Source organism: Bacillus rossius, chromosome 1, assembly GCF_032445375.1.
Source record: "Bacillus rossius redtenbacheri isolate Brsri chromosome 1, Brsri_v3, whole genome shotgun sequence".
Classification (NCBI taxonomy): Eukaryota; Metazoa; Arthropoda; class Insecta; order Phasmatodea; family Bacillidae; genus Bacillus; species Bacillus rossius.
The window spans coordinates 26918142-27058780 of record NC_086330.1 but is presented as its reverse complement, the minus strand read 5'-3'; the positions used below and the strand labels follow the sequence as shown (position 1 = coordinate 27058780).

Genomic DNA, 140639 nt, shown 5'->3' with positions numbered 1-140639 from the left:
TGAAGCCAAAGGACGTAACGGACAATCGCCTGCTTCAAACAGTGTTTTCCAACACGAAGAAGAAAGATCCACGAAAGCGTAAAGCTAACGTCGGTGACATTGTGCGAATCTCCAAGCAGAAAGGTATCTTCGAGAAAGGTTTCACTGCGAACTGGAGTCCCGAACTTTTCCGTGTGACACATGTTCGTGAATCAGAGCCTAGGACCTACTACCTCGAAGATTTGGACCACAAACCTATCCATGGCGGCTTCTATGCCGAAGAGATTCAGCCTACGTTGTATCCCGATACGTACTTGGTGGAGAAGATTATAAAACGAAGAAATGGACTGTCCTACGTCAAGTGGTGGGGCTTTCCACCTCGCTTCAATTCGTGGGTGGCAGATGCAGACGTCGAGAAATCCACAAGGCTTTAGTAATTTGTCTGTGTATTTTTTTTGTACTTGTAGTAGTGTAGTATGTATGTAATAAAAGTTTTTTTTAATAGAACTTGCGGTGTTTTTATTTTCTCAAACCTTGCACATTAGTGGTACTTTTTTAAAATTAAAGTTGTTTTGTATTGGCCAGGGATCGAACCAAGGACCTTTGTCAATCTAATCAATCAGTATATAGATTACAAATTTATTTAATGAATTTTGAACTTTTTCTCGAATCTCTAGCATTAAAATAACGAATTTCCGATATGTTGGTCTTGATGTCTGATAGGATGATGGTAGTAGAGGATTTAAAGTCTCTTTAAGAATTTTGAACATGGTTTATTGAAATTATTTTTTCCCCATAAAATTAAACATTATTGCATCGATCGGGTATCGAACCGAGGACAGGAATCCATCGAATCAATATGTAAATTAATGAGTGATTTATTTAATGAATTTTGGAACTTTTCCCGAATTTCTAGCTAAATAATTACGGATTTTCAAGATGGCGGCCAAATGACAAGATGGCGGGTGTCACAGCAATAATAAATGATTACTGCACTCTAGCGGGTAAGAGTTAAACTAACATGGCGTCAGCGTACTCTAGCGGCCGAAAACAAGATGGTGGTCTCCAGCATCGAAGACAAGATGGCGGACATGACGTCATACTAGGTGACGATATATATGCTTTGAAAAAAAAGTGGTGGGAGTCAGTCTGCCTGCAGTCACCTAGGGGGAAGGATCGGTCGCCATTTTTAATTTTTTTTTGCACTCGTCGGGTTCGAACCGAGGACTCCAAACTCCGTGTCAAAAAAGTAATTTTTTATTAATAATTTATTAAAATTTTATTAAGTGAATTTTTTTATAATTTAAAAAAAATCGTTAAAATCGGATATTAATAAAAAAAATTAAAGATGGTGGAAAACGCATCACCGGAATTTTCGAGAACACAATGACGTCATCCAAAATGGCGGATCCAAGATGGCGGATCCAAAATGGCCGCCGTGATTTACTTGTCCCGTTACGTTATGTCCCGTTACGATGTGCCCCGTTACGCTGTGTCCCGTTACGCTTATACAAGATGGCCGCCGTGACGTCAGAATCCAAGATGGCCGCCGTGACGTCACAATCCAAGATGGCGGACGCCGACAATCTTCAATCCACAGCCAGAAGCCAGATCTCGGATGCCCTATTATATACTACTAATCTCTAATTATTTCTTACAACCTGAGAAAATTATTTATTGTTTTAATGTCTGCAAAATTGCGATCTCAAAAATTATAACAAGATTTCTGAGAAAATGTTTAACCGTTTATATGTATATTTTCTTTTGTTATAACTGCCCTAGCTCATACCTGCTCGCGATAGTGTGTTTAAATTAAAAGAAAGTCGCCTTCTATTGCAGCATCACAGTTGTTGGGATGCGCAGATAAGCGAGTGTTCAACACGCTAGCTTTCTGTTCTTGTTCAGCGATGTCCTCGTAGACAGTGGCGGATCCAGGATTTTGGTTTGGGATGGGCTTGACCCAGATGAGGCTAGTCTTTATCAAGGCAAACACTAAAACAATAGTGGACCCAGATGCTTTTGGAGGGGGCTTGAGCCCCTTAGCCCCCCCCCCCCCCCCCCCTCTGGATCCGCTACTGCTCGCAGCCTTGATCATGATCGTCGCTGAAGAACACCCGGATACCTGCCTCCAGATTCTCGTGCTGCGTCTCGGCGGCCGACTCGTTCGGCGATCTTGGGGATGGCGAGTAGAATTCGCAGCTGCACAGTCTCCAACCAATACATGTGAATTACCTCGTACATGACACGCATGATCGGTGCAGCAGTGAACATAGCTCTTTGGATAGCGACTCTGTTCGCTCGACACTCGTGTCGTAAAAATTAAACTTCAATATTTTATCTTCCTGCACTTTGAGCCTGCCAACCTTATTTAAACAATTTACTTATGTTTCAATGTTGAATTTCACTTAAATAAAACATTTCTCGTTTCCAACAGATCCCTGTAGCAACAAACTACAATAATTTTCATTTGATTGGCTTACTTGCTACCAAGTTAATAATGTCTAGTCGTACTGAACAAGTCCCTTACAGACATACTAACTAGTACAACTTTACACTAGCATTTACTCGTTACCTCTTCGTTACCGATGTATTCTTTCCAGGTTCTGCACTCGTCCTCGGAGAAGATGGGCAAAGTCCTTGTTGCAAAATACAAAATTGGTATCTTACCAGATGTCACAATGGCTAAGTCCAGCTGAGTCCTCGACGCCCTTACACCTGGCAGCGTGATGTTCCATGTCAGTGCTCGGGCGGCAGTCGGTGCGGGGTGAAGGCAGCTTCGGCAGCAACTTGTGCTCCAGGAGTAGGCACACACTCTTTTCCCCTGTTTCTGCATCTTAGCCTGCTGATGTCCCCCATTTATACCAGCAACCACATAACGAACATTTTTTTATAGAATGTTCCATAATGTAGTCGCCACTTGGTCCCGTGGTTGTGACATCAGGGCCAACACAAGCAGTCAACTTCTGAATGTGGTGACTGGTCCACGCAGCGGTGGTATAAGTTGGTGGGTGGCACGCCACCAGGCAGCCCACAAGGTGGCTAGCCTGTCTCCAGGCGGCAATACTCGGCGCACACCTAAGTCGCTTACACAAAAAATAATATAGTATGTTACACACATAACAAGTTGTTTATTTATAATTTGGTGCATGGAGGATATTCAATCACGAATGTGGAATGTCCCAATCAGAACTTAAGCATGTCATTATATATGATGGGGGCAACACATGTCGTCTTACATAACTCATTTAACTCATAGTACTTAAGTGAGCAGAGAAAACTTAAGAGATGGGATGTGGAGTTCCTACGCTATGCCAAGTGGGCTGAGATTGTCTAAAGCTGGTCGACTAGTCCCTGAAGTTGCTTCGGTATTGCCGGCTACTCAGGGGTTCGGTAGAGGGGGTTTTGGGCTGCGTGGCCGAGGGATCTAGTCTCCAGAATTTAAAAAAAAAAAAAAAAAACTTAAGTAAAGTTTACAGGTCCTTTATGCACGTTAGAGCAAAACACTTTACATGGGGCTGCAGCGGATCCGCCTGTGACAATCTCTATAGGGCGTAGCCCGGTTCCGCGCACTTTTATTATACTGAAATATGGGACATCCCGCCTGTGACGATAAATACCCAAGCAGCAAAGACTTAAATGCGCAATTACTCGCGTTCAATACGATAACTGTCCAGCTGTACAACACATTGACTGGGAAGACACATAAGAAAACAATACTTGCGACGGTGAACGTCCAATTTATAAAAATACTCCACGACTCGCAAAACTTGAGTTCAGAACACGCGTGAGAAAATGACTATGACTAAGACGCGACTGGAAAACTATGCGACCGCAAAACTGTGGATATTCCCGCACAGCACAGCTCAAGGCTACTGATGATACCGCGCCCGTTCGAGTCCTCTCTTACCATCCTGGAGCAACGTCGCTCACACGTCCGCTGCCTCTTGTGCCGGGTCCACGACTGCTTCCCCACTAGCGCGGAGCGACCCGCTTCCGTGACCACTGTTTCTCGCGTCCAGAACACGACTACTCTCCCACTCCGCCTGGCGCGCCCGAGCGCCCGCGTCTCTCCCCTCTCCCACGAGCCCGCGGAACATGCTGATTGGTCACAGGCGAAAGCCACGGCGTTGGCGCCCGGTGAACAAATACAGCTCAGAGAATACATAAAACTTTAAATGAAAATTATTTACAATTAATTTAAAACAAAATATTTACAATTAAATTTTAAACAAAAATATATATACAATAAAAATAAACGTCAAATCCTCGCAAGATAAATTGCACGCCGCACAGCACCACACTCCCGTTGCACTAATAATGCAAGAGAGGGCGCTGAAGAGGCATAACGGCCTGAAGGAGTCGGGGAGACACTTGGGTCGACGTCAAGATGTTGCTGGTGGATTTTGTCCAACCTGCAAAATATGCACACGTGGATGTGTTCATTCGCTGAATTTGTTATCCTACTTGTTATACAGAAAGCACTTAACAAAATGGTGACTAAGTTCTTACAATATACTACGTCGGCTGAGATACTGCAGATGGATTTTGGCCCACCCAGAATAAAAATAAATATGCACACATGTGTTCATTCATGGGAAAGATTACACAACCAGTTATACAGGAAATACTTAAGAACCAGAAGACTTAATTTGTACACTATGCCAAGTGGGCTAAGAAGTTGCAGACTGTTTTTGGCCAACCTGGAAATAAATGTAAAGTTTGTTCATTGATTGCCTATGGACAACATCCCTCGGAGTAGTAAAACTGCAAAAGACCATGGTAGGCATCAATGGTTAGAGGAAGCCCAGGACCAGACTCATGTCAGGGCACCTCCAAAGGAGACGATATGTAATTAAACAACCTGTATGCGACAAGGACGAGGACGAGGGTCATTAGGGTTCAGTGTCGGCCATATGGCGGGAGACAGTTGTGCATTGGTGGTTGGGCCTTAATTTACGAAATTAAATCCACAGATGTTAAGATGCAGTGTTTTTTTTTAACACACAACCTTGACTTCCGACCGAAGGCCACCCTAAAGCCCGACCTGCAACCGCCAGTATCCGACCCCGCTAACGGAACGCACCCCTAGCCATGGCCCACCCGAGTCAGGCGAGCACCGGAACAAAAGGTAGAATTAAAGACCATGCCCTAATCAACCAGACACCACGATTCCTGTACACGTTAAATTCAACGTAATTTAATGATAACATCACTTTTAATTAAAAACCCCGTGCAAAGGAAGTGCGACGTAGGAGTGCCCTGGTCACTCACGTGTGGATTTTTAATAATATATTTGTGAGTGCTCCCCTTGCGGCCTTCAGCCTAAATTAAATAAAGTAGTGTGTGACTTAATTATAACCGCCCCAATTTTTGTGTATCATTCGCCACTGGAGCAGTCAACAAGTGACGAACAGTCTCCAGTGTGACTCACATTATTTTTAATTTAATTAATGTAAACTTGTTAAATCCAATTCCTAAAACGTATCTGTGTATTAGATTAATTCTTATTATTTAATGTGTGAATTTAGAGCCACTTACAATCTCTTATTAATTTAATAATTTCCAAATAACGGAACTTTAGAAACTTTGGCGCGAGAGGATGCTGAGCCCTCCCCTCGCGCCAGGGCCAGACGCCAGTACCGAGCGACTCGCGGACTGGGACGGACGTGCGTCCCACGGGGAGCCTTCAACCATTGTCTTCACCAATTTCATTCCTGGTAATTATAGTCACTCTCCAAAACCTTTTTGTAATTAACTTCCCTTGTGCGCCCGGTCCTTTTACGGTGTAGGGCCTATCCCAGCTGCTTAAACGTAAAATCCCCACACAACGCATTACACAGGGCAGTGCAGCATACGACGCGGGCCGACTCCCACAATCACAGACATTTGGCCAATCGCCGAAGTGCACAGGCACCGGCCACAGCGACTTAAAGACTGACGTCGTACCGACCATGGCCGTTAAGCCCGTGCTCCGCACCGCCAGTACCGTATCCCGTTTTTGGATCGCGCCCCTTGCCCAGCCGGATTGAGTCAGGCGAGCGCCTCGGGCGTGACCCCAATAGACATAATGATATTTAAAGGTACGGAACCCCGGAGGCTCGAACCCATATTTCAATTAAAGGGAAAAGCCATTAGTACGAAATTACTAATTACCCGACATGTAATAAGTGCGTCGTAGCCACTCCGGGAGAGTACACCACGCACGGAGAAGACAACAAACCTCATTAACAGTCACCGCGGCCACTGGCCTTAATTAAAATGCCCGTGACTGTGATCAAGTCAGAATAGGAGAAATCCCTCTAAAACAATTCACAGTGGGACAATATGTTAGTAAATTTACAGTCGCCAACTTGATGTCACAATTTAAAAATTTAAATACATTAAAACCATTGTTAAGCCTTAAGCACCCAATTACCAAGTGCTACATTTTAGTTGGGCACCTGGAACATGTTTTAACTGGTAATAGAGTAAATTCAATTAATATAAGTTTTTTGACGCCGACTCACAAAGAAGAGAAAGTTTCTCTTCCTTGCGAGGCGGCCATGTTCGGCAGTCTCCAACCACTCCGCGCCGGGAACAGACGTGTGTCCGTGGGCAGCATCCAAGTTTTCTTTCTTTGATTATTTTATTTTATACTAAATCTTTAAATTTAAAACCTCTTATTAATTCATCGCTGCCCATGTCATCTCGGCGCGTATTTTACGGAACCGGGCCTATCCCGACCGTCTTCATCGTGATACCGCGCTGCGGATCGTATCACTCACGTAAGTGTTTCGCCGAACTTAGGAGCCCGCTCATCGACCCCCCCCTCCCAGCACCCATTAACTTTCGGCGCTGGCCGTCCCCAGCGAGCATCGACCCACGTCCCGCGAGACTGCCGCAGTAACCATTGTCATGTAGTGTTGTGTTTAGTGTTGGTGAGAAATTTTGTAGCGGGACTGAACCGCGGAGCGGACTTGTAGAGTGTACTGTGTACCCACATGGACCCCCGGTGAAACTCCCAAATTAAATGTATTCTCGCCAACTCGTATATCATTTTCCGTAATTCCCCGTCCTCCACACAGCCGAGCTGCCTTCACAGTCAAGGTACAACCATTCAGGTTACATTCAAGCCGTCGTATACCTGGCGGGGCACGCGGGGGCAGAGTACCCACGACCCCACACCAACGGCCTAGCAGCCCGATAGCCTGGCGCCCCTCCGGACAACAAGAGCATCGCGACGCCCGTAGCGCCCGTCAGGTACCTCCCGGACCTTTCACAGAGGTCGGGTGATGGTAAATGGCGCCCTTGCGTTTGGCATAACTAAAGCCAAACATCACGAAAAACACAGCAAAATCAGACAAAGGGGACAGAAGACGGCCATTTTGGACGCGCACAGTGGAATTTGGCGCACAGAGGAGCAGCGACAAAGGGACCACCCGGAAGCGCGCGTCACCGCCCGCGCCGACCCTCGCCAACTTTCACTTTCACCCCCACCCCTCCCCTTTAGCCTTTCAGCGAACATCCTCGCCCGCGCACCCCCCCTCCCCCTTCTTCAACAACCTTCACATCCTCGCGCTCTCCGCTTTGTGCGGCTGTCCGGGCGCTCTCGGCCGTGCTACACACGGCTATCCGCATCCCCCCTTCGCAGTGGCCAGTCTCGGCTCTCCCTTTTGTGCGGCTGTCCGGGCGCCTCTCGGCCAGCGGCCCGAATCAGCAGGCGCGCCAACCCCCCTCTACCCTCATCACCCGCCGGGAGAATGTTTGTCAACAGAGCCACGTGCGAGCGCAGGTTAGATATCCACATAAAAGCCCCGCGCAATGCGATGGCGGACAGGATCAAGACCGAAGAACTTCTGGAACTGTGGCACAACAGCACGGAGACGCAGTCACATGCGAGAACACCACCAGTGAACAACACCCCCTTGCTGGTCCACCACACACCGGCGACCCCCGCATCACCGACCACCTGCGCCAGTGACTGGAGCTCGCACACCGACCACGCGACGCATGCCCCGGGGACGACCGAGGCCAAATGCGCCTGGCTCACCGTGGAGGACCTGGCACAAGCCCTGCTACCCAGCAGAGTGACTCTGCCGAAGTTCACCGGAGCCCCGCATGAGGATCCGAGGGATTTCCTGAGGCTGTGCGAAGCGCGCCTAATCGGGTGCCGGATGCACCAGTCCGAATGGACAGAGCGGGTTAGCGATCATCTATGAGGGACTGCCCGGAGCTGGTGGAGCATGCGGGGCAGATTCGCAATGCCGTGGAGCGAATTTGCGAACGAGTTCAGCCACCGATTCGACACCGGATCGCCCCGTGAAGTGTTCCGCCCACTTCTATGGGATACGGCAGAGGGACGACGAAGCAGTCGAGGCGTTCATAGCCACGAAAATACGACTGTTCCGCCGCATCTCACCCGGCACCGACCTATCCGGGGCCCTGCCCGTCATCACGAGCTTGGTAAGAGACGAGCTGCAACCCTTCCTGCACCGCTACCACGCCGGTGGCGTAGCAGTATACGTGCAGGAAGCATGCGAGACAGAGCGCAACTTTCAGCGGGCCTGCAAGCGCGTCCCCGCTGCGAACGCCCGAGGGAATGACAGCCCACCGGAAGCCCTGCAGAACACGGCACCACGGGACACGCCCCCATACCAGCCCAGAGGACCACGAGCCTTTGAGGCACCGCCATCTTTGCGGGCAGAGCGACCGCCGCAGGACGCCACGGCACGGGAACATGTCCCACTGTGTCGCTTGGGGTGCCCGCGCGGCGAACGTCACTGGCACAGTGAGTGAGTGCCCACAGGGATTCCGGGCGGCGCGATCCACCACACTGCCGCGCCAGGAGGCGCATGTGAGACCACCCCCACCGCTACACACCAGCCCGCCGGCCCCAGGTATAGGGCACCCTCCCCCCGCACCCGCCCACAGCCGCGCGCTCGGAGAGGGACACGCCCTCCCGACCTTGAGACAGCTGGGCCACCTGCTGGATAACTTGTTCCGAATCCCCATGGAGGTCAACGTACGACCGGCCGCCGCGCTCGTCGACACCGGAGCGAGCGACGTCTTCGTGCAGCCCTCGTTCGTGCCCGCAGGCGCGTTACGACCGGGCGGCGGCGAGCTACGCCTGGCCACCACGACGCACACAGGGCGGATGCTGGGATACGCCGAGATCGCGGTGAGTACCAGAGAATCGGACAGTTGTGTATCTGCGGTGGTGGTGCAGGTTTTGCGCGAGGAGGTGGTGCTGGGACTCTCCTGGCTAGCCCAGCAAGACGCAATCTTAGCGCTGGAACCTCCCCGCCTCATCCTGGGGTGGGCGGAGAGATGTGTAGTGTACGACCTAGGACAGACGCCCCTCCACCAGGACACGGTACTGGCCCTAGTGGACGTGCGCATCGACGTCCCCCCCGCTCACCAGGCTGAGGTAAACAAGATCCTGCCCCCCACACATGCCAGCACAGCTGCCGACGGGCTTGAGACTCCTCCCGACGCACACCCGTCCGGAGGACCGGAAACGGACACCAAACATGACCCCCGCGAGGTCCCCGCTACACAGCAGCCCCGACATGGGGGGAAGCCCCCGAGAGCAAGCCCTCCCTGAGGTAAGAGGTATCCGCGGGGACAAAATCACGCCACGCCGGCAGAGAAGGGGCCGACCCTGCCATGCCCGGCACTGGGTAATGAAGGTCGTGGGGAGTGCCCCGAGGGGAGTAGCCCGCGAGAGCACCCCCGACGGGAGCGTCGACCCCCGGCCCACCTGGCCGAGTACGTCCTGGGCAGTCCCGTCACGCTGCCCCACACATCACGTGCCACGGCGCCGCCTCCCGGCGCTAAGGCGCCACGCGCAATGGGATCGCGTGTCGAAGGGTACCGGCTGTGCTAGGGGGTCGTCGTACTGCGGGAGCGGGAACACGGGGCGGAGACGGGCTACAAATTGGGGGGGGGGGGTGGGGGCATTTAACATCGTACCGACCATGGCCGTTAAGCCTGTGCTCCGCACCGCCAGTACCGTATCCCGTTTTCGGAGCGCGCCCCTTGCCCAGCCGGATTGAGTCAGGCGAGCGCCTCGGGCGTGACCCCAATAGACATAATATTTAAAGGTACGGAACCCCGGAGGCTCGAACCCATAATTCAATTAAGGGAAAAGCCATTAGTACGAAATTACTAATTACCCGACATGTAATAAGTGTGAGAAATTTTGTAGCAGGACTGAACCGCGGAACGACTTGTAGAGTGTACCGTGTACCCTCATTGACCCCCGGTGAAACTCCCAAATTAAATGTATTCTCGCCAACTCGTATATCATTTTCCGTAATTCCCCGTCCTCCACATGGCCGAGCGGCCTTCACAGTCAAGGTAGAACCATTATGGTTACATTCAAGCCGTGTACCTGGCGGGGCACGTGGGGGCAGAGTCCCCATGACCCCACACCAACGGCTTGCAGCCCGCTAGCCTGGCACCCCTTCAGACAACAAGAGCATCGCGACGCCCATAGCGCCCGTCAGATACCCCCGGATCTTTCACAGAAGTCGGGTGACGGCAAGACTTTTAACGAATTTCATAGCGAGCCGCGGTCCGCACAGGTGGGCCCGAGCGTCGCAGTTCGAAATTTACGGGATTGGCCGACTCCAATCGAACTCCCCCCCTCAACCTCGACTGGCGTGAGGACTTAATATTAGTGACGGCGCGTCAGAGCGCCCAGTGTCAACCTAGTGTAATATGTGTAGGGAAATATAGTGGTGTAACTGTAACTGCAAGTGTAACTGTCTATTTCAATTAAACTCCGTGCGCGACGTGTATACGACAGTGCAAACCAGACTCGTGTATATTATTTTGTGAACTTCCCCAATCCAGTTAGAGATCAGCCTGCTATGCGGTGTAGGGCCAGTAGTGTATCAGTAACCAGGGATCCCTAACACCACGACCATCGCCGCTATTCCTAGTGGGCCACGGAGGGGCATTCGCACCCACCGACCCACCTCGTGGTTAGCCACAGAGTTAGCCTGGCGCCCTTCCGGACACGTTTTCCGTAAAAAACCAGCCTTCCTGCTAGGAACTACGACAGATCTCGTACACGAGAACCCGGGCGACGGCAACCTATACATGGTGCTGTCATCGGCCTGGCCTGGTTCGCTTTGGGCGTCGTTGACTCGTCCTTATGCACCAGGTTTCCACACACTCGCGGTAATTCAGATCGTGTGAGGGTTGCAGATCTCCTGAACACTGTGATGTGGCGGACTTTGCCGGACGTTAATTTAAAGATTCCTAAAATTAACATGTGAAGTACTGAGACATGGCAGACATTGCCTTATGTTAAGTTAATGATGTCACGTGACGGGCGAGGTGCATAAAAATACTTTAAAGAGTCCTACAATTTATATGTGAGGCACTAAGACATACAAAACTAACACTAATTATATTCAAAAATACAAATGACTAATAATATGCACCGATGGCCCGATATAGATGGGTCCATTAACGAAAACTCGTGGCCCAATTTAAACTGATAAAATTTTTGTAAAATACAAAACTATTCCCACAGCAGCAATATAGGTTTAATTACGCGACTGGCAGTGAGTGTCTGGCCGAGTCGAAGGAGGCTGGCAATGGAAGATATGAAACAGATAAGAAAAGACTTACAACATGCTGCTGATCAGCGTCGGACTGGCCATATAGTCGAGGTGGCACTTGCCAGCCGGGCCCCAGCCTGCGCGGGCCCGCACGGGCCTGGCTTGCGGCAACCATAGAATAGGAGGCCCGCGCAGGCTAGGTCCCAGCTCTTGCGACCTAAATGTAATACTAGATCAGATAGTTCGTTCATACAATTAGAGAGAAATGAAATAGAAAAATTCTAAAAATGGTTTAACCTGAGCAAGGCACCCCCTGAAACTAGTTTTGAATTATTTTTTCTGAACGGCAATAACTTTTGATCGAATCAACTTATTTAGACGTGTATCATTATAGCGTAATGCATTATATTTTACATTGTTTCATAGATATTAAAAAAACTAAATTTAATTTTGACATGTTCTTAAAAACTCGACTGATTCGGTACTGCAGCATTTATAAATAACAATTAACGAACGTAACGTATTTATTCACTCTCATCTCATACTTCTAATGAAACGTAACGCATTACGCAAGTAAAGAATCTTGTGGTTGGGGAATCCCCGACACGCGCTCCTGGCTCCTGGCATCGTATTCCATTGTTTTGTCGGTTCGTATTGCCGTTATCACCGATACTCTAGTTAGTGCAAGTTAATAATACCGTATTACGTTTTTTAAAATTTGTTAATGGTTTTTCATGTTTGGATGTGTGATGTGTGTAGTTTGTTTTAACTCTCCTTAAATTATGTTAAACACTTAATACATAAAAAAACTGAATCGTCCATTACAATGGAAAAGTTAAGTTGCATATTATTTTAATTGCCTTCTGAAAAAAGTTTCTTTGGAGCCTTTGTACATGTCTAATGTTATATACGTATTTCTTACTAAAATTGATATACATAATGGTTTCAGTCACATTCAGCGGCATATAAATACAAATATGGTTCCGAGAAACGGAAAAATAAAAGAAAGATCGAATTACAAACAGCTGCTTCGAATCCAAAGCAATCCAGGCTTTCCTTCACGTCTACATCTCAAGAGCTTGAAGATCCTCAAAATCGGAGCGAAACGCAATACAGATGTTTTTTTTTTTCTAATTTAACAAATATTTTCATATTTGCTAGTTTTACCCGTAGTTACACTTTTTAATTCCTTTTTTATATTCTAAAATCTGTCCAAATTACCTATTTCAAGCCAAAGTTACGTCTTTTTATATATTTTTTCAGTTGTATGAATTTTAAGCTACAGATAGGTACGGAATATTTTAGAGAATGCTCAATTTTTAGAAATCTTAATGTATTATATACAAAAGTCCTGGCTGATTAAATCATTAATGCTCAGCCCAAACCTTCGGACCTATATAGCTGAACTTTTGTAATGAGGCTCCATTTACTCGTATTGTTGTAGTGGAAAAAAGGCGGATTTTTTTTAAATTTCCGAAACCATGCGCCACCGATTTCAATGAATTTTCGTGAATGTGCATAGCTATCAAATATGCATATACAATATTTTATTTTTATAGGACCCTCATCATCATCATCATCATCATCATCATCATCATCATCATCATTATCATCATCAATATTTGTATCGGACGAAAAATTGGATTCAGTTTCGCATGCAAGTACTTCAGAACAGAGCATGGTAGCGGCGGCTGTACCGATACTAATCACACAGGACACAGCATCACAAGAAACAAATGCATGCATTTCTAATCTTAAAGACACAATTACTTCAATTTCTAGCTATATCGGAGCTAGTGCAAATATCGATAGCGTTGCGCTAAAGTCAATTACATTTACAGACGATGATTACAGTGAAATTCAAAAATTTCTGAATTTGCTCCGCCAAGAAAAAATGCTACGACTGCTGAGAAATTAAGTTTCTTATCTATTCATCCTATGCAACCTTCGGGTGATAAAAACTGTTTGCTTTTTGATGGAAATCGGGTTTACTACCGAAAGTTACCAACAGGAACTTTAATTCGACGAGAATCTGTCTCTTATGCTCTTGAATTAAATAAGCTATTTTGTACTGCCTGAATGTGTTTTCCGTCTGACGACACAAAAAAAAAAAAAGGAGGAGGAAGAAGTCCATCTATTGATGGTGTTACTCCGTCCAAAAAATATATTTATGAGCAACTCGTCAAACACAAGGAAAGCCACAGTCATCAGTTAGCCGTGGTCGCCTTGCTTACAGCAAAAAAAAAAAGGGGGGGGGGGGAAATGTGGAACAACATCTCACGCGAAAGAATATGCATGAGATTTCCAATATGCGTCTGGTCCTGAAAATAATAATTGATATAATACTATTTATATCTAAACAAGGTATTGCTTATCGTGGAACAAGTGAGGCCTTCTAATCATTAACGGATATCGCTGACGACAACCAGAAACAGAAGCACGGAAACTTTTTAAATTTAGTTGTCTTGTTGTCGAAGTATGATCCAGTTCTTAAGGCTCACATATTCGAGGCAATTACTAAAAGTAAAAAAAAAAGAAAAGACTCAGGAAAAGGTAAGGGTCGAGGTAGGCTTGTTACCTTTTTGTCAAAAACCACTATAAATAAATTAATAAATATATGTGCACGTCAAGTTAAAAAAGAAATCGTTATAGAAATCCAGGTGGCGAAATCTTTTAGCCTCAATGTGGATTCTTGTCAAGATGTTGGCGTTGTTGACCAGGCTGCAATTTGCGTACGCTATGTTAAGAATGGTATCCCACAAGAACGGATGCTCAGCATGGTCCCTGTCCGGAAATCAACAAGAGAAGATTACAGAGCTCTTGTAAGCAATGAAGTAGTCCAGTTAGGCTTAGATTTACAAGATCGTATTAGCGTGTCATTTGATGGCGCCGGAAATATGGCAGGCAGGTATAATGGTTTTCAAGCAAAACTGAAGGAAGAAGTGCCAAAATTAAATTTCACGCATTGTTATTCATATGTTTTAAACATAGTGCTAGGAGGCGCGACGTCAAGCTGTACTGAAGCAAAGAATTTATTTAGGATCTTGGAATCTACCAGTGTATTCATTCATGAATCATTTAAGCGCACATCTCTATGGGTGGACAAAATTTCAGAATTAACAGCTGGACAAGACATATTGAGACGATTACAGAATATTGTAAAAACGAGATGGTGGCTAAAGACAAAGCCTTGACCACTATTATGGAGAAAACTCGATATGTCGCGTTAATAAACACTTTAAGTGTCATATCTTCGAGCACGGAGTTCGAGCCAAAGGTTTCGTTCCAAGCAAAGGCATTGATGGATTCCTTTTTGAAATTTGAAACTATCCTGACAGCCTTCACATTCAAGAAAATGTTTGACCTATCAACCCCAGTAAGCCATTATCTCCGAATCCCTATATTGGATCATCTTAAAGCTAGGGGATTCAGCAAATGTTTTGATATGAATTTACGAAGATATTTAGATACTTTTGATGATGTTTTCAAAGTTACAAGTTTATTTGCATCCGATGTTCAAGACTTGATGTACGCCGAAAACATTGATCTCGACATACAAACCACGTTACCGTTACGAAGAATTTCTAAAAAAAAAACGAAGAAACATTATGAGTTATGCCAAGATGAAGCAACATTATTGGCTACAGACCCAAATAGATTCCATTCTATTTCTGTCTACAAAGTCATTATTAATACAGCTTTGGTTAAAATAAACGAAAAAATCATCTGCAACGAAGATTTAATGAAAGATGCTGTTTGTTTGGACCCGAAAAACTTCAATAAAATCAACGAAAATGGGATTCATAATGATGCACTAAGTCTCTCGCATCAATTGCAAATGTCGATCGAGAGTTGCTGTCAAAAGAACTGAAATTTTTGCAAATAATTTTAATGAACTGTCCAAAACTCTTTGGAATGAGCACATTTCACCTAGGCAACATAAGCAAGACTCAGATTCACAAAGTGAAGAAGAAGACGACGAAGATGTCTTAGACTTAGACCAAACAGCAAAGGATGCCATGTGTTTTTCCAGAAGTGGTTTTGACGTCTTTCAAAGTTGCATACCATGTGCATGTAAACTTTTATCACAGTATAACATGCATATCAGCACGTACACCACCTTATATGTTGCATATTGTGTAATTCTCACAATTTTATTCACGCAAGTGACTTGTGAGAGACGATTTTCAGCGTTGAAGCTCATTAAAACGAGACTTCGCTCTCTACTGGGGCAAGAACTGTTGGATTAGTTGATTATATTAAACACAGAATCGGATCTAATCAAGCATGACGAGAACAGCAGCTTTTACGATCGAGTCATTAACTGCTTAGCTGAAAGATCTCCTCTTTAAAAAAAAGTTGATTGGCTAGCTTTATTTATTATTTGTTATACTTATTATTTTATTTTATTATTTATTGAGATATCCAACAGCTTATAATTAATATACATGTTTGAATTGTGTTATACATAATACAAAAGCCAATAATAGGACATCATTGCAAAAGTAGCCAAGCACTCAATGGTTGCTATTTTATGTAAGTGTAATTTAAAAACAAAAACAATATTTAAAGGTATGTAGTAGGTAATGTACATGTGTATTAAATACTAGGAAAATAAAATAACCTACTGCCCATTGATGTTAGAGGAGGTCCTATATAATTAATATCAGTCTCTTGTGTCAAACAATTTTCAAAGAACGCCTTTCTTAAATGTGTGTTTAATATAATTAATAATTATTGGAATATCTATCAGGTTACTATACTTTGACCTTGAACTGAGCTCGAGTTATAAGAAACTTGCCTATTAAGGGAGGTCCTTTTATACTGGTAGTGGGTAATTTGATGTGCTATTGTCCGTACCTAATAATTTATTACATCGTTGATAATTAAATTGACGTCGTCCGACCGACGACCATCCCTAAGCCCGACCTGCAACCGCCAGTATACTCTCCCGCTAACGGAACACACCCCTGGCCGTGGCCCACCCGAGTCGAGCGAGCCACCGAGCCGAACGGCCAAACCAGACATTATTATTATAAAGCACACTAAATCCGAGTGGACTAGAGACGAACCACACCCATTACCCCTCAAACAATTAATTACGAATTTTGCGACCTTAAAGTCTCTTCCAGACGCAGTCATTTAGTTTTTAACGTAATGAGGTCAAGCTTGGCGCGGCAGGGGCCGACGCGCCACCGGACGCCATGCCAGTTCCGCAGTTCTACTCGACTCGCGGACCGGGACGGACCGACGTCCCACGGAGAGACCACAACCATTGTCTTCATCGCAAGTAACGTCCGGTAAATATAGTCATTTAGCATAAACCAAACCTTTTTCTATTCACCTCTCCGTGCGTGCCCGGTCCGTTTTTTACGGTTCAGGACCTAATCCGACCGCGTAAACGTAAAGACGCCCCGCACCACACCTGGTGCGCAGGGTCGTTCTTCAGCATACGGCACGGGCCGTCTCCCGCGAACCACAGAACTTTCTTAAGGCCACGCGCCTTCGCGCGGACCACAAACCCGCAAGGGAAACTTCGCCAAGTTTAGTGGCGGTGCATGTACCACCCAGTGGGCACGGCACCCGCGTAGAAACAATCGCTTACGGGACTGGCCGACTCCAGTCACCCACAAACTCTGTGTGCCACGTCAATTGTGCGCGCCTAATTTTCATTAAGTGTACTTTGTTAACGTAACTTTGCGCCACGTCATTTGTGCGCGCCTTATTTTCATTAAGTGTACTTTGTTAACGTAACTTTGCGCCACGTCATCTGTGCGCGCCTAATTTTCATTAAGTGTACTTTGTCAACGTAACTTTGCGCCACGTCATCTGTGCGCGCCTAATTTTCATTAAGTGTACTTTGTCAACGTAACTTTGCGCCACGTCATCTGTGCGCGCCTAACTTTCATTAAGTGTACTTTGTCAACGTAACTTTGCGCCACGTCATCTGTGCGCGCCTAACTTTCATTAAGTGTACTTTGTCAACGTAACTTTGCGCCACGTCATCTGTGCGCGCCTAATTTTCATTAAGTGTACTTTGTTAATGTAACTTTGCGCCACGTCATCTGTGCGCGCCTCTCTTGCATCAAGTGTACTTGGCCTGCATACTGTTACCCGAGAAACCAGTGCCACGAAACATTGAACATGTACCGGCCTGCACCCCGCAACGGACAAGTAGCCCTCAGGGGCATGTCTGTACTCAGTAATTGTATGGTGTGACGTCAATCCCTTGAATAAAGGCACGTCGCTACTACGGCAATCCCACGCATTCTTCTTTAACGTAAATTCCCAGGCAAGACCGCCGACGGTTCTAGCGGACCACGCTGGGGCAACGAACCACGAACCCTCATTGGTTAGACACCGAGCTAGCCTGGCGCCCTCCCGGAACATAAAACGTTAGTCAGACCAGCCACCCCGCTAGAACTCGCGCCCGGACTCGAACACGAGACCGCGGACGACGGCAAAATTTTATATTTTATCTCAATTTGTGTATCTCAGTATTTTCCGATAGTATCCCATCTACCATCGTCTAGTCTCGGGCCCCGGGCTTGTGGTCAGCCACCCGGGCCCTTCCGGCCCAGTCCGACCCTGCTGCTGATCGGTAATGTCGGGAAGGTTACAGGTCCATGGTGTGCGGGCGTGACTAGCCTCGGCGCTGAGTGGAGGGTGAGTGCTCTGTCCACCATGAAGCGCGTGCCACCCGGGGTCACTTTCGTGCGTGAAGTGCATAAAGCATGGGAAGCAAATTAGGCCAAGAGTGAGATGTATTCGCACAGTGAAAAAAACTTTAATTATTGATTATAAATTAAAATATCATTATTACATTATTTTAAAACACATCGAAAATTACATACAAGCAGAAGGATACAGCCATACTCGGCGGAGTGATATAGAAGTTGAGGTGGATAGTCGCGCGGGTGGCTATGGACACATCGGTGGCGCGGGCCATTCGAGACACTACACTACACTGCACGCACGGGCATGTTCGTCACACATGCACTGGCTGAGTAATCGATGAGGCATAATGACCTGTGTGACCAGAGTGAGCACAGACAGACAGCGTCAAAAAATTTTCTGTATTAAATCATGAATATGTCACATGTGGCTTGAATACATAGAAAACATTGGGTCCACTATCTCAGGCACAAGTCGATAGTCGATGTGTCGCCTTGCATATGGTGAGCTCTAGCACAGTTGTCACTCATGGTCACTGTATGCACTCGGCGAGATGTCGACGGAACATAACGGTTTGTACGAGTAAAGGGAGAACCAACGACTATCATCTACAAGATCTGCAAGAGCATCTAATAGATTTTACTACTTATGTATTATTGAAAAATATTTATAGCAATTTCACATTTATTTTCATATGATTATTGCTTTAGGAAAAATAACTATATTACAGAAATGATTATGTTGTTTAGGATAATGGATATTTGACAAGGGTGTGTTCAACAGCAGATTTGAGTAGCAATAGGGCTGGACCTTGGATTCCATTTGTACACAAGAACGTTCAAAATACTTATCACAACAAATAAGCTTATATATAAAAATGACGTAATTTATATTTTCTGGCACTGCGTTTCACCGGAAACAAGTTGTTCCAACTACGTCCAAATCACAATCATATTCGCACAGTGCTTTTTATGCTCTCTGGGGGTCAAAATCATCTGCAGTCTCTCACTTCTGGTAACTCAGTCTAATTTACATTCACTCTATGGAATTCGTTGTTTTGTGTCGACGTAGTGTACACTTCGCCGATACTTAACCAAAAAGCTTGCAATGGCTAATGAATTATTGAGTTCGTTAGTGTATAAGTATTTAGAAAGCGTGGATGGAAAAATTGCCGGAGAGTTTAAAGCACGCACTAAAGCAGTAAGTAGTTAATGGTTTTCTTCTCATTGCTCTGTATTGACGTACGTGTAACGCTTGACTAAGCGTGGGTTTTTCCACGTGGTTAGTAATTGTTGCCGGTTTGCTCGACGTTTAAAAATTATTTACATCATTTTGGTCATTGTTTAAAGTTGCGCCTTATTCGAAATAAATGGCAGTTCAGAATCCAGTGGAAATCGATAATAAGGTTTTTGAGACGTATCAACCAATATTAGTAGTACTAAAAAACGTAACTTTCGAAGTAAATTTTATTAAGTTTTTTTTGTGGTAAATATCTTACGTCACTACTTTACCGCAAAGTAAAAATAACATTTTGAAAATACCATTTCCCAACTCTAGAGACGTTCTTGTAATTTTAACAATTACTTCAATTGTTGGTAATTTTCTAGAGTAGGTGTCCTGAAAATTAACCTTAAATTCTGGGAATGGTATTTTTGTGCGCAGCTCATTATATGCGAGATTCTGTGAAAAACATTGCGATATTTCAAGTAGTTTAAAGTTTTGATCAGTAGGTTAGGTTATGTTAACTTTATTCAAAATATATGAAATTGTTAGTTGGACTTGCTACATTTAAAACACTGAAAAATGCTAATAATGGTTGGTTGACTTGACATGAAATATTCACTTGTAATTGGGTTTCCACCTGGTAGCAAGGGTTCCTCCCTTTTATTTACTCTCACCCTCCCTTCAGACTTCCTCTTAAGTCCTTTGCATCACTCACTTCCAATATTTCTCCCTCAAGATCATTCCACTACCTGTCCTCACCAGGAATGAGTGTCTCTCCTGCCTTTCTCACATCTCTATAACCCCACATCTCTCCACACCATAGTTCCCCGCAGTTCCCTGCTTTCCCCTGCCCCCTTTTTATCCTTTTAACATCCTTTTAAACCTTTCTACCCATGGGATTATTCCATAACAATACTTATGACGTCACCAAAATGGTATTGTATGTCATTACCACCCCTACATTCTTTCGGGACAAGCGTGGGAATATGGGGGTTTTGGGTGTGGAACTGTCAACACACATTTTCTTGCATGTCATGTTTATAATAATTTAATTTTCCGGTATCGGAAACTAGAATATGGTTCCCCATTCTCTATTCTATTTTGCGGTACCAATATTTTATTTTCATAGAAATATTATTTGCAGATGTTAAAGTTTGACACAGTATCGTGAAACATACTACTGTGTTATATTTATTACAAATCTTTATGATTCTGAAACATGAATGTTGCCGTAAATGTTGTTATTTAAGAGGAGTAAAATACCGGTATTGTAAAATAGAATAGTTCAGGTACTTAAGGCTTTATTCTACTATATGATACCATTAAAATATTAAACTTCTCATTTTCAAAAATTTAAATACCGGTATCTGGAACTAGAATAGACCAGATGGGTCTATATTCTAGTTCACGATACCCACAAAATATTATTTTGAAACATCTCATTTTCAGCAGCAAATTATTAATTACTGGTAAAGCCTAATACAATACACTGGGTGGGACTTTATTCTACTTCATGATATGTAGAAAATATTATTTTGAAACATCTTATCATCAAAAATATTAATGCAGGTACTGTAAAATAGAATACACCTGGTGGTACTGTATTTTACTTCACGATACTATACAATATTTTTTCAAAAGAACACAATTTCGCCTATTTAAAAACTGATATTTTGAAATTCTTTTTCTCAATACCATGAATATATTACTCTTAAACATATCATAATTAAAACCATAAAATAACGGATGTCGCACATTCCCCGTAAGTTAAGATTTATTTCCCAAGATACCTTGAACATTGAACACTTGATACCTACGTCCCTAATTTTATCCTGACAAGACCGTTTACCAATTACTTCTGCTTGTAGAGGTTAAGACTTGATAACTTACATTGCAACACCTGTGAATTCTCGCAAAACCCCCCCCCCCCCCCCCCCCTCCACTCCATTAATTTTTACCTGTGTTAGTTTTTTTTCTTCTTTGAACAATTGTGGAGTAAAATATGTAGACTCAACTTCATCAATCTACCTACATTAAAAGTACTGCATTTCTTCCGTATCACATATACAATTTTATCCGTTGTTCCTGATTGCTTTATTCTGTAAATACTATATATATATGTACTACACTACAGTTGGTTGAAAGATCCTGCAAAAAAGAATTATAATTTCTTTGCCATTAAAATAATACGTACAAACTTCAATAAAAAAAAATTTCTTTTCAACTTATGATCATAATTTTTTGTTACATGATCTTTTGATGTAATGAATTAAAACAGCAAGCATCAGGTACCACGGGATAAGTATTTACAGGATCATGCCATCAGGATCATCCCACCGTGATAAATAATTACATGAAACACAATGTTAAATATTCAACACTCACCCAAAACTCCGCACAGGTAAACTACAAAAATGTGCAACTCTGTGAATCCATATGTTATTATAACAACCACACATCAACATTGCCACCGTCAGTTCTACCAACACACAAAATCGTACACTTGTTTCCAATCTCATTTTGCTACATCTATGTCATACATTTCCCATACATCCCTGTATTGGATAATAGAATAAATATAACCCCTACCCTCTTCTCCTGTAACATTTCCCACCCCAGTGAGCATACACAGAATTTCTTTCTTTTTTTTGGGGGGGCGGGAGGGGGGCGGGGCATTTTTCCTTTATTTTGATTTTAATAATCTTTCCTGTTAAGAAGAATGATAGATTTTTTATAATTTGGTGGCGGAGATGTATCCCCTCCCCCATCCACCCTCTGTACACCCTTGTAACCCAGTTGCCTCTGTTTCTCTTTCTCTTTCCAGCAATAAGCTTCCTTTGATACATTTCCTCTTTCGCGTGAACCTACCCACTGTTGTCCTACTAACATTTAATACCACCTCGTCCTCCACTGTTCAGTGTTCTAGACTGAAGATTTTATAGCAAGAGTATTTTCCTTGTATATTGGTCTAGTAGCACCATTTTCTACACAGACAATAATGTTTACAAAATTGTCTATGCCATAAAAAAGTACACAGTTGTACCAACTGCATAAATCATGAATATGCTCCAAAGTTGCACTTATTATGAGTTTTATTAAGATTATATTTTTTGGCTGTAGTGTACAAAATGTTCCTAAAATTGTTTTTTTTTTTTTTTGCACTAAAATGAACGTTCCTTAATTTTTCCTATACGTAGTAAACAACTTGAATTTCATTCACACTAACATTAAATACAGTGTTTAACATGGTGCAAATGATAATGGAATAACACAATACAGCCTTAACAGAATCACCAGACTGTTCAAATTTTATCCAGCATGGTTTAAACCTTGGTGTGATGCATTCAGTTAGTTTCTCCAATACAATCCATTTGTAAAGTGGCTTGTGAAATTATCATTTTATATATTTTGCTTTGTGGTAAACATAATCTGTGGAAAGCATATAAGATGTCTAATTTAACTGACTGTTATTTCAGTTGATTTGTTAGGCACTTATGGAGAGTTACTTGACAGGTGGTAGAATTTCTCAGGGTTACGTACCTGATGTTTTTTTTTTCTAGAAAAAATTGCCCAAGACTTCTGTGAGTTTGGAACAAATAATTGGAGATTATGCCAAAAAGTCCCCAACAAAGCTTGGGGTTTCAGTTAATCCAGGTAAGAAGGAATTTTTTAACTAATTTTTTATATTCATGTATCTTGGTATGCTGCAAATGATGTGCATGCCTCCTGGTATTCTTAGTCCATCCTGCTTTAGACATCAAATAGTTTCATATCTCAGTATCACCTAAGGTTTCTCTTCATTGCCATTATTTAAGGTTCCGTCTCACACGCCGATTTTATTTCCTTAGTATTATCATTGAATATATATAATGTATAGAAGTCGCGAGCCCAGGTTAAATTTTCTGTCCGATTTCTCAGAAGAATTGTTGTAGTTCCAAGCTCCGCCGCTGCGATCGCTTTCATCGCTGGGTATCGGCCGTATACGCCCCTGGTGGTATTTGGCAGAACTTGGTTAACCAGCCCAGTCGTGACATCATCCTTCACCTCCCCCCCCCCCCCCCAGACCCCCTTCGAAAATCCAAGACCAACGATTAAAATTACCCGGCAGGTCTTATCAGCATCGTTAGGCGACCTTGAAGAGGAGCTTCCTTTACCGTCGTTTGAGAATGATGAAATCCCAAAAGAAGCTAGCCACGGAAATCACTGAATGATGGGATTCTGTACCCGAGTGAAGTGAAAATTAGCTATTAAAACTTTGTATTGGGCCAATAGTCAGTGTTCCGTTCAAAATATGGTTTTATTTTAAAAGTAAAATACTTATTTAACTATATTTTGCGTTCGTACAAATTTACTTTTAGATATTGGCAAGGAAAATCAACATACCTTAAAAAACCTTCTTGTATTCAACGTTATCTATTAAGTAGTAAAAGGGGCAGATATTATTTAAAAAAATAAAAAAAATGGAACCCACTAAATCAGTATTGGCAAGATATATATAAATTCAATAATAAAATACGCATATTAAAATTTTTTGTATTTAACTTTTTTCGGTAATAAAAATTCAGGATGATTTTGGTTTAATTGGTTTACGTATATTGCTATATTTTCTAAATCACGTAGAAAAGGGAAAAGAGTACATCAGTGAAAATTCAAAAATTTAGTTTAAGTAATACTAGCCATACAAAAAAATCAATATGCGAGATAAGAAATTTGGTAACTGCTCTACATTTCAAATAAAAATGCATTGGTTTCATGAATACTGAAATGTATGCGTAATAAGGCATGAGATAGAAAATAAGGTAGGTACTTAATTTTAAATAAAAGTTAAAATTGGCTTACGCTAAACCAATTAAAAATAAGTCGTAAAAATATTTTTATTTATTAAATATGTTCTATACTTGACAGTTCTTTGTGTATAATTCTTCAAAAATCTTTGGAATTTAATACATACTTTTCTTAAAATGGTAGAATATCAGCAATACCCGGAAATTACGTGAGCAAAGCCACGGGTTATTAGATATACTTATACTATAAAATAAAAACAACTATACATTTGTAGTTCACGAATGTGATATTTTGTTTATTGCTTCACAACATTCATTTGCCAGTCTCAAATTTCATCGTACCACTTGTCAGAAATGTCACCAAAAATGAGAGATAGATTTTTTTTTTGACGATTTTCAATTACGAGGAAACCTTTCGCAAGATTGTTTTCTTCGCAGTAGTCACTGGGACACCATTAATTTAAATCCACTAAGATAATAAAATTGTGTGTATAATGATTTGTTTTTGTATATTTATATAACTTCCCAACCAATTTTTAATGATTTTCATGTGAATAAAAACTTGTAAAGCAATTTAATTAACTGTGTCATAATTCTTCTGATTAGATGGAAATACAAACTTTTCATCCGTAATATACGATGATAAAATATATTTATTATTGCAAAATAATATTCACTGTTCAAATGCAAATTTAAATAGATTATTCATACATGTTTCCTGCTAATTAATGGTTTAACATAATAATTTTTAGTATAAAATCCTTTTTCTCTAGTGTTAAAATGGGTTGCTAAAATGAGGAATTATAAATATATCACTTACTAAGTCTGTGCACAGATTTACACAAAACAGCAATGTAGATAATCTTTTTTGGTAGTTTCTAATTTTCTGCCCTGAATAACATGAATTTGGTTGAATTCATACCAAAGAGAATTTTTTGAACAACTTAAATTGATGTCATAAATAAATATTTATTTTATATTAAAAATCCACAAACTGTTTTTAAAATATAATATTTATCACGCCAGATGGAATAATAAACAAAAAATAGCTCTTATATGTTGTCTGTGTTTAAATAATTGTATTATATTTCATGGAAATAATATTTACCTTTCGGTTATTAAAAGAAAATATATTTGTATTCAAAATACTTGCGCATCGATTTTACGAGCATAACTTGTGTATCTAACCTCAAAGCAAGGAATATAAAGAGTGGCAACTCAATGCTATAACAAAAACTCTTATTTTCTTTGGAGATCCGGGAAATGTGCGTTATTTATAAGCAACTTAACATAGTAAATCGTTAACTTTTCAGATCTATGTTGGCAAAATTGATTTTTTTTAGTGGTCATTCGTTACTGGGAATATTCACCATATAACGTTTAAGATTATTTATTTTGAATTACGAAACAACCAAAACATTATGTAAAAATGCTTCATCTTATGTTAAAAAAAATATAAACTGCATAGCCACAAAGTATGACATCATACCATTAGTTTCAGTTACTAATAACATTACGTGCACGCGTTTGAACAGTCATCGCAGCCATAGTTGTTTCATAGCTACCAAAATCATTAAACGTTGTCAAGAATTATTCCAAATATGTTTTGCCATTTGACTCAATGCACCACTCCGTTAACACAACATTTTATAAATTTTGAACTACGAATGTCAGTATTTTTTTTACGTTATTACGTTTAAGAAATTTCTGTAGTTTTCTTATAATTAAAACTTAAATTTTGATGTTGGCATCTTTTAACCGCACTTTTTTTTTTTCGGTGGCCGTACTCCTCCAATTCAGTTGCGCCCGCCCGTATCTAAGCGCTCGGATTTCAACAAAAGGCACCGCCTCTCGATAGAGTGAGACAGAGAATTACGCGCACGACCTTGAAAAAAGCGACGCTACAGCGCTCTGGCGTGGAAGCTGGTAACTACGAGTACCCTCTTGTGGAAAGAAGAGCTGTCTAGCGGCGGAGCTAACAACTACCACAGTTTTGGATCCGAAAATTGGAATAATAAATCCTATCCCCTCGCGACTTCTATAAGTTATATATATTCAATGGTATTATTATCTTAATGATTTTCCTGTAAATTTACTAAACATTATTTTTGGTCAAGTGATAATATTAAAATTTGCGTATTGCTATTTGACAATCTTCCGTAGGTAAATAACTGTTAAAGAAATTAAAGACAAATATGAAGTGCTAGAGAGCTATAACTTGGTAATAAATTAGCAGAGAAATTTGTTTTTATTGCTTGGGTGTTAAAACATTTATCACACTTAATTTTTAGGAAATGTTTAATGTGCATGCCTTTTAGAGAAACAGATGAAAAAGTTAGTTTACTGGTTAAATTAATCATTATTTTTTCATTCATTGCACTTGTAAAGTGTGCCCTCTGCCCTTAAAATACTATAGGTATTTACTTAATGATGCTAGTGGTATGTCCTTGAAAAGGAATGCTCCATCTGTATTATCACAAGGATCCTTGGAACTACTCCAAAGATTAACAAAAATAGCTTAAAGTAGGCCTTTTACTAGGAACCTTTAGTCCTTTAAGATCCCCATACACACTCAGAAACCCAATCGCAAATGTAACAAACAATCAATCAATCTAAAGAATAAACTGAATTATTAACTTAACTGAGTGTATGTAGGCTTTGTAGATCTAGCTCAGTTTTTATTCAGTTCCTGCCATTTTTTTCCATCAGTTGTATCAGTTCTCCAAAAAAATGAGACTTGCAGACTTAATTTTTTTGCCTCTTCACAATCAGCATGTGTCTCAATTATGTTTACACAAGTATGTCGTAAGAGGTAGCCTTTTTAAACGTATTCCCAATCCCACAGCTTAGGCAGGGATCCGTGTGGTTGTAAAAATGCAAGGAGTCTCTCCATTTTTGATGCTGCCATCAGGAAATTAGTCACACAACTGACGGAACTGAAAGATTATCAGAGTGAACTGTAAGTTGACTGGAGAGGACCGAGGTCCCAGGACTCTGGTTAAATACCGGAGGTTTGGCTGGACAGAACACTGTTACCTACTTCAGTTATCGTGCAGACATTTCACGCATGGAAAACTGGCATTTATGACGCCCTTTATGCATGTTCATTTTTGAAGCAACCAGTTACAATGATCAATCTTTAATCTGGTTTTATATATTTTGTATTGTGGCACTAATCGAGTCTCACATTCAGATTTTTTTTACCTTTGCTCGCAAATCACATTTTTGTGTTGCTCAAGTGTGTAGCATGCTCAGAGTGTTTCTTAATTGTCAGTTTCCATTTCAGTTGGTTTTTCCTTTTTTTTTTCAGGCTGCATTTTAACATTACACAGGCACATTTCAGTAGCAATTTTTTGAAGACCAACACTTATTTGTATTTTTTGTTTCTCTAGAGCATTTCATTACAACTTGTTTTAATACAGTTCTACCTTATATTAATTTTTCTTTGGTGTTCTTGATAAAACTAGGTCTCTGTTGATGTTTGATAATCCAGCACAATAGTTAATCCAGAATGACTGACTTCCTGAATGTGCTGTATAGAATGCTTTCTCTACGGAGGAAAATCTGGAAGATTTCCGTTGAGTGGAAGGGGGTTTGGCTGCGAGAATACATTTATCATTCCGGTTTTTTCACAGTTACAGTTTTGCGAGTGTAAACAAGTACTTCCCTACAAACCCCCCCCCCCCTCCCTCCTTTTTCATTTTCCGTTGAGGGGCTTTTTAAATCCAAAGGGGATACAGCCTCCCATGGCCCTCTCCCCCGTTTTTCCGAATTCACTCTATAGAATTATTGAGTTTATACAGACTGTAAAATATTCAATTTTACATTTATCACACATGTTCAAATTAAATATATATATATTTTTTAAATTTATCTTTAGTTTTCAGTTGAGTACGTAGTAATATAAATAATATTTAGCACTGTATTTTGCCTTGGTCATAACTTTAAAATTTCGGACTGGACTAACTACATACTTTAATCACTGTGCAATCAACAGCAACAGGCAATAAAGGAGATTCTGACAGTAGTAGCTCTTCAGAGGACTCTGACGATGCTTCGAACTCCAAGCTAAACTTAACGTCTAAGAACGCAGCAGCAGTACAAAATGGGACAGTGAAAAATAAACAAGGAGCCATCGTCATCGCCGGGAAAAAGAAGGCTGACTCCAGTTCAAGCGACAGTGAAAGTGATGATGGTATGTGTTCAAGCAGCATATAGACTATTTTAGCTGCTTTTTAATGCTTCTCAGTCTACAGGATACATTTTTAATAGATTTATTTCATGAATATAACTATTATGTCTGACAGTGAGCAAGTGATAAAATATTTAACGGATACTTTAACACCATCAAAGAAGAGAAATGATTAAAATCTGAACATATTGCTAATATAGCTGTGTAGCTCTGTAGTAAACAACTACTAATAGCTGCCTAAACCAAAAATAAAAATTCAATACAAAAATTTGAATACTGTTTTTTTTTTTTTGGGTTGTATTACAATGCTATGTCTTATTCTGGTACATAATATATTAGTGCTTTAAAGTTATATATGTGTCATTATTTGATTCTTGATTCAGTAGCATAGTTACTAGCACTTTTCATGTTTGATACTTTTACTGATCATGTCAAATGTCTTGACAGACAATTGAACTTCTTTTTTTTTGTAAAAACAATTTTTTTTTTAAATTTTTGTAGCTGTTCCAAAAAAGTCTGTCGTGGTACAGAAGCCCCTGGCAGCAGCTGCTATTAAAGCAGCAGCCACTCCTAAACCCAAAGCAGCAGCTGCTGCCCCCAAATCAGCAGCCACCGTGAAAGCACCAGCCAAGCAGTCATCGAGCGATGATTCTTCGTCAGAAGAGTCGGAGGAGGAAACTGCACCTAAGGCAAAGCCTCAACCGGCGGCAGTGGTTGCTGCTAAACCAGCAACCTCAACAAAAAAACAAGAATCTTCTAGTTCGTTGAGCGACAGTGAAAGTGAAGATGGTATGTAACATCATTGTTTGGTTAGTTTTGTTTATTGATTTTGGCAAATTTTTGTTTGGCTGACTCAAATTGAGGTCATGTCTGATTTCTTCCCAAAACTCTCCATTTTGAGTGGTGTTGCCATCCATTGACTAGAGACAAGATTTTAGGGTTTTATTTTTAGGCTTTTTCATTTTTAAACCAGGACATTTTGGTGCTTTTATTTTTTACTAGCAAATGCCTAGCATACGTTGCAATGCCTCAAATCAATTTTTGTTTATAATTTGTTTGGTGTAGGTACAAATATACTAAGTACATCTCTCTATGCCTCTATATACACATACACCTTTCTCTGTTTTTATCTTTATTTATATGCTATATCTCTAACTATATCTCCCTCTATATCTCTAACTATATCTTCCTCTATATCTCTACCTCTGTCTTCTATATACATATATCTTTATATGTCACTACAGTAATGAAATTGTTAACAATCTATGTTTTTACCTATCTATATTTTTATCTTTCTGTTTACTTGTCACAGGTGTGAGGTACGTATATAAAAACATGTGTGCATTTAAATATGTACAATGTTGTTTCAAAATGTCAAAGGTATCGGTGAATAACGTTCGGAGATTAAAATTTTTAAATGAACAAACATTATGATTTTTATTTATATAGATTAATTATATTTATTCATAAACTTAGCATATTATTCAACAAATATATAATATTCAAAAGTTTCATGATACTCACCAAAACTCTTTGCTTTGTACTGATAATCAATGTACTTTTACAATATAATAATTAAAAATAAGCATGTATAATTACTCAGAACATTAAAAATAAATTAAGTCTTTGTGTGATTGTAAATTTTATCAGCACCGTTATGTAAAAATTGGTAACTAATAACAGTTGAAAGATCAAAAAAATAAAAATAAAAATTCCAAGCTGTTTAGTTCATACATTTTTGTATAAACTACATGATTTATGAATTACATTCTGTGTGTTTTCTATATTTAAACATCTTGTTTTTTAAATTTTTTTGATCAAAAATACTGATAAGATTTTAGTGGCATTTCAGTACTTAATGTTGTCTTAACTTGCATTTCAGTGTTATCGTGCATTCACATGCTTTTATGTTTCTTTGTAATTCACCATAGAATCTAGTCTCTATGACCTAGTTGTCAGAGAGATGTGAAAGATCATACAAAAGAAAGAAATTTTGACTTCCCTCTCTGGCTTTTAAATGTATATATCTTTATATAGTTTAGATGAACCGTGGGTTGTTAAGTCTCAGTCTAGGTATTCTACTATCAATAACAGCTTGTCTGAGTTTGCATTCCTGTTTAAGAAATGGGTATATGGACATGTAAGTAATATAATTATATATATTGTTTGCACAATTGTTACAACTAATGAATTCGTACTGTAACACTCTGTTTGGAATTTTCTGGAAGGGACTTAATTTTAAGCTTAATGACCGGGAACAACTTCTTGAAAGGTTTAAATTACATTCTGTTTAGAGGATATTTAAACTTTTTAGAGGGGAAGTCTTCAAGGTTTGAAACTATGTACACATTAGAGAATGTAATTTCAATTATTTTGACTCTACTCATACATAATTTGGTGCCACAGGGAAGTAATCTGTCCTCTCAGCAGGTTTAATCTGTCGTTTTTTCGGAACAAAACTTTCAATATTTGATAGCTTGGTCTTGAAGTGTGATGGAAAGAACAAATACTGTTACTGACAGTACAGAACTGATAAATTTGATGGAAAGCGTTAAGAAAATTGCAATTGTATTCAGATGCCGCAAAGACGCAGGCAGCCTCACAGAAGATTTTGGCAGCGGTAGGAGCTAAGAAAAGTGCACCACCTGTAAAAGCAGCCAAACAGTCGTCGTCCGATGACAGTTCATCCGAAGAGGAAGAAGAGCAAGCTGTGAAAACCCCAGTGCCTGCAGCAAAGAGAGCAGTGGTACCTGCGAAGACCACTCTGTCTGCAAAGAAGCAGGACTCATCCAGTGATTCGTCAAGCGATAGTGATGAAGGTAATTAGAAAAAAAAGTACTGTGTGTGTTGTAATATTTATTGTGTTGTATTTTAAGATTAGTAGTAGACATTTTGTACACATTTAACACATGAGTAAAATGAACAAGTTATGCAAGTGTCATTAGTAGATTGGTGCAAGTACTATTATTCTTCAACTAAAATTAATTAATAACAATAGAGAAACCTTGTGAACTAAAACGAAAAATTAATTATTCATTAAGGTTCATCTCCATGAAAAAAGTTTTCAGAAATGCAAAAATTATTTATTTCTAGTTGGAATATAAAATAAAAAATTCAAATAATTTTTGATTTGGATAAAGATATTAAACCGTATCAAAAATGAGGTTAACTGGTTAAATAAACTTTATAAAACAAAAAACCATTAAGTTTATGATTATTAAAATCTTATAAGAATTAAAACATATATTCAATATAAATAACTGTGGTTGCTGGTGGTAGAGCAATTGTGACTATCGATTCATATGATGTTGCAACTATCGTGTTATCTTCTTTCAATGGCCATTGCAAAGGAGTGCCAGTGTTTTTGTGTTGTAGTCCATGGTATTTGTTGCTTATTTTTTCACACTACTGGTACATGTAATGAAACAAAGTCAAATAATAGTTTTCAAGTTTTAAATGTCACATGTTTTAATTCGTCCACACAATGTTTCTGCTACTGTTTTGTGAGACAGTAGTGAAATAACTTTAAAACTATGTCAAACATTTGTAACAAATGAATATTTGTTATTTCAAAGTGTAAGTACAGTAGAACCCTGTTATAATGTTCCTGCTTATAATGTTTTCCTTCAAATAACATAATATTTTTTTAAGTCCTGACATTCCCCACTTAAGGACAATGTATTTATTTCTTGCATATAATGTTTCACGAGTGGGACATTTCCTGCTTATAATTTTTGCTTTATAAAATTCACTAAGTGTAAAAAAATAGTGTTTTACATCTCTAACAATCAAAAGATTTAATCCCAGCTGTGAAGTTTAACTTATTAAAAGGTGCACGTTACACTTGACATCCTTTTTGTTTACTATCACTGTTATACCATAGCTAGATGTAGATTGTTCAAATATAATTGTTTGCAAAAACAAAATGTAAGTATGCCAGAACACTAGTGCTACAGATTAGTGCTGGCTAACGTTGTGTGTTAGATGCATGGAAGGTACATAATGATTGTAATTGGCAACCTTGTCATGAAAAATAATCCTTCCGTTCCTTGCCATTCTAGTGTGTTTTTAGATGTACGTACGTAGTCCTATGATATTTCTGTTTGCCAACTATTCCAAAATGGCCAAAAAAATTGTCTTCTATTGCTGATTATGAATTCAACTTAATTCATTCATCAGTTGGAATCCCAAAATTACACTTTATCATGGGGCAAAGGAACTGGAAATAGGCATTCCCACTCTAAAGGTCATCGTCATGAATTGAGAGAGAATTTTACAGAAATGTGACAGTGTGTCTTCAAAGACTAATAAATTAGTGATGCTGGAAGTATGACGAGGTTGAAAACTTGTTAGCTTGGTTAACTAAATTTTAGCATCAAGTTTACCCATCAGTGGTTTTAACATTAAGTTGGTTCATGTGCATATCTCGACAGTTTCTACTGTATTCAAAGAGCCTGCTCTAATAATTAAAACTCCATTTAAAAAAATGGGTTCATGTACTTAGGTACGCGCGTGAGAAGTTATACTTATTTGGCATCATTAAAAAATAGTTTTTAATTGCATGCAAAAATAGTGTGTGGAGTCCCTCCGCGTGGAAGAAGTGAAACTTCGTAATGTGGAAATGAAAATAGGAAGGGGTAGAAATTGATATTTAGTGAAATCATATTGTATCAAATCAAACTAAAAAAATAAAGGAAATAAATTTGTAACGATTCATAGATTGATTTTCAGAGAGAGCGAGAGAGAGAGAGAGACACTTATTTGTCTATAAAACTGTCTTTTTTATGAGAGCAGATTTTCATGAAATAAATCATGAAATCATTCAACGATAAAAGCTGTTTATTTAATTAAGCGGACGGGTTCGCCCCATGGAGAAATTTGACGCGGCGAGACCTCACTATTTAGAATGTGTCTATGAAACCTGATTTTTTTCTGCAATTTAAATTGAAATATACAAAAGGGTATTGAAAATTGAAACAAATATGGCGACACTACAAACTGTCAGGATCTTTATTTATTTCTTACACTCTACTTAGTTCCTTACAATAGCATTCACTCTCGCTCTGTCTCTTTCTATTCCCCCTCCCCAGGAGTGTTAAACGTTTAACGCAACCTTGTTGGAAGTCGCATTAGAAGTACATTTAACTTCAAAAAATGTTTCTTGGTTTTCCCGTAAAGCTTGAATGTAATGAGCTTATTGAAGAAAGAAATCCAGGGTGTTTCAGTTGTAAATGATAAAAGTTCAAACTAATGATCTTCAAGCTGAAGGACAGAATAAATCATTATGGGATGCTCTAGTTAAACCACATGCAGATGAGCACGACTACAAAACAGAAGCAATAAATGCATACCTGTCAGCCCCATGTATAGCACGACACTGCAGTCCACATGAATGATGGAGGAAAAACCACCACCTTTACCCTACAGTAGCTAAAGTTGCAGCCAATCATCTTGCTCTGCCTTCAACACAGGTAGCGAGTGAGAGGGTTTTTTTCAACAGCTGGGAACATAGTCACATGTCGAAGAGAGCTTACACATGCCTCACCGTGTAGATTAACTTACCTTCCTTCACGATAATTTGAAATACCATAAGTTTAATAAAATAAGTGATAGCTTCTCAGTTCTCAGTAGGACTTGTTTGGAGAAGTTCTGGATTATTTTATTTAAAGTTTATAATTGTGTATGAAACCAATAATTCTGTTCCTATCCTAACATGTAATTATCTTCAAAATGGTTTTTACCGATAGTTTGTTTTTAATGTAGTTCATGTTTTGGTAAGTTATTTTAATTTATATTTTAATGCACATCAAGCGGGTTTCATTTATGAAGATTTAGTTTAAAAATTGTAACATGTATTAAGCCAAGAAAATGTACTGTATTTACATTTAGATTTGTTTTCTGCAACATACTACATACATAAGTTTACATGTTTTATTGTTGATAAACAAACCATTTCTGTTAATGATTTAATATTACTAAAATACTCTCTATTTTTATGTAAGTAAGCACTTGTATTAACTAACAAGTTTTTTAACTTCAAATTGTATACCGGTAAGTTGAGAAAATGCATTGCCAGGTATTTAATTTTATTAACTTTACACCATACTATTATGGTTTCATATAAATATCAGATTTTTGGAGTACATATCTTGCTCTCTCTCTATCTCTTTCTCTCTCAATTTTCTGAGTTTGGCGTAAATTATTTTTGGACTCCTCAGATGTATAAAAACAATATTTTCTGTAAAAAATGTATGTGTAGATGGGAAACATCCACTGGAATGAGTTAGAACCATAAAGTCCATTTAGTTAAAATGTTTGGGCGGTATTATTTGCTAAGCGATATGTATACTTGTGTATGTATATATGTCTTGTGTGAATATTACTTTTTTTATATTTGAAAATTCCTACTTATATTACATTTAAATTGCACTATTTGTTAGTATATGTCACATGTAGTATTGCTTTCAGCTCCCTCGAAAAAACCTGCATCGACACAGAAGACCGCAGCTGTGGCTGGAGCAAAGAAAGCTGTGGGCAAGGCACCTCCTTTGAAACCAGCGAAACCACCTTCGTCCAGTGACGACACCTCTTCAGAGGAGGAGGAAGTGGCGGTGTCCAAACCCCAGTCCGCATCTAAGAAAGCTGGCGCCATAACTGCATTGACAGCAGCTACAAAGACAGCAGCTGCAAAGAAGAAAGATTCCTCTGACTCTTCCAGTGATAGCGATGAAGGTTTGTAATCAGCATTTTGTGTTGTCCCTAAATTATCCACGCTGGTTTTCCTCAAGCCCCTTGCTCCTTGCTATCACGCCAACGGCAACTTAGGAATAGCTTCTGCATCCTCACTACTTTCTTTAAAATCACAGCCAGTTCATTCTGTAACATTATTAAAGTAAGTTTTTTTTTTTTTTTTTTTAAAGTGGGCCATCAGGAAATTTGCCGATCACTTGCTGCAGATCTGGCCATTAAACGATACCAATCATCCTTTCAAAAAAAAATTGGTTGTCTGTAAAGTCGATTTACGGACGATTGTTTAACGTGACGTCATAACAAAACATAAATGAAATGATTGATCTAGAAGAAAAGGAAATATCATATTCGGCCTGAGACTGAGCCGTAATAGGTTTTTGCAACCAAACCATTTAGGCATTAAAAATATTATATTCTTTAATATTTCTGCAATATCTGGAAAAGAATATTGAACACACAGTCATTTGCTTTATCTGTGGTTTCAATTATGACTTTTTGGTCTGCCACTTTTTCTCTGATCTCTGCCTCTTTCCCTTAAAAGAGGAATACAGTGAAACCCTGATTATCCGTTTTCCAATGGACCATGAGTAAAAAACGGATAATCCAGGAAATCCTACAATGTGGGAACACACTCTAAAGTTCCAAATGCACAATGTATGTACTATTGCAAAAACTTTCAGTGAATCAGTTAGGTATTTCCATAAACTGACACCAGCAGCATACTGTATATACACTATCAATAGAGACCCCGAAAAATGGTGAAGCGCGAAATTCACGAAATAACACGAAAATTTGATACTTGAAACAAATTTTGCGACTTTCCTATGATTTTGACATATACGCGAAATTCACGAATTTTCGCACGAAATTCACGCATTTTCGTGCGAAATCCACGCTTTTTTGCACAAAATAATGTCCTTATGTCGCAAGTTCTATTTATTTACGCCATCATAAACATAGGCGTGAAATAAACATAGACTGAAAGACTAGTGCCGTGATATTATCTTCATTTTGACACGTTACTGAAATCCACGTATTTTTATTACTCTGTTTACAAGCAGTAAATATTGCCATCGCAAATGAAAACAAAGTGTAACAAATATCAACAATCGATATGTGCGCACTACCAACATAACAAAATTGACTGTCCACAGTTTTCGTGTTTTGAATAATGGTCGTTTCTGCCGCAAGGCGCACTGGTGTCAATTTTTCTAACCTAATTTAATCGCATGGAGCTAAGATGGCAGTCATTTTTTCGTGCACATATCTATGAGTGTTTACAAATACCGTCCACATTTTGTAAGTTTAGTGATACAATTGAAATTATGGCTAAGATGCCGAAAACTTCGACAATGTTTGATCGCGAAAGAGAGATGAAATCGGATGGATTTTATATTTTTGATCAGCGGTGTAGTAGGTTTTCCTCTCGCACCGATGTCTCTCTTGGGTGAGAGCCAGGTATCGGGTGGAGAAGGTCCAAGCTGCTGGTCTGGCAGCAGGATTCACACTCGGCTGGTATGCAGGCGAATAGCTAGTGGGGTGAGGAATGGAGCTAGGCTATACATTGAAGAATACTGTCGGTATTTTCACGGAACTTTTATTGACCTGAATTGTAGAAACAGTTCAATTTGTTGCCTGCATCGGCTTTTACAACATACACTGAATTGAAACACACGGTACACCCTATCGTCCAGAAAGGGGAGGGGGAAGGGAGACAAATTCCCTAGGCCGAGATAGGTCCTCGGCTGGCCTAACCGCGAAGGAGGGGTGCGAGCAGCAGAAAACGGATAGCCAGTAGTTCTGCTGCTCCCCCTATGATCGTCCTATGGTCAGTGGGCGGAATCCAGCCACACTGGCCGTCGGGCCGATCAACTGACTTTCAGGTGGATGACCTCGCCTTTATATAGGGAGAAATGCGCGGGAACGAAGAAATGAAGGGAGGGGCGAACTGACTCCTCTTTGGAAGGGATGAGATGCGTGCGCATGAATCTCGCTGAAATTTCCCTGCCCTGGTGGTGGAAGTATAAACTAGATATTAATATTTAAAATGAAAAGATAAACGTGGCATAAATAATTATATGTAAATACATATATATTCAATCCTATGTATAAAAAAGTATTTAAACTTTCTTTCACAACTTAATTAGTTAAATTTATACTTTTATAAAATATAAATACAGTTGGTAGTTCGCCGGTCACAAGATGGCGTCACAATGTACATGTTTAGCTGTGGCAAGAGAAAAATATAGATTTGTTTACAGAACTCGTCCATATTTACTATTATATTCTGCAGTACATTAATATGTGTGGTTATAGCGATGTAAAAAATAAAGGGCGAAGATGGTTCGTTGCTTTAATGGATTATTCTATTGTTCGTTGCTTTGTTTATAACCTACGACGTTGCACAGATTCGTTGCCGCATATTACGTGAGTAGGCCTATTGCTGAAACATATTTCCCTGAATTGCTTCTGAACTTATTAAAACACGTTTAGGGTTTAATTATCACGTAAAGTAACGTGATATTTAATATAGGAAGGGCGGGCACGCGTCAATTTCCCCCCTAGTGGCGAGCGTTACTTTACGGGAGAAGAAGCTAGTACATCTTGGAGGAACACTTTACACATAGATAACTGTCAGTCTCTGTTTTGTACGAGTCTCTGGGTTATCTTTTCGGATATGGCTTCTTCAGCTTTCTGGAAGTCCTGATTGGGGACAGCTGCCGGTGGTCTCCTGGGAACGCCTATTGGGACAGCTGCCGGTGGTCTCCTGGGAACGCCTATTGGGACTGCTGCCGGTGGTTGTAGGATTCGGCCATTGGTAAGGCCGTTTGTTTGGTGGCCGCCAAACTGTCTCTCGGTACCGTCCTGGTAAGTCCTTGGGGTCTCCTTTGCAGCTCCGCCATGGCATCTGGCGACGTTGTGGAGGCTGGTAGAGGCCTAGTTGGGGTTTGACTGGCCTCTGTTGTATGAGCTCCGTTGGTTTTGGGTGCTGTCCTGTGTTGATTTGCTCGGAGTTCAGGGGCTGCCTTGAGGTACACGGTTGCTCTGGAGCGGTTGGTTGTCTTTTCCCTGGAAGATGTTCTGGATCCTTGTCCTTGGAGTGGTTGGTCCAGCCCTGGTTATCCTGGAACTGGGTTGGTTGAAACTCCCTTGGAGTGGTTAGGAGCGGGATTCTGTTCGGGGTCTCCTGTGCTTTCCATGGGTTCATGGTTGGCATTGCACCTTCTGGCTGGAAAGCCATGGGAGGATAAGTTCCCTTGGTTACAGAGGGCAAGATGATGGGTTGATTACTTGCTTTTCCCGTGGTGACTTGCCGGTTTCTATTGTCAGCTACTGAGCTCGGACAGCCTTCATCTTCCTGATTTTCCATTGCTGGGGTGAGGATGCCTCTTCTTCTTACTTGTGTGGGAGGAGGACTGGGAGCCTCTCTCGGTATAGTAGTTGATGGTGCTGGCTTGAGCTGGTCAGGAGATATTTTCCGTATTTTCCCATGTGGGTCCTCTATCCAGTAGACATTTCCTTGTCGCTGGAGGACTTGGTAGGGTCCTTCCCACTTTGGTGCGAATCCGGCGCAGAAGTGGTTAGGTTTATTGCTGAGTGGATGGGTCTTGGCTAGTACCATTTGTCCTTCAGCAATCTGGTGGATGGGCGGATTCTTCGGTGTAGGATACTTGCGGGCTAGGTACTCTAGTTGAGCCTTTCGGGCGGCATCTACTCTGGTGGCAGCTCGTAGACGGATCTCTTCGGCTGAAGGGCGGTATGTGGGGTTGGAACTCCATTTCCAATCTCCAGGTTGCTGGATCTATCGTCTCAAGTTAAATTCGCTGGTGCTGGTTCCGATTGCTTCATTGTGCCTACGCCGCAGTGTGAAGAGGATTTCTCCCAGGTAGCGATCCCAGTGGCGATGATTGGCCGTGGTACGCATCCTCAGCCCTTTCTTCAATTCCTGATTACGGCTCTCTGTAGGGGTTGCCTGGGGATGGTAAACTGGAGTGGCCCAGGTTTCTAGTTCCCATTTGGCGCAAGTGTCGGCCCATAATTTGCTAGTGTTACCTCTTGTTATTAATATAACCTCAAAATAATTTTCAATCCTATCCTGTTTCCTGCTGGAATTAATTTTTCCTGTCCCAAATTTTTTCAAACCAAAATTCACAACCACCCAGGAGCTCTAGTGTGTATTTGCTATTTCGGCAAGATAGATTCAGTGGTATGTGGATGGTGTATGTAGTAATTCCACATGGTCATGCTATTTTCAGCTCCCCCAAAAGCACCGGTACCTGCACAGAAGACCCCTGCAGCGGCTCCAGCCAACAAGGCTGCACCACCTCTGAAAAAAACGAAGCAGTCTTCGTCCAGCGACGACAGTTCATCAGAAGAGGAAGAGGTGTCCAAACCTCGGCCCGTGGCACAGAAAGCAGCCACTCCTGCTGCGAAGAAACCTGCCGCACCGGTGGGGAAACAAGCTGTTTCTTCCAAGCCACTGGCAAAGAAGAAGGATTCCTCGAGCTCTTCCAGTGACAGCAGTAGTGACGAAGGTCAGTGTCCACAGTTTCAGGCAACAGTAATGCTGTGGAACTACTGTTAAAATTTTCAAAATACCAAATAAATTGCATTATTATGGGGGCCCACTTTTATAGTTAATAAAATCAGCAGATATCATCATCAAAATTTCTTTATTCACTTTATAACATAAAAAAATATATGATATGGCTAAAAAAAATTGCCTGAAAATTTGGGTTTTTAAAGTTTATAAAAAATAATTGCCCAAAAAACTAATTCTCATTATTTGATAGTACAATAAAACAAATTGTACTTAAGTGAGTTTTAAAATAATTAATTTAGCCCTTAATATTAGGCCTTTGCGAACATTCAAATTTTCAAGTAATAATAATAAACTATTCATATTCAATTCAACCTTGAGTACTTGCCACTTTGAAATACAGTAGAACTCCAATATCCGAACTCCGTCTATCCAAATCGCTGATTATCCGAATCACTTTCAGGATTCCAGATAAGATGGAAACGTAGGAACATGGGTACTTAGGAACTTTATTGGGATGATGAGTCACCGTCTCATAGTTCTATTATTGGCTGTCGTACGTCGCCAGGTGGCTGGCCTGGCCCTTCTTTCACTTTTCGTTTTGACGAGTCAGTCAGTATGTCATTTACCTGCTACTGTGACGGTACTCTTTCGCGCCGGTGCATTGTTTTGTTTATGAATGTGTTTCGTCGATCACCATGGCTTCTAAAAGAAAACATGTTGTGTTATCGTTAGCGGATAAACTAAAAATTATAGAGCAATCAGGTAAAGGAGTTATGGGTAAACAGTTGGCTGAGATGTATGGTGTTGGACAATCAACGATTTCAGTCATTAAAAGGAGTAAACCTACACTTTTAAACTTCGTGTCAGTGCTTGAATAAAATCTTCAAGAAAATCAATGAAGGCAGCAACCAACTAAGATTTATAAAATGCGGTTTTAAAGTTGTTTTTGCAGCAATGTTCTGTGAGATACCCAATTTCAGGCCCAATTCTTTGTGAAAAAACTAAGATCTTAGCTGAGAGGCTTGGTTTTCATCCTTTAAAGCAAGTAACGGCTGGCTAAGAAATTTCAAGTCCAGGCACGGTATCCGTGAATTAGATTTAAGTGGCGAGAAGTTATCAGCAATCTCCAAAGCTGCAGAAGATTTTATTGAAAAATTTAAAGTTATAGCAGACTCCTACAGTCCTGAGTATTTGTATAATGCCGATGAAACAGGTCTTGTTTGGAAAGCTCTGCCTAAAACCACTTAAGCATCTAAAAGGAAGTGTAGTGCTCCAGGACATAAAGTTAGTAAAGACTGTGTTACGGTGCTTAACTGTGCGAACTCTACAGGAAGCCATAAAATACCCTGTCTGTTGATAGGGAAGTCAAAAAGCCCAAGAGAATTTAAAAATGTGAATCTGTTATGAAAACCAACCCAAGGCTTGGATGACTGAAACATTGTTTAACGAGTGGTACGACGAAATTTTCATTCCTGAAGTGAAAAAACACCAAAAATCTCTTGGAAAAGAAGGTAATAAAGTGCTTTTGATTGTTAATAATGCACCATGGTTAAGCAAGTCACATTAAGACGTGCGTGGAACAAGTTGAAAGGCATAGAAGCTCAAGAAAAGGGAAGGGAAGAGACAGGAGAAGATGAGGATGACATGTCACTTGAGGAATTTAGATATTTTTTTTTTGAAAATTCCTGGATGTTTTGATGTTAGTGCTGAAGATATAGGAGAGTGGATGATGTGTGATTTGTCAGACCCTGGGTTTTAAATTCTAAATGATGATGAACTTGTTGAAAGTGTGAGAGAAGAAAGTGTCGAGGAAGAAGATGACCTTAACGTCGAAGTTGAAGCAGACACTAGACCATCAGCTAGTGAAGCATTTGCCGGCCTTGAAACTGCGTTGCAGTGAATGGAGCGTCAGCCCGAGTGTGACCACATACAACTTCTCACTGTCAAGCTTATGCGCGACTTGGCTGCCCGAAAACGGATGAAGACACTCAATCAGCTTACTTTGACTGAGCTGTTCAACAAGCAATAACTATTTTACGGTACGGTACGTACATGCATATTGTATGTATGTACATACATACGTACTATGTAATGTACAGCACTTGTAAGTAGGTACATACATATGTATGTATGTTTATAGTATCCTTAACACGTAAATGTATTTCATTTTAATCTAATTAATTAAAAGCTTTTTATCTTTAAAAAAAATAGTTTTTTCTCCCGTTTTAACATAAATACATAGGGCCACGATGATATGGTGAATCGCGAAATCGCGAAATTTTCTGCGAATTTATATGGAAAATGCAAAAAAAGCGATTTTTAAGAAAAACCGCTAAATAACACCGAAATTACACAATACAAGTCTCTTATATTTTAATGTCAAAAGCTTGATAGTCAAGACTTTCCCGGGTCCTGGTTGATAAGCCGGAAAAATTGCCTGCCTTGTATTTCTACATGCTTCCTCTAATCAGCTTTAGGGCGCCGTCTGGTCAGCGTGTGTTAGTGAAGCGGGATGATAAGAGTGACGCTCAATGGTAGTTATAGTGCGGTAAAACCTGTAAGTGCAAGGCTCTGAACTGGCGCGCAGTCATCTCGTTCCCGTCAGATAACTGTGAAATTTGAGCGGTGACCGTAACATTATATGGCGGAAAAATAAAGATATAGGTGTAATGCATTTCCCTCTGATACTTTCAAGAAATTTGTAATGGGTTATTTACACCTAAAACTTCGAAAACATGCCTTTTAGCCATTTTATCTCAATAGAACCAGTTGGGCATTAACAAATTCTTAAATGCTTTTCGTAAACAGACTCCAGCCGGATATCTAGTGTAGTTTGGAAATTGTGTAGGTTTTTCGTGGCTGTGCGCGGCACACGACTGTAGTTGCTATGCGTCACGCGCCGAGAATGTTGTCCAGCAGGAAGGGCGAGTATAGTTCATTTGCGGCAAAAATGAATACTTTTACGGCCTTGCTAAATTTTTCCATTAAAGAAATTTTGAAGTTTCAGTGATTTTCTAGCAGAAATAATGTTGTTTAACTAACAAACAAATTGTATCAAAACTATTAACGGTAAATGGCTGTCGTGGGGGCCCTTAAAAATTTTTCAATTTACCAGAAATGGACGAAGGGAGAAATGGAGAAGGGGAGGAAGGATGTTGACAGTTTCACATGCCAAAGGACGTTGAGACAGGAGGGGGAGAGAGACACGATGGTTTGTATGCCTGGGAGGGATGAACCTTGAAGTCTGGACAAGGGAAGGAGAGGTAAGCCGTATGACGTCATGCATCCGCCACCTGTGCTGCCGCCAGCCTGTCTAGACGATATTCCCGCGCTCCCACTTACGTTGCACAAGCTACTGCTGCCGTATTGTTAGGCAGAATGTCCGATTTTTTTTTCTCTTCTTATACGAACATTAGTATGATTATTATAAACCCACACAAAATATATGCTGCTTGTTAAATACAGTGGAATACCGGTACAACGTACCTCACTTTAACGTATTTTTCACTTTAACGTATTTTTTTCAAATCCCCGCCAAAAAGTGTATGTTTACAATGCAAAATTGTTTCAGTTTAAAGTATCTTAATGTTCACTATAACGTATAATTTTCACTGGCAGCTTGGCACTGCTGCCACAAAACTTACATAAAATAGTAAACAAACGTCGAGCTAAATAGCGAATGTGATCGAAAGAATAAACAGAAACCACTTACACCACCGCACCGTAAAATATAACCTCTAAAAATAATCAAAACAAACGTTTGTGCGCCTGTACCATAGATGAATATACATACGTACGCAACACGTAATGTATACAACACATCGGCATTCGATACATCGAAACACAAAGCGCGAGGTAAAAGTGTATTTAATTCAGTGGAAAGTGTCCCGCTAATGTACGTATGGTTAAATCCGTGCCGTGATTACTGTTGAGTGTTGTTTGGAATTCATTTTCATGTTACTGTTTTTAGACGCCACGTGTTAGTGCTACAATGAGTGAATCTGGAAATAAAAGAAAAAGAAAACAATTCACGCTTAAAGAAAAAGTGGAAATGCTTAAAGAACTGGATAAAGGTAAAAAGCAGGTTGAAGTTGCGAAGTCATACGGCGTTGCGGCGACGACTGTAAGTACAATTGTGAAAGACCGTGCAAAAATTGAAAAAATGTACGACGAATCTTTGTTTGATTGTGACCGCAAAAGGCTTCGTTCCGGAGATCACCAAGGTCTAGAAGAAGCTTTGAACAAATGGTTGAAAGAAACTCGTTCAAAAAATGTTCCAGTAAATGGTCCCATGCTACAAGCAAAAGCAAAGCAATTTGCTTTGCTTATGGACATAACGGACTTCCAAGCCAGTTCAGGGTGGTTGCATCGCTTCCGGGAACGACATGGCATATCATGGAAAGTTGTGTGTGGGGAGGATAAGGATGCAGACACAGAGGCGGCAAACCAGTGGAAGGAAGAAAAGCTGGAAATAATTTTTAAGTCTTACTCAATGGATGATATGTTCAACGCTGATGAAACTGCTTTTTTTTACAAGCTTTTGCCAAACAGAACAATGGCGTATAAAGGTGAGAAGTGCACTGGAGGAAAAAAAGCAAAGGAAAGGTTGTCTGTCTTGTTCTGTTGCAATGCCACTGGCACAAAAAAACTGCGGCCCCTAATCATTGGCAAACACAAGAATCCCAGGTGCTTCAAGGGAGTTTCTTGTCTTCCTGCAGATTATGCAAATAACACTCGTGCATGGATGACAAGAGAACTTTTCTCCAATTGGTTGGTTAAAACCGATAAAGAGATGCAAAAAGAAGGAAGAAAAATTCTTTTGTTGATTGACAACTGCGCAGCACACAGTGTTGATGTTAGATTGGAAAACATCAAAATTATGTTTTTGCCTCCAAACTGCACTTCTCAGTTGCAGCCACTTGACCAAGGCATTATTCAAAATGCCAAGGTCAATTTTCGAAAACGCCTGGTCGAAAGGCTGCTCATCAATTTGAGATTGAAATTGCCCACCAACATCAATGTTCGTCAGGCTATTGAGATGATCACCGGTGGCTGGTGGAATGTCCAGAAAGAGACAATTGCTAACTGCTGGAGGAAGTCTGGCATTGTAAACTGTAATGCTGATGAGATCACTGCAACATCATCAGACCAGGATGCAAGCCAGACTGCAGCTGCAGCACAAACATGTGAAACCAATCATATTGACCCCCAAGTATGGCAGGAAGTATCAGCCTCCATGCAGTTTGATGCTGTATCATTCACAGACTATGCCTCTGCTGATAACGAAATAGAAACAACACCAGGGTTGACCGACAGTGATATCATCAGTGAAGTCATTCAATCACAGTCATCAAAAGCTGAATCAGATGATGATTCTGACTGTGAAGAGCTACCTGTGACTGCAACGGAAGCTGTTCTGAGTGTAGAAAAACTAAACAAATTTATCTCTAAACATGAAAAGGTCCCAGAAGAGATCAGGAAATCTTTGCACAACATAGAACATTTTGTTCAACAGAGCATCATTAAAAATCAAAAACAAACTGAAATAACAAAATTTTTTAAAAAATAAATGAACTTTTGTTTTGCAGAAACTGATGTAATGTATTCGCCAATGTTAATGCCATGTGTTGTTATAACTATTTTTGATTAATTTTATGATTTTTTTTCTTTGAAGTGATAATATGTATGTATTTATCAGTACTTAGTCATAAATGTTAATGCCATGTGTTATAATTATGTTTTTTTTTTCTTTAAAAGTGATAATATGTATGTATTTTTCTGTACTAAGTCATCAATATTAATGCAGTGTGTTATAATAATGCTATTTTTGATTCATTTTGTAATTTTTTATTTGAAGTGATTATATGTATGTATTTTTCAGTACTAAGTACTTTCAGTACTAAGTATAAAAACTGGAGGTCCCTGTAAGTACTTAGTACTGAGATTCTACTGTAATGGCTTTTTATAAGCTTTTATTGTGAGTTTTACCATTTTTTCCTCAATCACTTTTGTTTTGGTGCCAAAATGTCAGATTTTTTGATGATTCCTGAGAATGTATGGTACTTTTTAAGAGATAATGTTTAACCAGAACATTAAAATGTTGATTACATGTGATTCTAACAACACAATAGGCCCAACATCTATTTTTTTATGTCATGATCGTGAAATATATTGTGTAAGTACCATGAATAGCTTAAAAAACCCATATTTTTTTTATAAGACAAAATAACGACAAAATGTGTGCTTTTAAATGACGAAATCAGGTTCAAAATAAAACCATATAATCTTGTCTCTAATAATACAACTAGGGATGGGACGAATCCACATTTTGTTCGAATCCGAATCCTTGTTCGAATCCTCAGTGTTTGTCATCGAATCTCGAATCCCAGTCCCACACTAAACTTCACCACATGTTATTAAAAAAAATCAAACATTTATTTTAAAAAATTACATGTGTATTTATAAAATTATAAAATAAGTGCATAAGTGCATACACCTGATTTAAATTGAGAGAAATAACCTCAAAAACCACACACGTAAGTTTGCATCTGTCTAATTCTCTGTTAAATTAATCCTTCCTATGTTTTCAATAAAATACGTTTGTATAACAGACTCCATTTAAAAAAAGTTACGTTTTTTTCTGCAATGTTATATTATTGAAAGTTGGAAATGATAGAGTAGTTATGCTAATTGACAAAATGCAGCGTAGTTTATCTTATGTTTGTGCCATTTCCGTTACCTTTATAATATAGTTTAGGTATACCTACAATTTTCTAGAGCTGGACGAACCTCAGTTCTCTGGTTTCGAACCGAGCCGAACTGAACCTCATACAGAAATAATTGTTTTCAATTAAAATGAACAGATGACCAGCATTTTGGTCTTTAACTGAGTGGTGAGAAAGAAAGATTCTCCAGCCATATGTAAAATTAAAACATTATATAGCTTAGCTTATATATATACCAACTTTTAATTCGTGAAGAAGTTACATCTAAATTTCAAAAAGACTATATTCCTTTTTAAGTGTACACTAACCTTCATTTAAAAAAAATATTAAAAAGATGACGAACATTCAGCATAAGGCCACATAACATATTTTTGTGGTAGACATAACCTAACATTTTTAATAAGTAAAACTTTTTAATAGGACATAAAAAAAAAAGACGAATGTGAATTAAGTTACCTATCTACATATTTTTGTGGTAGACATAACCTAACATTTTTAATAAGTAAAACTTTTTAATAGGACATCAAAAAAAGGCGAATGTGAATTAAGTTACCTATCTACATTACAAAACCCGCTGTCTGCAGTTGCTGTTTTCTTGGAAGAATGCTGCTCGTTAGAAGAAACTTTAGACGGTTTTTTTGGGGTGGTTCTGGGTCATCCGGGTCGTCATTATCTTTTCTCCATTTGGAAAACTTAAACGACGTTAGCCTGCTCATCGCAAATCACCTCAAGAACAATAATATTGTAAACGTAACGTAAAAAGTGTGGTTATAGAAATTTGCGTCGGAAAAAGAAAACACGAGAAATAATGATGGCTGCCGCGACTACGCTAGTCAACTTAGTACCGTACTGTAACATTTACTGGACCAGTACTTTTAATACACAAGATTAAATTAATATTTTCATTACCTGACTGTTATAACCAAAAAGGCCAAAAAAAATAAATACATCCCAGTAATTTAAAATACGTAATTTACGTAATCATTTCCTACCGCATTTGTGTTGTGTTAACTTGATCACGTTAGTTTTGCCGAAATACGAGAGTTCTCGTACATGCGCTTTAGTTTAACGTATGGGGTACGCAATGTTTGGTGATTTTACAATACTTCTCGTATACGCACTATAGTTAAAGGTATAATATACAATACCTTTGGCATTTGTACGATAGTTTATATTACGTAGTACGACAAATGCATACAAAATTCTCTAAAGTAATCAAAAAACAAAGCGCGCCCATATGAAAAAATGCTATGCGAGTTATGCGACGATTAATAATTTTATTTTTATTTTGTCTGCGCTTGAAACTGTTGAGGCGACGATTATGCGATAAAAGTCGGAATATTACAAGTAATAGAATTTTGTTGAGCTGTTTTGTGAATGGTCTCAAATGGGGGTTAGAAAATTAGAAAAACGTATTTTTTTTTAAACGATCGTTCGGTTTTTCGAATATATTTTAAGAGGTTTCGAACCGAACCGAACGTAAGGGTTCGGTTCGGTTCGAAATTTTCAAACTTTGCCCAGCACTACAATTATCAATTACTACCTAAAACTGTTAAAAACCCACCTCGGATCCTACGAATCCTCGAATCCATAGGATTCGGTATATTCGACGAATCCAAGATTCGAAAATCCCATCCCTAAATACAACATACAAACAACATTAATTAATTAAAATTACCCTTTTTTTTTTTCTGAAAAAATCCAAGTATCCTAATTTTTGATTATCCGAATGGCGTCCGGTCCCAATTGATTCGGATAATTGGAATTCTACTGTAATGTAATGAATATGCGTTTCCTTATAAATATTGTACATAGAATACCTCGAGAGTTTGTATTATACCAATGTTACTGTTGAGGTTAGTAATTTCTGCAATTTTTAATGGGACTTCATAATCAAAAACGTGAACATTATGCAATGTTTCAAACATGGAACAAGTATTTAGAATTTTTTTTTCCTCTACTGTCTCGCTAAACGGTAAATGACAAATCATATGAATGATTCAAAACACTGCATATTTGTCATTTCAAACTTGTAAACAAAATATTAGTATTCTTTTTGTCACACACCAAAAGTGGGGAAAAAATAAACAATAGGACAGTACAAATATCACTGTATTAGTTCGAATTCAATATGAATATCAAATTATTCACTAAATTTAATATAAAATTCAAATACCGTAATCACTCGCGTAATGTCCGCAGTAATTTGACCACATTTTTTGCCAAAAAAATGGGGTGCGGACATTATGCGAGGAAAAATACAAAATTACAAATTTTTGTGTCTTAATTATTACTAAAAAGGCACAAAACGTATCTAAAATCAATTTGGATTTCACTAGCTATTTTAAAAGAATATTGCTGCGGGATGCTTGCAAACAACCCGGCTTAGACCATGTTTACTTTGCTGTAATTGCCACCGGTAACTGTCTCGCACCCGCCAGAACATTAAAAAAAATTACGCGCTACACTGAAATAAGTGTGGTTACATGTGCCTTATTAATGTGATTAATATGTGATGGATTAAAACGGCTATTAACGGCACGGCTGCAATATTTTAGCCGTACCATATCCTTACGTGCGGCGCGTAGGGAACCAGCGAGCTGGCAACAGCGCACTGACTCACCAGTTCCACATCTGCTGCGCACTGTACTCCCCCCCCCCCCCCCCTTCCCGGCAATCTGATGGCCTTCGTGACGTAGAGAAGGAGGAAGGGGAAGCAAACATTTAGAGCGTGAGAATGGCCAAGGGAGGGATTCCAACCAAATGTAAACAAAGAGGTGTTCTGTTCTGTCCTGACACATAAAACAGGGTACACACTAATTAAAGTTGACATTTCTTTTACGCTGTGCTGCGTGTCTTACCTCAACAGAATTACCTATTTGTGAGAGTAGGTAATCATGAGTTTTTCTCTGCTTAATGATGAATCGCTGAAACTGCAGTAACTTATCGTTATATTCTTTCGGCAATTTTTGACTTAGTGATGTTCTTTGTCACAGAGAAAGGTTGTTCCGCCTGATAAATCTTGTGATCCATCCACGACTAGCCTTGAATTCGTTATGCGGTGTATTCATGGAACGCGCAATTTCCCGCGCCTTTACTTGAACCATTTCATACGAAACAGCACAGGCATTACTTCTTAATTCACGTATATAGTTTAAAACTTTAACTTCAAGTTCTGGGAACTTCCTAGCCTTGGGTCCGCGAAACGCACGCCGTGTTGCATTTGTTGACTGCAACTATTCTTTTATTTTCCGCCACTGACGAACACTTTTTTCGTGCACTTCAAACTCCCTTTCAGCAGCCCTGTTCCCATGCTCTTCAGCATAACGAACAACTCTTAATTTAAACAGCACAGTGAAGGATTTATATTTACCCATTCTGTACTCTACACTACAAAACTCGATGCGAAACTCATGCCTTGAACTTGCGTGCGTGTTGGTCAGCTGTGTTTACAGTTACCGTGCTTTGTTCAGTTCAACGAATTTTCCCACCCTTTCAAACAGGAGAGAAAGGACAGCTCAAGGTCACGGCTTTGTTTACAGAGCCGTCAACTTTCCATTCGTACTGCGTCCTTTAGGGGTGGCCAAAGTTGTGTTGCCCGCTGTAGACGACTGTTGCGGACATTATGCGAATTTTTTCTTTTTTCTTTTAAGGATGTATAAATAAAGGGTGCGGACATTATGCGAGGGCGGACATTACGCGAGTGAATACGGTAGTAAGAATAAGGATTAAAATCCCACTAAAAATTTTTTTTCCATAAATATATCAACTTTTCAAAAATTAGACAAATAATACTAAAGTAAAAGGTTGTTTAAGTTAAGTCGACAATGAATATTCAGTGGTATGTGGATGGTGTATGTAGTAATTCCACATGGTCATGCTATTTTCAGCTCCCCCAAAAGCACCGGTACCTGCACAGAAGACCCCTGCAGCGGCTCCAGCCAACAAGGCTGCACCACCTCTGAAAAAAACGAAGCAGTCTTCGTCCAGCGACGACAGTTCATCAGAAGAGGAAGAGGTGTCCAAACCTCGGCCCGTGGCACAGAAAGCACCCATTCCTGCCGCGAAGAAACCTGCCGCTCCGGTGTGGAAACAAGCTGTTTCTTCCACGCCGCTGGCAAAGAAGAAGGATTCATCTAGCTCATCCAGTGAGAGTAGTAGTGATGAAGGTTGGTGTTTTCATAACTGATACATATTGCATTCATCTGAAAATAATTTTGATTCCATACTATGTAATTGTGAGTCCAGGAAAAGACTAATAGTGAAATAACAATTCAAATACATGACCCATGAAATTTCTTCAAATTAGTAAATCTATATGGCATTTACTATAAAGGGGTTTTCTGTTGATCCTTTTGTCAGTAGAGTGATTTACTCTGCAACTTTTGGAACAGTGAAGGGGAGGTAGTTTTCAAAAATTCTGTTTAAAAGAGTGCTACTTTGAATTTATGATTATGCTACTTTCAATTGTTCTATGTACTAATTTATGGTGTCGCTATATCATAACTGTGTAAATTGAACAGCGTTACTTGGAAGGGCATGCATTTTCCTGTATTTTCTATAGACTTTTCAGTGGTACTTTACTTTAAATTTCAACTTTTCAGAAGCGGCAAGTAAAACCACTACACTTGTACAGACCAAGGCGAGCCTGGCTGCTGCAAACAAGAAACCAAAATCAAGTTCTTCTTCTAGCTCATCAGAAGAAGATACGAGTAAGAAGGTTGTGGCTAAGCAAACAGTTGAAGGTTAGTAGAGAAATAGTTTCTAAAGGTTTAGTCCAGGCCTGCCGTTTTTACGGATTTTATCCGTTTTCACGGATATTTGAAGCTTAAAACGGACTAACGGATAAACGGCGACATTCACGGATATTTACGACGCTTCGCCAATATTTTCATTTTTGAATTTCATTCGTGTAAATATTTATATTCAACTACCTATTTGAAGTTGTCAAACCATACAAGCATCTAACAGTAAAGCAAACAGAGACATTAGGTGTAGCGCCATGGAACTTCCAATCGTTTAACCACAAACCAAAAACATATACTCCCAAATAGCGTTTCATGAAGTACAATATCTATGGTTTCGGGGGAAATGTTTTTTGTTTGTTGAGTTAAACGTTAAGAAGTGTCATGGCGTCAGTAAACATTGTTTGATTTTTTTGCCGTTACAATGTTTTAGGTGCGGCATTTGTTTACAAACTTCTTACGTGATTTAAGTAGTAATTTTGGTCTTAGCTGATTATGATGGAGAAAAAACGTAAGGGTCCGTCGGTCAGGTCACTTTATAAACAGCGTTATCGTAAAGAATGGGAGCAAGAATTGAAATGATTGAGGCGTGGCAAAACGGAATTTTCCGCCCTTTGTTAGACTTGCAACTGGAACTGAACGTGACAAAGGGCGGCTTGAAGACGCAAGTTCATGCGAAAAACCAACGAGCTGCTGATCAGAGTTGTTCTTTGACGAGTTTTGTAACCAAACCAAATAAAATAATTGATGCGGAACTGTTATGGGCGAACTTCGTTTGTGAAAACAATTTATCTGTGAAACTCAGTGATAATTTCATGAAACTTGTCCCTCAAATGTTTCCAGATAGTGAAATTGCAAGAAACTTTCCTTGTTCTCGCACTAAAACTAGCCAGATAATTATTCAACTTTTGGGTACATCAGCTGCAGATTATGTTACCTATGCAATGAAAACACAATTTTTCACACTGATGATTGATGAATCAACTGATGTTACAGTCACTAGGCAGGTTGTAGTGTTAGCAAGGTTCTTTCCATCTGAGATTGTTGAAACTCATCTGTACAAAGTAATGGCTTTGAGTGGTGCTGCAACTGGAGAAAATCTGCTGTGGTAAGGGTTTTTTCAGCAATCTCAAGATGGTTAAAACGGTTTACAGATTGTCAATGGAATCACCAATGTTAAATGTGCTGTTGCATTGCAGAATGAGAACTTCAAGCCCACTGACGAGATGCAGAAAAGAGCACAGAACATGAAAAAGTAGCTAGTTAATGATGTGAAATACAATTTTTTTTTTAAACTTATAAATAACTTCAGTTGTATGGATGTATTTATAGTTTGTAAATAAGAAAAGCACCAAAGCCTATACTGAAGAGAAATTTTTAAATTTCTTTTCATTTTATTGTAGGGATGGGACGAATCCACATTTTGGTCGAATCCGAATCCTTGTTCGAATCCTCAGTGTTTGTCATCGAATCTCGAATCCCAGTCCCACACTAAACTTCACATGTTATTAAAAAAATCACACATTTATTTTAAAAAAAACGCATAGGCCTATGTATTAAAAAAAAAGCACATGTGTATTTATAAAAATTATAAAATAAGTGCATAGTGTATACGCCTGATATAAAATTTATTTATTTATTATTTATTAAATTTGTGACATGCACACCAACAGCCGAAGCTTTGGAGGTGTGCACAGAACAAGTAATAAAAACACGACACATACAAACGAATAAATACAACATAAACAGGATAATAAAAGACGACACATACAAGCGAATAAATACAACATACACAGGATAATAAAAGACGACACAATAACAAACAAAACAAAACAAAACAGCAACAGAGATAATCTTAACTAAATGATCTAGAATGGGAAGAATAAACAGGATTATAAAATTACTCAAAATATTAGGGTAATCATAAAAATTAAAATTTAAAGTTTTTAATAAAATTTTCATATTTATTGAAATTTGAGATAAGTCTGTAAATTAAATCATTATTATTGTGTAAGGAACATAATAGGGATCGAAGGCGGCTTTTGAACTGCGGGACTCGAATACCAGAGTTATCAAGTAAGTATAAGCAATTAATTTTTGAACTATAGCACTTAAACACAAACAGGGCATCCAGATGGATGCGACGATTTGAAAGAGATTCTAATTTGGGTAATTGATGGTGTCTAGAACTAATTATTTTGAAAAATTTATTTTGTATGGATTCAATTTTGTCACTATCGGTGGTGTTAATACTGTTCCAGATAACTGAGCAATATTCGAGTTTACTTCTGACTAAGGACAAATAAAGAGTAAGAATGGATTCAATATTAGATGCATAGTAAGTTATATAATTTATTAAATATAAGGTTCTACGGGAAAAGGATACTAAAGAATTAACATGTTGATGAAAGAATAGTTTGGAGTCAAGAATAACACCAAGATCTTTTATACTAAGAGATTTGGAAATTTTTGAGTTGTCAAGAAAATAATCATATTTAACTGGATGAATTTTCCTTGTGAAAGAAATAATTTTTGTTTTATCTTTGTTAAGTGAAACTAAATTCATTTTACACCAATTATCAATTTCAGTAATATCAGATTGAAGAAGCAGACAGTCATTTAAGGAGGAAATTTCTCTGGATTTTTTAAGATGGTCAGCAAACAGAAAACCAGTAGTATGATGAAGAACTTTAAAAATATCATTGATATAAATATTGAATAGTAAGGGAGATAAAGTACCCCCTTGAGGCACACCAGAAGTAGCATGATATAAAGTAGAAGTTTAAATACACTGAGTTTACTACCCTTTTTATGTATGGGAATAACCTTAGCTATTTTCCATTTAGTGGGAAATACTTGTGATTTTAGACTTGTATTAAATAGATGCAACAATAGAGGCATTAGAATAAAAGAGCAGCCTTTAATAATGAAATTTGGTATACCGTCAGGACCAGTAGACATAGTTGGTTTTAATGATTTAATTCCCCATAAGACCTGGCTTTCTGATAAGAATGATACAGGAATTGAATCGTGAATAATATCGGGATCAATGATACGAGGGTGGTTGGTGGATGGTACATATACACTAGCAAAGTACTTAGCAAAGACATTAGAAAGAATACCTGGATCATTACAGATATCACCATTGACATTAAGAGAATGAGATTCACTATAACCATTTTTCATAACATTGACATATCTCCAGAATTTTTTAGGGTTATTCTTAACCTTATTATTGATACCACGATTCCAATTAGTTTTATCACGCTTAATAAGATTTTTAACTAGTGCTCTATATTTAGAGAAAAGAAGGTAATACTGAGTATTATTGTTTCTTTTATAGAGTTTATGAAAGTGTTTTTTAGATTTTAAGGCATGAATTAAATCACCAGAGAACCAATAAGGATGTTTAGAGGCCTTACGTGTGGATAATGGAATGTGAGTATTGATTTTATCACAGAAACAAGATGTAAGTTGATCTACAAGAGCATCTACATCAGTGGTGTTATAATATTCATCCCAATTGTGGGTTTTTAGAGAGTTATATAGGCTTAAGTAATCACCAGCTTTGTAGTTTCTGAAAATAGAATCTGGAGTAAAATTGTGTGAGGTCGCCTCAATATGTAGTTTAATAAGTAGGGTAGGATGATAGATATCCTCTTTGACCAGAGATTCAACAGCTTTTTCAACCACACAATGGGATAGATTAGAAAGACAAAGATCTAGAAGATTATTGGAAGATTGTATTAGGTTGTGCTGAATTAAATCCAAATTAGATATGAAATCAAGTAGGCACTGAGCCTTGGATCTGACATGTGCACGGGCAATATTGAAATAGTGATTACCTTTCCAATCTATCCCAGGTACATTGAAGTCACCTAAGATAATCACATTATCATGAGAATTAACGAGTTTTTGTTCAAGAGCTTCAAAATACAATGTGAATAGATTAGGTGATGTAGTTGGAGGAAGATAAATATTACCCAATGTTAAGTACTTATTAAAAGCAATTTTAATATTAATCCATACGGCTTCTACTCCACGATAGTCATATAATTGAATTAGCTGAACAGAAGGGAATTTATGTTTATTCACTGCGATCAACACTCCGCCACCACGTTCCATTGATGAGAGTAGCGGATCCCTATCAGTTCTAAAAATAGAATAATTATCGGTGAAATAATGAGCATTGATACATCTTTCGTTGAACCAAGTTTCTGTTAGACAGATTATGTCATATTGAGTATTAATAAGATTATCAAAGAATTCAACTGATTTTGTTCTAAGTCCTCTAACATTCTGATATGCAATTTCCCATTCATTAAGATTGGGCATTCACTGGAAAGTGAGTAGGAAGCACTCCTCCAGGCCCTGGCATAGAAGTTGCTGGCGTAAAAGGTGACTATGTACTGCAGGAACTTGAAGCTCTCGGCAATTCTACCCAATTACCTCCAGGAGATGAATTAGTACTAACAATTTGGTCTTGATGCAGTTTTCCAAAGAAATGACTGATTAAACAGCCACTGGGCCAAAAAACAATATTATTAATTCTACTAAAATCTTCTTCCAGAACAGATACATGGAAGGAGGCGTAAGAATTATGCTTTGTCCGGAGCTTGGCCACTTTGACTTGCTTGAGATTTAGTTCGTTGGAAATATAATCTACGACTTCTTGTTCCGTGACAGACGGCTCAAAACGCGTGACAAAGAGAGCTTTTGTTTTTTTGTAAATAGGTTTAGCAATTGTTCTTAATGTTGAAACATTCCTAATGCCAATTTGCAAGGGATTTTTCTTACGATCCGTGTTAGATGATTTTCTATCGGAGTTTTCATTATTCATGGACTTGCGTGAATGTTGTACTACGGTAAAGCCGTCTTCGTCGACGGGCTGTTTACCGTTTTTCCTGATGACGTCGTTGGAGACACGCTGAGTTGTAAGTGGGTCACTGGTGGGCGCGCTGTTGCCAGATACACCGGATGACTCGACACAAACAGGTTTCTTGTTTGAGGAGACTTTTTTTACTACTTGACTGTATGAATTAACAGAATCAGTCTTAGAAGATAAGATCTGTTTGATCTGTTGCAGTTCATTTTTTATCTCTGCAGTTTCACTACGAGAGTCGATAAGAAGGGTTTTTAACACCATATTCTCGCTTTTTAACTCGTCAAATTTCATACTGAGGGATTTCACGGCCGAGATTAAGTCTTCCATGGTGGGATCCAGAAGTTTTACCGTCCAAGCTTCACTAGATGATTTTTGCTTCGATGAACTTTCACTTGCTTTTTCAGATATTCCCGGCGAATTAGAAATCACTTTTTTAGTAGGCGATCTGAACATTTTAGTAACCGTGTCAGGAACTAATTCAATGATCGTATCATTATTATCGGGTAATGAAAACCCATGAAAGTCGGAAAGATTAAGCAGCGATGAATCAATTATGAGTGAAACTCGAACTTAACGATGGTGAAGAAATAATAGCACATTGAAGCCGGGGAGCGCGCGCGCACGTCCGTCGGCTATGAACGCTCAGCCGTCACTGAGACAAATAACCTCAAAAACCACACATGTAAGTTTTCATCTGTCTAATTCTCTGTTAAATTAATCCTTCCTGTTTTCAATAAAATATGTTTGTATAACAGACACTATTTAAAAAAAGTTACGTTTTTTTCTGCAATGTTATATCATTGAGGGTTGGAAATGATCGAGCAGTTATGCTAATTGACAAAATACAGCGTAGTTTATCTGTTGGTGCTATTTCCATTACCTTTACAATATAGTTTAGGTATACAATTTTCTAGAGCTGGATGAACCTCAGTTCTCTGGTTTCGAACCGAACCACAGCAAAAAAATTTCGAACCGTGCCGAACCGAACCTCATACAGAAATAATTGTTTTGAATTAAAATGAACCGACCACCAGCATTTTGGTCTTTAACTGAATGGTGAGAAAGAAAGGTTCTCCAGCCATATGTAAAATTAAAACATTATATAGCTTAGCTTTATTAAAACATTGCAAAACATTTTATAAGTAAAGTTTATACAATAAATAATGAATGAAAGAAAACAGTTTAGAGAAAATCATATACTTTTAATTCATGAAGAAGTTCCATCTAAATTTCCAAAAGACTATCTTCCTTTTTCAGTGTACACCAACCTTCATTTAAAAAAATATAATATTATAAAGATGACGAACATTCAGCATAAGGCCACATAACATATTTTTGTGGTAGACATAACCTAACATTTTCAATAAGTAAAACTTTTTAATAGGACATAAAAAAAAGTTGAATGTGAATTAAGTTACCTATCTACCTACATTACAAAACCCGCTGGCTGCAGTTGCTGTTTTCTTGGAAGAATGCTGCTCGTCAGAAGAAACTTAGACATTTTTTGGGGTGGTTCTGGGTCATCTGGGTCGTCATTATCTTTTCTCCATTTGGAAAACTTAAACGACGTAAGCATGCTCATCGCAAATCACCTCAAGAACAATTATATTGTAAACGTAACGTAAGAAGTGTGGTTCGTTATAGGCTGTATCCGAATACTGGCCTAATGGATCCCTTAGCTAAGGGATCCACTAAAAGTGCATTGTAGTGGGCGCGGCCATCTTTGTGTTGAATCCGAATTCTCACAAGGGATGCCGATGCATCCCTTCACGCATCCACTAATTCGAGATTTCTAGGGATGCGACACTCGCATCCACTAACGCGTCCCTACATCCATTAGCTTCGGAATCGGGTTTTATTTTGTTTGTGTATAATATTACTTCCGATTTTCAGCATAATATTTGTTTAAAACATTATAAGCGAAAGTGATAACTTAAACAGAGACAAATGAATATGTTAATAAATATAATAAAAATACGAATTTAAACTTAAAGGATAATTAAAAACTCATAAGTATTTTTAAAGTTTACAATTTATAAAATGTATTTTATTTGGATCGCTAACATGTATAACATACACGTTACATTATTTTTTAATTCGTAGGTATTTCTTATTTACGTTTTGCTGAATATTCGTAGAAATCCCTACACAAAATGGCTGCGTGAACATTAGTACGACTGACAGTCAACAGGTGGTGCTAGTAGTAAAAGTATTCGGATACTATCCATCCATTAGAAATGCGTCCTCTACATTGTGGCTGCATTTGCTAAGGGATGTAGGGATGTGTGTGCTAAGGACGCATCCCTATGTATTCGGATACAGCCATAGAAATTTGCGTCGGAAAAAAGAAAACACGAGAAATAATGATGGCTGCCGCGACTACGCTAGTCAACTTAGTACCGTACTGTAAAATTTACTGGACCAATACTTTTAATAAACAAGATTAAATTAATATTTTCAGTACCTGACTGTTATAACCAAAAAGGCCAAAGAAAATAAATACATCCCAGTAATTTAAAATACGTAACTAATTAACGTAATCATTTTCTACCGCATTTGTCTTGTGTTAACTTGATCACATTAGTTTTGCCGAAATACGAGTGTTCTCGTACATGCGCGTTATTTTAACGTATGGGGTACGTAATCTTTGGTGATTTTACATTACTTCTCGTACACGCACTATAGTTAAAGGTATAATATACAATACCTTTGGCATTTGTACGATAGTTTATATTACGTAGTACGAGAAATGCATACAAAATTCTCTAAAGTAAACAAAAAACAAAGCGCGCCTATATGAAAAAATGCTACACGAGTTATGCGACAATTAATAATTTTTTATTTTTATTTTGTCTGCGCTTGAAACTGTTGAGGCGACGATTATGCGATAAAAGTCGGAATATTACAAGTAATGGAATTTTGTTGTGTTGTTTTGTGAATGGTCTCAAATGGGGGTTAGAAAATTATAAAAACCAATTTTTTTTTTAACGAACGTTCGGTTTTTCGAAAATATTTTAAGAGGTTTCGAACCGAACCGAACGTAAGGGTTCGGTTCGGTTCGAAATTTTCGAACTTCGGCCAGCACTACAATTTTCAATTACTACCTAAAACTCTTAAAAACCCACTTCGAATCCCACCTCGAATCCTACCTCGGATCCTACGAATCCTCGAATCCATAGGATTCGGTATATTCGACGAATCCAAGAATCGAAAATCCCATCCTTATTTTATTGTGATACCAACTATTAGTTTTTTAATGTAAGTGGCAAATCTTAAAAAAAATTTTACATTCATTTGATTTTTTTTAAATTATGTTTTGGAATGCAATGTATATTTAAAATTACCGCGAAAAATAAATTATGTCAATTACGGCTATAAATTTTACAGGATTTTTAAATGCTGTAATGAGGATTTAGGAACCCAATTTGGTGGCAGGCCTGGCATAAAGTGTCACAGTATGAAATTAATGGGAAAACATGTTTTCCACTGCTTTGTAAACTTGCAAAGGCAATGCTTATTTTTCCACACAGCAATGCAGGGGTGGAAAGGATATTTAGTAAGCCCAACTGTATCAAGACAGCGCACGGTCATGTCTTGAATCGCCAATGCTAAATGCTTTGTTGCATATCTCTTCTAGGAAGAATATGGCAGAATTCTAGCCAACAGTAGAAATGAGGAATAGGGCAAAACATCTGAAAAAGTGATATTTAAATACTGCCATTGGTGAAGTGTAGGCTATGTGTGTGTGTGGTAAATACTTGTATAAAGTGTTAAAAATTGAATTGTTTTGATTGAAGTATAGTTACGTACATTATGATCAAGTAATTTTCATAAAAATTGCATTTTTTTTTGTATTTTTTAATGTACAGGATTTTACAGGATATTTTATATTCAAAACAAGGATATTACACGATATTTCACATTTCAATCAAGGATATTGTTTTCAAAGTGGTGGCAGCCCTGGTTTAGTCTATTAAAAATTTTTTCATCTCGAGTCATGTCTATTATTTGTTTTATCTCTCTTAGAGGAAGACCACTCCTAGACAACAGGCAGGGTTACATCCAACCTCTTGAGTTCTAACCGGGTACATTACCACATAAGACATGGCTAGGGACCTGATATTTTTGCGAATGGTACTGTCACGCCTTTTCCACCATAATATAAATTTATTCTAAATAAACACAAAAATCCCAAAATGTTCATTTTAACAATGTTTATACCATGTAAACATTAGTTTGGTTATGGTAGCGGCTGTATTGATTAAATGGCTAGTACCAATTTACCGTGTTTTCTCGCATAATCGTCACACTTTTTATTCTAAAATCAAGTTTGAAAAGTAGGGGTGCGACGATTATGTGAGAAAAAGAAAATTTTTTGTTAGTTAAGGTTATTTATAAAAACAAAACCCATTCATGGAAAGTACGTTTATTTAAAAAGTGAAGTATAAAAGAGCACGCCAAACAATTTAAATTAATAAGTCATGCAACAAAAATCTTTAACTTTAAAAAGATAAAGAAAATTTGTGATCCAAATGCAAGCTGAACTAATACGCAACTCGCCGTATACACACCACGAAAGAGTGCGGGCTATTAGATGTAGATAACTCGGCACTCGTCAGAGAGCGCGCGCTGCATGCACTCGGCGAAATATCAATATTCGGCTACGTGTTTGCGGAAGCAACATAACCAAACAGAGAGCGAGCGTTGCATGTATCAGCGAGATATCAATATTTGGCTGCGTGTGCACGCTCTATACGAAAAGAAACATAACCAAACATAATAATTATTGCAACAAGCGCTGGCTATAATTTTGTAAGCGGTACACCGCGGCGATGCAGACGAATGGATGAAGGTTATAACGTTTAAAAAGTCTTTAAAAGAAAATGTACACATCAGACAATTTCGTGTTTCTGTTAATTAAATAAGTAAGAGGTAATGACTGAATAAATATTAGATTTATATTTTAAAATACATCGTTCTATACGGTTTCTAATAGCGGGACCAAAAACATCATGCGATGTTTACGCGAGAGGTTTTTTTTTTATCAAAATTTTGACGCCCTAAAATATGGGTGCGATGATTATGCGAGTGCGACGATTATGCGATAAAAGAGGGTCCTTGCCACGAAAGAGTGCGGGCCATCAAGTGTAGTTAACTCGGCACTTGACAGAGACCGCAGGTTGGATGCAATCGGCGAGATATCGATATTCGACCACGTGTGCGTGCTCTATACGGGAAGCAACACAGCCAATAACGAATGATGCCAACCAGCGCTTTCTGCATTATTGTAAGTGGTAGATCGCGATGATGCAAACGAACAGATACATTTAATAAAGTTTAAAAACGTATTTAAAATATTAGATTTCTACTTTAAAATACATTGTTTTATATGAAAAAGATAACCACAAAGAGCTCGGCATGTAATAGCGGGACCAAAAACAACATGCAACGTTTACGCGAGAAGTTTTTCAATTCCAATTTTGACAGCCTAAAATATAGGTGCGACGATTATGCGATAAAAGAGGGTAATTTGCAAAGGTGATGATGTACTTTGTGCTATACCTAACAAGTGATCTTGTGTATTTTAGACTGTTTTATGTATTTTGTTATTAGTAACCTGTACCAGCCCAAATAGACTTATTGTCCTTGGTGAAATTCAAAAAAATTTAATGTGTAATCCTTAATTTATAATTTCTGTATTCATCAGAAAATAAGTTGACTGTGATTGTAAGACAACCTCCAATTATACAAGACAAGGTTCCAAGAATAATTATTAACTAACCTTTTAGCTTTCCTTGATTAGTATGAAAATGCTGCACAGAATCACAAAAATATAATTAAAATATTTTTTTTATTATCGTGCCCAAATCTCTGTGAGAATTAAAAATACTTAACCTATATTTAAGGCCATTAGTAATGCCTCTGTAAATAATATGTTTTAACAGTAATACAGTATGTAAGTTGTTTAAATAATTTTCAGGCATCATAACCTAACTGTGGTACATGTGGTAGGTAAATCATCGAAACTTACAATTGATCTTTTCAAATAACTTTGATGATAATATTTTACCGTTTATAATTTTTTTCCAGGTTAATATTTATGTTTGCTTATGTTTTATGAATGTACTCTCCCAATTAATTACCATTTATAATATTTATGTATTGTTTAAGCCTATTTGCTTTATTATAAAACAGCCATGTAGCTGTAAATTTACCGAATTCTACCTAAATAATTACATTTTTATGTATTTATTGTGAATATTAGTGGTAGAACTTGTGTTTAAATCTTGTTCAAGTATATTTATTTAAGTGTGGTATTTTCCCATATGTGTAATGATGTCAGGTTACATGTGAGCTTCCATATTTGCTGGCAGAGTGTGTCTGTGGTAAGTTTAGTAGTCTCCTGGCCATTTTCATGGGAGTGTTTGTGAGATTGTGTTCCTGTATGTGTAATTTATTTGCAGTATAAATTATTATGTTATTATTTAGTAATAAATAAAATTATTAAACTTGATTAATCATTCAGCATATGTATAGATTTTCATTATTAATTAAATTTATCTGTATTATTTTACTAAATTAATTTAAATGTAGGTACCGTGGTTTCTCGCATAATCGTTGCACATTTTATTCTAAAATAAAGTGTGAAAAGTAGGGGTGCAACAATTATGCGGAAAAAAATATTTTGTTATGTAAAGTTATTCATGAAATAAAAACCTGTTCATGGAAAAAGCGTTTATTTAAAAAATAATGTTTAAAAGAGCATGCCAAACAATTTAAATTACCGTATTTACTCGCATATAGGTCGCCATCGCATATAGGTCGCACCCATAATTTGAGGTCTTGAATTTGGTATTTAAGATTCCCCCCATATAGGTCGCACCAGTAATTTAATGACGCGAACAGCCGGCGCGCCGTGCACGAAAGAGTTAACGGGTACTGTAAAACTTCGCTACTACGAGAGCTGATGATGGCGTGATAAATTGTTGTAACAACAAGTACTCGTAATAACCGAATATAGAAAATTGAAGTCAAGTTAGATTCCTGACTTCTTAAAATGTCTTAATTGTAGACTATAACTCGAAAACAGTGCTTTGTATTGAGAAAATGCACAGAATAAAAGTTGTAGTAAATTTAATTAAGAATAAAAAAGGCCTGTTATGATTTTTTATATCTACAGCGGTTTTCGTTATGGGTTCCGATAAATACTCACGCTAAGTGAATTCACGTCACGCGAGTTCGGCTATGCTAGCCGGCTGGTTATTTTCGTTCAAAACGTGGCGAAGGAACTTGTGTGGATCAGGTAGAAAACATTTGGCTATAAACAAAAGATAAGATGCTATCCTGAAATGCTGTAACATGTTTTTGGAGTAGATAATCACAGCGATGGACCGACAGGATGCGCTCTCGCCCTTGCTGTCAGCTATGTTTATTTTGACAGCTCAAGCAATTATCTTTCCCACGACCCTTCACAGCGTAAAAAAAAAAAGAAAAAAAAACACGTTCGAATGCAGATGGAAAAGTAACTATGCAGTAAAATAAATATATTTATGGCCCTGCTAAATTTTTCTATTCAATAAAATTCTAGGTATTAGTGATTTTTCAGCAGAAACTGCTGTGTGACTAATAAACAAATTGTATTTTAATAAGTTAAACTTATAAAGTATTTATTAACGGCGAAGGACAGTCGTATAAGCCCATAACAATATTTATTTTACCGAGAAGGGACTATACAACCTGGCTTTTGCGGCACGCTGTGTGGGAGGGGAGGAGGATGCTGACAGCTTCTCACGCAGAAGGTTGAAATAAGGGAGGGAATGTGTAGAAATGTTAGTTGGAGGAAAAGGGGGGGGGGAGGGTGTTTTTACATGGTTTGTGGCTCTGGGAGGGATGAGCCTTGAAGAATTAGCAGGGGATGGGAGAGGTAAGCGTCACGTCACGTATGACGGAAAGCCGCCGCTACCGCCAGCCTGGCGGGACGAGTTTCTTATGCTCTTGCAGAAGCTACCACAGTGGCTTTTCGTGGGATAGTGGACGCGCCGAGCTCGACTAGACACTGCCGCGTGGACAGTCTAGAGGGGTTGTATCTATTTTTAGCCTTCTTTTGTATGCCTGCCTGCTTACAGTACAGCTCTCGCCAAGATAAACGTGAACACATAGCGCCCAAATAAGTGTAACAGACTTGTTTTTCAGCCGATTTTACTCAAATTTTCGACTTTCTCTGCTCAAATTTTTCACTGTTTCTCAAAAAACGGTCGTATAAACGGAATGGACGCATCAGAGTGGGGTCGCATCGGCGGGATTCTACTGTATTGAAAAAAAAAATCCTCAAAAATTTTAAAAAATTTTTCTTCACATATAGGTCGCACTTAATTTTTTCCCCATCAAATCTGGTAAAATTGCCGCGACCTATATGCGAGTAAATACGGTAATACATAATTCATGTAACAAAAACCTTTCTTCAACTTTAAATAGAAAAACTAAATCTGTGACGTGAACGCAAGCCACTTGAATCTGTGACTAGAACTAACACGTAACTGTCGTAGTAGACGCTTGCCACGAAAGAGTGTGGGCAGTCAAATCTGACAAGAGAACGCACGTTGCATGCAATCGGCGAGAATCGATATTAGACTACGTGCACGCGCTTTATGCGGACAGCAACAAAACCAAACATGAATGATGCCAACTAGCGCTGGCTACATGTTTATAAACAGTACACCACGGCGACGCAGACAATCAGGTAAAGGAAATAACGTTTAAAAATGTCTTTATAAGAAAATTTACACATTTCAGACAACTTTGTATTTCCATTAATTAAATAAGTAAGTGGTAATGTCCGAATAAATATTAGATTTTTACTTTAAAATACATTGTTTTATACGGAAAAGATACCTACACAATGCGCTCGACATCTAATAGCAAGACCAAAAACATCATGCGACGTTTACGCGATAAGTTTTTTTTATCTCAATTTTGCCCGCCTAAAATATGGGTGTGACGATTATGTGAGTGCGATGATTATGCGATAAATGAGGGTATACATGTGGTGATATGAATATTGAATACTGAGTATTTATTTAGATTTATTTAAAATACATATTGAATTCACACTTTAACCAATGATGTTTATAATATCAATGCAGTCCATTACAATGCAGTACATAACAATTAGTTTTTAGATACATTTGTTCTACAGCCAGTATTAATTTTTTTTAGTGAATAGTAAAAAAAAAAATGGCATTGGCAAGTAGGGAGGTACTTATATGACTCAAAATTCATAATGTGCAGATTATTGTAATTGGAAGGTTCTCTGTGAAGAATTGGAATCTAAGAACTTTTTTTAGCACCCAACTAACAAAAGTACTGATAAAAAATTTTAATTTATTATGTTAATAATTATTTTAATCTGTAAACAGTTTTCATTCCTGGCATCTCCGAAGTAATTTTAGTTGTGCCCTTATGGTTTACTCTAATATTTATACCAGTGCTGGCAATTTTTTTTCTCCAGAAAATTAGGCTTTTTGTTCTTACCGTCATATTTTAAACAACTTGCAGTTATGTTTAAAAATTACTCTTTTATCACTTTTAATATTGTCATGCAAGAATACTTTCTATTTGAGATAATATTAAATAGTTGGTATTTAATATTAAAATGTCAATTTGTGTTCACCTCTGGTGCAACCAAAACTTATAGAAAATTTTAGCAGTAATTTTTATTAACAAAGTAACATTTTATAAAATTTCTTAGAAAAACACAAAAATCCTAGGAAAAAACTGGGATTAGGTTCTGCCATTAGGGTGACCACCCTCAATCAGATTAGGCGTGTAGCGATAATGGAGGGTTGGGTGCTACTTGCATCCTGCCCTACCCAGTCAGGCCCGGGGCTGGCTGGCCACCCTTGTTGCTAGAGTCCTCGTAACAATACTATAATGCTTTTTTTTTTATATATATTTGAAAGAAGTCCTAGGCCTTAAATTATTAATTAGTTTAACAAAGCAAAAGATAGCGCTGGCTGCATATTGGCGTGCCAAACTTGTATCTTTTCCGGATAACATATTGTCGTGGACCTCTCTTATTTTAGGCAATTTTTACTCAGCATTTTACCCAAGTTATAGAAAATCTTTACTTCCTATTACATATTTTATTTGCTTTCATTTCATATTTTAATCACAACTATCCAGTTTCATTAGGCATGATATGAATTAATCTATGGAGTATCGTGATTCACCATAGACATTTGTTGATCATATAAACTCTACAATGTACAGAATCAAATCAGGGCCCAATAAATCTTACAAATTTTAAAATGAATTGTGGTTTAATTGGTTTATTCTTATCTTTGTGTAGTGTCACAACCTGGGAAAAGAAAAGCATCTTCGTCTTCGTCATCAGATAGTGAAGACACGTCCAAGGCAGTAGTTAAAAAGAAACCTATCACTGCTATGAATGGCCCTGGGTCAAAGCCTGCTAAGGTTGCAAACAATAATGTGTCTTCAAGCAGTGACACTGATTCAGATGAAGAAGATACAGAACAAAAGAGTAAAACGCCTGCAAAACTGAATGTTTCCCAAGTTCCCAACTCTGCGAAGAGAAAAAGAGAAGACAATGAATCTTCACCATGCCCACCGAAGGTAAAAAAGCAGTAATTTTTCCCATTCATTTTCATACTTTTCAATGTGTAACTAGGCCTTTAAATTTTTCATGTTTGCATTTTTTTTCTCTCTCCTGTCTTGTATATAGAGACGCATAAAATTGTTGCTCATAATTAGTGTATGATTTCAAAACACCACTTAAAATAGTGGAAAATGACGTCCCATGCAATTTAAGCATGACTAGATTTTTTTTTGCCTGACAAATTTCTTTTATAAATACATAATTGCATCATACATGAATTTCTGTATCCATTCATGAATATTTGAGAATTTAGAAATTTCGTGCAGCAATTAGATTTTTGTAAATCATAAAACAGATAACTGCCAATGCAGTGTGCAATGATAGAATATTTTTACAGTAGCACATTCGTCTAATCTGAGCTGCAGCAGCAGGCAGAGATGATATGCTTATCTTAATTTCAGATATCTAGCATTTGAAAAATAAAAATAAAAAAACGCTTGTTCACACTTTTTTCTACTAGTGATCGGTTGGATTCCAATCTTCTGAAATCTGTATCTCAAATTAAAATCTTAAAGAGTATCTAAAATACAACCCTACGAATCCAAATCTATGTATGAAGTGTCAAAAATAAAATAATGTACAAGAAATAGAAGAATATTGACTATGGTGTTGAATAGAGGTGGGATGATACCACACTTTCGATACTCGATTCTGTATTGTTTTTTCAGTTCGATACTTTCGATACTCCAGGGAAAAATATTTTCCCATTAAGTAAAAATAATTATTACAAATAACATAAATTAGTTTTAAACTATTAATTCCCTCTTTATTACAAAAATACAAACTGCAAACAACTTTAAATACTTGAGTATAAAAAATAGAAGCGAAACCCAAACTATCTTCAAGCGAGTTAGCCCTTTATTTTCCAGTACACTTTCTTTTACAGCGAACAAATGTAAATAAAAAGAAAATCAGAAATTTTTTCTTGTTTGTTTCATTTTACAAACAACTTTATGGAACAGAACAATTTTAAATAAAATTTTAACATGAGAAACGTAAAATACAAAACAATCTGATCGTAAGAAAACAATAAAAAACTGGTATATTCAGTTCAAAGATTAATGAATGCACAAAATATGAGATCCGTGCCTTGGTAAAGCGCGTGCACCATTTTCATAATCATTGCTAGTTTGCGCCACTAGTCGCGCTTGGTGCTGGCCATAGATGCTACTAGCGAAGTGCACAGTTCCTGATACTATCCATATCTATGGTGCGATAAAGTTATTTTTTTACGTTTACAAAGGTAAACAATGAACTTTTTCAAAATAAAAGCATTAAAACGTAGTTTATCAGGAGGAATATAACAAAAAAAATTGTGAATTTTAGGACTTTTCCGCTTCGTAAAAACAGATGAAACGGGAATTTATTTTTAAGTGTATGTTCCGGGAAAGTAAACCTTTGTAAAAATAGTACTTTCGGCGGGACCAAAATTAATCGGCGTATGACATGGGAAAATGTATGAAACGGGAACGTATCATCGATGTACTACTGTAGTTGTATTTTGTACGATGGCGACTCAAAACCTAATTCAATACAAATGAACAAGCATTCCGGTATCGAAAAAATGTATCGAACTTACAGTTTCGATACTCGATACTTTGCGATACCGTCAAGTATCGAAGGTATCGAGGTATCGAAGTATCGAAAATCCCATCACTAGTGTTGAAACATTCAGCCCTTTAAATGTTTGTTTACAATCTAAGTTTCCATAGCCCAATATATATCGTAATTTTATTTATATAGTTATATGTTCTTAAAAGTAAACAATCTGGGAGAATGGTAACAGGATAGGAAGAAAAAAAATTGACCTAATGAACTTTCTTAATTTTGTCTAATATTTTTCTTCAAATCTTGAATCCTTCAAATACTAAGGGTTTGTTGGTATTCGAGGATTGGACTGACCCATCCCTAGTTCCGCAACATTAATAATGCATAATTAATACGTAACAAATTTAGCTGATATATTCTAACCAAACTTTAACTTAATCACTGTTTGCCTTGTTCCCCAGAAGATGCTTTTTACAGAATTACAAATTTTTATATCAAAAATTACATGGTTGCTACAAGACTAGAAAACCGGGAAATGTCAGGGAAATAAAAATGGTCAGGGAATTCCGGGAAATGTCAGGGAAAATACTACGAATTCTGGAAATTTTATATTTGCGTATAATTCAAACAAAGCTTTGTTTTGATTCGCTTGTACCGCTACCGAACAACTCCGCTAAAAGGCTGCTGCTTAAGGCACACGGCAACTGCAACGTTTTTTTTTTTTTTACTTGGTTTGCGATTGTCCGTTGCAATAGGCTGTTACAACCACCCACCATAACTTCTGGCCAATCCAGGCACTCATTTGTTCACAAGCGAATCCGGCCTTCATTTGTTCGTGTTTTTCTGCTTTTTAATTTGCCCTTGAGACTTTTTATTATGTTCCGTTCCATGCAGTGAACTACAGAACGGGCATGGCGTCGTTTATCTTTTGAAGGCTATTTTCACGTGGAATAAGGTGAGTTCAAAGCTTATTACGTGAATTTAAAGGCGTTTTTCAGGTGAAGTTAGTTTTTGATGCGATCATACGAAAATAAAGTGCATTTTGATAAAGAGGCAATACCAATTCTCATTTTGAAAACTACCAAGCTGATACGAAAACACGTGGCTTTTGTGTGCGGTTGTTTTGCATTTTTTCTAGCTATTTTTTTTAACTACTTTTTTTTCAACCGTTATAATCCGTGAGTTCTGTTGCGTGACACTTATTACATTGTGTATAAAAAAATATGCATAACTGAACATGTTTTTCCTCAGAATCGTTAGTTAACATTGTAAGATTGTAATAGTATTGCATGTTGTAATGCTGCTATTGTAATTCTCTAAGTAGGCCCGTTATATTGCTAGGTGTGAATTTGTAATAGTTTTTGTATTTGTGTAGTTGTATTTTTTTAAGAATCCATAAACAATAATGTTTTAACCTAACCTGAAAATATGTACTTTTTTTTTAACTAAACTAAACGGAAATATACAAAAATTTCAAAAGGAAAAAAGCCATTCGCATAATAACTTAAGATAAAAAACATCTAGTCGCAGAAAAAAATTAAAAAATTAGGAATACTAACATTTACAAATGAATTCATATACAACATTAATTTTCTGCTATAGACACCAAACCAAATTTAAAAGAAACAAAGATATCCATTATCATAATACTCGAGGCTGCAATAAATTGAGACCCATACAACACACCACTACTCAGTTTGAAATAGGAATAGAGCACATTGGCAGAATACTATTTAATAGCTTACCTTAAAAAATAATGGAAATCAGCAACATAGACAAATATAAAGCTTCCATAAAAAATACACTTGTATGCAATCCATTTTACAATTTATAAGAATTTATGGAGTATACTGCTGAAAGAGTTCTGGTTACAGCCAGACTCCCTTGTATAGCTACAATGCCTAACAACAATATCCTAATACCCTAAATCCTGCTTAATTTTTTCCCCTTAATAAATATAAGAAATTGCTTGACATATCATGTCTATGGGTATGTATAAAATAAATAATGTTATATTTGTACCTAATTCAGATTATCTGAAAAAAATTTATCACTATTTGTTTTACTTCAAAGTTATATGTATGTAAAACTAAATATGTATGTGTATTTAAAACTATGTATACGTATAACTGTAAATATGTAAATGACATGTTCCATAGCCTTATGGTTTCTACCAAAAGAAGGCTCAATGGAATACAAATAAATAAAAAAATAAAAAATAAATAGCTTAAGAGATGTCGAAGAAAACTACTTTTAAGGAGAATTGGCTCAAGGAGCCACAGTTTCAGCATATCAAACCCTCTGCTAAAAACATAAATTCTGCGTACTGCACTTTGTGCTACAAAAGTATTCAACTCAGCAATATGGGTCGAAGAGCTCTTGCCAGCCATGTCGAAGGAAAAAAACACATTCACAATTCTGCCGTCAAAAAAACACACAAAAAAACCTTTTTTTACCTCATGTTGAAATTTTTATATTACATTTAATCATATTCACGTTAGTATTTATGGTATGTACTTAAAAAGAAAGTCAGGGAATTTTTCTCTTAAATTTCTGGAAAACAGGGAAAAGTCAGGGAATTCTAAGATTATATTTCTGTAGCAACCATGAATTACAGAATTATTTTTTTAATGGTAGCTGATGTGTTGTAAAAATGTCAGTGCAGTATAATTAAATTTTAGTAATTAGGAAAGGTTTATACTATTAGATTATGTTATGCAAAGTAATTATGCCAATTTGCCATGGTTATTTTGAGTAAAAAATAAAACCATACATTACCAAAATATGGCTTTTTTACAAAATGAAATCTGTTTTAAAATATCACCACAAACTCTTCTCCCTATCCATTGTAAAAAATTACACTTTTCTTAAAAGGATAAATGTTTCCTGCTAGATGAGTTGGTATAGTTTGCTGCTCGAGAAATTTTTCTCTGTCTACTCATAACTACTCTTCAAATTTTAATAAAAAAAAAATTGATATGCTTGAAGGGAGTCTGATATACTTGCAATTCCTTGTGGAGTTTTGTGGTAGTCCTGTAGCTAATCTGTTTTGCATCAGATTTTGACTGCTTTTATTTACTATGTAATCAAGATAAAGTTTTCCAATAAAATGTTCTGTTTTCCTCATTTAACCAATATACTTAGGAAAAACAATTCACTTTAAAAAATAAAAGCAGCATGTAATTGCTTAAATGTTTGTACAGAATAGCTTAAACTAAAGATTTAGGAAGTGAATTTTACCTTTCTTTAGACGATTATGTAATTCATGTTAATTTAGCTGTATTTTGTGTTTTGCCTCACATTTCAATGTTATGCTGTGTATTGACTTAAATTTTCGTGTTATTTCAGTTCTATAACTATTCACCAAATAATGTTGCCTCTAATAATTAAGTTACAAAAAAAAAAGTACCACTTTTGTCATCTATTTTTCTTGCTGTGTACACAAGTTCAAAATGGTTGTATGACATGTTGGGAAAATCTAAATGTGTTAAAAAGGAGTTAACTTTTTAAACTAAGTTGCATTTGATGTAGTTGTAAACACAAAATTCCAAACTTTGCTCACTTCTGGCTTGTGTCACTCTAGTTTTACTGCACATATTGTTTTTGTATTCTTCTTTAGCTGTTTACAGAATATGTATGATTTTTTTATTATTTTTTTTTTACAGAAAAAGCCAATGTACTCTAATTTTGTTCCTGCTGGAACACTTAGTCAAGAGAAGGCTAGCTTTCCTTCACAGAGGCAGGATCAGGTGAGAAAGATTACTAAGTGGTTGCAGTGTTGGAACTGGCTTACCTTTTTTTTTACGTAGAAGAATGCTGGTTTGCTAGATATATATGAAGGGATAAATTAAACCCACTGCATTTGATTGGTTGAGCTAGGTTTTAGTAAAGAACGCAGGCTTTTGCGGCCAATTCTTGGAGTTGTTTGGCTTCTGGGTTTGTAGCCACGTCGAAGGCAAAGATATCACTGACATTTCGGTTGACGTTGAAATCGCCATCATCAGGAAACTGTTACCTGCTCGCTCAGTAGGTAACCGCTTCCTGTTGATGGCGACTGCAAATCGACCAAAATGTCCGTGACATCCTCGCTTTCGACATGGCTGCAACCCAGAAGCAGAGCAATTCTTGAGTTGGGTTTCTTTAAACTACTACCGTATTTACTCCCATATAGGTCGCCATCGCATATAGGTCGCACCCATAATTTGAGGTCTTGAATTTGGTATTTAAGATTCCCTCCATATAGTTCGCACCGGTAATTTAATGACGCGAACGGCCGGCGCGCCGTGCAAGAAAGAGTTAACGGGGTCTGTAAAACTCCTCTACTACGAGAGCTGATAATGGCGTGATAAATTGTTGTAACAATAAGTACTCGTAATAACCGAATATAGAAAATTGAAGTCAAGTTAGATTCCTGACTTCTTAAAATGTCTTTATTGTAGACTATAACTTGAAAACAGTGCTTTGTATTGAAAAAATGCACAGAATAAAAGTTGTAGTAAATTTCATTACGAATAAAAAAAGGCCTGTTATGATTTTTTATATCTACAGCGGTTTTTGTTTTAAACTTGCGATTGGTCTGACGCGTATGGAAGTTCCCGACACAGATAAGATAGTGGCTGGGGAAACCATTGCTTCTCCACTTCCCTTTTTCTACTTGTTTGCCATCCAGGTGCAACATTGCCCTTCGTTTACCTTTTTTTTTTTTGCGTTTACTGCGTGAACATTTTCAACAGTTTTTTTCCCCTTCTTCGAAGATGCCATTTAAATCTTTCGTACTTAAGGAAGGGCCAACAAGGAAGCACTCGTAACTACCAGTTTAATTTAGGTAGTATAATTTAAGTAGGCACTCTGAAGGTGCATTACAAAACTAGTAACTACGAATGTCTCGCAACAACCAGCACTCGCAGCAATAAGTTGTTACTGTACAATAAATGGAACAGCGGTAAACAAAATGGAACACCCTGCTTTCATGTGGCGTGTGGTCCAGGTTTCACCATGTAGGCGCTTATCATTGGTCCGACCTTGAATGGAATGTCCTAATTGGCCATGTGGGAGGAAGGAATTTGAGCGTCCTGAAGATGCTGTGACGCCATTGTTTTATCTCGTTCAATTGTGTTAAGGTAGTAGAGTGATAACCAGAGTAATTTTTTTTTAAGTTATTTGCATTATGGAAAGGCGTAATTCATATTCGGCGGCGTACAAGTTGCGAGTGATTGTTTTTGCAGAAGAGAATGGGAATCGGGCCGCAGAACGGGCATTTTCTGTTAGTGAAAAACTTATTCGTGGCTGGAGGAAACAAAAGGACGACTTGAAAAACACTAATTCTATGAGGCGTGCGTTAAGAGGACCGAAACATGGCAAGCTTCCTGAAGTTGACGTGCAAGTGACTCAGTACATTCGCGAATTACGGAACAATGCCTGCAGCGTTTCGTTAGAAATGATAATGTGCCAGGGGAGAGAGATAGCACGTGCACGGGGCATACCGCACTGCAATTTCATAGCCAGTCGTGGGTGGGCAACCAGATTCATGCGACGTGAGAATTTTTCTCTTCGAAGGAGAACATCACTCTGCCAAAAATTGCAGAAGGACTTTGAAAACAAAGTGTTTGAATTCCACCACTTCGTTCTGTGGATGCGGCAAACAAATGACTACCTCCTCTCGCAGATTGCAAATGCCGATCAAACGCCAGTTTTTTTCGACATGCCACAGAACACAACAGTCAACGGGAGGGGGCAGTCAAGTGTGACTATCCGCACTACAGGAAATGAAAGAATGCGTTGTACAGTAATGCTGGCAGTGACGGCCAACGGGCAAAAGTTGCAGCCTTATGTAATTTTTAAGCGCAAGACTCTGCCTAAGAGAGAGAAGTTTCCTCCGGGCATTCATGTCCGTGCTCAGGAGAAAGGTTGGATGGACGCTGAGCTCGTAAAGGATTGGCTTAAAACTGTGTGGGAGCGCCGGCTAGGGGGTCTTCTAAAACAAAAGGCCTTGTTGGTGTGGGATAGCTTCCGCGCGCATTTGGTTGAGGCCCAGGCGAAAATGCAAGAGTCAAGGACAGACATTGCAGTTATCCCTGGTGGCCTGACGTCGATGCTACAACCACTTGCGTATCTGTGAACAAGACTTTCAAGGAGCAGCTCCGTCGCCTGTGTGGGGAGTGGATGGCCAGCGGAACGCAAGAGTTGACGAAAGGCGGGAAACTGAAAAGACCTTCGTTGCCCATGGTGTGTGAATGGATCACGAGGAGTTGGGCTCTCATCATGCCTGATATAATTGTGAGGAGTTTCAAGAAAACTGGAATCTCCTGTGCAATAGACGGTACTGAAGACGAAGCTATCTGGGAACATGACGGCAACTCCAACGACGACGTTGATGACTCAGCTGAGTCTAGTGCATCTGAGTCTGACTCAGATAACGAGTAGGTAAACACTTGGTGAGTGTTCAGACTATTATTTGGACTGTGATACTGTGATAATCCTGTAAATAATGACATATTTTTTATTGATTTTGTGCGTATTTTTCATTGATTTTGTGCAATGTTGTCTTTAATTTTTTTTGTGTGTTTGATTTCTTGTTATGAAAATCCGCTTGGTTAATTAACTATGTGTACATTGTAAATAAATTTGCCTATACCTACATATATAAACTTCTTTTTCGCATTTTAAAGCAAAAAATTTCAAAAACAATTCCTAAAAAATTAAAAAAAAAATTTTTTTCACATATAGGTTGCACTTTATTTTTTCCCCATCAAATCTGGTCAAATTTCTGCTACCTATATGCGAGTAAATACGGTATTTAGAATTCCATCTTTTGTTTATAAAGGCAAGCTAATTCAGTAGAATTTCTGATTATTCGGGGTAATGTCTTGCAAGGGATCCTCAGATAACCTTAAAACATAGAATATCTGAAAAAAATTAAAAAATAATTTTATCACAACTATCCTGGCAATCACTGTATAAGGTTGTAAGTAAAGGTACTAAAGTGTTAAGACGTAATTTACGGAACGAGTTGCAGTAAATATCCTTTAAACATAGCTGTAGTTTATGCATAGCTGGTCAGTAATTTCTAATTGTTATTGAATGTCGAGTACCACTCGTTTGCGTTTATTTTTGGACATTAGTGTTTAAAGATTACTACAGAAAAAATATTGCTGCCTCAAAACTACTCAGACCAGTTATCTCTCGTGTGTGTTACGGAACAGCTGGCTGTGCCAGTGCCAACCTGAGCACGGTTCATAAGGGCATGTGGAACAGAAGCGCAACCAACTTAGAAACGTATGTTTGTAATTTGCTCTCTAGCAGTTTCGAGGTTCGTGATATATACTGACATTTTAATATGTATGCAATATGTTTGGCAACATTATTCATATTGAATCACGTATAAAATTTTCTGTCACATAAATAATTCTCAAAAAAAAAAAAAAATATATATATATATATATATATATATATATAGTTGAAAATTATTATTTTTTGTATGTTTATGGATTAGGAAAGTGAAATATGGCACTGTTTAAATCTTTGCTTAAAGGGAGAAAAAAATCTCAAATATATACACTTATTCTCTATAGCAGACTTTTCAGAAAATGCTGAAAAAGGACTAGGTGATAGCCCAAATAGGATTTGAGTCAAAAATTGAATACATAATAACTTCCTTTACTGCCAAAAGCACATTTACTAAAGAAAAAAGTTAACAAAAATATAAGTAAGAGCTTAAAAAAAATTATTGGTAAATACTGCACTTGGAAAATAAGCATATTAATAGCACACCAAGAGTACCAGAGATGTGATAGATGTGGTTAAGTGCCGTGTGATACTATTAGAATGGGGTTTCCTCCGAGTGTACCTCACGTTAGCCTAACACGTTAAGAGGGAGTGGGTGGAATGATGCTGGGATGGGTAGCCTCAGCCTCTTGTAGCTTCTCTTCAAACACCGCCAATTAACGTTGAAATGGTAGGTATATCCATTTTTCTGTGGCTCTAAAGAGTTCGTGCTACCGGTGATCCAGCCTGAAAGGTAGTACAGTACAACCTGGTTATAACATTCCCGTTTGTAACATTTTCCCGCCTATAACACCATAATTTCATGGTCCCGTCATTTCTCCATTTATCACAATGCTTTAATTTCCCGCCTGTAGCAATATTAAAATTTCTACATTCCCGCCTTTAACGTTCAAATTTGCTTAGATAACTGCCACAATTTTCATTATCCCTTCATTCAAAGTCATAATTTAGAGCAAAATCATAGCTCAAAAATACAGCACGCATATACAAACATCAGATGTTTACATTTGTGTAGTTCACCATAGACGTGGTACACACGCACTCCACAACTTGCACCGGATCGACTATCAATATGGCGTCCTGTTCGCGCTCGTTAGCCTATGACTTGTTCCGTTATACTTAATGATGCACATTTTGTGCACTGATACATGGTCAGAAACAGTGCTACTGTATTCTATGGTGCTGGTTTTTGTTTTAAAGGTTTAACACCTTGAAATGGTTAAATGTTCTATGGATATATTCACTGCTTTTGTTTGTGGTTAACCTTCACCGTAATTATTTTTTTTCACTTACTAAGGCTGGGCTCACAATTAAATAAATTAAGCGAGTGCATAGCAAGCCATGCACACGACCTGTGCGAACTGCAAAATCGGTTCACAATTGAATTCTTACTGTTAATTTCAGCCAATGAAATTTCGCGAACTATGCGACATCTGTTAACAGTGTTAGTGTTAGTAAATAAACATATTAACTTTCAAAATAATGATAATACTATTATTATCATCTCGACATTTTATTACCACAATATGGTTAGTAAATATAAACATATTTCTAGTCCCGCCAAAAAAGCACCCTGCTCTTCTCCCATTGGCTGTTGTGCCATGCGTACGCGACCGAAATAAAATATATTCATTTCACTCGTATGCGCACGACCTCGCTCCCATGCACACGACCAACTTTCTGCTATTGTGAATCGTTAGGTTAGGAAACATGGCGTTCATATCCTATGCACACGACCTACCGTTACTGTTACTGTTATTTTTTCAATTGTGAACCCAGCTTTATTGTAGTCATGGTCGTATTTAATTAAAATACGCCGTATTTAAATTTTATTCAGGTTATTGTACCGCTATGATGGCCGGTAAATATAAGCGAAAATCATATTCTGTAGCTGAAAAAATTCAGTTTATTAACCAAGTGGACAGGAACCCCAACAAAACGTGTGTTGCGATTGCAAAAGAGTTGAATATTTCTGTTACGACTCTGAACTATATCGTATAAAACATTTTTTTCTTTATCATATTATTAGGTATTAGCTATAAATAAAATTTACCAATTTTACACTCAATTGCTGTACTTAGTGTATTACTCCTGTACTTTGTGTTGTTTTACCTATACTCTTTAATTTAATCAATCCACGCGTAATTTATACAAAGTGAAGATGTAATTTTATGATTTCCTGCTTATAACATTTTTTTAAGTTGGTCCCTTGGAGAACGTTATAACAGGGTTGTACTGTAGATGCCATCAAATTTGGCACGGTAAACAACTTTGAGGCTTGTATGCCTATTGATTGTCTCTAATGAGCCTGATGTTGACGAGACCTAAAATGCCCCCCGCCTACCCAGGCACACATACAATGTGCAGAGCATCGGAAGAAACCATAGGATTTGAAAACTGCTTAAGATATCTGAGTGATACCTTTTCCTTCATTTCTCTGCCATATAATGTTATGGTTGCTGCTCATATCTCATAGTTGCCCTATGCAAGATAAGAAGAATGCAAGCCAGTTGAGAACCTTTCACTTAGGGAGATGCTAGAAGCATCAGCGAGTGTCTCACTTATCGTCTTGCCTCACTTACACAAATACCCATCTGAGCTAGGCGGGCCCCTTCAACCTTGATTTGTCAGAATTATTTATTTAGGTTTGTTAGTTATTTTTGAATGAACAATCTTAATTTATCATTACTTTATTTAAAGCTTTCTTTAGAGATTGTATGGATATTTTTCGGTGATTTTTCAGAAACGCAAGAGTGAACCTTTCAGAAGAGTGCGGGATGAAGATTTTCAGAATGATATAAAAGTCAGGAATAGTTTTGAAAATTTGGTGAGTTGTGTACAAAGCACTTCAACAAATAATATTTATTTTAAAGTAAAACCTTCTTTAAGAAAAATCCCATTTAAGAAAATATCCTAATTTTCATGATAAGTTCACACAAATTTGTACTCGATTTACCCTTTTAATTGGTTCTCTCTGTTAATATTTTTAAATTTCCAAGTACCTGAAGAAACTTCATAACAGGGTTTTACTGTAATTAAACCTAGGGCTATTTTATAAGTATTTCTTTTTTTTTTTTCATTAATGACATGGTTTAGCTGTAACTAGCCACGATTTTTTTTAAGTTCCAATTATGTATTTTATCAAGAAATATATATCACTCAAAGTAAGATTTTCTTTATTTAAAAAAAAAATATTTTATAATTCTATATAGTTTCTTAAAAAAAAACTTTTGAGAAGAAATAAAGATCAGAGATTGAATGTCCCCGATGGTGACTATGATAGACTATGTGAATATATTAGTTTGTGGATAATCTGGCCTTACTGTGGTCTTTTTTTTATATGAAACTATTTTGGGCATGAGAGTAAAATTTCAAGACCATATTTAAAGCAACGTTTTCATGAAACATTGTTATGAAACGTTTCTGATGCGAAAAGGACAGAGAATAGGTGCTTGTTTCTAATCATTGTGTGAAATGGCATATCAATATTTAACAGTTTAATGGTTAGGTTAGGTTAGGTTAGGTAAGTGATGTTAAAAATACTATAAATTTGTGTAAATACTCAGGTTAGTTTAGTTACTTTAAAAATATTGTAAACAACATGTGGCTTACGTATGTACGGTTTGTATTTTAGTTACTTTGAAGCTATAATATCAAATTTAGTGTAAATATCGAGAAAATAAATTTAAAACTTTAACTTATATTTTGCCGATGATGTTTTCATTTTTATCCTTAAAATACTTTCTTTAAATCCTATTAATACTATAAGTTTTTTAGAAAATTGCCTTCTTTCTCTCTATTTGCCATTTTACCCCCTATAGTTTACTTACAAGTTGAGGTTTTAATTGCCAAAGAAGTATCGTTTCTCTCATGTGTGCTGAGTTACACAAGCTCTTTTTATTTACACATGTGTGTTGGAGAAAATTAATGTGTGAATCGTAAAAACTAAAATGTAATGTAGACAAAGTGGAAAAATTCAGCTCGTTTTATTTATGTTATTTGTGTTGTTGTTATAGGGCAACCAAGGTTACCCATGTTTTGTTACACGTCTCTTTACAGAAAGGGAGTGGTGCAGCTTGGGGCCAGAAGGCATATAATGACCTCAGAGACACAAAGGGTAAATCTTTCAGGCATGAAAAAACAAAGAAAAAGCGGGGATCCTATGCTGGTGGACAAATCTCAACTACTGTCAGTTCTCATAAGTTTGAAGATTAAATTGTAAGTACCTGTTTTATTCTTCAAAAAAAGCTTAATTGCTTTGTAAAACAAGTCTGTGAACTGTCTATACTTTTTAGGACATGTGAAAGTGAAGTCTCCTACTTAACATTTTCATGGCGTATACATGAAGTGCAATAGAACCTGGTTTTTACATATTTCAAGGGACTAGGACAACAATACAGTATAATTGACGTAAGACGTTCTGCATAATATGTTTTCCTGCTTATTACATTCACAAAATTATTCCCTTTCTCACTTCTATACATCCCTATGTTAAATCTTCCTATTTAAAAGTTTTGTATTTATAGATGCTTCCTGCATATAACATTCAGTGTTTATGGAGGAAAAAAAATTATGTTTGAACTTTTATTAGTTATTCTTTAGAAATATACCTACAGTAGAACCCCGATTATCCGCGACTCGATCATCCGATTCGCGGATTAACCGCGATTTATGTCCATCAAGTCCAATTTTTTAGTTACATATAACCAATGATTCAAAATGTATGTAAATGTTAAAATACTTTGCAAAATGTATGTTGGTCAAAGTACTTTGACTCAGTTATGTTTATATACACAGAAAGTTTAAAAAAAATACTAGTACATACATACGTATGTACATAATATTTTTGTGTTCCATGTTACGTGAATAGATTATACACTGGTGCGCGATTCCACGTCCGCATGACCGGACTGTACACTCCCGCGCGCAGCAAGGCGCCGTGCCACAGAGATTACCCGGCGCATGGAGACAGTCCATTCCATTAGTGTACGTTGTTGAAGCGTGAAGGTGGTGATAATTTTATGTATTGTAACAGTGATCTGCATTCCGACGGATTATACCGTTGTGTTGTGCGGAAGTGTTGAGCGCAACATTTCATCATGTCATCAAATGAACAGAAAAGAAAGCGAGTGGTACTGTCCATTGACAGCAAAACAAAAATTATAGAAAGATTTCAGAGTGGAGAAACAATTGCAAACTTGCGACTGAGTTTAATGTCGGTAACACAACAGTGCGCGACATCATAAAAAATCGCTAAAAAATCCTTCAGTTTGCTTCACAGGCTGACACTTCAAGTGGATTAAATAAACGCAAGACGATGAAAGAATCCACATTTAGCAGCTTGGACACTTTGTTTGTTTGAATGGTTTCAACAGAAAAGGTCGGAGGGTGTACCATTAAGTGGCGTAATTTTATCACAGCAGATGTAAATTTAAAAAAAAAAACTAGGCTTGACATAAGAATCATTTTCCTGTTATATTACTTCTCCGTTATTTTATGAGCACCGACTGTACGGAAGAGTGTGTATTGCAACTAGTGCTTGGCACGCAAGATAAATTCAGCCTATCACTTGCTGACGCGGCGCAGTGATACGAAGGTGTTTGTTTATTTCAAAACTCAGCTAAGAGTGAACGGAGAATAGATATAACGACCCCTCATGGTTCCCGAGATTAGGTTCGTTATAGAGAGGTGGTCGTTATAAGATTTCCGACCCATCTGCAACACTAAGTCATAATAGGCCGTTTTTGCACTAATTCCACGTGTTCAGCAAGCTTAAAATAAAAAATCGAACATTTAAAATTCATATAAATAAAGGGGAATAAAAACACCGTGAATTATACGAGACAGAGACACCGTTTCAAAACCATCAAATCAAGTCTCAATGCACTGGTATGAAAAATCTTATCTCGAAAAGAATTTTGAAGGAAGTCGTTCTGTAAAACAATAACCAGCCCGATGGTGTTACTGAGAACAGAACAATGAGCTAAGTGTGGCAGCGTCGCTTACAGGCGATGAAAAGAATGTGTGACCTTGGCAGCTATCAGCTGTCTTGGGCCCTCGGACTGGCGGGCGGCTAGTCACACACCTCGGTGCAACAACGACTCGCGTGCCCACGTCTCCGCACACGAAAGACTTAAAAACCACTGCTGCCCAGCACTAAGCAGTCCGCTTGTATGTCAACAACGCACACGCACACAAAGCATGTGTATATATGTAATCTCCGAATGTCCACAGATGGCTGTCTGTGGGCTAATGACCTTTAGGCAAGCATGATTCTGCTAACCGCGATTTTCGATTATCTGACTCACTCGTCCCCTTCATTAACACGGATAATCGGGGTTCTACTGTATTTCCAAACAACAATAAAAAAATTTATACCAGCACATGGGCATCTAAACCTTTGCCGCACACTATTGAAATTGTATTTTTCAACCAATCATCTGCTTGCATTTGTGTAGACTTTGTGAGGTGGTTTCATCTGTACACTATTTTCCTCATTCGAGTCATAATGTCTGAATAATGTACAGAAAATCACTAACCATTAGCTATGCAGCAAACAACCAGTCATTTGTTGCTATGTTGTCATGTGATACCCTGTTTTTGCGCTCTCAGTAATTAAGTTTTCTTGCAATTAACATTTTCTTTAGGTCCCATGTAAGTGTCAATACTTTCCTTCAAATTACATTGTGGAAATCGCTTTCTTCCCGCTATTAATTTCTCGCATACAATGTTAAAATTAAGTAGTGAAATGTTTTAGTCCCGCCATTTTCTGCATAATATGTATGATTTATGTCATTATTTTCCATGCACGAAGTTTCCCAAAAGCTTAGTTTACGGTATAAAATTATGATATTTTTATCATTGTATTGTTTCTTAAGAAATTACTGTTTTCTTACTTAATTAACTGAAATACAAAGTTGTCTAATGTTAAGTTCTCTTTAAGACACGTTTTAAATTATCTGTTCTGTCGCCACTGTGTAGCAGGTATGGAAATGTACGCAGTGCTAGTTGGCATCATGTTTAGTTGAATTAATGCCTGTATTGAGTGCACACACATAGTCGAATATCAATATTGATAGTTCGCTGATTGAAGCACTTTGTCTTATTATTTATTTATTTATTTATTTATTAAATTTGTGACATGCACACCAACAGCCGAAGCTTTGGAGGTGTGCACAGAACAAGTAATAAAAACACGACACATACAAACGAATAAATACAACATAAACAGGATAATAAAAGACGACACATACAAGCGAATAAATACAACATACACAGGATAATAAAAGACGACACAATAACAAACAAAACAAAACAAAACAAAACAGCAACAGAGATAATCTTAACTAAATGATCTAGAATGGGAAGAATAAACAGGATTATAAAATTACTCAAAATATTAGGGTAATCATAAAAATTAAAATTTAAAGTTTTTAATAAAATTTTCACATTTATTGAAATTTGAGATAAGTCTGTAAATTAAGTCATTATTATTGTGTAAGGAACATAATAGGGATCGAAGGCGGCTTTTGAACTGCGGGACTCGAATACCAGAGTTATCAAGTAAGTATAAGCAATTAATTTTTGAACTATAGCACTTAAACACAAACAGGGCATCCAGATGGATGCGACGATTTGAAAGAGATTCTAATTTGGGTAATTGATGGTGTCTAGAACTAATTATTTTGAAAAATTTATTTTGTATGGATTCAATTTTGTCACTATCGGTGGTGTTAATACTGTTCCAGATAACTGAGCAATATTCGAGTTTACTTCTGACTAAGGACAAATAAAGAGTAAGAATGGATTCAATATTAGATGCATAGTAAGTTATATAATTTATTAAATATAAGGTTCTACGGGAAAAGGATACTAAAGAATTAACATGTTGATGAAAGAATAGTTTGGAGTCTAGAATAACACCAAGATCTTTTATACTAAGAGATTTGGAAATTTTTGAGTTGTCAAGAAAATAATCATATTTAACTGGATGAATTTTCCTTGTGAAAGAAATAATTTTTGTTTTATCTTTGTTAAGTGAAACTAAATTCATTTTACACCAATTATCAATTTCAGTAATATCAGATTGAAGAAGCAGACAGTCATTTAAGGAGGAAATTTCTCTGGATATTTTAAGATCGTCAGCAAACAGAAAACCAGTAGTATGATGAAGAACTTTAAAAATATCATTGATATAAATATTGAATAGTAAGGCACACCAGAAGTAGCATGATATAAAGTAGAAGTTTTTTTATTAAGTGAAACAAAGAAACATCTGTCTTTAAGGTAACTAGTAAACCAGGTTATGTAATTATTACAGAGACCGAAGTTAGAAAGCTTAGCTAGTAAAATGGAGTGATTGACAGTATCAAATGCTTTAGCCAGATCAAAATAACATGCATCAACCTGCCCCCTTGTTGTAACTTTATTGTATATAGGATTGATAAATGAGAGAAGATTAGTAGAAGTTGTCATACTATTTCTAAAGCCATGCTGATTAGGAGCTAATCTGTTGTTTATTGGGAAGTTAATATGTTTAAATATTATTTTTTCAAAGATTTTAGTAAAGCCATTTAATAATGATATAGGCCTATAATTAAATACACTGAGTTTACTACCCTTTTTATGTATGGGAATAACCTTAGCTATTTTCCATTTAGTGGGAAATACTTGTGATTTTAGACTTGTATTAAATAGATGCAACAATAGAGGCATTAGAATAAAAGAGCAGCCTTTAATAATGAAATTTGGTATACCGTCAGGACCAGTAGACATAGTTGGTTTTAATGATTTAATTCCCCATAAGACCTGGCTTTCTGATAAGAATGATACAGGAATTGAATCGTGAATAATATCGGGATCAATGATACGAGGGTGGTTGGTGGGTGGTACATATACACTAGCAAAGTACTTAGCAAAGACATTAGAAAGAATACCTGGATCATTACAGATATCACCATTGGCATTAAGAGAATGAGATTCACTATAACCATTTTTCATAACATTGACATATCTCCAGAATTTTTTAGGGTTATTCTTAACCTTATTATTGATACTACGATTCCAATTAGTTTTATCACGCTTAATAAGATTTTTAACTAGTGCTCTATATTTAGAGAAAAGAAGGTAATACTGAGTATTATTGTTTCTTTTATAGAGTTTATGAAAGTGTTTTTTTAGATTTTAAGGCTTGAATTTAATCACCAGAGAACCAATAAGGATGTTTAGAGGCCTTACGTGTGGAAAATGGAATGTGAGTATTGATTTTATCACAGATACAAGATGTAAGTTGATCTACAAGAGCATCTACATCAGTGGTGTTATAATATTCATCCCAATTGTGGGTTTTTAGAGAGTTATATAGGCTTAAGTAATCACCAGCTTTGTAGTTTCTGAAAATAGAATCTGGAGTAAAATTGTGTGAGGTCGCCTCAATATGTAGTTTAATAAGTAGGGTAGGATGATAGATATCCTATTTGACCAGAGATTCAACAGCTTTTTCAACCACACAATGGGATAGATTAGAAAGACAAAGATCTAGAAGATTATTGGAAGATTGTATTAGGTTGTGCTGAATTAAATCCAAATTAGATATGAAATCAAGTAGGCACTGAGCCTTGGATCTGACATGTGCACGGGCAATATTGAAATAGTGATTACCTTTCCAATCTATCCCAGGTACATTGAAGTCACCTAAGATAATCACATTATCATGAGAATTAACGAGTATTTGTTCAAGAGCTTCAAAATACAATGTGAATAGATTAGGTGATGTAGTTGGAGGAAGATAAATATTACCCAATGTTAAGTACTTATTAAAAGCAATTTTAATATTAATCCATACGGCTTCTACTCCACGATAGTCATATAATTGAATTAGCTGAACAGAAGGGAATTTATGTTTATTCACTGCGATCAACACTCCGCCACCACGTTCCATTGATGAGAGTAGCGGATCCCTATCAGTTCTAAAAATAGAATAATTATCGGTGAAATAATGAGCATTGATACATCTTTCGTTGAACCAAGTTTCTGTTAGACAGATTATGTCATACTGAGTATTAATAAGATTATCAAAGAATTCAACTGATTTTGTTCTAAGTCCTCTAACATTCTGATATGCAATTTCCAATTCATTAAGATTGGGCATTCACTGGAAAGTGAGTAGGAAGCACTCCTCCAGGCCCTGGCATAGAAGTTGCTGGCGTAAAAGGTGACTATGTACTGCAGGAACTTGAAGCTCTCGGCAATTCTACCCAATTACCTCCAGGAGATGAATTAGTACTAACAATTTGGTCTTGATGCAGTTTTCCAAAGAAATGACTGATTAAACAGCCACTGGGCCAAAAAACAATATTATTAATTCTACTAAAATCTTCTTCCAGAACAGATACATGGAAGGAGGCGTAAGAATTATGCTTTGTCCGGAGCTTGGCCACTTTGACTTGCTTGAGATTTAGTTCGTTGGAAATATAATCTACGACTTCTTGTTCCGTGACAGACGGCTCAAAACGCGTGACAAAGAGAGCTTTTGTTTTTTTGTAAATAGGTTTAGCAATTGTTCTTAATGTTGAAACATTCCTAATGCCAATTTGCAAGGGATTTTTCTTACGATCCGTGTTAGATGATTTTCTATCGGAGTTTTCATTATTCATGGACTTGCGTGAATGTTGTACTACGGTAAAGCCGTCTTCGTCGACGGGCTGTTTACCGTTTTTCCTGATGACGTCGTTGGAGACACGCTGAGTTGTAAGTGGGTCACTGGTGGGCGCGCTGTTGCCAGATACACCGGATGACTCGACACAAACAGGTTTCTTGTTTGAGGAGACTTTTTTTACTACTTGACTGTATGAATTAACAGAATCAGTCTTAGAAGATAAGATCTGTTTGATCTGTTGCAGTTCATTTTTTATCTCTGCAGTTTCACTACGAGAGTCGATAAGAAGGGTTTTTAACACCATATTCTCGCTTTTTAACTCGTCAAATTTCATACTGAGGGATTTCACGGCCGAGATTAAGTCTTCCATGGTGGGATCCAGAAGTTTTACCGTCCAAGCTTCACTAGATGATTTTTGCTTCGATGAACTTTCACTTGCTTTTTCAGATATTCCCGGCGAATTAGAAATCACTTTTTTAGTAGGCGATCTGAACATTTTAGTAACCGTGTCAGGAACTAATTCAATGATCGTATCATTATTATCGGGTAATGAAAACCCATGAAAGTCGGAAAGATTAAGCAGCGATGAATCAATTATGAGTGGAACTCGAACTTAACGATGGTGAAGAAATAATAGCACATTGAAGCCGGGGAGCGTGCGCGCACACCGTCGGCTATGAACGCTCAGCCGTCACTGAACGCTCAGCCGTCACTTATGCTAAGTAAACTATACTTGATAGCTCGCTAATAATGTGTTTTGCTTTAACTGTACATATTAGGTTTGCAATCTTGTTAGGGTGATTTTAAGGTTATCAAGCATAATAAATATTTCATGTGGTGAAAAACCGTGCATAATGGCTTCTACAATTAATGGAGGACCTATTAAACAAAAGGCTTTATCATTAGAAGAAAAACTGAAAATAATATCTGTAGTTGATGCAACAAAATGAGAATAGGTAGGTGTAATTTTTGATTTAATTCAGTATGTCAATTAAGTAAAATTTGTTTTTAGGAAGCAACTAATTTTGAACTTGTTGCCTATCCCGACAACTGGGTGAGTTAGATGAAAAATCAAAACCAATGATCAGGTGTGTAGAGCCAAAGACACATATTTTTTGTTAATACAAATAACAAACAGATCATTCTAACAGTCTCTTGCTTCACAACACCTCGGTAATGGGGATGGTAAATATCGCTTGATGCTTACTGCAACATGTTAAATTGTTTATTACGAGCGCACACGCTCACGCACCTACGTGCACACACATTCACACACCCACACACTCTCTCACGCTCTCACTCACTCTCACACTCACTCTCACTCTCACTCTCTACCACTATGCGGCAACAATATTGAACAAACCATTCATAATGAATTTTTTTTGCGCGACATGTGACATCTGTTGGATGGGCCCATAGTTACTAGCAAAGAAAACCTTGGGTGGGAGGATCAAATCTGAAGTGTTAGCTTTATAATGATAATCTAACTACTTGACATCTAATTGCTTCGTAGGAGACAGTTATTGTTTTGCAATAAAAAGCATGTTTTATGTACATGAGTAAGATATACAGAATTTCTGGTATGCTACACCACAAAATATGTGGCTACCAAAAAAAAAGTGAACTAAATTTTCACTGTTTTGTTTGTATTACTTCTCACAGTCAATGTAGCTATGTTAGTAATATATTATGAAAGCTACTATTTAGTGGGTTAGCCCAAAACTACTTCAAAAACTAGATCTCAGCATCGGCAAAGAGTTTCTCCCCCATGCTACACAGCGGCGCGACGAAGACAGATTTAGATTATAATGATTTGAAATTGTCTTTAAAAGAAAATTTTCCATTCAGACAACTTCATACTTTTGTTAATGAATTAAATAAACTGTAATATCCAAACGAATATTGAATTTCAACATTTAAATAGTTATGGTTTCATATGGGAAAATATATTTATGGGCAACATCTTACTTGGGGAAAAAAAATCGAGAAAATGACGGGACTGAAAGATTTGACCGTATGGGACGGGAAATTGTAGTGTGTAGTTACATCTAAAACAAGTTTTACTGTAATTGTAATTACTGTATTTTTCCCTTATACCAAACTGCCTGACAGAAACTTGAAAACTGATTGCTGTTGCACGTTGCTTATCTTTTAAAGTTAACTACCTACACAAAGCACTTTGCATCTGACAGCTGAATCAAAAGCATAATGCAATTTTTATGTGATAATTTTTCCCCCCCAAATTTTGACGTCCTAAAATAACAGTGCGAAGATTGTGCGATAAAACTCAGTATGCCTGTTTAGAGAAATCACACCTGATTTTTAACACTTCACAGCAAATATTAGTGGAAATGTTGGTTCATGGTTTAATAAACACTGTTTTGGGAATTTATTAACATGAGCACTCTCACCTTAATTCTTTTTTGGGATAAATGAAAGTCGTAGTTAAATTAGGTACCTTAATGGTTAATGTTGGCAGAATTATTTTAGAAATTAACTTTTTTTTTAATGAAACACAGCACTATTTGTGCGCTTGTGAGCTGCACCAATATCGTACATTTTTCGGTTTTGATTACAGTGTTAAGTTAATGCAAAAAAGCTTAGTGTCTTCAGGAAATAAACTGCGGATGTGATTCCTGGTACCACAGTAAATATTTATGAGTGCAGAGTGGGTATTTGTCAAACCAGTATACAAGTCACTGTAGAGCACCTAATATGCAGTGGATTCTTGCTGAAATGAGTACGGAATATTACAAGTTAAGTGTGTTTTGAAATTAACCATCAGTTTTGAGTGCAGATACTGTTGTAAATTTTCACTGTATATACAATAGCTTTTTTGGTGCCACTTTCTTCATATGGGAAGCTGCAGAAAAGAGGAAAGGAAGTAAGTAAGAGGGACCCTGGAAAAATCTTTTACCTTTCTCTATCACGTCCCAAAGTTATTTGCCTCATCTTTCACCTTGGTGAGGTTTATGAGAAAATTATTTGCTTTCAAAAGTGGCATACATTAAGCAGTATATGATACAAAGTGTGGTTTTGTTAATTAAGCAATTCACGCAGCTGAGAGTGCATAAAGTTCAACTGAAGAATAATCCTGACGTCTGTGCTGTAACAGTGGGGAATGTTGTGCTTTTTGTTTTCTTTTGGTTCTTAGTGCACTACTTTTTTTGTGTGTGTTGTATTGTAACAAGTACTCTGTGTTACCCTGTTACTTAGATTTCTTAGCAATCACACCAGGGTTTTCCTGGTCCACTTATCTGGCATTAAGTGAGAGAAATTGTTATTTCCAAGTTGCTGTGCCCATCATTGTGGCTTAGTTGTTATTACGTCTCCTAAGAGTTACGTATTCGACAACATGACAGTTGAGATCATTCCTGGAATAAAACTCACTGGACTTGTTAAATTACTGTGTTATTAAATGAACGAATGAGCTAATCTTTGTTAAATTATTTTATTTCCAGATTCTATTATTTCTGCTAGTCAAGACAAAATGCCTAAAGGAGCAATTTTTGAAGAAAAGGCAAAATGTTGCATCGGAAACGTGTTAAAAGTGCTTAATGCTACTCCATGCGACCACCATGATAATAACTTCACAATCTGTGCTGCCACAAAAATATACCACCTGCATATTGGGCACTTCCAGAGAATTGAATTCATTTGAGTTCAGAGAAAAACTGATTTCAGCCGTACAAATGGCAAGTGAAAGGGTATTTTTGATGACTGGAAACAAAAGTATTTTCGTAAGTGACAGCTTTCTGAATGAACATTTTGAAGAACTAGTGATGCTAGGTCAGTTGATACCAAGGTCAGTTGGTACCAGTGTATAAAAATTTTCATTGAACAATTAGCTTGTGTTTACTTGAATTTATTGACGTGCATTTTACACTAAATTATTGAATGTTTTAGAAATAAAAAAAATATATTTTGTACATACATCTGACATACTCTGATTTTTCTCATTAAAAAATAGTATAATTAAAAATATATATAATGTATTCTTAACTAAATTTTATTTTTATTTTGATTATTAAATGTAAGTGATTGAAAATGTGAGGTAAACATGTGAACCTGCCGTGAATATAATTTATGTGCCTGACAGTTCACAGAATAACAGTGTAGTAATCAATAATTAGTTTTGTTTAAAATCAGGAGTTTGTTAAAGGAAAAAGAAAGGCGTTCTACATCCAGTGTATTTGGGGTCCATCATTGACGGTGATAGCTGAAGTGCTGAGCTTATGTGAGCTGAAGTGTTTGTATATATCACAAATCCTGGAATATCTTAAATGTATGACCAAACTTGATTCCTAGTGGTTCAGGGCCTGCTGAAATCCTGGGGGTCATGTTGCCTTTACCTGCTTTTACTTTATTACACCAGGATATCAAAACCTAGCAGTATGTGTTGACCAAGATACCTATGCTTGTGCACAGTCCAATGCGTGTGTTGGCTCAGTGGCGTAGAGCTTCTGACTGGTGAATAACAGCCCAGAGTTAGATTCCCAGCCGGGTTTCAAGAATTTTTCATATGTTTGCAAGTTTTCCTTTTCTGGTTCGTGAGTGGATGATTTATAATGTCCCTTTCTTTCTCACTTTATGTACTCACATTAATTACTGTATAATTAGCTCACCTAAATTGCCATAGTCACGCTACGTCCTCTCCTTTGGGGCGATACCTGGTACATGGGGGGAATAGGGGTGATGTATTTGTCCCCCTGAATTTATGAAAAAATATGCGACATCTCGGTGAAGGTAGTATGTTCTGTGTGTATATATTTATTTTAAATTCCCTTCCAAAATAAATTCCTGTATCCGCCACTTTTGAAAATCCAAACCAGCCTCATTATCATCGTGACCACCTCCACCTCCCATAATCTTGACTAACTTACTGAATGTTATGATTTCAGGAATTGTTTTAATTTCTCAGTGAAAGTGTGACTGTTGATACCGTGTTTTCTCGGATAATCGTCGCACATTTTATTCTAAAATCAAAGTTGAAAAGTAGGGGTGCGACGAATTTGCGGGAAAAAAAATTTGTTAAGTAAAGGTATTCATAAAAAAAAAACCCGTTCATGGAAAGTACGTTTATTTAAAAAAAAGGTGGAGTATATAAGAGCACGCCAAACAATCTATATTAATAATTCCTTAAACAAAAACCTTTCTTCAACTTTAATAGAAAAACCAAAACTCTAACGTGAACGCAAGCCACTTGAATCTGACGTGAACTAACGTGTCGTAGTACACACTTGCCATGAAAGAATGCGGGCTATCAAATGTAGTTAACTCGGCACCTGACAGAGAGCACGCGTTGTATGCACTCAGCGAAATAACGATATTCGACTACGTGCGCGCGCTCTATACGGGAAGCAACATAACCAAACATGAATGATGCGCTGGCTTCATTTTTATAAGCGGTACGCCGCGGCAACGCTGACAATCAAATAAAGGAAATAACGTTTAAAAACGTCTTTATAAGATAATGTACACGTCAAACAACTTCGTATTTCCGTTAATTGAATAAATAAGTGGTAATGACCGAAATTAAATTTTAGATTATACCTACACCGCGGCGACGCAGAGGATCAGATAAAGGAAATAACGTTTAAAAACGTCTTTATAAGAAAATTTACACGTCAAACAACTTCGTATTTTTCCGTTAATTTATTAAGTGGAAATGACCGAATAAATATCAGATTTCTACTTTAAAATACATCGTTTTATACGGAAAATATACCTACACAAAGCGCTCGGCATCTACTAGCGGAACCAAAAACATCATGCGACGTTTACGTGAGAAGTTTTTTTATCACAATTTTGACAGCCTAAAATATGGTTGTGACGATTACGCTCGTGCGACCATTGTGCGATAAAACACTGTAATTTTTCCTGCTTTTTGTGCATATCTAGACATTCCCAGATTCCCACCCACTTGACTTGTGTCCATTAATAACTAATCAGGCAGCGACAAGTAAGCATTTGATGCCACATATTATGTGCAGGTAAAGTTTATATACAAGTTGTGGAGTGGTGAAAACACACAAACATATCTTCACAGAACTCGTATGTATTGTGTATTGTATGTGACAAAAAAAAAACTTTTTTTGGTACTACATATTATTATATAGTTCAAAGCAGTTTTGCCTGAATAGTGTATTAGTGTTACTCTCATACCTACAGACAAGATTTTATGGTTTTATTTTTAGGCCACTTTGGTTTTTAAAACAGGAAATTTTGGTGTTTTTTTTTTTTATGAATCAGTTTACTCATAAAGATAGCATATTAGATATTATTAAACATATATGCGACATAAATGTTTTATGATACTTTTACCAAAACAGTGTAATTTTGACTTAATAGATGATGCACTCGGAATGGTAAAAATAAATCTGCAATTGCTTTTTTTTAAAATGTACCAACATTGGAATGTAAAAATAAATTACTAACAATGGTTGTATAATAAAAAAAGAGTAAAATAAAAATTTTCAGTCTACTTAGTACATACATAATTATAAAATCTTCATGCTGAATAATTACGTTCCTTGAACTTAATATTATAATGACTGCTTTCACTTATATCACCTACATTTAAAGGCTGCTTAATGATTGTGTAATGACTGCCAAGCACATCAAATTATTTCACCAAGTACTATTAAGGAATGCCTAGCAATCTTAAGCAAAGCTTAATTTAGCAGCTGAAATCAGGCACCAGTCCTTACTGATTTCAAACAAGTTAAATTGTACTGTAAAGAAACAGAAATAAATTGCTGAAGTAGTAAACATAATTGTTTAAATTAATGTTTTGTTTTAAGTTTTGGAACAGCTGCTACAACCACGAAAATTTTCAACACATTTATAATTATCATGAAAAACTAGATGAAAGTGATTTCTTTGCAAGATTTCATTTTAAGAAACTGTTCGTGGGGTTATGTTGATCATTGAAAATGATTTGGAATTCCCTTAGGATAGGTTAGAACATTTTTTTAGCTGTAATTAATTTTTTAATTTTATGATCCGACAGATAACGACTGTATGGAATACAAGCAAATAAATAACCAAAACTAAGTGATGAATTATTTAATAAATTGAAGTATGGCTATCAAAGGATACTAATGTGGAGCAAGAAATTGGGTCTGTTATATTAACCTTCAACAATAACATTTTCTGTCGCACCAGATGCAAAATCATCATCAAAGGGATTCTGAAGACTAGTAAAACTCATCTCCATCAAAGAAGTTGTCTTTCAAAGAAATGGATCAATTATTACACCTGAACTTGGTCCAGCACCAGTTTTCATGAGATAAATTTTCTCATTTAAAAATGCCACTTTTGCATCATGTTTTAACTGTTCCTAAAGTTTATTAAAATTTATTTATAGCACACGACAGAGAATCCTACATTAAATTTAATTGCCAACTTTTCCCATGCCACTTCCTTTTCTTTACTTCAAACTGCATCCATCCGCTTATTTTCTATTTCAGTTTTGTACCTCTCGACTTGGCTCCGGACTTTTTTTTATCCGGAGAAAAGTTTTGCATCCTTATACTTTTTGTTTGAGATATTTTCTCTATTGGCCAATATATATTAAATGACAACACATTTTAATACGACCCTAAAAATTATTAGTGCTTTTATCTGTAAAAAGTGAAAGTCTGTGGTAAGATGATCTCTACTTATGCAAAACCCACATAAGTAGATGTTACGATGGCGAAAACCAATTTTGTGAATATTTACTTTAATGATCGCCTTAACTTGAGCATTACCTTTCTGGGGGAAGTTGGTGAAAAAGGCCGTAAGTACATGATTATTACATTTTTGTGATTTGAGTTATGTTTTGATTAAAAATGCTGATTCATTTCATGATAGTATTTGCATTTTGGTGCTTTATGGTGACGTCATCCCGACCATGGCCTCTAAGCCCGTGCTCCGTACCGCTAGTACCAGATCCCGTTTTCGGAGCGCATCCCTAGCCCAGCGGGAATAAGTCAGGCGAGCGCCTTAGGCGTGACCCCACTAGACGCAAATAAACTTGGGGGCATGAAACCCCGGGGGCTCTACCCCATAAAACAATTAAGGGACAAGACATTAGGATACAGTTATTAATTCACAGGCATTAAACAAGTGTGTCGTAGCTTCGCACGGAGTAGCTACGACGTAGCTCATTACCAGTCACCGCGACCACTGGCCTTAATTAAAGTGCCCGTGACAATGATAGAGTCAGATTAGGAGAAATACAACTAAAACAGTTCACAGTGAGACAATATGTTAATAAATTTACAGTCGCCAACTTGATGCAACAATTCAAATAATTAAATACTATAAAACAGTTGTTAATCCTTAAGCACCCAATTACCAGGTGCTACCTTTTAATTGAGCACCCGGAACGTGTTTTAGCTTATAATAGAGCAAATTAAGTTGATTTAAGTTTTTGGCGCCGACTCACAAAGGAGGTGAAAGTTTCCCTCCCTTGCGAGGCGGCCATTTTCGGAGTCTCCAAACACTCCGCGCCAGGTCAAGATGTGTGTCTGTGAGCAGCCTTCAATTTTGTTCTACCGATTGTTCACTCTGTACTTGATTTAATAACCAAACCTTTTTAATTCATCGCTGCTCACGTAGACTCGGCTTGTATTTCGCGGACCCGGGCTTATCTCGACCGTTTCCTTGGTGATTCCGCACCGCGTCGCGGACCACGCAATTTACGGCACTGGCCGACTCCAGCCAACTTGTTTTTGTTAAGATCGCCGTGCATACGCCTGCCGGCTACAACCTCACGTAAGTGTAGAATAGAATTTAGGGTCACGTTCATTGAGCCCTCCCAAGACAGTTAACTTTCGGCGCTGGCCGCCTCCAGCGAACTAATAATCACGTCCTCGCGAGACTGCCGCGGAAAATTCACAGTGTTATGTTATTGTCGTGTTTTGTTTTGTAATCAGCGTGTGTTAGTGTAATAGTGCAACGGCTCAGACGCCGCGTAGCGCATTATCATAGCTTTTGTAGCGGTTCTGCCACCGCGTAGTGTAGGTGTAGGGAGTACAGCGTACCCATGTGTACCACCGGAGAAGTCCGTGGATTAAAAGCCAATTTAATATGTCGTCTACGATTATTCTGCACCATACGGCTGAGCGGCCTCACAGCCAAGTCGGGAGTTTCAGGGTAGATTTCCAGCCGCGTACCTGGCGGGGCACGCGGGGGCATAGTACCCGCGACCCATCACCAACGGCTTAGTGTCCCACTAGCCTGCTTCCCCCCCCCCCTCCCCCCCGGACAAAAGCAGCACCGCGACGCCCGTATTGCCCGTCAGGTACTTCCCGGGCCTTCTACAGAGGCCGGGTGACTGCAATGGTGTATTAACTTAAATTTTGGTGTTAAGGTGTAGTGACTTGCTTTTCGGTGTTAGTTTGGTTTTATCCCAATTCGCTATATAATCTTGTCCCTACTTTTACCATGTTCTGGTCCAGCATAAATTCTCTTGAATGGTTATGGATGCTAAAGTGACTATTGGAAATCTTCAGAGCTAACAATTAGTTGTTAGCTGAAGAATGTTTCCTGTGTTGTGTTGTATGGTATTACAAGGGGCATGCATATTTCGCGAAAAGATTCCGAGACTGGCTGAAAGTTAAAACTCTGTAGCATCGTTTGTGTTTAATGATTGGGTGAGTTTCTTTCGGGCACATGTTAATTGTTAAAACACCAATCACAGTAATTCAGTGCGGAAGCAAACACGTCCTGAGTGGCTCGGTCAAATAAGGCAACAACTTCTCTCGCAGACCGCCGCCAATCACAAGGGAGAAACCGCTGCTGCGGGTGTACCTTGTTGCAGTCTAGTAGGCGTCTAGTTTTTTTCGTGAAAAATACCTGGCCCTAGGTATTACATATTATAATATTGTTGCATATTAACATTTGCTGCATCAAAGAATAGGAACTACACATTAACAACAAAATTCTCACAGAGAAATTTATTTTTTCTTAAAACATAACTAAAATCATTTTCAAATTATATCTATGTTCACTGAACTCAACATTTTATAAATTCTAGACATAATTTTTTTATGTATGTTTTTTCATATATGGCATGGCGGATGAATGTAAATTACACCATTAAATATCATACATGGATCCTAAAGTAAGATGTCCTATAGTTTGTAATTTGAGTTAAATAAAATACTTCTTTTTGTTGAAGATTTTTTTTGTGTGCAAATATTTTCAGTTAAGTATTAGTTGTATGTAATATTCCAATTCTAATGTGTTACTAATATTTTTTGGTCATCCACTGTGTACATATCCCACACTTCTGCAACATATAGCTGTAAACCTCTTTAAGCATTATAAGTATCTACAATTATTATGAAAAAAATGCTTTATTCGGGTCTAGATGTCATGTTGAATTTGTTTTCTGGATTTTTTTTCCTGTTTTGTACATACAGATGAATGCCCTGCTAGGTAGTAGTTTTGTATCTTGGTTTTGAAGGCAACTAGGAGGCATTGGGATATAATGTTAATTCTTACCTAGCATGAGGCTACTTTTTTTATTATATAGGCACTAGTCCCTTTCCAAACTGAGAAGTAGGGCACAGTTTTGTTCAGTTTTCACAGTTTTTATTTGAACTTTGGGATTTGATTTTATGTAATTCAGTAAAGAAGTTTATGGTTAATGTAACACAGTAGAAGCTCTGCCTCCTCCTATTCTATATGCATAAGGTTTATAGTTACATGATATCGGAAGTAAGCAGATTAAAGTTGTTGGCTTATTGCTATACATATTTAAAGCTATAAATGCCCATTTGAATAATTTTATGCTCCATTTACTTTCATTCGTATTTATTTTTCATGTACTTTATGTTTATATTTAATTTTTTAAGTCATCTTAAATTTTTTCTCTTTTATTCTTTTATCTGTAGACTAGTTTGCCATCTGTATTTTCACACAAATTTTCAATAATTTTTCTCATTTATTTAATTATAATAATACTGTTACAAATGCAAGAGACCAGACCGCGATGCCAGTTTTCGGAGCAAGCTGGCGGCCCCGTACGGCCATGAGGACACGCTCCATTCATACATTAGCATACATTGACGTAAGGCATGTCACGCGTGCCTGGCCGGATTACAAAAATTTTGCTATCCCTCTTCCCCCCTCTGCACCCCGTGCTTCATACTGCCTCGGCGCCATTATCTCCCGCTGAGCGGCCTTGGGAATTCCGCCGGCCGTCGCGTGGAGCATCGTGAATTGGCGCCGCCTTTCTGGACTGTTCGGGCGTCGGGTCGGCCCTGGGATGACGTGACCCGTCGCACCCGCTCTCGTCGGTTCGAGAAGGGCGCCCAAGGACTAAGCAGCGACGCTGGCCTCCACAAGTAGTCCCGTGACGTGTGTTGCGAGTTTGGCGATGGAGTTCCACGTGGAGTGCCGAGCGGATTCTGAGCGAATCCTGCTACAGTTCCTGAGTTTCGAGAGTTCCGCGAGCGAAGGGAAGTGTGACATCGGCGAAGAGGGTGAGTGACCCCCCTCCCCCCCCCCCTTTTCCGAGAGTAGCACGACGCGGAGTTCAACGGGATCGTGAGAGTGCGGCGACTGAGTGGCGCGAGACTGTGTGGACAGGCGCAGGGTATGGGGCGAACCACTGTTGAGCCTAGCTCCACTGACGAGTGCGAACTGTGGGACTCGAGACATACAGTGACTTGAGAATAAACATTTTTAAGTGCCAGTGATTTGTGAGTGGACGTTTTTAAGTACAATTATTTATTATTAATGTAAATATTAGAGTCAATAAAACTGTAATAAAACTTAAATGGGCTATCTCTTATGAACCCAGTTCTCACCACATAGGTCGTAACAATACGTTTATAGTATTTTTTTTTTAAATGTTAAAACTGCTTTCAATTTAATCAAACGTGCAATATTGTATACTGACACAGGAAAAAATATAAATATTCAATATCATTAGGTCTCTACTCTGTACAATTTCTTTATTATTTACTCTAGCACTCAAGCCATAGTTCAGGGTATTTGTGCATCTCACTGCCATTTATGTTTTATGTGCGTGCTATCTGTGCTCATGTCAGCCGTGCCACATTTACACATTCGCTTCATCTGATCTTCCTGACCATTTTGCCTAACGATGCTGTCTGATACATTTTCTGTAGTAGTTTGTCGATGCATCTGGTCCACATGATAATACATAAAAGGATAGCATAGTTAATTGCTGTATTTATTTACCTTGGCTTTCATGGAGAGTTTTAGACGGTAAATTTAATGAAATTAAATACATTTCTTTAAAATTTAAGGACGAGATAAACATTTATATTTGGGCCTAAACTGTCACTTTAATGCCAAAACGCTGTTTTTATTTGCACTTTTGGGGTATTTTGTTTCAAAGCAGCCTAATAGTAAAGTAATTCATCAAGATGGTGCCCAAGACAATTATAAAAACCTAATCTAAAAATGTTTGTTACAAAGTAATTATATTCGTGCAATGTTATATTTTGTTTGCACTCATTTTGCATTGTCTCTGGCAAATATTGTTTATGCTGACCTGTTTGACCGCAACAGTAGGTACTATGTTCGCCAGCTTTTGTCGGACAGATCCGCTTGACGAGAGGAAGCCTACGAAGCACAGCGACTTTTCAGCATGCCAAGACATTTACCTTCGTGTAACTTGGGTGGCCGAACAGTTCCTAAATTTACCGAGGTTCGCTGGTCGCTTTGGCAACTTCAATAGCACCTATTATATGATTAGCTACAGTAAAAATACTGTGAAATTGTGTGAATGTTTGGTTAGGTTAGTTTCATTACAAATAATATAAAATAACAAGGGCAAATGATCACGTTAAATTATCTACATTTGGATTTGTTATTCCCAACCACATTATTTTTTAATGTAACTAACCTAACCAACCATCCACTCTAAAGTATTTTAAATGTAGCTTCCAAATTATTTCAATTATTTATAATATAGTTAATACAACCTAACTGACTTTTCTCATCCTATCACAAATGTTTAATATTCACATATAATCTTATCAATCGTTAAAATAGTAAACCATTATCATTTTGAAATTTTTATTTTTTACTTCCCGAAAAGTGGCTTTGCTTCAGAATTAAAAATTTACCACCCAGCAAATACTGTCAACCAAATAAACCACATAAGCTGTAAATGGAATATAAAATTAAATCCTCTCTGTTTAAACTGTAGGTAAACAAAGTGAGAAAAAAATGTGACAAGTATAGGTACTGATTTTAAGGTACCGGTTATTGTTGTAGCGAGCTGTTCGCAGGCACAGTAGGGATGCCTAAAAGAAGGAAGCCAAAGTTACACGGAGGTTAATATTCGGGCGTGCCGATAGACTGTGTGAATTGTAGGAGTTGCTTGGCTTTTGGGTTGTAGCCGCGTGGAAGGCGAAGATATCACCGACGTTTCAGTCAACGTTGCCGTCGCCATCATAAGGGAGCATTTACCTACCTACTGTGGTTATTACAAGTTCTCCTGCCTTTTAATACTCCCGCCTGAGAGGGGAGTGTTTCCCGATTGGCTGCAGCTGTGAGCCAACCAGAGTCTTCCTTTCTCCTGGTTGGCCTGTTAATTCAGCCAATCGGAGCTGGGCTTCCGTGATTGGCTGGGAGTGCTGGCCAATCAGTGGCCTCTACTCTTCAGGTTGGCTGGGATTTTTGGCCAACCAGGGGCGATATATCTGTTGTTTGATGCAGGGCTAGGTTTTGAGGATTTCTGAAGAGTGGGTCCCATATTCTGCTTAATTTGTACCCATCCATAAATAGAGAGGAAATACTCAAAACCTAGCTCTGCATCCAACAACAGTAAAGACCTCAGGTTTTCGCGCTCATTGTCTGGAGTTGCTTGGTTTCTGGGTTGTACCCGCGTCGAAGGCGAATATATAACCGACGTTGCAGTCGCCATCATCAGGGAGCAGTTACCATACTGAGGTTTAAATGTAGTTTCCCCCTCCACGCTACTGCACCATCAGTTCCTGACGTCGTAGGTCACATGAACCAATCAAATTCCGTGTCCGCATCTGCAGCAATAGCTACGACAGATCCAGACCGAATGTGGCCGGCACTATACTGACCCGAGGCTGGACAACGAAAGCAATTAGTTCAATTTCGGCCCATCAGAGCACAGTGCATGCCCCAGAGCTGGAAGCAACTTGAGACTGTTCACATCCAGTTAGTTGTGGTCGGGAAGTTGCGGGCAAATGGGGGAAGGAAGAGCGGCATAAAGGGGGTGATTATTCTCGTGCGTATTGTTGCCAGGGTTCCCAAACATGTTTACTGTTCAGCCTACTGCCGACCACAGAGGGGGGAAAAGGAAAAGTTGGTGGGCATCGCAAACTGCGGGTTGGCTTGGAACAACCCTCTCTTTCACTCCTCCCACCCTATTCATTCCCGGTCTCTAACTTAAATTAGGGGAAGGAGAATGGGGATACACTACCCCGACCCGCAAAGTGGCAGAAACGTGGTGGGCTAGGGAGTGGGCAGGGGGAAGATAATTGAATTGGCGTCTGTGGTGTCCATCTCGCATGACGGCACGAATTAGGAGGGGCGGAAACATTTGCAAGCTGTACCCAGATCCTCTTATGCTTGTTCCACAACGACAGGAAATGGATCCGGACCCGCAAGATACTTTTCGCTATCCGTCTGCCGCTTTCGTGAAGCACGGAAACATAACAAACGGTAATTTCACTGTTATGAAAAAAATAAAAAATAAAAATTGGGGCACGAGACAATACTCGCTCAGTATTTAAATATAAGTATAATAAAAGTAAAAAGTAAAAATACTGAAATGATGATAAAACATTAGATGGATGTTCTTGAGCTCGAAACAATTTTTAACGTATTTAAAACGTAAACCAACATGGCTACCACCGCTGCCAAATCCTTTGCTTGTATTGGTCGAACGGAGTAACGTAAACGGAGTTGGGCATTGCCGAGCTATTCCGTACGGTTCGGTGTCCGCTTGTGTGTGATTATGGGGTGGACACACTATAAGAAGTAGTTAGACATTGTTTATAATAGCTTAATGCTAAATCGAATCTTAGAAAATAAAAGTTTTCTAGGTATTATATTTTACTTATATTTAAGATATTAAGCATTTAATTATATTATTGTCAACTATAATAATCCTCTTAAATGTTATTACTTTTAAATATGAATATTAAATTTTTATTTATTTTCATTCCGTGTTGAATCTTGGCAAAACGAACAAGGCAACATGGCGTGATGAAAGTGATATGTGTGCTTGCGTCAAGGAATCATTGTGAAACATGCGTGAATTTGAAGTGTGCTATGTGTGTTAAACTACAAGGACAGAAAACTAAACAACATTAATGTGCTTTTCGCGGAACATCCCAATTAAATAAACAAAATGTTACAAAGCTCCATAAATAAATTGCAGGGCTGTTACTACTCCATGTGCAAACGAAAAAATCCCTAGTTTCTTCATTAAGATTTGGACTATTTATTGTATACCTACATTGTAGAATACCATACAAACATATAGTTTTATGAATAACACACGCCATAATTGACTTGCGACCCGTTTATTGCACATCAAAAGTGTGACAACATTTTAGTTAACCTGCAACCGTACAATTAACGTTGTGGCAGCAGCACCTGTTTTGATATTTGTTTCATCAAATTTCCCGACGACAACCCACGAAACAAGCTACTAATTGTGCCCTGAGATTTTTTTTTTAAATCGAGAATGAACATTAATCAACGATCAGGTTTTATTTTGTATCAAGAACACAACAGTTATTGCCCATAAATCATTTTTTATGAAAAAATTGCTGCTTTTATGAATAAATTATCAGTTAACATTGTAAATTATCTTGCAAAGTAATCAAATATATATTACACATAGGCCTATATGTGAAGGTTTTCTTCCGGAAGTTTGTTTGGTAAACCCAATTCTGTCGTGCGTTATTAAAATTTTAATGTTATCGAAATGACTATTAACAAGAAGACATTTTGCTTCATCCAAGTGTAAAGTGAGGTTTATTATAATTTAGGTATCCAATACGTTGCAGAGAGTAATTTTTGTTGCAGATATATGTTGTTTCTGCAGAGTGAGTTTGTCCTAAAATTGCTAAGAAAATGTTTTTGTTAAATTGATTTCAATTTTAAATGATAAAAATATTATTAAATCACGGAAGAAGAAAATACTTTTAAGATAGGAAAATGGGTTAAACAAGAAGTTAAGACGGAGTCACATAGTAGGTTACAATACTTCTGAATTCCACCGTTGATTTACGGGAGAAGAGACAGTTTAAATATTGCAACCGTTGATAGCAAATTTTTGACATGAGTTTCCTTCATGAATATGAATGTATTTAATCTTGGGTTGGGCGTCACATTGGCTGTGGGTTCGACACCGCTTAAAACTCGTAAACTATGAAAGCTACGGAATTGAAGTAAATATATCTTAGTAGAGAATACTATGCCCGTAGTCGTTACGTATGACTCACCCGGTTAACATTTGCAGTGATGACGTAATGAGTGTTAGAGAGCGTCGAATTGAAGTCATTGAGGGCTGTAACTCCGTGATAGTCCGATTTGCATGACTTTAACTTTTAAGTTGCTCGTGAGTGAGCACGAATGAATGGTGCTAGTTCAGTGGAATAACCATAAACTTACTATCTTTGGTTATGGAGCCATTAATCGCAAAATCCCTAAGTGAAAACAGGTCATGTTGGAGAAAACAAGCAAAATCCCCAAGCAGAAGCAATTAAAAACGCAGAGAAGTGTCGTAGGTATCGAATGAGGCAAAACGTAGCCGAGAGAAATGAGCCAGTGGCAGGGGCGTAGGAACCGGGGGGGACAGGGGGGACGTGTCCCCCTGAACTTTTTGGGTGGAGGGGACTGTCCCCCCCAACTTTCTAGACCGTGATATTTTTATTTTATAATATTATTCTGCCCAACTTTATTTGTAATTTCTTCACTCATCAAATTTTATCTTAAGGAAACAATAATAATTTTAACATCGATGTATCCAATGGTTAGGTACAAAAACTGCTTAAAAAGTGCTATTTTGCACTTTTAAAATCAAAATTTTCCGGTGGAGGACCCCCCCGTCTTAGTAAGAGGGGAATGGGTTTACATGACATCAAAATATTATTTGTCCCCCCCAACTTTATGAACACAGCCACGCCAATGGCCGGTGGAACAAAAGGAGCCCCCGAACGAGGCGCGAAGTTTGCGCTCGAGCAAGCCTCAGCCGTCCGCCTCGCGAGAAGCGACGGGGAATGCAGGAAATTGTTTGGTAATGGACGTGGATGTGATCTCTGATGATTCTGATGTTGATTTTGAGTCGGTTGAGCCAGTGGCTGTGAACAGTGGGCCGAGTTTGTCGCTGTGTGGTTACGCGATTTTTCGCGTGACCACCCGACCTGCAAGTAAGCCGAAATCACGTCAAAAAACTAAAGCAACAACAATTTTGTTAAATTATTTTATTTCATACACAACATTCCCGTTTAGTTCGAATTTTTGGAACAAACCCCTGGTGGATGTACATACTCCAAAATACCCACACTTTTTTTTTACTGGAACGTTAACAGTTAATATATTTAAAACTAATGAAAATGAGAACAAGGTCTATAAATAAAATATCTTTGACATGGTGGAAGTTTAAAATGTTAGTAGCCGTGAAGTGTAGGCTATAAATTAAAATTTTTACTTAATCAGATATATCTGCAAATTTTGATGTGTAACATCTTAGCTATCGGTATACGACATTTGGGAGGAGTGCTTTCGTGAATGGAAGGGAAGTCGCATCAAACGGAAATGTGTAACCACGGTGCTGCCATCTGTGGCCGATGGCGTGAAGAAAAATTTTAAAAAGCCAAAGAGAAACTTTGTAGTAGTATTAACTGTTTAACGAATTTTAGCAAGATACGTAGCATTTTAATAACATTCACTGTCGCAAATTAGGTCCAAAGCTGGGGTCTAGTCATTTTTTTCAATTCATTAGCGCTTTTATCGGAGCAGTTTTCATTATATAGTTTTAAATTTTGAACTGTTAATCAAATTATTCGGTAGTCGACGTTTTTGCTCCGGCAACGAATTCTAGCGGCAGGTGCGGAAACGCTTGACGTTATTTAAAAGAGCTCAACGTTACATTTCGTGTGCGATTCACGTATTATAAGTGTATTTGCAACATGAGAACACGTGAATTTGCTTGTTACGGAGGTGAGATGTTATACATCTAAATCTAAATGTGCTGACATATATTTTTTTTTCAATCACGTGCCTTATCAGAAAACATTAAACAGGATGCAAAAAAAAAATATTTGGCTACTCTCGTAGGGGAGAACTATTCCATAGTTTAGACCAGGGGCGGACGCCTAAAAAAAAATCTTATCATTACCACCAACAAAAGGAAAAAAAATTTGAAAGCGAACGTAAGGCAAAGAGGCTCTATCCCCCGATTCCATGAAATTAAAATCTGCGTACGCTCCTGTGTGTGGGTTGTATTTCTAAAAATAATAATAGAAAAAAACTGGTTCTTTCTATCGTTTTCCTATTTCCAGACCCGAGCATTCAACGTAAACGCTAGTTGACAGTGCAGTTTATCAATGTGACGTACACATTTTGGGGGAAGGGGCATGACTGTTGATACCTTGAATATCGCAGGTTATGCTGGCAGATTCAATTAGGAGAGTAGCTCCGAGTTCTCAGCCCACAGATTACGACGACCGCGCGGGAGCTGCGGGAGTCACGGTTCCCGGTCCGCGCTGCGCGTTCCGGTGCTCGCACGAACGCACGGGCGCGCATGCCCGACGACGGAGAATCGTTCCGGTACTTCGCACGGTTCACATCGGAGGAGGGACGTACCGTGCGACTAGTTTCGGCGGTTTTTTTTTTTCCAAACCTGGAGTACGCAAACCCCTTTGCATGTTTCATCTACATTATTTTCTCCTTGATGCTTTACCGTCGATTCGGGAGTCATCTGAAAGTGTAATTGTTCTTCCGCGTCTACCAGCGACACACTTGTACGCATCAAGTGCACATGTGACTATTGACCGACTCGCTAACCCAAGAAAAATAATTACCTCGTTCCCGCCAATCGTCATGCCATTAAGTCAGCGCATGTATCGCTTGTGCCCAAGACATAGAGCGAATCATGGAGGTCAGAAGTAAGATCGTGGGCGTATGTAATGTTTTTCCCCATGTTCATAACTGAAGTAGAAACTAGAACGACAACCTTCTCCTTTCCTTTCGTATGCGGATAGTAAACAATTTTTTGTTGTAATGAAGGTAACCCAATAATAACTCCTAACATCTTCGCTTAACCATCTCACGAAGTGAGTTTTTACGATTCTTTCTTGCGAGTTCATTTCAAGCTACTGAACAAACTTTTAGCGTTAACCTTTATACAACTTGCTTTGTTAAACCAACTGCTGACAGGAATGAATCCATAATTACCAATAGTTTATAGAGTTTTCAGTAATTATTGTCAAACGGATCCTGTACGTTGTTTCGAAACAAGATACCATGTCCTGATACACAATATAGTTGATTAATATTATTATAATTAAGACCTATTTGAGACGACTTATTTCTGAGGTTTTTACAAAACTCGTCTTCAGACTGGCCTGATAAATTCTGTAACAGCTCAACGCCTCCATTGAACGAGTCCAGAGGTGCTTGCACGGTGCAGGGAGATAGGTTATGGACAAAATTAAGTCTCATATTAATTAAAAATCATAATATTTAGACGTAACCCCGTACTTCCATTTTTGTCCCACGCGCCACTACACGAGGCAAGCAGGAAGCAAACGTGACGCAGCATGCGCACTGATGTTCCAAGGCGAGTAACGGAACGCCTGGCTGCGCCCACGGTGCGCACGGTGCGCAGCGACACAGCCGCAGGGCCGCCAACGCAGCGCCGCGACCGCTGCCAACCTCGCCGGGTCCGTGGAAGTCGCCCGCCCGCGCCGCAGGCAGCGCGGTAATCGCGCCTAATTGTCGGGCTAATTCTCTTGTCTCCGACGTGGTAATAACCGTCTTCCCTGGGCCTCGCCGGCCCACTCGTAATAATTCATGGACTGCAAGTAGGCTTTGCGCTACAAAGGGGAGCGGGATATTAATATCGCCTCGAGCCATCTGCGTTCCCTCTGTGTTTTTGGTGTCCGACGGGGAGTTGTGGGAGGAGCTTGATGACGGTGGCTGTCGAAACCCGAGTATCAGAAGACATAAAGGGCTTCGCCCGTTAAAAAAATTTTTTCATATTCCCTCAGTTTTAAAATTAATTAAGAAACTGAAAACTGAAACTGAAATAGATTTTTGAACTATGTTAAATTCAAACCGTTCAAAATGATTTAATAATGTAGGCGCAGTTTTGAAGATTTCTTCATTTTGTGCTGGCATTGGATGTCGGTAATGATATATTATTTTATCATTATTTTGCATAACTTCTTCACTTTTACGATACTAACATTTCTTGAGAAGTTTCTAATTTAAAAATAAATTTAGTTTTTAAAACACTGCTTTTTAACGAATTAGCTGTTTAAATTTATATACTGTAGATTGTCTGGTAAACGCCTATATTTTGGGAAACATTGTTTGCACCAAAACTCATATTGCACAATAAAAAAAGGCACAACTGGTTCAAAGTTCTCATGACACCCTGTTAAAATGAAAACGGATAAATAATTGAACTACTATAAAAGAAGTTCACGGTGAATCGAAAATGTATTCAGGTACTGGAGTACGGCTACATCCAAAACATAATATGAACGCTCCTATTCTAAATTTGGAGTCTTTTTTATAAAAAAATATTACTGTTGCGAACACGGGAGACAAGGCCGCGACGCGCGCCAGGTACCGGGGTGGCGTGGTGACCCCGCACAGCCAATGACGTCACTCATGCATATCTTCGGGGATTAGAACTGCCCTGCCTCGCCACCCATCCCGACCCCGCGTCCTCCTACCTTATATATCCCTGGGTGGCTGGGAACTCCGCGGGCTTACAGAGGCCGCCGCGTGGAGTGGCGTGAATAAGCGCCGGTGTTCTGGATGCTTCGAGCGTCGGGTCGACCATGGGATGACGCGATACGTCCACTCCAGCCAGTTACAGAAAGTCGGCCAAAATGTAAAAAAAGCGGGGACGCCGGCCTCCGCGGGACTTAAAAGCAGGCGAGTGGAGTGAAGTGTGAGTTCGGCGAGCGGCGCAGGCGCGGAGCGGCGGGGCCGTGCGTGTGTGTAGAACGGTGCGTGGCAAGGGGCGAACCATTGTTTACCCTAGCTCCAGTGAGGAATGTGAACTGTGGACTGGACAGATATTTAGTCATTAATGAACAGGCATAAAATGTGGTGATTTAGTTAGTCATGTGAATATTAGTAGCAAATAAAAATGTGTAAAATTAACTGAGTTATCCTTGAAGATCTATTTGAATCTAACTTAAAAAGATTAGCTTTGGTCGTGCAAAAATAGTAAAATGGAATTGCCCAAATGCACGTGATAAATCACAAACATCCTTAAGAATAGAAATATACGCTTGTTCCGTATAATGTAAGGGTAATGTAATATTTCATTCACTACAAAATCATTCGGGGATGGAATTCCAAAAAAATAATAGTAATTAATACAAGCCTTTGTTTTTAAAATGTAGATTATATATGCCAATTCCTTATTTACTGTTTAAACGTATTTCAGATGTATTTGACCTTGATACAATAAACATTCACTTTTATACTACTTCATTACGCAGCAAATTTCGGGATAATTGTACAAGTTTGTGCATTTATTTTTAATACATATATCATGGCATGTTACATATTTTTGAAAAGCATTGCAAAGTGGAGTTATAAGTTGCTGGCCTAAGAAATTAGTCTGAAAATAAAAACGGAGCACGATGTTACTGTACGTCTGCCAAAGTAAAAAAGTAAAGTTTTAAGTTAGGCTTTTTTTTTTGCGCAGTGGCGTTATACTGCTGAACGGAAATCAGTAGCTTCTTTGGAAATGTTTGAGATCACATAATAATAATAATAATAAAAGATTAAATTATTGCTTCTGTCACTATTAAAAACATATATTTGCATTTCAAGTCAGTAACATCAGTAGTTTTTAAGTTGGGTATTGGATGAAAAAGCAAAACATACAAAAAAAAAACGTTTCTCGTTAAATTGGGCTAACACTCAGGCTCACATGCCATGTAGATTTAATCGTTTTCAGATATAAATTTTTTTTAAAGTGATATTTCTAAAATTTGCACATATTCCGCCACACATATTTTCAACCGACATTCAGTTTATGTAACATCACGGACTAAAAAGGCACGCACATAATTATAAATCACGTAGACTCGCGCGCATTTTTACACCCAATATAACACTAAGTGCATATCTGTTGAAAAATATTTGTGGCATAACAGCAAATGCAAGGGTGGTATCGAATATATATATTTTTTTTAGGAATAGCCCTTAAATAAAAGTTTGGACAAAAAACAAAACAACAACAAAAAGTCAACATGAGCTGTGAGATCGAAACCTTGATACAGAAACTTTGATCTTATTGGTTTTTGTAGATGTATTGGGGGGGCTCTGTTGCTAAATGGGGCTTCAGGGCAGAGTGAACCCACTTATCCCCCGCCTCTTTGCTTGGGTGTGGCTGGGGATCGAACCCGCGACCTTCACCACGCGGGGCGTGACGCTTCAGAGATAACGACCACCCCGAAGACACCCCGTGGAAGGAACGTCGCGAAGACGACCCCCCCCCCCCCTTTTCACCTCCAGAGATAAGACGCTTGAGCATGCTGGCAGAGTTTCGCCGGCCCTGTTTGTCGACGGCGAAGGAAGGGTCACCCCCTCTCTCCAACCCTTCTCCCTTGCAAGCTCCTCGGTAATCCACGTTGCCGCTCACGCCGCGAGCTCCCACCTGGGGGATGCTGGGACAATCACTCTTTGTCCCCCCCCCCCCCCCCCCCCGAACGTGGCCCCCGGGTCCGCCGCCGCGCCGCCTCGGCGGAGATGAGTTAACGTCGTTAACCACGCCATTGTTATTGTAATTAGCTTCCACTGCTCCCACCCCCCCTCTTGCTCTTCCTCCACGCCCGCTCGTGCGATGAGCCCCGACCCACACGGCTCCACCCACCCCCCCCCCCCCCCACCCTCATCCACCTTCTCGGCTTACCGTCGCGTCGGTTCGTCTCCCGACCTGGTTGGCTGAACCCGCACCCGACGCGGAGCTGAGCTGTGGTCCCGACGTCATCCGCGGAGAAACTCTGATTGCCGAGACTGAGTCCTAGTTTTTTTTTTTGACGTGACAACGTCTAATAAATGATGAACGCCGGCTTGCACTCACGAAAAAGTGTCCCGTTACGCTCATTGTACGCTTGCGCCGCATCTATCTCTCTTCCACTCGATTGGAACAACCATCGATTTGACTTTTTCGAGGCACATTGAACTTGAAACACTCCCGTTCGTTTCCTACTTTTCCTATCATCGTCCTATCCTTAACAGAATAACACAGATTGGAAGAAGTTAAATAGCAAACATGTATAAAAGTTATAGTTTAAATAATCTCTTCGGTTATAGAAATAAACATATTTGAATTAATGAGTGCAAATAAAAGTAAATTTATCAATTAAATTGTTGATTTATTTTCACTCCTTCTTTGTATCCATACAATATAGTGAAAATTCAATAAAAATGATTAAATTTTATTCATAAAAGTATGCAATCATTTCATCAATGTTTTGTTATGACGTCACGTTAAACTATCGTCCATAAACCGACTTTACAGACAACCAATTTTTTTAAAGTAGTTTATGCCCACCAGCTAGGTGGTTAGCTTTCATTATATGTTGTTGATATTGACTGTGAGAAGTGATGCATAAACTATAATCAGGCAAACACACCAGTGAAAATTAATTCTCTTAATTTTAATAATCACATTTTTATGTGGTGCGGCATACCAAAATAGTTTCATCACGTAGTCATTACTTTTTTTTAAATTACAAAACATCGTTAAGTGTTTTTTTTCCGCAATGTTTTAAAGTTAGTCATCAATTAAATGAATTAACATTATTTACCTAAAACTTTGTATTTGAGCCTCTATCCAGAGTTTTTTTTTTTTTTTGCTAGTAGTAATGGGCCCAGAAAACAGATGGCGCCACGTGTCGCGCGAAAGATGGTTTCAGTTCTCAGTGTGAAAGTCGCACTTCTATACCTGGCCCCTTGTTATATGGTTGCGTCCTCGCCGCGTGGGGGAAGCCTTCTATTCACAGACGAGAGAGCCAAAAAAACGAAGTTCCCCGAAGTTCATGCTTTTTTTCCGTATCGTTTATGTAGCTATCCTAACAAAATCAACCGTCCACAATGTTTTAAAGTATTTACAATGTAGCTAACCCAACGTAATTGACCATTAGTATCCTTTTATCAACACCGCCATATTTATTTACATTGAACAAAAAAAAAACCGAAGTTGCACGATCGGGCGTTTGGCTCTCTCGTCTGTGAAAAGAAGGATTCCCGCTGCGTGGTTGGTCTCGCGGGTTGCCTACAGCAGTGTAGTCATTAGAAAGGCTCGCTGGTGCTTCCATGCTTCCAGCAAGGCGTCGCCTCTGCACTGGCGCGCAGTCTTTTCTTCGTGCACAGGGCGAGGCGTCGCTCTAATACTTTGGTCTCTCTAATACTGCTCCTTTTTTTAAAATTATTTTGTTAATTTTTAAAATTTTTATTTACACTTTGTTACTGTGGTAACTTTCTAACGCTTTTGGAAAGTTTTTTTGACGTGACAACGTCTAATAAATCGATGAACGCCGACTGCACGCACGAAAAAAGTGTCCCGTTACGCACATTGTCCCGTTACGATGTGTCCCGTTACGCTCATTGTACGCTTGCGCCGCATCTATCTCTCTTCCATTCGATTGGAACAACCATAGATTTGACTTTTTCGAGGCACATTAAACTTGAAACACTCCCATTCGTTTCCTACTTTTCCTATCATCGTCCTATCCTTAACACAATAACACAGATAGGAAGAAGTTAAATAGCAAACATGTATAAAAGTTATAGTTAAAATAATCTCTTCGTTAAAGTAATAAACATATTTGAATAAATGAGTGCAAATAAAAGTAAATTCATCAATTAAATTGTAGATTTCATTTCACTCCTTTGTATCCATACAAAATAGTGATAATTCAATAAAAATTATTCAATTTATTCATAATAGTATGCAATCATTTCATCAATGTTTTGTTATGACATTGTCACGTTAAACTATCGTCCGTAAACCGAATTTACACCCAACCAATTTTTTTAAAAATTAATTTTTTACGTTGCTCTTTTAGTTTACTTTAATTTTATATTACTTAATTTAGGTTTGTAATAATTATTTTTTATGCTGGCTTAACAACCACGGACGTCTGAGAATGTTCTGGAAAACTTACGAACTTTAAAATTGTGGTTGCACTAAAATTATAATGCAATAGTTTATAGATACATGTTTCAGTACTTATTTTTATTTTCAGTTTTAATGTTTTCTATTGCAAAGATTTTAGACTTAAGAAAAAAAATTGTTATATTTTAAATTGTTAACGTCCCGCCACCGCTCATGAATGAAGGAGGAAAAATGCAATTAGAAGAGAGGGGAGGAGAACGGAATTCCCTATTCGGCGTAAACACCTACTCTCTCGTGGCCTGCGGACTGGCTGGTTTTTCGTGTCGTCGCAGGAAAAAGTTTTAAGGGAACTGGAGTTTTCTTGATAGAACCTTTACGTGAGATAAATGGTGCATTTCTGAACGGGCGTGCGTTTGATGCAAAAATCTGCAGGTACAACAAATTGTGACCTGCTTGCTGTCGACGCTCGTCACGACAATTCGCAAAACCGCCCTCGTCTTTTTATTTTTTTATGTTTTGGGTGGTTTTCCAGGAGGCAAAGCAGACTGCAGCAAAGGGGCCTAAGGTAGAAGGCCTTTGCCTAAGGGACTTTTCGAAACTAGGGAGCAGAAGACTTCGTAAACCAAGTAAGTGTTTTTTTTAACGAACACTTAGCTCTTTGAGTGCTGGTACTGTTTAATCCCTGTCCCCATACTTTACTATTGTGAGTGAAAGTGCAAAGATACTTGCTCATTTGGTATGTTTCAAACCCCCCCCCCCCTCCCGCTCGGAGAAAAAATACATTTCTTTAATTAGGCGGAAAAAAAACTTGACGTAAAAAAGTAATAATGTGCGCGCACGAAAATCCTTACTTTCTTACTTAATATTATAAATGCGAAAGTAACTCTGTCTGTCTGTTTGTTTGTTACCTTTTACCGACTGAACGGCTGAACGGATCGTAATGAAATTTGGCAAGGAGATAGATTATATCCTGGGGATGGACATAGGCTATCTTTTGTCTAAAAAAATAAATTTTAAACGGGTTAAAAAAATATATCTTAATTTTATGTAATGTGTGTAATAGATATACAAACTGTTAGTGTCATTCCTCTATGTCTGCCGAGCAATAGCTTTCAAGCCATTACGTTACGTTTTGCTTTTGTAAGGAACTAAGTAGAGAGTAAGGAAAAAGTAAAGATCTTGACAGTTTGTAGTGTCGCCATATTTGTTTCAATTTTCAATACCGTTTTCGTATATTACAATTTTAATTGCAGAAAAAAAAATTTCTTATAGACACATAAATAGTGAGTGTGTGTCATTTCTCTATGTCCAGGAGGTCTCGCCGCGTCAATATTCTCCTTAGAGGGAACTCGTCCGCTTACTTAAATAAACAGCTTTTATCGTTGAATGATTTCATGATTTATTTCATGAAAATCTGCTCTCATAAAAAAGTTAGTTTTATAGACATTCAATAGGTGTCTCAGTCTCTCTGAAGATCAATCTATGAATCGTTACAAATTTATTTCCTTTATTTTTTTAGTTTGATTTGATAAAATATGATTTCACTAAAAATCAATTTCTACCCCTTGCTATTTTCATTTCCACATTACGAAGTTTCACTTCTTCCACGCGGAGGGACTCCACGCAATATTTTTGCATGCAATTAAAAACTATTTTTTAATGATGCCAAAGAAGTATAACTTCTCATGCGCGTACCTAAGTACACGCGCCCATTTTTTAAATTTAATTTCTTCTATATATATTTTTTCTCCCTACCTAGGAAACTCATAATTCTTTTAAATTTCACGTGTATGTTTTCAATGTCATTCAAGTTGTACAATTGTTTTTTGTCAAATTGGTCATTATTTATACTTTGTTTTATTTTGGAAACATACGCATTTTAAGTATTTTGACAAATAAAAAAAATTAGTTTCACTGACATTCTTAGGTTTTTATTGTGTGGATATTTCAAGTTTAATATTATGTAGGTACATAAATTCTTAAACTTATAAATTTATTCGAAATTTATTCATAGGTTGGTAGAGCCTACTAATATTTTCTATTTGTAAATATTGTAATTTTTTTACAGTACCTACTTATTTGCAAGGAGTTTGGTTTAGTGTCTATAATTTATCTGCTGAGCGTCAAGAGTCTTAGGGCTGCCGAGACCGAAGACCAGAAATATTTATCAATTATGTAATATACTTATTGATATATTGTTGAAAAATTTGAATTTTACTATTTCAGGAAAGTTGATTTTTTTAATTATTTAGAATAGTTACGTGTAATTGCCATCTTCCTTTATTTCATATTAAACATTATGTTTGGTTGAGTGTGAGATAATTATATTTATGTATGTTTTAATTTCATTTAATTTCTTATATATATTCTTACCTACATACTTCTATTAAATTTCAGGCGGATGTTAACATTGTCATTCCAGTTGTATAATTTTTTTTTGTCAAATTAGTTGTTATTTATACTTTTTGTTTCATTTTGGACTATGTTTTTTTTACTTAATTAAAAGTTTTGTGGTGTGTACAGGGAGTGATATCTCTATAAATTTCTATACTCCTTTGGATAAGCGGAATATTGCCACCACAGTTTTACATAAAACAAATCCTATAAATGTTTTAAACATTATGACAAATAAAAAATAGTTTCACAAACAGCCTTAGTTTTTTTTGTGTGTATAGTTTGATGTTTAATATTATGTATGTACGTAAATTCTTAAATGTACAGTTATTTATTAATTGATTTAGATAAGTATTCATATGTAGGTAATAAGCTTTCTATTTGTCAATATTGTTATTATGGTAGATAGGAGTACAGTAAATGCCTAAATTCTTATATTCCTTTATATCTCTTTCAATTTGGAGTGTTTCCAAGCCATTCGGGGTCCTCAACATCACCCCCCCCCCCCCCTCCCCCAGGTGGTTAAAGACCCCACATTTCGAAAGTTTAAAATTTTTTAAAAATCTATCTCTTTCGATTTAAAGTGTTTTCGAGCCATTCAGGGTCCTCGAACCCCCAGCCCCCCTCTGGGAACAAAGCCCCAAAATTTCGACAATTTCAGGAATTTCAAAATTTTATTCTTTCGAGATGGAGTGTTCCAAACCATTCGAGGTCCTGAACATCCACTTTCCGCAAAAGTGAAAGCCCCAAAATTTCGAAATATAAGAATTTATAAGTATAATTGGATGTTGGCATGTATGACGTCGATAAACTCTTACACCGTTTGACCGATCGCCATGAAAGTTGGCACATCGAAGTGTTTTTATCATGAAGAAGGTTTTTATACTAACCATTTTTTTTGTAAATCGCCGCTAGATGGCGCTGTAGCGCATCAACTTCTAAACCTTTCAACCGATCGCCATGGGTAATCAGAAAACCATAGGTCACAGATACACAAACAGTAATTATGTGTCATTTATTAATGTCTACCACACTGGACATATCGCTATCCATTTTGCTGTCACTCGCGAACAATATATCACCCGGTGTTCAGCCCGGGCAAAGCCGGGTACTGCAGCTAGTTTTAAATAAAGAAATTGGAATTTTGTAAAATAATTTTTTTCTGAATTTTTTTATGGAGTATTTTTTTTTGATTGCGTGCCCTATAAATTATGTAGTTTTAAAGTATGTTGGCAATTGTATATTTTAATCCAGAATTTTTAAGTTTTGTGCCAAATGTGTATTTCCTTTCTGGGAGTAAGGGAAGTCAAAATATTTTTAAAATTTTGGGGTTTCTATCTAGCGATGCTAATGTGTATTGTAAATTATTTATGCACCCAGATTATTGTAGCCAAATATTTCAGCAAATTTTTGCAATTACATTGTGTTTAAAGTTATTTTATTATTTTTTTGCTCCTGCGATTCTAACATTGCTGCCTTTATTTTTTATTTAGCTTTTTTTTTAATTTACGAATTGTATTACATATCCGTTTGCCCGCATAGGCTTGTTAATTTAAGCTGATCTGATGGTGCGATGCGATTTTTCTTTAATTTACTTTTTTTGGCAAAAAGTTTGAGCATCGAAAAAGACGCAAGTTATTTATGCGGGGACGTGAGTTTATGCCTACTAAGCAAGGTATAAGCTTACAAGGGAAACTATGGGTTGTGAGCGGTGACCATAACGTGTATGACGGATAAACGAAGAAAACGTAATGCAAGTTCCTTGAGTGCTTTTAAGAATCCATACCAGGTGTTACGTACCTAAAATTTATTCTGAAAACTCGCATTTTAGCCATCTCACTCTTCCAGAAATACAGTTGAGAAACTAAATACCTTAACAGACACCAGTCTGATATCTTGAGCAGTTTTCATATCTTGTGTTTTTTTTCTGTAGCTCTTCATATCGTATCTGTGCCCAGGTGTTGATTTTTGCCATTATTATTATTATTTAGAACACCTTATCTTGTGCATTTTTTGTTCTGTCACAAAGTTAAATATGATGGGTTGTAAAAAGTCGCGCAAGTGACTTTTACACCTAGCACTAGAATAAAATCTGTCGTAAATTTTGCTATATTTTGTTCGGATGTAATTTTATTTGCTAACTTCAACAATAAAAATGTGAGATGTTAAGTACATAAACAAGTACCTGCTGGGTCAAAAAACTTTATTTTTGCCGACAAAATATTTTAATTCAATATGAACTGATTTAATGCAGTTTTATTGGACATACGCCATTGTAGTTTTTCACTATTTGTCATGGAAAAAAATTCTTAACCCACTGTGTTCGTCTGTGTTGTTATATTATTTTTCCGTGACTAAGTTTCTTCAACGGAATTATTGTGCTGCATGATATTTATATGTTAAATTTTTTTTTTTCCGTGCTGTAGTTGTTGTGTTGCCCATAATACTTGTTTAGTTCCATCGTTGGTTCCGTTTGTCCAACATCAATTGATTCAGTCTTGTTTTCTGTGAAATTTTTGATCTTTATATTTTTATTTATTTCTGATTTTCGGAATTTTTTCCATGACAAAACAGTGCAAAACTGAAATGGCGTATGTAAAAAAAACTGCAGTAAATCAAAATTCCCCATTGCATGTATCATTTAAAGAACGTATCAACAGGAACTGTCTGTCATACAGCTATGTTTTAGAATATCTTCTCGACAAGTTACACAGAATCAATTTCTGTGTTTTTAATCCACAGGGGGCCGTTTACAAGAGAAGCCATTGCATTGTTTTAGCCAGGCCATTCAGGACTAGTCCCAAAATATTTTTGCGAACACTTCCCTAGTTACGTCAAATACACTAGAGACTAATACCGGATAGCTCTATACTAACAACACAGGCGAGATTGTGAAAAATAACCTAGGGGCAATAGGTGTAACTACAAACATATTATATATATAGTGTCAAATTATATATAATATTAACTGGTGTCAGACATTATTAATTTAATTTTTAATAATTTAAGAACTGGAGGTTTATATCTCTCATAAATCTGTACTATGATTAAAAAAAGGTATTTCCAAGAGAAAAGAAAGTTATTTTTTTGCCATAATGTTGATACCATATGTATTTAACAGATACATTGTTCATACTGGGCATACCGTTTGCCATCTATCGGACTGACGTGACAACAACGCAAGGTTTCCACACAAATTTCTTGGAGCTGTCCGGTATTGGTCTCTATTGTATTTGGTTACGTGCTTCACTGCTGTCTCTCGCAGGCGCAGGATATGAAGCAGTTGCGCGCCTCTGTCGGGGCGGTAGTTTTGTCGGATAGTTCCGTAAGTTCCGCGGTAACTAGTGCCGAGCCTCGGCGCGCTAAGTACGGCGTCGCGGCGCGCGATGGCGCCACCGTCGGCTCAGGTTATGTTCCTTCTCCCGGGGCGCTGCTGGAGAACCTTGATTAAAATTTGAAGCCGAGTTGTGTAGTCCGCTGCCTCGAGACCTCTTGATACCCGACTTTGGCGGAGTGTGTTCGGGCCGAAATAATTAATTACAGGGGAAGAGAGAGAGAGAGCAATCCCTAATCCGTCAAGTTCATTTGGCGCGGTGGCTGAGACGGCGATGAAACGAGACCCGCCCCAAGGCGTGAATCACAATTACATGCGCCGGATTCCACGGAAATCATAAAGACACTCCACCTGAGGCCTTTTTTTTTATATTTATTTATTTTTCATTATATTGTCTTGTTTCTAGTGGTGAAGTTTAAGGCGTGTCGTCTTGTCTTACACTTAACCACATACATCTTTACTAAGTAAGCACGTGAAAAGATAAGCTTAATACAAACTGTAGCCAAGAAAAACGAAAAGTACTCACAAATGGAATAAAATAAAAACCAAAGAAAAAAATTATACTATTAAATATAAAATAATAAAAAATAGTAAATACGATAAACATGATTTACCTAAAGTATAAGATATTATATTTTTTTAAATCCATCTAATGCTATTTATAGTTTGAACGGATTTAAAATATGTCACAACAGAAATATTTAAACAATAAACTGTCCATGGTATAAATTTAAAAAATACTAATATATTTTTTATTTATAATCATTCACACTCTTTCACGCGTATTCAGCCACACATTGCTGACACCACAACTAGCTTGATCATCGGAGTTTAGTATATAGGCCTACCTGTATAATGTTTTTTTTTTTTAAACGTAGAAAGGGAATTTTGAAGTCTAATTGACTAGTACATATTTTTCGAGAACAAGTATATGCTACAAAATGTATAACCTTTTGGAAGCAGTTCATTATAAGTGTAAACGAGGTAGTGAAATGAATTGACAATTTTGGTAAACTGACTGATGCATGCGTATGCACGGAGTAAAAATACACCAAAAGTTATGGCATATTTACCATACCATAGCTATTGTAATTTTAAACTAGATGTATGTGACAGTAGTGTCTCTACCGATGTTATTGTCATTATACGTGTTGGTGTAGTTTTACTTAAGCACAAGGGTAAAAATACACCAAAACGTGTAGATGTAAAACTACACTAACCTGGGGGTGACTCTGCTGCCACCTAACTTTTTTTTGTAAAATTATACAAATGGTTTTTTACAGCGTGGAATGAAGCAGTACATTTTGAACCCAGAGTAGATATTGACCGGCATACGATGGCGCCTGAACTTCTCTTTGATTTGAAATCCGAATCGGGGATTGAAGTAGTTTACGATACGTAATGCATACTAAGAAGATGTAAAATAGAAGAAATACTTACGTGCCAGAAATACACATGAGAAATATCGACTATTCCAAGAAGATACTGAAATATTGTTTAGGCGCAATTTTCGGCTAACAAGTGATGAAGTGCACTAACTGACGAAGACTTACCTAACTAGACGAGAATGTGATTTCCTGATAGCTTCATTTTCATTATTAGTTCTTTGCTAAATGAACCCGAAAAACGTTCTTACTTTGCGTGTTCCCTGATAACGCGCTGGATGTTTTTTAGCGTCGATAAACTGTCATTTTCCCCCCTCCCCCCAAATCTAACGCGTTTTAGATGAAACCAATTAATTTTCATTTTAAATTTCTTCTGCTGTTGAAAATTAATTTTAAAAGTTTCGTCGAATTTGCCATTTTGCAGCTGTCATTAGCAGTCAAAACTGCTAGTGATTCTACCAAAACTTTTATAGTGACCTAATCACTAGTGAAATTTCGTCGCACATCTTTGTGAAGTTTTAACACGTTAGGTTGAAGGACTTATTTATTACAGTCGTTTTGGACGTATCCTCAGTGATTTGCTTTGTGTGGGTAATCCGTGAACCACTTTAGGCGTTCTCTTCACCGCCGCAGAACTAATAAAGCACTATTAAAAGAACTCAAGTCGCAAGCATTTACCAATCCTTAATTTGAGATTGTAAAAAAAAAAAACACAAGAACATAAATTTCTACCCCCGACTTCATTTCAAAATTCATATTTATCATTAAAAAAAAATAAGGGAAACGCGTGTCTTTTGTTCCCGCGCGGGGAAAGCATCCGTAGCCCCGGGCTGTGATTGGTCCACTCGAGGCCCAGTTGATGGGCTCAGGCCCCGCTGCGTTATGAAAGGCAGATTTAATCGCTGTCACGTCATCATCCGAGACTCGCTCGCGAAACCCAGATGTGAATCGTCTATTTTAATAACGCGAGGATAACATTTAATGAGCTTCTTCCTTCTTCCTGCTTTTCCATAACAGCTTCGCGAAATTGAATTCAACCTTAGGTACAATTTTTTTTGAGAGAAATATAAGTTATCCAGTTATAATTAAGGTTTGTTCTAGCTATCGTGTTTGTTTTCTGAATCTCAAAACATAAAACAATGTACAACCGTTGATTTTGTAATTTGAAATGATTGTATTTCCATTATAAAAAAATTCTAAATTTTAAATCATTTTGGCTGGCTCAACTTCGTTTTCTTCTTTATGATTTTCTAAAACTTAAGGTGTATGTAAACGGTATAGGCAAGGTAAACGTTCTTAAAAAAATACCCTTAATAAAGGTATTTATTGTCTGTGAACCAAACCCACAGTTGTCTTGAGTATAAGGCTGGGTTCACAATTAAAAAAATTAAGCGAGTGCATAGCAAGCCATTCAACGACCTGTGCACACGACCTGTGCGAACTGTGAAATCGGTTCACAATTGAATTCTTACTGTTAAATTTCAGCCAATGAAATTTCGCGAACTATGCGACATCTGTTAGCAGTGTTAGTAAATAAACATATTAACTTTCAAAATAACGATAATACTTTTATTATCTCGACATTTTCTTACCATAATATGGTTAATAAATATAAACATATTTCTAGTCCAGCCAAAAAAGTACCCTGCTCTTCTCACATTGGCTGTTGTGGCATGCGTACGCGACCGAAATAAAATATATTCATTTCACTCCTATGCGCACGACCTCGCTCCCATGCACACGACCAACTTTCTGCTATTGTGAATCGTTAGGTTAGGAAACATGGCGTTCATATCCTATGCACACGACCTACTGTTACTGTTACTGTTATTTTTTCAATTGTGAACCCAGCCTGAGAGCGTGCGTGTGTTAAATAGGTTACATTTGGACACCTCGGTAAAATCACGAACAAATACATACACGCACTCAAAAGTTTAATGGCTTTGTGACAGACTTCATGGCGTGAAGAATGAACGGCGTATGCCTAGGATCCCAAATGATAGATGTCAACATTGTAGTGCTTTGGTTGTCTCTTCTTTATTTTATAAGTGTTATATATATAACCATATACATTTAAAACTTACTTGAAATAACACTTGAAATAACCCAGAAAATATAGCTGCAAAACAGTTAAACACGCCCAAGGAAAGACAGACTATAGGTTATTGGTTATTTAATTTTATTATGCACAGAGAAAACATTTGTGTATGGTAAAAAAAATTGCTTTTAGTGACAAAATATTTTGCTTACTTAAACTAATTTTTGGTGTAGCAATGTTGATTTTATACATATACTAAATGTACAATCGAGTTGACGAAAAGTTTTTTTTGGTCAACAAAATGTTTCGTACTGCAAACTATTTCTTTAAATCAAATCAATAAATGTATATATTATATATATATATATTGGTTTTGCCATATGCAAACAAATAAAATGTTCAGGTAAAACACCTTGTATGTTCTGAGGCTAGTGTGAAGACAATAGACAGTTTCAACAGTCTGTGTAGAAATCGAAGGAAGGCTTTGCGCTTAAATTAAATATGCTGAAACTCATTCCTTCTCGTCTGACCTCAAAAAAAGGGACGCCCGACCGTGGCTCTGAACTGACTATGTTGCCGATTGGCGGAGATGAAGTATGTTCCCTGAATTCATTAACCCCTCGAAATGCACGAAGGACAGGTAAGCGGAAATATATACATATTGTTACGATTTACAGGGTTCGTAAAGGATAGCCCTTTTATAGATTTTTATCACACACAGTTTTATTTATGGCCACTACTTATGTCACTTACAAATAATATTCTAAAATGGCAAATAATCAATTGGACTTAAAAATAATGTTGCTTCCCAAGTCACTAGTTTATTACAATCCACACACCTCGCGGGGCCACACCTCTGGCGCAACTCTCGCCGCAGCACCCCTCGTGGATCTCCGCCGCGGGACTCCGTCGCCGCACTCCGCCGCCGCCGACGTACTTGCCTTCGCCGAGGATACGCTCGACGCCTCGCTCGGAACTTCGCTCGGGACTTCACCGCGCCCGCGACGCTATCGCCCGGAAATGAACTCTCTGCCCTGGAAACTTCGTCCAGGGACTTCGCCGTTTTATCGCCCGGAAAATCCGCCGTGGGAAAACTCCCGACTCCACTCACTCACTCCCTGCCCTGGAACCTTCGTCCAAGGACTTCGCCACTCTGCCGCACCCGCGGCACTATCGCCCCGGAAACTCCGCCGCGGGAGAACTCCCGACTGAACTCTGACTGAACTCCACCCGGAGGCAGGCGTCCCGGGCATATATATCGGTCTGGCGCCTTCTCGAATACACCATCGTGGCTGGGGCCAGTCGCGTCATTCCGCGCCGACCCGACGGCAGAAGTATCTCTAAACACGTGTCGGCGGCTGGCGTAACTCCGCAGCTGTCAGGTTTAGGATGTCAAACTAACAGCGGCGCGCGGGGATTTGAGGGCTGGAGGGAGGGGAAGCGGCGACCCAGGTGCGCACAGCACATCTCATGTTACGGCGGCATGTGATGTCAGCCAGCTGTGCACCTGCACGTATCGCGGCCTTGGTCACGTTCGTAACAATATATAAAAAAAATTAAAATTAACCAACAGGAAAAAAACATCGCGATGCATAAATACATGATGCAATAAATATCCACTATAAAAAAAAACTTTAACGGACTATATAATGATAATCATAAAATAGTCGTTCCTAACTCAGAATTCGCACACTGAGTCAACGCAGCTGAAGTCCTGGTTTCACACACCTTGTTATTTCATTTTCTTGTCATCACAACTATTTAAAGACTTTTACTGTAAATGAATAACGATAGTTTTCATGCAGTTTCTGTTTCGTTTAGAAATTTTCCGTCTGATATTTACTTAAGATTATCTAATATACTTTAAAATTCATGAAGTGTTAGTAACTATTATCCCTATCCTGACCTTTAACACCTAAAAATTTACGTTCGTTTGACATTCGGTAAGAAAATTTAAACTAAACATAAAATTGAAAAGAACCATCGAAAAAAAAATTACAGGGAAAAATCCCTAAATAAATAGCAATGACAAGAAAACTAACCAATACTTCATATGATACCGGGCCTTGTAGGATATAAAGTTAGTAAGACTGATTAAAAAAAACTTTTTTGCACGTGTCAAAACACAATAATAAAATTCGCAATAGTGGGTGTGAATGTTTAAGTATGCTGTACGCAACGCTCAATCGTAATGTCTTTTTTTACTTTCCAAACGAGCGGACTAAAGTGACATGAATCATTAGGACCGTGTATTTTTCGAGAATATAATCTGAACGCTCATTATACTGCAATAAAGAATGCCCGCGACAGCTATTTCTTCCTTGTGGTTGGCGGCCGTCTGCAAGAGACTTATTTGATTAGGCCATTCGGGATGCGTTTGCCTCTGTACTGATGGATGTGTTTGTGGTGCCAATTTTTGAAACGTACCTGAAAGGAACACAACCATTCACGAAAAATAGACGATGCTACAGTGTTTTAACTCTCAGCTGGACCCAAAATCTCTTCGAGAAAAATTACAAAAATCATGAGAAAGGCAAAGGTAGTGAATTTATAAAGTATTTGCTATGAGAGAACGAAAACCACAGGTGTCTAGGCTACTTTTAGGCTAATATTTAGCCTGAGTTGGTAAAAATATATTTTTAAAATGGCTAGTTATAAATTAAAAAAATCAACTGTGGATATATATGTATATATATATATATATATATTCACAATTAGTAAAGTTATAATTTTTTTTCTGAATATACACCATTGAAATAACCGCATGTCAGTTGAATATTTATATATTTTACATGAATATGAAAATTAAAATCTCGTGTTATATGTCTGTGCTTTGTATCTGATTGTGATCTAGCTTCTCCTGTAGGCTGGAACGAACTTAATCCGTTCCGTATCTCGGTGACTTTCGTACGGATTCTTGGGATGAAAAGCTCGTTCAAATCCATCGTTCTATTTTTCTTCTCGTGCGCGGTTGTACACTTATTGTTGGCGAGGCTGCTTTTTTTTTTTTTTTTTTTTTTTTTTTTTTTAATGTGGAACACTAAGCTCTCGGTATACGGTATTTGGTAGGAGTTATTTCGAGAATATGGAACGGACGTCGCGTGGAACGGAAATGTGCAACCACGGTGCTGCCATATATGGCGGATGGCAAGAACCAGAGTTCACAAAGCCAAAGGGAAAACTTTATAGTATTGACTGTTTTATGAATTTTCATAAGATGGGTAGTATGTTAGTAAAATTCCTTGTCGAAATTCAGGTACAAAGCCGGTTTCAAGTCCTTTTCGTTTTTATCGAAATTGTTTCATTATGTAGTACATAGTTGCTTCGACAACGAATTCTAGCGGCGGGTGAGGAAACTGCGTGTGATTAGCGTCAAGAAGCGTAGCTGAAAATACAACTTGCTTATATTTATCACGCTAGGCATTATTTTAAAGAATTCTACGTTAAATTTCATGCCCAAGAAACACTCGCTCACGTGTTTTTTTTTTTCCCGCCCTTGCGGTGATTTTTAATCGCCGACCGAAGCACGCTTATCAAACGAAACGCCGCGATCGGCGCGCGCGGTCAGGCGGTTGTGTTTGCCTCCGCGCGGTAATTGCAAGTGTTGCAGAAAGCACTTCAATTAGGCGTGTTTGACGAACTAATGGTTCGCGCTGCAACATTTGCGGGCGACCCGCAGAGCAAACAGCGGGAACGCTTGTGGGGGGGGGGGGGGGGAGGCTCTGCGCTCCGACGGACAAAGCAAACACCGCGCGGTGGATCGGAAATATTCCGTCCGCCGCGACCCATAACCGGTGTCACTCTCGCTTTGCCCGCCGGACACGAGTTTCCTGCTTCCCTCTTGCTTCCGGCCGTGTTGGACTTCCCAAGAAAAATATCACGCAAAAAAAATATACCTATATCTTTATATATATATATATTTCTTGTGTGCGTGTGTATGTCACTGAACTCCTCCTAGACGGCTGGACCGATTTTGATGAAATTTTTTGTGTGAGTTCACGGGGATTCGAGGATGGTTTAGATTCACAATTGGATATTTTATCTCGATTCTGAGTAAAGAAAAAACTAAAAAAACACGCTTTAAAAGCAAAAAAACTAAGCATTGTTGATAATTAGCCTCCATGGCAACGGGCTTTTGCATTGTTGTTGCCTTCTGCGTAACCATGGGAAAGGTTTTTGGTAACGGCTATGGCGTGCCCAAGAGGAGGGGTATGTATAATGAGAAGATACAAAATGTCCAGCGTAGAAATACTTACCGCCATATCCATATCTCACAAAAAGTACATTTGGGCAGGACAATGTCTGTCGGGTCCGCTAGAAAGATGTATAGAGATATATATGTAGAAAGATATATAGAGAGATAGAGATATAAATAGAAAGATAGAGAGAGTTATAGAGATATACATAGAGAGATAGAGAATTAGAGAGATAAAGAGAGATGCTTAGTATACGTTTAAAAAATTACAAAAAAAAAATTGATTGAGGCATTGCAACGCATGCCGGGCATTATCTAGTATATATATAATATCCGTAAACTGACAGTGGTACAAAATATGTTGGCCCAGTAAAATGTCAATACAGCTGAATTTGCAGTTCATAATACTATAACTAACAGATTCAAAGTAATTAAAAAAATAACTTTTTTTAATTTATACATCTTTTGGTGCGTAATAAAAAAACTAATAATGATGAGAGTGAATTTTTCCGATGCGCGCGCACCACGAAACGAAATTTTAACAGGAGAAAAAAAAAAAAAAATTATGTGCTTTTAAATCTTATAGTTAGTGATTGATATTGAATACTGGTCCAAATCACAAAAAAAAAAAAAATATTTTTTCTTGCGGATATGTGAGACAGAATTTGTGTTTATAAACTTTCTCAAATTTATTTTCAACTGTTTTTTTATAAATGAGTTTAAGTTACCGTATGTTTAATATATTCGTACCATAAATTAAAAATTATTACATTATTATTTTATAAATAATTAAAATTAATAAATTATAAAAAAACGTTAAGTATATTTATTGATTTTCATTATTTATATAAATTTATTTCGATTGTTTACTGAATTAAATAATTAATGTTTTAAATATGTTTATATTATTATTTAATACTATATATATATATATATATAGAAAAAATTCTTAACTTTATTAAATTTATACCTTATCAACCGTATTTATAATATCACTAAGTCCTTTAGCTATTTTATTTCTATTGATTATTTGCATGAAAAATTAAAGTTGCTTTTTACTACTCCAAGTAAGTTTAACTTCTAATGCCGTACAGCCATTTTTTAAATAACTTAACCGATGAAACTGTGTTATTGGTTCACATCAGTGGAAATAAATCTTCTTGAAGTTTTTTATGAATAAGGTCAAACAGTAATTTATTTGGTAACTTCTAAAGTACATTTGGTTATATTTTACACAAACAAACAATTTGAATGTTCAATAAACTTATTTTTCTTGACTTAAAGTTTTTTTTGTTGTGATTTCTAACCCTAAAGTAAGTTTTAGAAATTATAAGGTTTAAATTTCTGTATATATTGAAATACAAGAAAATGTATATAATACAGCGTAGGATAGATTTTCTAATTCTAACCTCTTCTTTAAAGAAAAGTTGATCTCAAAGTATACCAGACAATGTCGTTGGCACTTCCGAATAGTTGCAAAGATCCTTAAAGAATTGCCAATACAGCTTTTCGTGGAAGAACTAGTAGATCGCGTCCTTCCGTGCATCCTTCTGGCTTTCGAGGGGTTCGTGACGCAATCTATATGAATAAAAATGTAATTATTCGATAGTTCAACATCTTAAAACTCCGAAAGTTCTGCATCGATTTCTTTGAAATTTTGACCCAACGTTGCATTCGAATACGCGCGTGTTTTCATATACATGTGTCACACCTGTTAAAAGATAGATAAACATTATAGATAAGTAAAAAAACATTAATTTTTAACATTTTCATTGCTATAGAGTTACATATATAGATATATATTGAGATATAGATATAGAGGGATATATATAGGAATATATATATATAGTAGACAAAAATATAGAGAGATAGAGATGTATATGGAAATATACATAGAGCGATAGAGAATTTGAGAGATATAGAGAGAGATGCTTTGTATATGTGTACCTACTTCTCACAAATCACCAAAAAAAAAAAAAAAATGATTTAGGCTTTTCAACGCATGCCAGGCATTAGCTAGACTACTTAATAAGACTCTAACACTGGCTGACTGACAGACAACACACATCTTAAACCGGTGGGTATAGAAGCATGGAATTTTGCATAGGTGTTCCTTATACAACAAAGGTGAGCGCTAAGAAAATATTTTTTTGAAAATTCATCGCTCGAGGTGGTTAAATATGAGATTAAAGTTTGTATATTAAGTTCGTCGTTTTTGAAGTTAGAAATATAGAAATTTGTGTTTAGGCTTCTGGTTGTAAATAAAAGTAAATTGTATCAGCGTTTTGAGTAATTCATCAAATATCTTAGAGAAATATTAAACCTTTAGTTAGAGTGGAAAGCATGTTGGTCAGTGTTAGGTTCGCAATCACCTGAAAACGAGATTTTCAGAAAATCAGCTCCATAGTTTGATTAAGCCCGGACAACGCCGGGTAATTCAGCTAGTCGACTGATTCGCCAGCCAGCTGCTCTTTACTTTCTTTTAAGACCATCCATTACTGTAAAGTGGTTAACTTAAACGTGTAAAAATGTAAAATTTTCTGAAAAAAGAGAGTCAAAAACTAGTAAACCCAAACAAATGTCTGTCGAAAGTGTATTTATTTTTTATAATCACCAGGGTGTATCAGCGTCGAAACATTCTCTCACTGAAAGCAACCTTGAAAGCAAAGAATGCTTTAGTTAAGGCTGCATTCGTGAAGGACACATCCTTACACCCGGAAACAGCAATTCTTTCGTTAAAAACACACATGACCATATTCCACACAATGGTCAGTATTAGTTAAGATAAAAAAAACCTTCCCACATAGCAAGCTTGTCATATTACTTGAATTAGGCTTGCTGGGCGAGCTTGACACATCAAGCTTGATTCAAGCTTTCTTTGAACCACGAATCATTGCCGCAAGATTGGGGGCTTGCCATGGCCAGCTTGCTGCAAGCTTGTCATGTGTAAATAGTTAGCTTGATTCAAGCTAACAGACATGTCATAGTAAGCTTGCTTCAAGCTTGATTCAAGCCTATTTTTTTTATATCCGGGTTGTACGTACAATCATGAAATTACGAAGTGTAGAAATAACTAGCTTTGCATATTGGAAAACGAAATTTCAAAACTCATGTATAAGCTACCTACCAAAAAGTTTGCCTTCGTGTGACTGGACAGTGAACGACAGGGACGTCGGCCAATGAGAGCGCACCACCGCCGCAACAAAACAAGCTTTCGATGAGCGGGTGGGGGGGTGGGGGGGGGTATATGCCCTTGACTGTCGTCCCAGAGGCCGGGCGGAACGCGCGAGTTTAACGTGGCTCCACACACAACCAACCAACCAGCGCTGCTCAAACAGCTTCACAAAGGGCACGCTCGATTTTCGGTTTTATGTGTGGGGGGGGGGGGGGGGTTTGAGAGAGGGCAGGCGGGGGATTGATTGATTGGAAGAAGCCGTGCAGTGGTAAACTGCCCCTGATCCAGCGGGCTGAGGGCCGATCACTGACACTCGCTGAGACTTGCGGTGTTCTTCCACGCTCCAACCGGAACACGTACCGCATTTGACGAATACGAACCAGCATGTGCGGCGTGCGTCTCTCATTATGCTCCGCGAGACTTGTGAGCCACGGCATAGATCAGTGACGTCAAAGGACCAGCAACCACGTGCGCGTAAAATAAACTAAATTGTCAGTGAAATATGAAAAATTTGTTTCACTGACAAATTAAATACATAATTTATATATGTTTGAAGATTTAAATTTTATTTCGGGCATTTAAAATATAAGTGATTTGTCTAATAATTATTTGATTTAATTTTGGTGTAAAAAAAAAATTCGTGTCGTCAATGTCGTAATACCTGTGTATTGCCATACCAAACATAAAAAAAAAACAAATATATGAACTACCGTAACAGTTCCTAACCTCAAATATTGTTTACGGTACGTTAAATTTAATTGTAAATTGGTTTGGCTCCTTAATAGTCCCAGCTATGAAAAAAGAAATTGGTGCAACTAAAATGTAACATTATTTAATTACTTATGATAGTTAAATTACATCGCTAACCTGTTATTCGTTTCACGTTACCAACTGATAAACACGTAGTATACAACGTAGCACCGGTGCGATAAATGCCTTTACGAAATGTGTGTTCGTGCTCAAAGGTTACGGTAGATACCGTCGAAACGCCATTTTTTTCGTAAAATGTACGAAAATCACGTCCGTTTTACGATTGAACGCGAATGTCTGCATTTTTTTACGAATTTTAAGTGCGAGACGTTTATTAAAACATGTATTTTCCGTCTGCCTTCAATGTTTTATTGTATGGTTTGTAAAAGCTGTTGCCATGTGTTGTTGCTGTGGAAACGAGTGGGGTAATTGAGTTATATTATTGGTCGAAGGCCAGCGAACCACTTAATTTGTTGTTCGATTGTATATCTTTCCTTATTGGCCGCCTAAGTTACATTGATGCGCTTACAACCAATCACGAACCAGTTTAAATAGCATTTTTAGTTTGGCAAGATGGTGTCGTGCATAAGCGTATGTTGTGATTCTTCAGTTAAAGTTGAGCCAATTTTGATTTTGTTTATTACAGGTTAAGAAACAAATTTATTGCATGTTTTTAATAAAAACGTGTTATGTGCACAATTAACGGAAGTGGAATCAAGTGAAGAAAAAAATTCCCCCGAAACGTGATACGCATTATTCTCAGGCATTTCGTGATACATACACGCGGGATTTTCCGTGTATTCTTAAATCAAGCAAGGGAACACAGTTCGCAATTTTTTCAGTGTGGAGATGCGACATCAACATTGCGCACGGCGGAAGATATGACATCAATCTCCACGTGAACTGTTCAAAACATCTCGCAAATGTTAAAAGTGTCTCAGTCAGTTCAAAGGTTAGTGATTATTTCGCTAAAAATAACAGCACAGACAATGCTGTAATACGTGCAGATGTATGTTTACAAACTTTTTGGTTGAACATAATATTCCTTTAAATGTTTCGGATCACGCCGGCTCGTTATTCAGAAAAATGTTTTCAAATTCTAAAGTAGCAAAAACATTTGGTTGCGCAAGAAAAAAGTCGACGGCTATCGTGAAAGAAATGGCAACATATGCAACTATAAAATTGTTTGTAATTTACAAACTGTGGCATTTTCAGTCGCGACCAACGGCAGCAATGACTCTGAATCCCAATTAATTATATCCACTAGTAGTAACATTTTGTGATGAAAGTTTGAAAATGATAGTGTCAAGGTTGCTTTCAATACCAGTACTCCAGGGAGATTCTACTGGAAGTTAACTGATATCAGTGTATATTGTAACAAAGGTACACTCTGTTGATTTGTAGGGTACCACAAGGAACGAATTTTTTTTTCTTTGATGTGATACTAAGCAAAAATGTTTCCATAATGGTAAATAATGAGAATGATTGTTGGTCTGCAATGTTAATGTATGTTAAAACGATTACATAATTTCGATTACTAGAAAAAATGTGATATTATGAAAGTTTATTAATTTTTCAATTACCGCGAGCAGTTTACGCTTGTTATAATATTTTTTATGTATTTTACTAATTGAGGGTTTCAAAAGTTGGCAAGTCTGAATGGTCCGAATTTAACGAAAAATGTTGTGTTTTCGTAATCACGCAGCTTATTCCTGCGGTAATCCCCACGACCTTTGATGTATATCGCGTATTGCGTCGCAGAATGCGTGTTCTTAATCAGACCGCAAGCATTGCTGGGTACTGACAAGTGCGTGGAAAGTGGAAGGCACTGAACGACACACCAGCTTGTGCAAGGCATGTGAAAATAACAATTCGGCACATGATTGTAAAAAAAAAAAAACTGGCAAACTACACAGAAAAAAATGTTCACCTTAAATTTACGAAAAACGTTACTTACAAATTATCCAGGGATCTCCGTAAATTCACCGTAACCATCGTAAATTTACAGGTACTATGTTTAATTATTTTGAAAATGTATCCAAAACAATTATCTTAGTACATAACCAAACCATTATTTTCTATAAATAGATACTGAAAAAATTCGCGCTTTCGATGACCTCTAGGATAGACTCCACAACCCTCTACATACTCAGGCAAATGCCACTTGCTCATTGGCTATTGACTCGTGACACTTGTCAACTGGGACGCTTGCGATTCGATACTTTTTTTGGTTGAAGGTTTCCCATTGGCTAAAAGTCCTTCAGATAAACTGTAAGCCAATCACAGAAGCAATATAAATGTACAGTTGTTTGGATTCTAGCATATCGTGAAATGAATCCGTGAATTTTTCTGGTCTCTACCTATAAAAAACACTCATATTTCTTCCACGTGTGTTTTAATCTCAAAACCAATCTCGGAAGATCTACGAAGATCCAGTCATCAAAAATTACAAGGCACTCTTCGTTTATTTGAGGTCGTTTATTCCTTGAAAATTCCGTAAATTTTCTGTAATTTCTAACAGTGTACACTCACAAACTGTGAAGTATTATTTGTGAAAAAATTATGTGAGGTTGATATCTACTGAATTCATTATCATTATCAATAATATCGAATCAAAATCATAACTAGGCTCCAACAGTCAACAACCCAATCTTTGTTTTTCTGTTGGAATAGGTTACTGAGTCACAAAGTGCCTACGTAGTCAGGTTTTTTTAAAAACAGATTTTAGGTTTTTACGTTTTTTTTTAATTTACCATTTTATTTTGACTTATCAAAATAACTGAAGTGGTATACTTAGAATCATTACTGAAAACTATAATTAAAGTATATCCGGGTAACACTTTAAGTTAATTTTTTACAAGATAATAATAATAATGAAAAATCTAACTCTATATGGCTAAGAGCATCATAAAATTACCTCACGTAATCTAAATTTAAATCGTCAATGGCACACTCTATAGCTATTTTATTTCAATATAATTTTAGCTTACCAAACTATAATAAGATTTTTTTCTGTATTCTTATACAAAATAATTTATTCGGGCTGAAATCTGTAAAAAATAAACAAGAGTTATAATATATGGCAGAAATATTTATATTTTTATGTTAAAATAGTCTGAAAAAAATCCCCTTGGTTTAAGAAGTGTATTAACATGGCCTGAGCACAGATGCAACTTCACCAGGTTAAATTATACTCATTCTTAATTTTTAATCGTTACGGCTATTTGAAATCCCCATTTCCTCCTAACACTAGGCTACTGCCCCAAATTTTCCACTTTTATCTACTAACGTAACACCATAACATTGGTTTGAGTAAATTATGCTCAAAAAAAATCTGTGAATAGTTTGCAACCGGTACGGTGATGATTTTTGATCGTACTTTGTTCAAGACCATGCAAATTATATTTTTAAATATCATATGGTTATTGTTGCGACGTCACCCAGGGCTACGCCCTCCCTAAGCCCGATGTGCCTCACGCCACTGCCGACCTCCTCTCCTCCCACCGACACCCTCTGTTTCAAACCTCCCGCCAACAAGTGCGTGTGTGCGTGTGTGCGTGTGTGCGTGTGTCCGTGTGTTCGGTCGCCGTGCGCGAACCCTTTCGGCGCCCACCCTAACTGGAGCAGTGGAAACTGCATGTTTTTTAAAATAATGTAATCATTAAATATTAGAGATATTTAATGATTACATTATTTTATGTAATCATTAAATATCTCTAATATTTAATTCTTAAATCTTAATTAACTTGTAATTTTTAAAAGGTTTTAATAATTATGTTTAACTGTCTTTAATATAAATGTGCTAACGGTAAGTTCAGCACTTCCTGCGGCCATGACACCCGGGGCCCGGTGCAGTTGCTTCCGTTCGCCGTGCGGGGTAGAACACACCTCAGCACCTCGTCGACTTCAACTTTTGCTTGTAAACGATCCGTTAACATCCGCCATCGTAACTATTTTTTTTTAAAATCTTTTTTAATCAACCTTCGAGGCCTAGCCCGGCGGCAGACTGTTTAACTTAATTAATTAAAAGCTCCCCGGAGAGTTTTTAGATTAATCGGCGGACTTAATACTCTCGGAGCCGGGCCACGCGGTGTCCTGGTCAGCTAGAAACCTGGACTATGTGCTGTTTTCTGTGTGCGTCTTGAGTGCGCGTGTCGGCGCCAATAAAGCTCGATATTCACCAGACTTAGTTGCACTTAATTCTCGACCACGAGTTTCCCAGCACAGAGACGGAGGTGTGACCCCACGAGCAGTAACATGGCGTGCCCGCCGCTGAGAGCGGGCAGGTGAGTGCTAGCGGGGGGGGGGGGGGGGGGGGGGGAAGTCGAGCCTAGCTCCACATGGGTCATGTCACGACCCTGGGACAAAGTCGGTAGCCGGGTCCACGTGCTCATCCACGTGGTGGCGCCTAAGGTATAAACGTACGCCAATTCCAAATCCCCCTCTCGGACAGCTAAGCCCTTTCAGGAAAAAAAATCCACACTCATCGCAAAATTAAGCAAAAATTAAATAATTTCATAATTTAACTACGTGGTGAAAGAAGGATTTAGTTTAATTGCTTGAAATGAGCCACTATTGGTTGGAGCAATATCCTGCGAGACTACACTGTCAACTGAAGAAATTTATGCACTTAAAATTTTTCAGCTTATATGTATATACACGAAGAAAACTGGTTACATATTATCCATTGATCTTCGAAAATTTACGGATGTTTACTTAAACACATTATTACTAAATTTTTTACATTTAACTTAAAATCACATAAATACTATTGAAGTATTGAAATATAACTTTAAAACTATTGTGAACTCTACAGCAAGAAAATATTTCTTCCATAAGGACATCATTTAAAATTGTTGAATCGACATTTACCTCATAAACGGGATTTGGACACTTGCTGAAGCCAAAATTCGTGGTTTAGTGTAACTATTACCGTATGTGATCTGTAGTCGTCCGTTTAAAAGAGTATAATCATTACAGCAATTAGGTACACGTTGGAGCCATTTAGTTATTACCAGTTTTATTAGGGCAGGTATTTTTCGTGAAAGAAATCCGACCGCTCATTACTCAGCAGAAATCCATGTCTGTGCCAGTAGTTTCTCCCTTGTGAATGGCGGCCGTCTGTAAGAGAAGCCAGTTGCCTAATTTGGCGTTTGCTTCTGCACATAGTTTCTGTGATTCCTGTGTCGACATCAGGCATGTCACTGGAAAAAAAGCTTAACTAATCACAAAACACATACGATGCTAGAGCGTTTTAATACACAATTACAGGTATAATCTTATAATATTTTTGCGAAAAATACTGCCCCTAAATATCTAATTTGCCAGTAATTCATATAAATTAATTAAAATGGAAATTACAGCAAACATAAATGACGAATCTACGATGTCATGGTATTTACGAAATAAACACCAATAGTTAGAGACCGGAAAAATTCGCGGATTCCTTTCGAGACAGGCTGGAATCCAAACTCGTTTAGCTTAATGCTGCGTCAGTGATTGGACCGCAATTTACCTGAAGGACTCTGAGCCAATGGCAAACACTCAACAAAAGAAGTATCGAATCATAAGAATCGCAGTAAACAGGTGTCCCGAGTCGGTAGCCAATGACCAGGTGATAGTTGCCCGAGTACATAGAGAATCGTGGAGTCTACCCTAGTGGTCATTGAAACCGCGAATTTTTCCAGACCCTACCAATAGTCTGGACAGCTAGATGACACCGTTAAAATTTCTCACCAAAAAAAATTACAAATAACTCTGGGAACGTGTTGTTTAACATGGCATCTTCGTAAATTTACCGGTATACACTTAGTTAACTTACTCTGAACATGAACTGACAAGAATATATTGGAGATTTTAATTTTTCGAAATTGGTTCAGCCCAGAGCTAAAAAAAAAAAAAAAAAAGAAAAAAAAACACACACACTCGTCGAGCACATAACTCGGAAAGTCAAAATCGGGTGCAGTTTGTATGAAGATTCGGTTATCTGGGACCACGATGGACCCTTCGTTGTTTTGAGGCGAGTGCTTAGCTGAAAAGCGAGGGCTAGAGAAAGAAAGAAATAGTGAAAGAAAGAGAGCCATAACGAGATGGAGAGATAGGGATAGAGGGAAACAGAGAGATGCAGAGATACAAGGAGAGGCATAGAGAGATAGAGAGTAAGAGAAACACATAAAGAGAGCGATGGATGTGTACAGAGAGAGAAAGATAGATAAATAGAGGGTGAAAGAGCGCGGGACTGCGGTGCAATAGTCCCACAGTGCAGAAGCGCTCCCGGCGGAGGCGCCTGTCCCAAGCCACAAGCAGCGTCGAGGCGGCCAGCGCCCAGCGGACTCCTGCAAACAACGAGACTTGTACCCTGCACCTTCGCCCTTCAGTTCGGCCTTTGAATATATATACTGTATAGAAGTCGCCAGCCCAGGTTAAAATTTATAATACGGTTTTGAGGTAGTTGGTTAATTCACCGCCGCAATCGCCACCATCTCTAGGGCATCGACTTGTGGTGGTCCCTAGCGGACAAGTGTCGAACTCTTCAAACACCCCTTCCCCCTCCCGTTGAACGACCTTGAGCTGCAGTGAATGATAGGTGGGGGGAGCGGGGAATGACAGCGGGCGACAGCGCTGCGCTCTAACGTGTAAATAACAACTAAGACAATACAGGGCTTTACGGCAGCGCACTGCAGCAGTGAAGTTCCCAAGCTGCTCATCATACGCTTCTGAAAAACGTAGAGTAAATCCTATCCACTCGCGACTTCTATACAGTATATATATTCAAAGGTTCGGCCCAAGCCCTGGCTGTGTCGCGGGTGGCCTGTCCTTCCGCGCTCTCTTCGGCGGCGAGTAGGCTGGGCTGCTCTCGGCAGGAGAGAGAGAGAGAATGAGATAAAGATAGAAGGAGAATTAGAGACAGAGAGAATAACACTGAGCGTTTATTACTGAAATTGAAGCATATTTATTAATTTTAATTTACGTTTCATTCAAGCATAATTATTTTTTTTACAAACCATGGAAAAGATAATTCAATATTAAATAATTGAACTTAATTTTTTCTATGCTCTTTAATGTGCTCAGTTAATACTGGAAAGCTATTCAGGAAACGTTTTACTATTGGAGGTACTGGAACAACACAAATCACAAATGCCCGGGTCAGAATCTGAAACCAGTGTTACTGCGAACACTATTTTGTAGTAATAGAGTTGTTTTCTTGTAAATGTTTAAATGTAAAAAATATATGTAATTTACATGGATATTTCTGTTTCATTCACAAAAACAAAATCCGGTCCGGGCACACAGAAAACTCCCTCGACCGAAGAAACGCGGTAGTGAACACCAAAACGATGCCACCAGGCGAATGGAACCATCAACAGCGGGCATGATGTCTTGCAGACACGCTCATGCGTGAAGTTCTGCTCACCAACAGGAGGGTGTGCTATGTTCTTTTCCAACTTAGACTGGAAAAATGTGCTCTTCTCCTGCGGATCCCTACATTTCGAATCCCTAGGCGTCAGTTGGATTCTCCGCGGAAGAAGATAAATTACCAAGACCTAATTTTAGTCTGGTTAGGTCACGTTTAGTAATCAAATTATATATATATAATATATACATATATAATTATGTCATGTAACTTGTCTCAGATTTAACAGTTCTTGACGGTTGCTGTTGGAAGTGCTACTCGTGTGGTATTAGAAAAAAGATTGCAACTTACAGAAAAAGGTACAATTTATTTGCTGTCACCTATGTGACAAATTTCTACTTCCCAAAAAATTATGTCTTAAACATCCATAAAAAATAATAATTTTACACGTCCTGACTCCTTCTGAACATGAAAACCATATCCTTTCGCCTTGGTAATTGCAAAACAAGAGATTTCAGAGACTGGACATACCATTTTGGTCGAATAACCCCACGAAGTACTGACTGGAATTACAAAGACAATAATATGTTTTGACGTTACATTAAGAAATCACTGTACACTGAAATGTCGAAAGGGCATTGGAGCCTTCCGGGACCTCATAGATTCCAGTAGCCTCCAAACCAGCGGCACACTAGAGACAAAAATAACCTGTTCTGGTACAAGCACGCAGAGCTTTAAGGCGTGTGTAGGGAGAGAGGCAAATTTATGAAAATCAGGAATGAAGACGTATGGCTTCAGGTCACAACAGCAATTGCATGATTTAATAATAAATATCTCAATGTTTAACATTATATAAACGTGATTTACAATAACAATATTTGCCCTCTGGCTTAACTGCAAAGAACATAAAGTGCGCCCGAAATAAGTCCAAATAATTAAGAGGCTAAATACAGTACTGTTTGGATACAGACTTTACACACTATTAAGCAGGAACAATAATTAGATAACGCGCATCTAGGCGACACGCAAACAGACTTGTAAGTTACTTTATCGTACAAACGGTAACATATAGTTTCGTCAAAACTCCAAGCAAAGTCACGAATTTCAGCGTAGTCAACGTTTCAAAATCATGCAGAGAAAGGGGGTGCAATGCATAGCTAACATGCCTAGGAGTTAAGTATCAAGTACCTTAACACGTTCACAGACGTAGTTTCAACAAATATATGAGAATAGTAAATTAAATGCATTGTAGAAGATTAAATACACGATCATACGCATTAATATAAAGCCTAGAAATAAATATGAACTGTACAACGTAGATGTATGACAATACAACTATTTCTGATTAGATTTTAGACCCATAAGCAAACGTACCGCGGCACGTAGAGATAGGGAACAAATAGCAATCAGCATATTGACATAATGATTATATGAGCTACGTGCTCCCAGGGAAGAATCATTCTAAAACAAATGCGGTCCAATCATGAACACAGTGCAAGATTATGCAGGTTTGAATTCTAGCTTGCTACCAAATGAGGCAATACGTAAGCAGATTATTACGTGATCGGTTATGTCACAAGAAAAGAACGTGTCAAATGGGCACAACAAGAGGTCCGATCTAGCCTGCAACACGGACACGAATCCCAATAGATCAGACACGAATGAATGTTTAAGCAAAACTCGTGGGGCGAAATAGCTTTTGAAAGGCATGCACCACTTAAGACTTCAACATGAGCCCGGGACACGCCTCTACTTCGCATGTCCTTACACTACATTCGTCAACTTCAGCGTGTGAACTGGGCATTACCTTGGAACAGCACTCAAATTGATTAAATCCAATTAAATTTTGACAGTGTCAATAGAAAATTAAATAAAAAAAAAAGGGGCAGAAACTGAAGTCAGAATTTATATCAAGGAGGTGCTAGACATCTTGAACCAAGCACGCTTATGACAAAACCATACTCAGTCACGGACCATGCCAAGTTGGACGTACCCGTCACACACACAAAGACCTCTTGCTAGGAATGAAACATGATGACTGAGACCGAGGCCGGGGGAACATCCATACTCCTTCATGCTTGTCGGAGCCACCACTGCGCCTGCGCCAAGTCACACGAGGGGGAGAAGCCAACACACACAAAATAAAATAAAAACAGTGAAGTCAGGACAGTGGAGAGGGAAATAAGGGGAGGGGAGGTTCGCGAGCACCCGAAGTCGTATTGTCGCAAAGGCAACCTCTTCAGCATAAGAAAGACCAAACTTTTATCTCATCTTCCATTTCCCCTGTAAGCCCTTAAGTATGGTTTCTTGAACTTAAAATTGAAATAAATTATCTTTATCTATAAATACGCAATCATTTTTGACGCTTTATGCTTAGGGTGTAGGTAGCTTCGATGATTAAACTCTGCTCCATCACGCCAACATCTTAAGACAAGATGAACTATTCATCGAGTGTTCATTTATAGACTCACTCCTCCAAAAGCTTTCCCTAAGACGATAATGAAGGCAAGGGTGCTTTTTTTCCCCCCTTATTCTTCTTTGCGGGACGAAACAACTTGGGCGGCAAAGTAAATTTCGCTCTCCACACCTTTAATTAAAACCTCAAACGATAAAGTTTGGCCCGTGCAAATAAGGGGTTGCGGGCGGTAAGCCAGGGGAGGCTCCGGGTGTTAGAGGTGATGGAGACGCATCAGGGGCAAACACAGGCACGCCAGCCGCCGAATCTTTATAAAAGACTTAGCAGTTTAGTGTGGCGGAGGTAAGTAAGCGGCTTAACAAGCGGGCCTCCTTGCGCCGGACTAAATCCTTTCCACGGCACCTTCCTTCTCGCTCTATCATTTCCTCTCTTCCTCTGGCAACTTCTCTGCTCCACCCTCCACCCTCCCCGGGGTACTGTGCTAGGGAGGTGCAAGGCCGGGTTCACAATTACAAGACATAAGCGAGTGCATAGCAGGCCATGCGCACGACCGTGCGAAATCGGTTCACCATTGAAATCTTACTGTTGATTTCAACCAATGAAATTCCGCGATGTATCAGACATCTTTTGGTAGCGTCAGTAGATAACTTTAATCACCATCAAATCCCACGACATATTACCAGCTGTTTTTGAACATAGTTTTTAAACATATCAAATAATTTCTGCTATGTAAACATTTTAGTTTACTTTTTTACTCACCAAATATTTTATTTATATATATGCTAATGACTTTTTTTATAAATAATAGCAATAATTAATTTCTAAAGTAGGAATTACATACATATGAGAATTGTAATATTTCAACAATTCCTTGCCACAATAATTATGTTAATTTTGAAAAGTTCTTTACTGCCGCCAAAATTGCAACGTACTCTAATTGTTTGTTTCGCCATGCGTCCGTAGCACAAATAAAATGTTTTTTTTCCTATGCACACGACCATCCTATGTGATATTGCTATTGTGAACCAGTAGGTTCGAAAACATGGCGGACAAGTCTTGTGCAGATGGCTTACTGTTACTGATATGTTAATTTTTCAATTTTGCACAGAGCTTAAGTCGTGGTCGTGACAGAACGTACGGGGAAACCTAGAAGATACGAACACTTTACAAACTTTGTTATGATTTTTCTCGCAGATAAGAACGCGTCAAGGCCGATTCAAAATTAAGGTACTCAGCTGAACATGTAACTGCGACCTCGCATACTTTACTTGCCTTTCTGACGTACTAAAGTATTTCGGACGAATATAATTTTTTGGTCTGTATAAATTCTATTAGTCACCTCAATAGGTTACACCATTGATCTTACAGTAAGTAACTTTTATCATAGCAAAAATTTTAAGCTTAAAAAATAATTGTTTTAATTTTAATTACAAATGCATGAATTTATAACATTATAACTAAGTTTCAACCTTTGTACCGTAAATTAAAATATGTATATGAGCCTTTTTTTGTTGAATCTTCGTTGTAAACGTGTCAAAATATTTCTGTTATCATTAAATATGTTAATCCTGCTAAAATATAAAGTGGAAACTATTTTAACAGTCTCTAGTTACAAAAATGATTAAAATACAGCCTACAGAACGATTGTCAACTTGGAATTATGCGAGACGTACATTTTACTTGCATTCCTGCAAAGTAAGTGGAATCAAGCTTATTAAGTTAATACATGTTTATAAAAAAAGCATATGAGATTCTAAATAATGTAATTTAAAAGTGTTATTTATTTTCATTGTGCAGATGGTTCGCAGGTGTAAACGTGATGCACACGATAAAAATAAAAATCGTAGCCTTTTACACACATAACGAACCCATATTTCAAAAGTTTCAAAAAGCGTAAAGAAGGCGGAAACACAACCTGAAACGCAAGAAATGGAAAATTGGCTGGTGAGATGCTTGCGTTGCGTTTTTTACGTCTTGCGTAATTTATATACTAGTTTTTGAAAGATTTTGTTATTTAAGTTTCTGCTTGTTGTGTTTG

General features: G+C 37.9%; 1 protein-coding gene across 2 annotated transcripts; it reads left to right on the top strand.

Annotated features, from left to right (window-relative positions):
- Positions 1-19227: 19227 nt before the first annotated feature.
- Positions 19228-90158, top strand: LOC134533419 (nucleolar and coiled-body phosphoprotein 1). 2 transcript variants are annotated; one of them, XM_063370944.1, is made up of 14 exons: positions 19238-19406; positions 22991-23084; positions 28212-28409; positions 28908-29195; positions 30983-31225; positions 34875-35138; positions 39413-39691; positions 50315-50593; positions 51029-51169; positions 66403-66686; positions 71943-72026; positions 78305-78388; positions 79621-79779; positions 89680-90158. In XM_063370944.1, the coding sequence occupies exons 1-13, from the start codon at positions 19314-19316 to the stop codon at positions 79774-79776; spliced, it is 2487 nt and encodes an 828-aa protein (XP_063227014.1). In that variant the 5' UTR covers positions 19238-19313; the 3' UTR covers positions 79777-79779; positions 89680-90158. The 2 variants fall into 2 exon arrangements, with proteins under 2 accessions (XP_063227022.1, XP_063227014.1); XM_063370952.1 differs by lacking the exon at positions 28212-28409 and having other exon boundaries at positions 19228-19406.
- Positions 90159-140639: the final 50481 nt, after the last annotated feature.

Bases quoted from the DNA above. Each gene is read 5' to 3' on its own strand.
- LOC134533419 (XM_063370944.1), top strand. From the start codon at position 19,314: ATGGCTAATGAATTATTGAGTTCGTTAGTGTATAAGTATTTAGAAAGC. The intron at 66,687-71,942 runs GTAAAAAAGCAG...TTTTTTTTACAG, and splicing joins CTTCACCATGCCCACCGAAG to AAAAAGCCAATGTACTCTAA. The intron at 72,027-78,304 runs GTGAGAAAGATT...GTGATTTTTCAG, and splicing joins CTTCACAGAGGCAGGATCAG to AAACGCAAGAGTGAACCTTT.